At 43.5% G+C, this 144179-nt stretch overlaps 3 protein-coding genes across 6 annotated transcripts; 1 reads left to right on the top strand and 2 right to left on the bottom strand.

Moving 5' to 3' along the window:
• Positions 1-8877: 8877 nt before the first annotated feature.
• mllt10 (MLLT10 histone lysine methyltransferase DOT1L cofactor) lies at positions 8878-84317 on the bottom strand. 4 transcript variants are annotated; one of them, XM_079490220.1, is made up of 22 exons: positions 83715-84317; positions 73282-73361; positions 71745-71799; positions 69060-69169; positions 68798-68901; positions 67997-68090; positions 62824-62934; positions 48036-48071; positions 47699-47797; positions 47054-47432; positions 45691-45915; positions 45054-45482; positions 44537-44656; positions 28920-29059; positions 22438-22555; positions 19194-19269; positions 17079-17272; positions 16401-16544; positions 14012-14070; positions 12623-12885; positions 10412-10502; positions 8878-9523 (listed from the first exon to the last, which is right to left on the bottom strand). In XM_079490220.1, exons 1-22 carry the CDS (start codon positions 83821-83823, stop codon positions 9230-9232), a joined length of 3330 nt encoding a protein of 1109 aa, XP_079346346.1. In that variant the 5' UTR covers positions 83824-84317; the 3' UTR covers positions 8878-9229. The 4 variants fall into 4 exon arrangements, with proteins under 4 accessions (XP_079346346.1, XP_079346348.1, XP_079346347.1 ...); XM_079490222.1 differs by lacking the exon at positions 48036-48071 and having other exon boundaries at positions 47699-47788; XM_079490221.1 differs by lacking the exon at positions 48036-48071.
• A 15512-nt stretch (positions 84318-99829) lies between these two features.
• skida1 (SKI/DACH domain containing 1) lies at positions 99830-102229 on the top strand (the record flags this gene model as incomplete). Its single annotated transcript, XM_079489811.1, has 1 exon — positions 99830-102229. One exon carries the CDS (start codon positions 99830-99832, stop codon positions 102227-102229), a length of 2400 nt encoding a protein of 799 aa, XP_079345937.1.
• A 37882-nt stretch (positions 102230-140111) lies between these two features.
• Positions 140112-142119, bottom strand: LOC306913086 (cerebellin-1-like). Its single transcript, XM_079489610.1, has 4 exons — positions 141551-142119; positions 141129-141170; positions 140909-141043; positions 140112-140667 (listed from the first exon to the last, which is right to left on the bottom strand). Exons 1-4 carry the CDS (start codon positions 141816-141818, stop codon positions 140378-140380), a joined length of 735 nt encoding a protein of 244 aa, XP_079345736.1. The 5' UTR covers positions 141819-142119; the 3' UTR covers positions 140112-140377.
• Positions 142120-144179: the final 2060 nt, after the last annotated feature.

Consider the following 144179-nt stretch of genomic DNA (forward strand, 5'->3'; position numbering starts at 1 on the left):
GAGGGAAGCATTGCTCTATATTATCTCCACCTCCCCTCTGTGTCTCCATACAGACTAGGAGGGAAGCACTGCTCTATATTATCTCCACCTCCCCTCTGTGTCTCCATGTACAGACTAGGAGGGAAGCACTGCTCTATATTATCTCCACCTCCCCTCTGTGTCTCCATGTACAGACTAGGAGGGAAGCACTGCTCTATATTATCTCCACCTCCCCTCTGTGTCTCCATGTACAGACTAGGAGGGAAGCATTGCTCTATATTATCTCCACCTCCCCTCTGTGTCTCCATGTACAGACTAGGAGGGAAGCACTGCTCTATATTATCTCCACCTCCCCTCTGATACCTCTCCTCTTTCTCCACTTCCTCTCTCTTCTCTACTTCCTCTCTCTTTGTATAGGCCTATACCTCCTCTGCTCTCTCTCTCTCTCTCTCTCCACACTTCCTCCCTCTGGCACCTCCTTCAGCCAGGCAGGGTCTTACTATAGACACCTCTGGGGTCTGCCAGTCGGATCTGGTTCCACTCGGCACCGGAATCCACCAGGACCCTGGCAGCTGCCAGCATGGCTCCGTGGCCCGGGATTAGGCCTCCGTGCGGGATCCGGTTCCATAATGATTTTTACACACACACACACACACACACACACACACACACACACACACACACACACACACACACACACACACACACACACACACACACACACACACACACACACACACACACACACACACACACACACACACACACACACACACACACACACACACACACACACACACACACACACACACACACACACACACACACACACACACACACACACACACACACACACAATCACTTTATTACAGTACGCTGCTTTACTGCTAGCCACTCTGCCTGTCTGTCTGTCTGTCTGTCTGTCTGTCTGTCTGTCTGTCTGTCTGTCTGTCTGACTGCCTGACTGACTGTCTGTCTGTCTGTCTGACCTCTAGGCCGAGGTCCAATTATAAGCATGTAGGTGAATTAGTAAACATATGTGGGACCTGTGTTCAGATTACTTATGGTACTTTGGTTGGCTTGTTTTATGGATTTGGTTCCATATCTACTGAATGGGATCCAGTGAAACGGTTGAGCTCCATAAATATTGATTTTATCCAGGATATATATATATATATATATATATATATGAAACTGTATACTGTATATATAAGAAACTGTAGTGTAGTGCACCAATGGCGGAGGAAACCACCTGCACATTGGGAGCAATTGATTGTTCAGAGTCTTGCTCAAGGACACTTCGACACTAACTCAGGGGGAGCCCGGGATCGAACTGGGAACCTTCCGTTTTTCAAGCGGCTACTCTACCGAGCCACTGCCGCTCTATTGTGAATGCCAAATAAAGTGAAATGAACCTCTAACTAACAACTTATTGTGTCCATCATCCTTTATTAATTGTACTTAATTGATGCACTCAAAGTGGGGTCTGGGGACCCTGAGGGTTCCTTGAGGGGGTTCCAGGGGGTACCCAGCAAAACAGTTTAAAGAGAAGTATTTCATTTTTTGGCTCACACGACTCATGGCAAGGCAACAGCACATTCTTGAGCACTATTCTCTTATGGGGTCCCTGACACAAAATCTTTTCAAATGGAAGTCCATAGCCAAATACATATATCAATGAAAATGTTTGGGAAGTTGGGAACCATTGTATTACACTAAAATCAGTTAATTTGTTATCTTTATAATATATTTATTTCTTCCTGAGAAAATATGTCCTTCCTATCTCTAAACGCATCTGTCCAACAGACACCTCATATCTTCAGATTTCAAGTAGGGAATTCTCTCTTTTTTTTTAATGAATATTATACTACTATACTAAAAATATACTATACTACTTTATCATACAAGGGTGTAAAGTAGTAAAAAGAGCCGATCTACATGACACAATGCATCGTGTCACGGGGTATTGAGAGCTTGTAGATCTGCTAGTTTTCACTGTTTCCGGAAATGTTTGTTCCATTTTCTGAAACTAAAGGTTTTGGACATATCAGTAGGCTAAATTATTCTGTTGACAATCTTGGGTATATGATACTTCAACCTAAATAATATTCCAGTCTGGTGAGCAGCTATAGTGGGATGATGTTAAGTTAACCACTTAAACCCTTCTGCAACTGTACTGTAAGCTCTTTTTTTTTTACTCCACGCCAAATGTCTTTACCAATTTGCCAAAAGCATTTTACAAACTCAGAAAGCATTACAATTCGACACGTTCCAAGCTTGTAGATTTGCAATTTGGTTTGCGAATGTATATTGGGGCTCAATGAACTCGATCAGTTTTATTGCGACCGCAGTTAACTATGGAATTGTGTGTTTCTCGTCACTCAAAATCCCCATACATGGGGCGTTTCTCGTCACTCAAAATCCCCATACATGTGGAAAGGCCCCATATATTGTCCCCAGGTCTCACATCACTGACATCATCGGGGATATTAAGCCCATATATGGTCACGCATTGTGAGGGCCCTTCCTGGACCCTCATCAAACCATATACTCAAGACACTGCCCCCGCTGCCACGCTTAGATCTCCATATATGGAGCTGATCAATTGTGACATTCCATATGTTGATCTGACCTCATCACACCCTGAACACTCAAGACACACTCCATATATGGCCAGTGCACGTCTAAGGGCCTAAAGGGCGAGAAGCCGCCCTTTAGGCCGAGGTCGCCCTCAGGCGTCTTACTGGTTATTATTACTACTACAAATCAGATCAATGTAGAATCTCTGGATTAGCCTACATAAAAGTTTTTTTATTTAGTTTGATTGGTGTATATTCAGGCAGATATCCATGCCTCTGTACTTGTTCTCTCTCTCTGTGTGTGTGTGTGTGTGTGTGCATGCGTATGTGAGTGCGTGTGTTCTCGCCTGTATGCGGCCACAATGAGCTGCCCTACATTTGTCTAATCATCCAGGGCTTAACCTTTGTGCTGGTCTGCTATCTGCTGTGTGTGTGTGTGTGTGAGAGAGAGAGAGACAGAGGGGGAGAGCGAGCAAGAGAGAGGGGGAGAGGGAGCATGTCTCCTATCTTCTAACACCAGGGCTTAGTAATGTTTTGACTTTGTGATCAGGCACCTGGTCAGGCAGCACACTGGGGTCCTCCATCAGCTGCTAAGCTCCCCCGGGGAGAAGCAAGGAGCGGTGGGGGCAATGGGGTGGGGGGGCTTTCCGGGAGGTGATCGATGGTATGGTGGACACACAGCTCTGCTCCAGCTCCACACAACCTGTGTGTGTGTGACTGTGGTGTGTCCGTGCGTGCGTGTGTAGGGAGAGAGAGAGCGAATGCACACTTGTATAACTATACTCTGAGGGCCAAATGTATGTCCCCACAAGTATAGTAGAAATTGTGAGTAGGCCTACCGTTTCCCTGGTCCTCACAAGAGCGCGAGAGAGAAGAAAAAAACATATGTGTGAGTGCGTGCGTGTGCATGCATGTGTGCGTGCGTGTATTTGTGTGTATGTGTGTGTGCACGCATATGTGCAGTGCGTGCGTGGGCAGGGGCTGGCTGGTATTAAAGAGAGAGAGAGAGAGGGGAGGCCTGATGTTGTGGGGAAGAGAAGCCCCTGGGGGGGAGGGGGGGGGGGTATTTAAACAGCCTGTCTTTGATTGACAGGGCTGATAGTGGTGGGGGGACGGAGGGGAGTGCTGTGTGTGTGTGAGCACTCGGGGTAGAGAAGAGAAAGGGGGTTGTGGAGTTGAATGCAGGTTAGGCCGCTAGTGTGTGTGTGTGTGTGTGCATGCACGTGGGAGTGTGCATGGGTTGGTGGGGAGGTGGGTGGGTTAAGAGATGCAGGAGGAAAGTGAGCTTTTAATTAGCAGAGCAGAAGCAGATGTAGCAGAATGGTGCCCCCACCTCGCTCTCTCGCTCTCTCTCACACACACACACACACACACACACACACACACACACACACACACACACACACACACACACACACACACACACACACACAACTTAGCAGCTGGAAGTCATCAGGACAGAGGTGTGTGTGCGTGCGCGCGAGTGTGTAGGCAGGGGACCTTATGCCACACAGTATAAACATTTCAATAATTATGAGCTCCTATAGTCCAGGTTATAATTCACTAATTAGCTTGACTGTTGAATTCATCCTGTGCTCAGACACAGAGCCCATCGCTCTGCTGTGACTGTAATTCCTTTATTCCCACTCATTTAAACCACGTGAATAGAAAACCCCATTAATTCTGCCTGTTCTTCTACGAATTTTAATGGCATATCGTTGCTGCACGGGCATAAGAAACCTCTTATCTCCATATTTTAACTTTTTGTGTTTTCTTCGCAAATTATTAAAATTAACGGCCTACCGTATAGCCTACTACAGTAACAGCATCACAGTTCGAACGAGCTGCTACCTTTGCAATTTTTTTCATTTGAATCCTGAAAAGTAACACTTTTGGATATATGAGGTTTCCACCCGACAGACATAACATTACAAAAAAATGTTTTTTATTGTGATAAAGACAAATAGGAACTTAATGTTACTGTCACTATTTGTCTTTATTACAATGGAAATCTTATAGGAACTACAGTAGCTTACTACAGTTCCTATTGAGCCATGCTGAAACACACAGAAACATGATCTGAAAATGAACTATACTTAAAAGGTTGAGAACAACTGATCTACAAGCTCACGTGTCACCTCACCCCATGCTGTGCTGGCCTTGTAGATCGACTATTTTCAGTGAAGAAATTTGGTGGTAGAAATTCTAGTGGGACTTCTAGTACAAAAGAATAAATAAACTGTTTCCTCTCAAGCAAAATATCAAATGTTTTTTATTTGTTTACAAAGACAGGTTATAATTTCTTTCCAAGTTGCAAAATTAAATATTATATTAATTTAATATATGATAAAAAATATATAAAATTAAATATTTGCCCAATTTATGTTCTCAAGGGAATGTTATCCGTCTTCAGATAATTAAAAAATCTGTCAAATATAAATAACACACACACACACACACCTATCAAGGTGTCAATACATAACATGCCACAGGTGTTCCTGAAAATATGCCGACCACATGTAAAAGCTGGCCATCTATAAACAAATCCCTTTTACACAAATTAAATCTCTTTTAAAAATAAACGCTGCTACTGTGAATGCTCCATCTGGTACTGCACAGGGAGTATGAATCACAGAGCTTCTTTGGGTTTTAATTGTATATTCCCTATAGATCGGTCTTAAATGTATATTCTGCATAGATCAATGTTAAATGTATATTCTTTATAGATCAATGTTAAATGTATATTTTCAATTAGGTTAGTGTTAAATGCATTATTCTCTATAGTATAGATTCGTTTTAAAACATATATTCTATAGGAGTGTTATTACGTATGTCTGTTAATTGCATATTCACGATAGATTAGTGTTAAATATATAAGTCTGTGTTAAATGAATTACTCCATTATTAGATTATTGTTAAATGTATAATTCCATATGTAGCCAAACGTCAGTGTTAACGGTATATAGACTATATTGAAGGTCGGATATTATTCTCTACAGAATGAAAGAGCAACACCCGTCGGTTCATACAAGAGCATGTTTTTATTTTGGTGTCATGACATACAACATCAGATTTATCCCCCCCACCCCGCACCTAATATTATCCACTTATACAAAACGTATCCAAAACTGTGGTGAGCACAGATGACAAATTCCATGCCCATAGTATAAAATGACTTCTGATCAATTTAACGGTGCAAAAACAAACAACCCAAAAGACAAAACAAAAAAGAAACACGATCTCCCTGCACATATAAAAATAAATTAATACTTTATGTGTCCAGTCAAAAACTATCCGCCTGCTCCGAAAGATTCACACACACAAACTGAGGCTTCATTGGGTATCCTTCACACCTTTTGCACGGCCAATCAACGATCACTTATGTACACCAACGGCCAATGAGTGAAGAGCTATGTACACTTAAACGAGGTAAAAACGGTGCCACTGGAAAAACCCCAGAGCCTGGACTAGACTTTGTCGTACGACGGTGGCGAGCAAAAAAAAAAAAAAGTGTGGCGATCCTCCAAGCTCGCGACACACTGCCGAAATCCAACAGATCACGACTCGTGCTCCGTTTGTTTTCGCCGCATGATGCCGCCGTCGTGTGACGGAGTATTTATCAGGGCCTAATAATTAGGCTAACCTCAGCCCCTCCTCCAAACCATCACCTATATATATACACAACCCCACCGCTCCCCGGCAACAAACGCTCAAGTAGATTCTTTAACCACTTAAAACCCCAAATATGGTTGAACGGAGTCCCTCAGGGCTCCATCCTAGTGTATAGTACTGTTATGTGTGGGGGGGAAAGATTTGGCTGAAAATAGCCGAGCGACAAGCTCACAACGAGCTCGGGGATCGGCTATACGTTCTGTCGAAAGCTTTCCCCCACAATACACAGCATGCTGGGATTTAAGTGGTCAACAAGCAAGCATGACACGTTTTGAATTCATCAAAATTACAACAAAAACACAAATTAAAAGGTTTACAGCGAGATTCAACTGTGTGGAGCAAAACAAAAAGAATGATCAACCAAAACCAAAACCTCAACTTTATACAGTAGTCGTATAAAACGATGTGAAATTGCAATCGCGGTGCGGGCTTCGTAAAATATATCATCTAATGCCCGTTGTTCCGCAAAACAGACCGCGAATAAATAATAGAGAATCCATACAAAGTTGGCTTTGTTATCAGAAGGACACAGCAGAATTAATATTTCCTGTTGGGTTTTTTTTTCTTTTCTTATTAAAGAGAATGGGTCCACCCCTAACGTGCCTGAGTGTTTGGTTGCCGTAGCAACGCAGCTTAACTACCAGTCGCGCTGTGAGTGGGTTTGGCTGAGTGACAGGTCAGTGTTAAATACACCCAGTGGTCCTCAAAGTGGGGTCCGGCGGCCCCCGGGAGGTCCTTGAAGAGGGGTTTCAAGGGGGTCCCCGGGAGGTCCTTGAAGAGGGGTTTCAAGGGGGTCCCCGGCAAAATCCATTCAAAAATGTTTAACCCTACTAGGGTTAAACTAGGGGTAGGGCTCCCAAAAGCTCGCGATTGCGATGCGTTGAGCTTATCTGCTCATTTTCCAAGAACAAAATGTGAAACATTTAAACACAAATCTTGTATGGGGGGGTGGGAGGTGTCTCTGGCACAAAATGAACAAAATGTTTTCAGATGGGGGTCCGCGGCCAAATACTTAGGCTACACATGATTAGTTTGGACTTTGCGGCTATATCTCACGTCACGCTTTATCCTTAAACTTATTTGCCTTTTTTGTTTTTTATTATTATTTTGAAAAAACTTTTAAAATAGTTCAAATAGCTGATCTACAGGCTCACAACGTGTAGATGTAGACTCGCTAGTTGACCAATTTTAAAACGTTTTTTTTTTCAAAATGGTAAAAAAAAAGCAAGAAAAAAAAAGCAAATAAGTTTAGGGATATGGGGTGTTGCAAGACAGAGCCCTGGATGTCCTTGACAAAGTTTGAGAACCACTCTAATACACAGCTGACCTGCTCTCACCCCATCCCCCAACTCACAGCCTCAGGGCACTTGGGTCTGGACACTGCTATAGGCCTGCTGTGGATTCTTATTGGCCGCTGCCGACGGCCGCAAGGTCCCAATTGGCTGGTCAGAGAGGTAGATGCAGCGAGGGGCTCAGTCAGGAAGTGAAAAATTAAATGTAACACTCCTCTCCTCCACACCGAGGAAGACTGAGCTCTGTATTTCATTTAGCCCCGTCATTAAATTGATTTAAAAGCTGAAATCCACAACTTCTTTTTTTAAGTGCAGTGATTCTTAACATGTGGGCCGGCCGCGAGGATATTCCCCCCCAAATAACTGGCCAAACACTCATGATTTTAATAATATAACATTTCATTGTATTTTTTCTTTAAAAGCATAAAATAAATGAGTTTTCTCTGTGATACAGATAAATATGAACTCAAAAGTAGATTATGTTCCATTGATACACGCCGGAACACAGTCGATTGAAAATGCACGCAGACCACCCACCCACCTGACCACTTAACACGGCATACGCAAACACTTGTGAGATTTTCAAGTGGGCCTTGACCCGGAAATGGTCGAGAAAAGGTTTCAGTGAATAAAACGTTACTTAAACGTTAGTGATGCGTCATGTTATTAGAACTTAACGTTAGTGACGCGTTATGTTATTAGAATATAACGAACAGCTGTGGTAGTGGGAGGTGGTCTCCCTGCTCCACTATTGAGACGTTTAGATCAGCGGTTCCCAAACACTGGGTCGGGACCCATTTGTGGGTCGCGGACACATTTGTATGGGTCCCTTTAGGTTTCCGACAATTTCAAATAAACATTCCCAACTGGTTTAGATCCTGACTGTGGTTGGGGTTAGGAGGACCACTACTGGCTGTCAGGAGGTACCGCATGAAGCCCAAATGGGCTTTGCTCAGCAGGTGACCCGGGGTTTGAATCCCTGGAAGGACATAATCATTACGGATTGCGGCTTTAATTGTGTTTTTATGACCATATTCACATGGTACACGTAATAGTGTTGCTTCGCTGTACAAACTGTTCTGTACCAAGAAAGCCGTCTTGATTCTGCCACGTCGCTGGATGGCTCCTTTTAGGAACAAACGGGTGATATATTTTAACCTGAATACTCCCGGCACTTCTAATCATTGTTTATTTTACATTCTACTTGTTCGCTGAATGAGCCCCCTGTAATCTGACCCAGAGATGAGACAAGGCTTCTTGTGGTGACCGTACGAGACTTGGCTCACTGAAAGTGATGGATCTACACACAGACCCCCAACCCCCCCCAGCCTCCCCTCCCCCCCCCGCTCTGAGACTCAGTCACAGCGGACAAATGGGGTCTACTACCCAGTCCCATGCTTAGGGGTAGTGTAGTTTTGTTCTTCTTCGATAGTTGTAGTTCTGTGTGTGCACGCTATAGCTTGTGTGTGCTGACTGAGTGAGCGCACAATGTCTGGTTAGCTGAGTCCCCTGAGAGAGTGAGAGAGAGAGAGAGAGAAAGAGAGAGAGAGGGAGAGAGAAAACACCTGAAAGAAAAGGGAGGAAGCACAGGAGAAAAGAGGAAGAGGAAATCGATTGATAAACGAGGGAGAAACCAAAAAAAGGGAGTAGAAGTGAAGAAGACTAGAGAGAAGCAGAGGAGACATGGAAGAGTCCTTCCAGTCATCATCATGTCTTCTCCTGGCCGGCCATGACACCCATGACCTTGTCGGCCAGTCGCGCCCTCTGGGAGCCTCCCTGGGTGTCGGCCTGCAGAGCCAGGAAGGGGTTGGCGGTGATGGCGCCCTGCGTCTGGGGCGTGTGCACCGCCATGGGCATCATGCCGCCGCCCATGGACATCTGAACGGAGGACGAGGAGGAGGCGGAGGAAGAGGGTAGGGACTGCTGCTGATGCTGTTGTTGTTGCTGCTGCTGTTGTTGTTGCTGCTGCATCAGCTGGTACAACAACACCTGATGCTGTTCCTGTAGACCGCACGGAATAAAGCAAAAATACAATCTCAATCTCTGTAGAGATGATGTTTTAGGCTGACCAGCTGAAGAAATCACAGATTTGAGGCATTAAAGGACCACTTCACCACTTTTCAACCTATCTTATTATAATAGGTCCTCACTAATAATCATGAAAAAATGGCGCAATTGTTTTCTACTCAGTCTGTGTCTCATAGGACGGCTGTGGGCAGTGTAGAAACTGCTTCCAGTGACATCATCATTAGGCAGATTTATTTTTAAACAATATGTTTTTACAAAAATATTTAGATTTTCATTATCGTGAGAACGATGGCTTCCATTTTCGCATTGCAACTTATCAGGACTAGAAAGCCTGCAGTTTCTATTAGCTTGTATTCCCCATCGATGATGTCACTGGAAGATGGTTTCTGAACTGCCCACAGCCCTCCTATGAGACACAAGACTGAGTAGAAAAGAATTGCACCATTTTTTCATGATTATTAGTGAGGACCTATTATATGAAGATGAAGTTGAAAAGTGGTGAAGTGGTCCTTTAAGGTCGCTTCTATGACATTTCTGAGACCATTCATGCTTCTGGAAGATGCTTCTAAACTTGTATTCTATTGCTAGTTTGATCACTTCAAATACTCTTTCATCTTAAAATAACTAGGTTAATGACCGAAAATAGCCAATCTGAATGGAGGGAGAGGAGAGGAGGGGAGAGCGAGGGAGTCATGGAAGGAGGAGAGAGGGAGAGAGGTGATTTTTTGTCTACCTTTCCCTTAGTTTTTGAGGGGCGCTAGCCCCTCCCAACGTCTGGCTTTTGAAATTACATTGTGTGGCGGCCAAGTCTATGGACTTTTAGTGTTTGTTTAGAGCACGTTTAATATAGGTGTGTCATACCGTAGGTTGTGAGGACAGCAGTTGTTGGAGGTGGTGTTGTTGTAATAGAAGTCTCTGTTGCTGTTCAGACAGCAGGCCGAGACGCACATGACTGAGGAGAGAACACACACACACACACACACACACACACACACACACACACACACACACACACACACACACACACACACACACACACACACACACACACACACACACACACACACACACACACACACACACACACACACACACACACACACACACACACACACACACACACACACACACACCTTAACATTAACATCAAATATTTAATTCACTTTAAGCCAGTACACCCCCATAACACTGAGAGTGAGAGTGTACAAAATAGTGTACAAAATACCTGTGAGGGTCCATTGTGAACGACCGCAAAGGACCCAGAGGGTCCCTGGACCCCACTTTGAGAACCACTGATTTACGCCATACGTGAGTGAAATAAGGCCATGAAGGTAAGACATGGAGGTCAATAGTCATCACTACGTTTCATTTCATAACACAAAATGATGATGAAGACATGCCGACAACACGTTTCACACATTGTCCGGGGTTAATCGCTGGGCCGATCAGTGCCTAGTATATGTAGTGATTGTTGCAGCTTTGAGCATGTGAAGAAAACATGTTTTATTATGATTGTTGTTGTTGTTGTTGAGATGGCATATGAAAGCGTGCACACATGCACAAACGCACACTAAACTCATTGACTGCCTAGGACTTAATTAACGCCAAAAGCTCTAAGAACGTGTATAATGTGTTTTGGGTGTTTTTATTGATTCAGAATCAGCCTGCTATTATCACATTTCTAGCGGCGGCCCTGTTGCTAGGCAACGCTTGCTTCGGCTTGGCTCAGTTTTTTGCGGATTTCGCCACCTGTCCGCCATTTTAAGCACGATCTTTGGACACTTTTTTCTCTGTATGTACAGTAGTCTGCACCCGAGGTGTTTGAACACAGCACGGACTTTCCAAGCTCTTTTTTTTCCTTTTTCGCTGCATCGTGTTTGCAATATTAACGCTTCTGGAGAGAAATTAATTATTTTTTGCTTCCTGATTTTTGGGGCAGGGAAACGGAAGTTATTTAAAATAAAATAGAGCACTGTATACGGTGGCGGTAGCGACGGAGGTTTTGGTGGTGGGTTATGAGTTAAAATCTAGTAGAGGAAGTTGAACGGTGGATCATGTTGGCGGTGTGGGGATCACATGACCACTTACCTGGTCTTAGCATTGGCTGAGCTGTTAGAATCCACATTGGCAGCAGCAGGACAACAGAAGAGGTGCAAATCAAACTCACATTCAAGTATTTTTCATCCCCCCACACAAATCTAGCTGATGTATGAGGCATTTGACCAGTGTGTTGCATTATGGAGAGAGTGATGCAAGAATGAAAAGAGTCCGCAAACCAATTGAGGCTCCCAAAGTACAAGAGTTTACTTGCAACATTTCGAGCCGACCGGGCTCTTTCTTCAGACCATTATGAAGAGAGCACATTTTCCAACTTGAAAAGGGGCTAAACTGAGGTCTGAATAAGGGTAAGTAAAACCCGATGTATCTGCTACTTTGGAAGTTTTTTTGGTGTGACGCTGTAGTATGATCAAGTAGGACATTAATTTACGAATAAACACAAAAAATCTGGAAATTAGATGTTTCTGCCCGACAGCAACTGTTAGGATTTAGAAGGCATTTGTAGAATCGGCCTGAGCTCTTAATGGGTTTAAGACTGCAGTTTTTAATAGCTATTTTGGGGGGCGCTAGCTTCCATGGAAGAAGCTGCCGAAACCACCCCCCCAAATCCTAATAAAACTTTCATCCGACCTCGCGAGTAATACACTAATGTTTATATTGGCAGATCACGGCCCCGAGTGAAGCTATGAAATGGAAGGTTAGTACTTCCGGTTCAAAGAGAGAGTTCACGGCTCTCTTCTTCTCTCATTTTCGTGCATTCTGCTGGCACTGGCTCCAGATTCCCTCCAGTGGTCACGGGAGGGATTGTGTTGTGTTGTGTGTCAGAGAGTAGAAGAAGGAAACATGAAATATAAGTATGTCTAACACAAACACACACACGCTGAGGTGTCAGGAAATTTGACTGTCGATGTCTATTTTCATGCCCTCTCAAGATCTTAAGTTTAATGGAAAACGTCTTTACTAGTTATGTCACACAGACAAGACAGTCAGATGGACAGACAGTCAGACATGTACCTGTTGTTGCCGGGCAGAGAATGGCCGCTGCCCGCTGCCGAGGGGTGTGCGTATGTGTGTGCGTGAGGGCTGGCGGTGCCCATGGGCGCCTGGAGGGCTCCGTTCAGGGCGCTGCACCCGGGCCCCACCCCGCCCATCATCAGGGAGCCCGGGGTGGCCACGCCGTTAACCTGCGGCTGAGGAGGACTCTGGGAGACGGAGGGCGGCGTGGACAGAGAGGACGCACTGCCCGTACTGCTGCTACCTCCACACGACACACTGTCCTGAGAGAGAGACAGAGAGAGACAAGGAGAGAGAGAGAGACAGACACACACAGGCAGAAAGAGACAGACAGAGTGGGAGAGAGAAATACATGTTTATCATAACTGAACTATTATAAATAGCATGTTCGTTGTCCCCCCACGCACGACACACACACACACACACAGTCAGTCACACACACACACACACACACACACACACACACACTAAGGCTGTCCCCAAACATTCAAGGTTCGAATGTTCGCTCGTTAGGGTTGGCACTCGAATCTTAATTAATGGGCTTGAACCATTCGTTTTATTTATTTTTATTTTTTTATTAAATAAAAAATATTATTTTTTCCCTTTTTGTATTAACTCGAACATATATCTCGGCGAGAATGCGATATGAGCATGTAAAAAAAAAGTAAGTTTCTAGTGCATTCCTGTCAGAAGTTATGATTTTTTTAAAGAAATATCTCCTAGTTCTGCTGTCCCATCTCCCGTGCTTGTAATTTGGTGATTGGCCTGCAGCTGAGGTGAATTGAATGGAATGTCTGACGCGTCTCTCTCACACACACACACACACACACACACACACACACACACACACACACACACACACACACACACACACACACACACACCAGCATGATCGCTGACAGGGGCCATGATATATTAGCATATGCTCTCTAGCATCACATCACAAAAAGTACGGAACTCTGATCATTGTTAAGCAAAACGGTCACGGAGGATCTGCTTTTGCCCTGTGCCCACTTCACTTCAATGCGCCTCCCAGAATACACAGGTGGAACAAATAACGAGCAATATACGCTGTTTTAGCTGCCTGCCAGCAAGCTCACGTGAGCTTGCAGATCAGCTCTTTTCGCGGAGCCACTTGACGGTGTGTGTGTGTGTGTGTGTGTGTGTGTGTGTGTGTGTGTGTGTGTGTGTGTGTGTTGGGAGAGACGAGAGAGATTGATAAAGAGCAGGGGAGACGCATATCTCAAAGGTTATTTTTTAAATTAATTGGAAACAAATGGTCCGGATGTTCGCTCGGGAATTCCTGCCGAAGTTCGAGTCCAAAAAAAAGGGCTAAGGTACAGCCTTAACACACACACACACACACACACACACACACACACACATTACCTGAGCTGTCATGGGAAAGGAAGAATCACAGCCTCCCAGATGATGAGACGACTTCATGTCTGTAACACACATTTAACACTTGGCTTACTAGCCATTTCGGGCATAGGGGAACCTCTGATGCTAATGCTGATAGCATTGGAGGACCAACCTTTTCCAAGGCCGACAGCAAATGTTCTCTCATAGCGAGAAGCACACCACATACCTCAAAAGAAAGCTTAATTTGTCCACTCCAATTTAAAATTATTTTTTTGACACTACACACAAAGACCCCCTCCCCTCCTCCCCTGAAACAAACAGGCGGGGAGAGAAACAGGAGGGGAGGTGGCGGCAAGCCGATCGGGTGTTATGCAGTGTGATTCTGTTGACTGGAGTTGTATGTACGCTCGTACAGAGCATGGGCACCGCCATTACGGTTACGGAGACTATTCTACACAAAGCGCCCCTCCCGTCCTGTTTTCAGGAGGGGAGGGGGAGAGGCTTTTTATTTATTTTTTGATCACGTGACCGGAGTGTTGTGGAATGAATCGGGGCAGCTTGATCTATTGTCCGGGTGGGCAGAAAGGCGATTGAAAGTAATCAATAAAAAAATGCGCTAAACCTAAATCTCCGTGTCCCGCATCGGACTGTTGGGATTCGAACCATGTAGAAAACCGTGTCCCGCATTTGGGGTGTTAACAGTCAACTTCCATTCTCTTCAGTCGAGGATGTTTAACCTGTGTAATGATGATTCTGTGTTCTCTAACATTTCAGCTAACACCCCTGATGTCATTGTTGTAAATGAAAACCATAGAGAGGTGTTCATTCTCGAGGTCGGCTGTACCTTTGACTATAGCCTGGAAGAAGCCTTTCTAACCAAAGTGCTGAAGTATCAGCATCTAGTGCAGACCATCTCACAGCTAGGCTACAGATGTAAACTTTTAGTTTTTATCTTTGACAGCCTAGGGCATGTGCATAAGTTGGTTGTGAGGGGCTTACAAATGGCCGGCCTTTCCAAAAGGAGAGCCAAGCAGTTAGCGAGGTACTGCTCAGTTTCAGCCATTATAGGAAGCCGCTCAATTTGGAGGAGGCATTGTTTCCTTTATACATGATTTATGTCTGCTGCCCTGTGTCCGACATGTCAGCTGTACTGTATGTAACGATGCTTTGCGGTCCATGCACGTTGTAACTGGCTGCTCTCCTATTGTCAAACTGCACTGGCAGTGTTTATGTCCTTTGTACACAGTATTCCTGTACTTCTCATTATGTGGACATAAATAAACATTTGAAATGTGCGCACGCATGCACGCACGCACGCACGCACGCACGCACGCACGCACGCACGCACGCACGCACGCACTAATCAACTCGGTGTGCCCCTGGCACCGAGTTGATTAGGACCAGGCTCTTGCCGACGTTTTTATTAATAGTCGGAGACTCGGGCCTATTGAGTTCCTCTCCTTTCACTGACAATGAGTGCAGGTCAGTGAGTCTCCATGAACGAGTCGCCTGACGAGTTGGGAATGACAACGTGCTGGTGGAGGTGATAATTACTGTTCACAGCTCTCCGACATGCTAATGCTTATGTACAAGTTTTATTGTGTCAGCGCGTCACTGAAAGAGAGAGTTGTGAACCTTAGTATCCAATCCATAGAGGTTTGGACCGGGCCAACACTTGAATGAACACCACTGGCCAGGGTACCAGGCTAGGACTGCTTTTCGTTGGGGTCATCCCTATGTTCCCCAGGTTCTATGTTCCCCACTTACCTTAGGGTTTAGGGTTAGCGTTATAGGTTTCTGGTTTAAGGACTTCAGTGTTTTGTACTAGAACAAAGAATGTTTGTTTTTGCCATCTTTGTTGAAGAGTCTGAGCAATTAGGTTTTATTTTATTTTTTTCAATTTTTGAAATAATCCAATCTTTTTTTGTACACCAAAACCAAAAACAAAAAAAGGGGATATTTACTCGCAACCCATGCAAATTGATCCACGACCCAAACATGTGTTTGAGAACCACTGCTCTAGTTCCCAAACAGTGGGTCGGGACCCATTTGTGGGTCGCGCACACATTGTTATGGGTCCCCTTAGTTTTTGTTTCCGACATTTGGTTTTTAATTATTATTATTATTTCAAAACATTTTCAAAAAACATTCCCAAAAAAAAAAGCAAAACAATTCATGAAATTAAAAACAAAATTCAATGTTTTCTTTTCAGTAATTTCATGAAAAAATGAACGATAAAGAATACGAACATCCATAAATTGGGAACAAGTATTTAAGAAGTAGTGACTAGCTTGCTTGGGTCACAGGCGAATATCTTATTTCTGTTTTGGGTCACGGGCCGAGAAGTTTGGGAACCACTGCTCTAGTTGTGTGTGTGCGTGCGCACGTGGTGTGCGTGCGTGTGTGCGCGTACCGTTGCATGCCGGGGTGAAGGGCACGGCCAGCTGGGCACTGAGCAGCTGGAGTCGTTCCTTCTTCATGGTGAGAGTTTTGATCTGATCCTCCAGCCTCCTGTTCTCCACCTGGAGCTGGTGCAGGGACTTCAACATGCCTACCACTGTGCACGCACGCACACACACACACACACACACACACACACACACACACACACACACACACACACACACACACACACACACACACACACACACACACACACACACACACACACACACACACACACACACACACACACACACACACACACACACACACACACACACACACACACACACACACACACACACACACACACACACACACACGCACGCACACGCACGCACAGGGGTGGGGGGGGGGGGGGGGGGGGGGGGGGTCAGGAGAACACGAGAGAGAGAGGTGTTAATAATCGTGTTAATAGATTATTCAATCGATATTCAAGATAGACATGGAGTAAAGATAGGAATTATGCGAGAGGGAATGAGATCAAAATAAACGGAAAGAGAGATACAATATATCTAATAAAGAAAACAATGGCATTCATAAAGTCAAGAGACCTAAAATCCTCACAAGTAATAGCGACTTGTGTGTTTGTGTGACGTGCATGTGTGTGTGTGTGTGTGTGTGTGTGTGTGTGCGTGTGTCCTCTCACCGTCACCCTGCGCTCCGTGCTGCAGCAGGAAGTTGTTGCCCTCGCTCCACTGTCTCTCCAGCAGCTGCTCTATACTGGTGGCCACCGGGGGCAGCGGCGCGTCCCCGCCTCCCCCTGCCCCTAGCAACCCCAGCCCCACCCCTGGCAACGACCCCGAGGGGTCATAGCGGATCTGCAAGCCACCAATGGGAGAGCTAGAGAGAGAGAGAGAGAGAGAGAGAGGAGAGAGAGGAGAGAGAGAGAGGGGTCAACGGGGAGATTAACGAGCCAACATAAACGTCAGACAAACATAGACGCTGTTGGCAATAAAGCTACATCAATTTGTTGTTACAGTGGGTGCTAATGAAAAGTGGCCAGGCTCTTTCTGTGTGTTTCTGACAGACAGAGAGAGAGAGAGAGAGAGAGAGAGAGAGGGAGTGGGATAGAGGGAGGGGTGGGAGATCAGCAGAGAGAGAGCGAGAAATAAAAGAAAGGAGTGGACAGCTCTGATGTAATAAATCCTGGATGTGTGAGAAGCTGAGACGATGTGTTGAGTGGGAACGAGAGAACTGACGCATGCCAGGAAGAGGAGACCGAGAGACACAGAGATCTCGTTTAAGCCATTAAGATTTCTTAATGGCTTAAACGAAATCTCTCTTCTTAATCTAAATCGAGTAGTTCTCACACTTTCCAGGTTTTTCAAACATGTTCAAAAATAGCAGATTTACAAGCTCGCAGTGCGGGCACAAAGTGACGCGCTGTGCGTCTTGTACAACGCTAAAATCTGAAATGACACAGATGCTCTCCCAGTCTTAATACTGTAGGTTAAAAAAACATATCAAACTTAAGTGGGCGGGACACTTTTACCTATTCTATTATTTCAGAATATCACACAACTGGATCAATAATGTCAAATTAACCACATGAACCCTAGCAGCGTCGTGTGGTTAACTTGTCCAAAGGACCACAGCAGAAATTTCTTGGGTTTGTCCTTTTAACTATTGTGCGCTTTGGGGAAAAGATTGTATGTGCGATTTATCAATAAATAACTCAATGTCAATCCCTGTCAATCCCTGTTTTGGGTGAAAGTATATAGGGTTTAAATGGTTAAACAAAATGTCTAATATTTGTCCCCAAGAAAGAATCAAGGACTACTATATCACTATCTGGAATATATACAAGGTATATATAGAAAATATACAAGAGCTTGTGCATTTGCTATTTTTGAACATTTCCGAAAAATCTTGAAAGTGTTCGGAAAACCCTGAATTATCTATCTATCTATCTATATATATATATATATATATATATATATATATATATATATATATATATATGTTGTTTTTTGTCTGTGGCCAAATGCATATCAATTTGGGGGTCCTTGACATGAAAAAAGGTTTGAGAAACACTGCTCTAGTTACGCCACCCAATAAATATTTGACACCTAGCGTAGCGAACAATTAGCCTCTTGTGGAACAAGCAAGAACTATCTGACAGGACGAGACAATTAGCCTCTTGTGGAACAAGCAAGAACTATCTGACAGGACGAGACAACGCGGGGGAATCAAACGTAACCAACCTTGTCAGGTGACATCCTCCTCCCCACCCCGACAGGGACGAACGCGTAGCGCAGCGCAGGACTCAATTATTTCATCAACAAAACACAAACCAACAGGTCTTTTTGTCATGGATGTATATTCCAGTAGTCGAGAGATCCGACGTAAAAAAATAAAAAAGAGAGAAGAAAACAGACGAGACGCAAAAGCGCAGCAGAAACGCTGATCTGAACCAACTGTCCTTCTTACCCATGAAAAGAACCCCAAATCAAAACCACTCGTTGACAGAGAGAGAGAGAGAGAGAGAGAGAGAGAGAGAGAGAGAGAGAGACTGTAGACTAGAGGTTAAGAGCGACAGGGAGTGTGTGTGTGCTGACAGAGAGAGAGAGGAAGAGAAAAGACGTGGGGCCAGCAGAGGGAAAAGAGAGGGGGGGGGGGGGGGGGGGTAAAGGAGGAGAGGGGCTGAAGGGGAAGGAGGGGTGTGGAATGTAAATAGGGGCGAGAGAGAGCAGAGTGTGTGTGTGTGTGTGTGTGTGTGTGTGCGTGCGTGCGTGCGTGCATGCGGGGTGCGTGTGCTCACCGTGGGGTGGTCTTGGGAGAAGCTCTTATGGAGAAGCCCTGAGTTGTGATGCTGTTGCCGTCTCCAGCCTCCTGATCTACACACACACACACACAGGACACATCAATAGCACATCTACAGCTGACGGCTGTACAATTCACTTGTTTTTTTTTAATCTCTTTTACACCCCATCCCTCTTTCAAACTACACCATGTGCTCTCTCTCTCCATCCCTCCCTCTGTCCACGTGGGCCCCTGGCAAGACCATTCTTTTCATTTTTCCTCAGCGAGTAATGAATCACATATGCGGACACACACACACACACACACACACACACACACACACACACACACACACACACACACACACACACACACACACACACACACACACACACACACACACACACACACACACACACACACACACACACACACACACACACACACACACACACACACACACACAGAGAGAGAACTCCCCTCTGCTTAGTCAGTCAATCCAGAACTTTTACCACTCTACTCTCACTCACTACTTCTTTAACCACACACGCGCACACACATGTGTGTGTACATGCACGTGCGTCTATACGCACCAGGTCTCAAACAACTCGGTAGCCCTTATGAAAATTGTTTTTGTTTTTTTTGCTCTGGTACTACACAAATTATCCAAATAAATGGGGCTCTCTGACTGTTGCATTAACAGAGACATGTGAAGGTTGTTTCTTTGCAATTGCAATTCTTAAAAGTATTTTGTGCAGTCTGTGGGCGTTCTCCAAATGTAGAAATTTACGAAAGAACAGTCTCTGCTCGACAGCAACGATACGTGTACAATCGCTTCAGAATAGTTTTTTGATCAAAGTTTCTTTATTAATATTTTCAAGTCACATGTGAGTCAAACATAGCTTACAAAAATGAGTATTTCACCCCTCCCTCCCCCCAGAGTTCCTGCTCCGGAAGAACCACAACCCCGGTATCTCGTACCATTAACACTTACAGCAGGAAATGATTCCCAATGCATTTTCCCCATAGACAATTAATCTGTTGGCATCAATCCAAATGCAATTTTTTCGTTCATTTTCCTCATAGACATTTCAAAAAGTATTTATTTAAAGACCTAAGCCTCGTACAAAGCCAACTCGAGTTGTGAGAAATCATGACAACAAACAAAAAAAATTGGGCCGAACAAATAATTAGAAGAAAAAAAACGGCAGGTTACAACACTTTTTTTGTTGGTTTTCTTCTTTGTAATTATTTGTTTGGTCCAAAATATTGTGTTTGTTGTCATGAGTTGTCACAACTCGAGTTGGCTTTGTCCGTGGCGTAACTGTCTTTAAATAAATACTTTTTGAAATGTCTATGAGGAAAATGAACACAAAAATTGCATTTGGATTGATGCCAACAGATTAATTTCGTTGTACACTGACAACGTCCAATGACAAAATAAAATCCATCCATCCATCCATCCATCCATTTCCTGGGCCCTGGTAGGGGGCGGGACTGCAGCGCTCTATTAGTCGCCTAGCCAAAAGAGAAGTAAAGGCTTTCATATTCTTGTTTTGCCGGCTAAGACGTAGATCTTGGGAAACAACTCCAAACACTGCAATAGTGGCAGAGGGTTCTATGGGCACTTCTAATACATCTGAAAATGTTTTAAATATTGATTGCCAAAATGTATTTAGCTTTGGACAAAACCAAAAAGCATGTGCAAGAGTAGCTTACAATCGCTTCAGAATTTGATGTTAAACTCTAGCCTATATCCTTCTGTTGTACGACATCTGGCGGAAACAGAGGATCTACAAGCTCACAATAGAAGCTAATTTTGAATATCTTCCGTGGACAAATATAGCTTCACTCCGGGAGTCAAAACATACGGTGAGAATCAAAGCAAATCTGGGTCTCCAGGGCTAACAACCTGCATGCTTGTGTGCACATGTGTATGAACATCTTGCAATACTTGTGCACATGCAACTCGTGAGAACACACACACACACACACACACACACACACACACACACACACACACACACACACACACACACACACACACACACACACACACACACACACACACACACACACACACACACACACACACACACACACACACACACACACACACACACACACACACACACACACACACACACACACACACACACACACACACAGCCCTGTGGCAAGCTGTCATTCAGGCTGATTAGTGAACTGACCTAAGGTCAGTGTAGGACTGGCTCTCCTTTCTCCCTCTCTCTCTCAACACGTGCATCAGTAAAGGAAAGGAGTCCACACTCCTCATCAGTAAAGGAAAGGAGTCCACACTCCTCATCAGTAAAGGAAAGGAGTCCACACTCCTCATCAGTAAAGGAAAGGAGTCCACACTCCTCACCAGTAAAGGAAAGGAGTCCACACTCCTCATCAGTAAAGGAAAGGAGTCCACACTCCTCAACAGTAAAGGAAAGGAGTCCACACTCCTCACCAGTAAAGGAAAGGAGTCCACACTCCTCATCAGTAAAGGAAAGGAGTCCACACTCCTCAACAGTAAAGGAAAGGAGTCCACACTCCTCACCAGTAAAGGAAAGGAGTCCACACTCCTCTGCACTCATGAGCACCAAACCCACAGGACGTCCAAAATGAGCTTTGGTGTGGGCTCATTGGTTCTCAAAGTGGGGTCCGGGGACCCTCGGGGGGTATATGGGAAGCGTAGGCTTCCCATATACGTTGGGAAACTAGTATGTCCAAAACTGTTACTGACTTACTGTACAGGATTCAAATTTAAAAATAGCAAAAGTAGCAGATCGACAAGCACAGAAAGCCGGTTTCTGCCCGACAACAATATGGAATGACCGGACATGCCGGTTTTGGGGAGAACACCCACACACCACGTTTTGGTGGGTGTTTCTCATAGACACCAGCAGCATCCCTCCCATTCTCTCTCTCCGTTTGTGCGTTTGTGTTCTTGGCCACAGACCCCCCTGGGTCCTGGTGACTCATGGCCCATTGGCTTGATGGAGATTTGTATGTTTATTCATGTCAATCTTTTATATATGTCCATGTGCATGACAGAGGGAGAGAGAGATAGACACAGAGAGATAGAGAGAAAGGGTTTGCAACTGGAGTGGTGTGGGAGGAGCCTCCACATGTCACTGAGTTGTGACCCTTGACCTCTCTGTGGGACCCAGGGGGTGTGACCCGTCCATTACCCCTAACCCCCCCCCCCCCCCCCCCCCCCACACACACACACACACACACACACAGTCCCATACCTGCTGGTGAGGCCTCCGACTGGGCGATGAGTGCTGCCATGGCCGAGTTGGGGTTTAGCCGGTTTCCAAACATGTGGGAGGGGGCCAGGTTGAAGACCGACCCTGAGAGACCACTCACCTACGCAGAGAGAGAGAGAGTGAAAGAGTGAGAGACACAATATTAAGAGATGGTGTGTGAAGTCTGACATCTTTAATTGAATATCCGTGTAGTGAACTAACTGGTGATGTGTTCAAGCCAGGTGACACAGTTTTGCTTTTTTCCCCCCTTTTTTCTATCTTTTCTTTTTTGCTGACGTTTGCTGTTTTTTTAAAGCGCTAGCATACACATAATTCAATTAATTCATGTCACTATACCTGTTGTCCTCTCAAGAGAGTGACATTACATATAGACTGAGCTGTGGCACCAACACAGCCATTGTTAGGAAGCAGTTGGACGGCCGGCTGGGTACACGATTTTCTTCTCTTTTTTAGCCTCCTTCACACATGTTTGGGGTTTGGTTACCATCAATACATGTCAACGCCTATTCGCAGCTTCCATCTTAAAACACTTCTAAAGCCCTGTAGTCTTAAGAGAACTGGTCTTGAGTTACTGTACCATGACCACTTTTTTCCATCTACACCCTTCGACACCCAAATATCTAATATGCCTGAAAATAGCTGATCTAATGTCCCCGCCAGAAGATGGACGCCGGGGTTCAAGTCACTGCTGCAGTGTAAAATGTTTTTTTATATACAAAGATCTTCTCTTCTGGGGGTCCCTCCCTGGCACTAAACATTTTCAGATGAGGGTCCTCGGGCGGCCAAATATATATCAATTTGGGGGCCCCTTAAGTTTGAGAACTAACTGCTGTAGTTCGTTCCTCTTTGTGGTTTCTCTGTGTTACCATCCTTACAAAGAAGAAACAACAAAACTACTACAATTACACACACACACACACACACACACACACACACACACACACACACACACACACACACACACACACACACACACACACACACACACACACACACACACACACACACACACACACACACACACACACACACACACACACACACACACACACACACACACACACACACACACACACAGCTGAAAGAACCCCTACAGTATCCACTGACATGATGACAAAGTGCATGTGATGCCTACAGTTTAATCCAATTAGGGCATTTCCCAAATAAGGAGCGTGGACAGACGGAGGCCGGTGGAGGGGGAACGGGGTGGAGGGGGAACATGGGTGGAGGGGGAACGGGGGCAGAGGATTGGGAATGCAAATGCATTCCAAAAAAACAAAATGGCTGTCTATTTTATGTAGCCTACGTGTGATTGTGTCCATGTCTACGTTTTAGGCCAGGGGTTCCCAAAATGTGTCGAGGACTTCCAAATAGCGATATAGGCTGGCTGCAGCCAGAGGCTCAAATGTTCAGAGATAGTTTTGACTATAATGAGCGAAGAATAAGGAAGGCTCTGTAACTACTTTAACCCAAAAGGCATTGGGATTGTGTGTGTGTGTGTGTGTGTGTGTGTGTGTGTTCGCCTTCCCACAGCACACAAGTTATCCTTACTGCCTCGAACCTTGACACACACATATGGCTCTAGCCTTTGATCAATCTATTTATTTTTACTCTTAATGTTCACCCACTGTGTACATTTTGCAAACATATATATTTGTTTTACTTTGACCACTAGGGCACCTCACAGGTGCATCCCACACACATTAATAACGTACCACATTTAAAAAAAATTATAAACGGAAAATAATTGAACGAAAACAAAAACTTTCATTTAACACTCACTAGAGATCATATTTGTCACCACCTTGATGTCAAAATGTTAGCACATATGACCCATTTTGCTGGGTTATATCAGTATATATGCGGACGCGCACACACACACAGTAAAGACAAAATCTAAAGGCTATCATACAGGAAATCTGAAAGAAAGACCATCTAGCACACTTTCAATTCATTTTCAAAAGGGGAAGATACAATAAAAAGGCAGGAAAACCACAGTTACACGGAGACATCAGACGAACGGGAAAACCTCAAAACCCGCACGTGTAAAAGACAAACAAGAAAGAAATAACATCTCTCTCTCGATAGGAAGCCTTTTTCATTTCTCTTCTCCAGAGTGACTTGGGTAGGCTCTCTTTTCAAACAGCCCACCCACCCCTTTCTCCACCTCCCATCTACATTCATTTTTCATTTGCATTCATTTTTCATTCAAAGCCTCTCTCCTCTCTCTCTAACACACCCCTCTCTCTCTCTCTCCAACACACCCCTCTCTCTCTCCATTTCTCAGTCTCTCTCATGTTGGGCTGGTAGCCAATAACAGTAGGCTGGAAGTCTGCTGAGGGACTTAAAATAGCACATGGTCTCTGTCTCTCGTGCAAGCTCACACACAAATGCACCATTTACACACACACACACACACACACACACACACACACACACACACACACACACACACACACACACACACACACACACACACACACACACACACACACACACACACACACACACACACACACACACACACACACACACACACACACACACACACACACACACACACACACACACACACACACACACACACACACACACACACACACACACACACACACACAGTGAGAAGGCCCCCCCAGATGTCCAGTAAGGTGAATCACCATGAACTCTCAAAACCACACATTTCTTTCTCCAACAATCTTCCCCCCCCCCCCTCTCTCTCTCTCTATGTATGCAGCAAACAGGCGTAATATCCTGTGGGCCTCATATTCTATAAGATGTGCAGGACAGCGCGAGAGAGAGAGACAGAGAGAGAGAGAGAGAGAGAGAGAAGGGGGTCGGGGCCATGCTGAACTCAAGCCATCAGGGTAGAGTGAAGCTCCGCCTTCCATCCCTACTGTGGTGCTTGTCAGATGCCATTACATCACATGATAAGAGAGAGAGAGAGAGAGAGAGAGAGAGAGAGAGAGAATAACGACAGAGTGGACAGGGATGGTGAGTGTGTGCGTGCGTGCACAGGGTGGGAAAAAGTACTCAAATGTTTTACTTAAGTAAAAGTATACTGCAATGTAGATGTACTCTGTTACAAGTAGAAGTCCCGTATTGAAAAGTATCTGCATCAAAATATACATAAAAGTACTAAAAGTAAAAATAAATCTTTTGAAAAATAGCCAATCTACAAACTCACAATGTTTTGTAATAATCAAAATCTACAATATTTGCCACCGAGATGAGATGTAGTCGAATAGAAGTAATAGTACTTAAAACTGGAAATACTCCAGTGAAGTAAAAGTACCTAAAAGATGTACAGTACTTGAGTAAATGTACATAGTTACTTCACACCACTGATGGTGAGTGTGTGTGTGTGTGTGTGTGTGTGTGTGTGTGTGTGTGTGTGTGTGCTTGCAGCGGGGTATAGTTGAGAAATGGCGGCAGAGAGGTCGGGATTGGAAGATGATTACTGGAGGCGTTTGAACTTTAGCTAGTGTTGATTTTGTCGACTACCTTTCTCACGGGGGAAAACTAAATAAAAAATAAGCTATGACTAAAACTATAAATAAAAATTTCGTCAAGAAATTAAAACTAGACAAATGTTAGGGAGGGACTAGTGGAAAAGAGTTTGGTTGCGCTCCGGTGTTGTGCTCTGAAAATGGCAAAAAAAAATCATTTTTGTCGACAAAATAAACTGTAGATTTAGTCGACTAAAATCGTATGATATTTAGTCGACTGTAATTAGTAGACTAACACTAAAACATTTCAGATGACTAAAATGTAACTAAAACTAAATCAAAATTTCATGGCAAAGTCAACACTGGTTTGAACTTAGCAGCAACGCAGGGATACAAAACAAAGTTTCATCCAGAAATGTAAAGAACAAAACGTTGTCACCCTTTCCTTTAGAATTCTGGATACAACCTTTTTATTCTCAAGCCCGATGATTATTTCACAATTAACTTAATTCTAATATAATTATTCCATTCATATCCTGCTAGACCCCAAGTTAAACATGATCAAACTCTATTTAATGTTTTGTACTTTTAACAACTTAAGCCATATAAAAAAGACAAATAGTGAAATTAACCAATCTACAATTTAATTACGTCTTTTTCACGTATTTACACACACACACACACACACACACACACACACACACACACACACACACACACACACACACACACACACACACACACACACACACACACACACACACACACACACACACACACACACACACACACACACACACACACAGAGAGAGACACACACAGAGAGAGAGAGAGAGAGAGAGAGAGAGAGAGAGAGAAGCAAGTCATGTGGTTTAATTTGGCAGGATGCAAACTATAGGCAAATTATGTGTGTGTGTGTACACGTGCGTGCATGTATGTGCGTGTGCACTAGGGCTGGGGCGGTATGGGATTTTTATTACCGCGGTTATTGTCGGCCCCCATACCGCCGGTATGGCGATAATTACCGCATCCCCCTGTTGTTATCCAGTTTACCAAAATTAAATCCACAACAGCGCTATTGTGAAGAGTAAGACCCTTGCGCAGCGCGAGGCAATTAACCCCAGCTGCAAACGATCCGGACTTTGATTGTGTGATTATAATATATATAAATCCTTTTGGGCCAAATAACCATTCAACCATGCAAGATTGGCATGTCAATGCCGCAACACGTGTTCGGGTGTCAATCAAATCAACTGCGTCAGACATCTCCCGCAGCCCGCTGTTAAAAAAAGAAATAAAAAAGCGAACGGATTTCACATCATTTCAGATCAAGACAAGTTGTGTTGAGCGTCTTTTTCCTGCGATCCCATTGATGTCACAACAGACAACATTTATAGGTGGGTCTGGTTTGGAGTAGCCTAATTTAAAACATTGTCCGACTTTGTTTTGAGAGAATATTAATACCTCGCGCTATTGTAACAGCCAGGTGCATCGTGCATTGCTCAGACCGTCAGAGAGAGAGAGAGAAAGATTAGGCTAAACGTGTAGCCTATGGATAAGGGCGCATCGTAGGTAACAGGTTTCAATTTTGTATTGATGTCTGTCAGCGAGAGACGAGAAGAGAAAGGGGGAGAGAGAGAGAGAGAGAGAGAGAGAGAGAGACATTAGGCTGTAGCCTATGGATAAGGGCGCATCGTAACGGTTTCAACTTTGTATTGATGTCTGTCAGCGAGAGAAGAGAAAGGGGGAGAGGGAGGGAGAGAGAGAGAGAGAGAGAGAGAGAGAGCTGTACAGACAGGACGGACAGAACTGTTTTTATCTTTTGACTGACTATAAGAAAAAGTCCTTCTGCACACCTACAATGGACAGGTGCGTCGGATAACTGGAACTGAGAAGTAGAGAAAAAAAGAATCCCGCACACTGTCTCACTTGGAATCGCAATGGCAACCATTCTCACTCCAATGAAATGCCCGCTCAGCAGCGCATCGCATGAAACAAACACCACCATTCAAAAACGTCCCCTCATCATGGAACCTAAAATCTTAAACATATTAAACAAATTCCAAGTTAACTGATAGATTTAATATATGATGAATTGAAAGGTTCAACTTCCAGCCGCTCCACACCACGCAGCAACTGCGCGCCTCCCCAGTCCCCAAGCCATGAGTTAACATTATTGCTTGATTGATTGATTTAAGTTTGTATTAACAGTTTACAGTACATTTGCACAACTCAATACAAAAACTGTTAACTGTTACTCTGTGAGTGGACGACACCATAAAGCATTACACTTGTTTACAAGAGGGTCCACCTTGTTCAATTCATCATAACATTTTGTACACTATACACTTCTATAAAGCCAAAAACAGGAAATCATCATAAAGGAGGTAAAAAGGGGGAAAAACATATACAGTGAGGGGGAAAAGGGGTGGGTGGAGTCAAGGGATTTACATGTCTTAATGACAGTTGGTAGGGCGTTCCACATTTTTGTGGCATAGGAGTGAAATTAATTTAGGTGGACCCTCTTGTAAACAAGTGTAATGCTTTATTGGGTCGTCCACTCGCAGTTAACAGTAATTAATTGAGTTGTGCTTGAAATGTAGGCTACTGTAATTCTGCAAACTGTTAATAAATAGTTCAATCAATCAATCAATCAATACTTGTTTGTGCCGAATCTGGGTTGCACATGGTTTGTTGAACTCCCTCTGTGGTGCTGGCATATGATTAGACTGACTGAGCCTCACTGTTTATTACGATACACTTTATTTCATATCAACCATATGCACTTAGGCCTAGAACCTAGGGTTAGAACTAGGGTTAGGGTTAGAACCTAGGGCGCCAGAACAGCACGGACAAAAAAAACTTAAAAAAAAAAAAAAAAAAAATCTTTTTTTTTTTTTTTTGGACCGCGGTAACGAACCCGATACCGCGGTATGCGTTGTATACCGGCGGTATGGCGATATTGCGGTTATTGCACCCAGCCCTAGTGTGCACGCGTGTGTGTGTGCATGTACTTACGTGTGTAGACGCAGTGCTGTTCAGAGGGGCGGCCGCTGTGAAAGGAGAGGGAGGGCCCAGCGAGGGTGTAGCCTGCTGTGACAACTCGGAGCCGACCGGTCCGCTCCCCAAAGACGGGCCGTCAACACCAGCGAACACACCTGTGGGAGGAAACCAGTTTTCTCAAATGTATAAAACTCTGTGACGCATTGAGGATGGGAGATGGGGGTCCGTGGCCCAATAGAGATAATTCTGGGGGTCCTTGACATGAAAAAGGTTGAGCACCACTGAGTTTTTTCAGAAAGAAAATAGGATTTAGAAGCCTTTTTTTTATCGACCTCAGTCCAAAATGGGTTAATGTATGTTTTGTAATAATAATCAAAGTAGTAAAAAGACAGTGACAGGACACAACCGCCGTTGTGTTTTGCAGCGACGTCGGGATTTAAGTCCAAACTAATTGGTTTATGGGGTGGGTGTGACTGCAACACCTGTTGTGCATGGATCTAATCCGGGGTCGTGAGGATACCGCTAATTGTGTTTCAATGATAATATAACATTAACACATTTTGTGCCAAAAACGTCCACAGACGTCCTAGGAATTACCGCACGTAGTGCCCAGGACATCTGTGGACGTCTTGTTTTTTGTTTTGTTTTTAAATGTCAAAAAGTTGGTCTAAAAGTGGGCACCCTGGGTCGCCATTTTGAAAGAATGAAAGGGCACATAATGTGTTGATATATACTAGAGTGGTGCCCATGGGGCACTGGCCTACTTGGAACGATGTCTGTGTCCCTTTTATGCCCATATATATGGAGTTCTTTATCAGGCATGGCCAAATGTGGAGTCTATGCAGATATCAGAACATCATTGTGATGTCCGAACAGGCCAGCTCCATATATGGAGATCAGAGGCTTTTTTCATTTTTTTTTCAATGTTTTTTATAGGAGGGACAGACAGTAGGCTGACAGGAAATGGGGGAGAGAGATGGGGGGGTGACATGCAGTAAAGGCCGTCGGGATCGGGAGTCGAACCCGCAGCACACTGCCAGACTCGGACTACCGGCCAAGGTGCCTGGACCGCTGAGCCACGGCCCAGGCCGAGATCAGAGGCTTTTGTGCTGGTTCTGGACAACAGGCTATCCGACGGACTCGACAGCGGGCACTGCACTCCCTGTGGTGGTGTGGAACGAGTCAAATTGAATGAAGTCGGTGGGGGGGGGGGGGGCGAACGGTTCTCGAGTTACGTGGATTACAGACGTACACACAGAGACTGGGTGCATTTATTTATAGATAGAGGATATAATAATACACACTCACACACGTACGTGAAAAATCACACTTTTTTTCGCCCACTGTATTTAAAATCGGCCACATGACGTCTTATGCCGTCATTTAGTGCCCTAAACCAGGGGCTCTCAACCTAGGGCAAGGGTTCTCAACCTAGGGCAGGGGTTCTCAACCTAGGGCAGGGGCTCTCAACCTAGGGCAAGGGTTCTCAACCTAGGACAGGGGTTCTCAACCTAGGACAGGGGTTCTCAACCTAGGGCAGGGGTTCTCAACCTAGGGCAGGGGTTCTCAACCTAGGACAGGGGTTCTCAACCTAGGACAGGGGTTCTCAACCTAGGGCAGGGGTTCTCAACCTAGGGCAGGGGTAGGCAACCTGCGGCTCTAGAGCCACATGTGGCTCTTGGGCCCTCTCCTGTGGGTTTTCTTTTTCTTTTCTTTCACATTTGAATCATAATTTAATATTGTAGTAGGCATAAAGCTATTCTTTCACTTTGATATTACACAAAGAATAAGAAACACATGTAATGAAGGAAAATGAAGAATGGATTAATGCTAAGACATCTTTGTTTGTTTTCACCACCAATGCTGCTGGCTTACTGGTATACTTGATTTGCTTTGAGAAATTAGCAAACAATACAATGTAATATTGAAAGACCATAGAAATCACTAAAAATCTAAATTTGCTTTATTAAAGCAAACATATTTTGCGGCTCCAAATGGAATTGTAATAATTTCTTTGGTCCAAAAGTGGCTCTTTTGATAATAAAGGTTGCCTACCCCTGACCTAGGGCATTAAGCAACTAGTCGACTAGTAAATCCACTAGTCGACCTTGTTGGTACTAGTTGACTAGTTGTAGAAAAAAATAATATATATATATATATATATATATATATATATATATATTCCCCGATTTTGTAGGCCTCAAGATCAGGTAGATTATAGTTATAGTCACCAATGTAAACTAGGCAACTAGTCAATTAGTAAAAATGACTAGAAGTGAATGCCCTATCTCAACCCGTGGGTCGCGACCCCTCGGGGGGTTCCGAAATTATTGTGGGGGGTCCCCAGATATTTTTTTTGCAACTGATTGGCTGGAAATGGAAATTGAGTTTACATAGTATAGTACACAGTGCATGCATAAACTTTCCTTAATGATTATATCTGGTTTTAGTATATGTATGATATTTATGATATATTTTCTCTATTAAGGTTATTGTAGCGGTCAATTTGTATTGGGGGTGGGGAGGTGGGGTGGGGCAGGGGTCACGAGACATGGCCAAAGCATTTCCGGGGGTCCCCAGCCAAAAACGTTGAGAACCCCTGCTCTAAACTAAACAAACATTAAAGTCCATAGACTTGGCTAGCAAATGACGTAATGCATTGGAGGGGCTGGCGCCCCTCAAACAGTCTTGGTATTTTTGAGCGGTGCCGAAACGCTCCAATGATGTGTGTGTATGTGTGTCTGAGTACGAACAGCTGCACCTGTTGTTGCGCAGCCTGCACCGCTCAGTTCACACAGGTGAGATTTTTTCTTTAAAACCTTGAAAAGTGATTTATTGCGATAAAAAAAAATATATATACTACATTAGTTCCATTGATCCAAACAGGAAACACAATCACCATATCATTCTGAAAGTACACTCAGCCCACCCATCTGACCACTACCAAGATGAATGTTACATAGTATGTCTTTAAGATGCATTTTATACAGTTTTGCACACACAAGGACTCAGGCTATTTAGCTTTCAGACCAGGATAACCTGGGGCGCATACTTAGTTTAGACTATAGTCATTGGTTAGACATGGGTTAAGGTTAGGTTTAGGTGTGCTGCCCCGTGGGAGGTTAGGTTTAGGGTGAGGGTTTGAGATAGATTGTAGTTGTAGGACTAATGACTGGTCTAACCAATGACTAGTCTAAACCAAGTACTGTCTAAACTAAGTACTGCACCCGGATAACCTATAACAATGTGTTGTTATAAACTTTCACTCTGGGCACGTGTCTATGTGACTACGTTATTCATTTCTGAAACTCTTAAAAGCTCCATTTATACTTCACCATATGACGGAGTTGGATGGCGAAAACAGCAGATATGCAGAGCTTGCAGATCTGCAGAGCTTGCAGATCTGCAGAGCTTGCAGATATGCAGATCTGCTTTTCCAGCATAGGACGTGTGTCACTTGGTGAAGCATAAACGAGGCTTTAGGATTTAAAAGGCGCTTTTATAGAATCATCCTCATCCTATATGGGTTAATGTAAACTCACATTCACACTTATTTTCACACACACACACACACACACACACACACACACACACACACACACACACACACACACACACACACACACACACACACACACACACACACACACACACACACACACACACACACACACACACACACACACACACACACACACACACACACACACACACACACACACACTTCCATTCTATGTCATTTTCCTCTCTCTCAAACTCCTCCTCCCTCTCTCTCTCTCTTCTCCCCAGGGGAGAGGGGGGATAAGCCCTGGGCCTGCCCCCCTCTTTGACCCAGCGAGAGGAGGGGGAACCAAGGGGGCCCCTCGGCTCCACAAAGGACTGAATGGCTCGGGGGCAGCGCACATTCACTACAGGAACAAGAGTGCTTTGTGCCAGGCCGGGGAGAGAAGAGGGGGGGTATAGAGAGAGAGAGAGATAGAGAAAGAGAGAGATAGAGAGAGAGATAGAGAGAGAGAGATAGAGAGAGAGATAGAGAGAGAGAGAGATATTGAGAGAGAATGCACATGCATCCATACACGTACACACACCATGAGCCCTTATACAATTTATATTACTTTGTATTAATATGCAACATTTATTTTTTGTTGCATGTGCTAAATTTACATACGATGGTAGAAAGAGATAGAAAACCGATGACACAGAGAGAGAGAGAGAGAGAGAGAGAGAGAGAGAGAGAGAGAGAGAGGGAGGGGGGGGGGGGGGGGGGGGGGGGACATGTAGCAACACAGGTCTCCTCCAGGGCAGGAATCGAACCAGGAACTTTGTGGACATCTTCAGTGTCATGCCTCAACACTTCATTTGATACCCCCACAGAACCAACACTGTAACCCGCTAATGCTGATACCCCCACAGAACCAACACTGTAACCCGCTAATGCTGATACCCCCACAGATCCAACACTGTAACCCGCTAATGCTGATACCCCCACAGAACCAACACTGTAACCCACTAATGCTGATACCCCCACAGAACCAACACTGTAACCCGCTAATGCTGACACCCCCACAGAACCAACACTGTAACCCGCTAATGCTGACACCCCCACAGAACCAACACTGTAACCCGCTAATGCTGATACCCCCACAGAACCAACACTGTAACCCGCTAATGCTGATACCCCCACAGAACCATCACTGTAACCTAATGCTGACACCCCCCACAGAACCAACACTGTAACCCTAATGCTGATACCCCCACAGAACCAACACTGTAACCTGCTAATGCTGATACCCCCACAGAACCAACACTGTAACCTAATGCTGATACCCCCACAGAACCAACACTGTAACCTGCTAATGCTGATACCCCCACAGAACCAACACTGTAACCTAATGCTGATACCCCCACAGAACCAACACTGTAACCTAATGCTGATACCCCCACAGAACCAACACTGTAACCCACTAATGCTGATACCCCCCACAGAACCAACACTGTAACCCACTAATGCTGATACCCCCCACAGAACCAACACTGTAACCTAATGCTGATACCCCCACAGAACCAACACTGTAACCCTAATGCTGATACCCCCACAGAACCAACACTGTAACCCTAATGCTGATACCCCCACAGAACCAACACTGTAACCCACTAATGCTGATACCCCCCACAGAACCAACACTGTAACCCACTAATGCTGATACCCCCACAGAACCAACACTGTAACCCGCTAATGCTGATACCCCCACAGAACCAACACTGTAACCCACTAATGCTGATACCCCCACAGAACCAACACTGTAACCCGCTAATGCTGATACCCCCACAGAACCAACACTGTAACCCGCTAATGCTGATACCCCCACAGAACCAACACTGTAACCTGCTAATGCTGATACCCCCACAGAACCAACACTGTAACCTGCTAATGCTGATACCCCCACAGAACCAACACTGTAACCTAATGCTGATACCCCCACAGAACCAACACTGTAACCTAATGCTGATACCCCCACAGAACCAACACTGTAACCCACTAATGCTGATACCCCCCACAGAACCAACACTGTAACCCACTAATGCTGATACCCCCCACAGAACCAACACTGTAACCTAATGCTGATACCCCCACAGAACCAACACTGTAACCCTAATGCTGATACCCCCACAGAACCAACACTGTAACCCTAATGCTGATACCCCCACAGAACCAACACTGTAACCCACTAATGCTGATACCCCCCACAGAACCAACACTGTAACCCACTAATGCTGATACCCCCACAGAACCAACACTGTAACCCGCTAATGCTGATACCCCCACAGAACCAACACTGTAACCCTAATGCTGATACCCCCACAGAACCAACACTGTAACCCACTAATGCTGATACCCCCCACAGAACCAACACTGTAACCCTAATGCTGATACCCCCACAGAACCAACACTGTAACCCACTAATGCTGATACCCCCACAGAACCAACACTGTAACCTAATGCTGATACCCCCACAGAACCAACACTGTAACCCACTAATGCTGATACCCCCACAGAACCAACACTGTAACCCACTAATGCTGATACCCCCCACAGAACCAACACTGTAACCCTAATGCTGATACCCCCACAGAACCAACACTGTAACCCACTAATGCTGATACCCCCACAGAACCAACACTGTAACCTAATGCTGATACCCCCACAGAACCAACACTGTAACCCTAATGCTGATACCCCCACAGAACCAACACTGTAACCTAATGCTGATACCCCCACAGAACCAACACTGTAACACTAATGCTGATACCCCCCACAGAACCAACACTGTAACCCACTAATGCTGATACCCCCCACAGAACCAACACTGTAACCCTAATGCTGATACCCCCACAGAACCAACACTGTAACCCTAATGCTGATACCCCCACAGAACCAACACTGTAACCCACTAATGCTGATACCCCACAGAACCAACACTGTAACCCTAATGCTGATACCCCCACAGAACCAACACTGTAACCAGCTAATGCTGATACCCCCACAGAACCAACACTGTAACCCTAATGCTGATACCCCCACAGAACCAACACTGTAACCCTAATGCTGATACCCCCACAGAACCAACACTGTAACCTAATGCTGATACCCCCACAGAACCAACACTGTAACACTAATGCTGATACCCCCACAGAACCAACACTGTAACCCACTAATGCTGATACCCCCACAGAACCAACACTGTAACCCTAATGCTGATACCCCCACAGAACCAACACTGTAACCCACTAATGCTGATACCCCCCACAGAACCAACACTGTAACCTAATGCTGATACCCCCACAGAACCAACACTGTAACCCACTAATGCTGATACCCCCCACAGAACCAACACTGTAACCCACTAATGCTGATACCCCCCACAGAACCAACACTGTAACCTAATGCTGATACCCCCACAGAACCAACACTGTAACCCTAATGCTGATACCCCCACAGAACCAACACTGTAACCCTAATGCTGATACCCCCACAGAACCAACACTGTAACCCACTAATGCTGATACCCCCCACAGAACCAACACTGTAACCCTAATGCTGATACCCCCACAGAACCAACACTGTAACCCACTAATGCTGATACCCCCACAGAACCAACACTGTAACCTAATGCTGATACCCCCACAGAACCAACACTGTAACCCACTAATGCTGATACCCCCACAGAACCAACACTGTAACCCACTAATGCTGATACCCCCCACAGAACCAACACTGTAACCCTAATGCTGATACCCCCACAGAACCAACACTGTAACCCACTAATGCTGATACCCCCACAGAACCAACACTGTAACCTAATGCTGATACCCCCACAGAACCAACACTGTAACCCTAATGCTGATACCCCCACAGAACCAACACTGTAACCTAATGCTGATACCCCCACAGAACCAACACTGTAACACTAATGCTGATACCCCCCACAGAACCAACACTGTAACCCACTAATGCTGATACCCCCCACAGAACCAACACTGTAACCCTAATGCTGATACCCCCACAGAACCAACACTGTAACCCTAATGCTGATACCCCCACAGAACCAACACTGTAACCCACTAATGCTGATACCCCACAGAACCAACACTGTAACCCTAATGCTGATACCCCCACAGAACCAACACTGTAACCAGCTAATGCTGATACCCCCACAGAACCAACACTGTAACCCTAATGCTGATACCCCCACAGAACCAACACTGTAACCCTAATGCTGATACCCCCACAGAACCAACACTGTAACCTAATGCTGATACCCCCACAGAACCAACACTGTAACACTAATGCTGATACCCCCACAGAACCAACACTGTAACCCACTAATGCTGATACCCCCACAGAACCAACACTGTAACCCTAATGCTGATACCCCCACAGAACCAACACTGTAACCCACTAATGCTGATACCCCCCACAGAACCAACACTGTAACCCTAATGCTGATACCCCCACAGAACCAACACTGTAACCCTAATGCTGATACCCCCCACAGAACCAACACTGTAACCCACTAATGCTGATACCCCCACAGAACCAACACTGTAACCCTAATGCTGATACCCCCACAGAACCAACACTGTAACCCTAATGCTGATACCCCCACAGAACCAACACTGTAACCCACTAATGCTGATACCCCCACAGAACCAACACTGTAACCCTAATGCTGATACCCCCACAGAACCAACACTGTAACCCTAATGCTGATACCCCCACAGAACCAACACTGTAACCCACTAATGCTGATACCCCCACAGAACCAACACTGTAACCCGCTAATGCTGATACCCCCACAGAACCAACACTGTAACCCGCTAATGCTGATACCCCCCACAGAACCAACACTGTAACCCACTAATGCTGATACCCCCACAGAACCAACACTGTAACCTAATGCTGATACCCCCACAGAACCAACACTGTAACCCACTAATGCTGATACCCCCACAGAACCAACACTGTAACCTAATGCTGATACCCCCCACAGAACCAACACTGTAACCTAATGCTGATACCCCCACAGAACCAACACTGTAATCCTAATGCTGATACCCCCACAGAACCAACACTGTAACCCTAATGCTGATACCCCCACAGAACCAACACTGTAACCCTAATGCTGATACCCCCACAGAACCAACACTGTAACCCTAATGCTGATACCCCCACAGAACCAACACTGTAACCCTAATGCTGATACCCCCACAGAACCAACACTGTAACCTAATGCTGATACCCCCACAGAACCAACACTGTAACCTAATGCTGATACCCCCCACAGAACCAACACTGTAACCTAATGCTGATACCCCCCACAGAACCAACACTGTAACCTAATGCTGATACCCCCACAGAACCAACACTGTAACCTAATGCTGATACCCCCACAGAACCAACACTGTAACCCTAATGCTGATACCCCCACAGAACCAACACTGTAACCCTAATGCTGATACCCCCACAGAACCAACACTGTAACCTAATGCTGATACCCCCACAGAACCAACACTGTAACCTAATGCTGATACCCCCACAGAACCAACACTGTAACCCTAATGCTGATACCCCCACAGAACCAACACTGTAACCTAATGCTGATACCCCCACAGAACCAACACTGTAACCCTAATGCTGATACCCCCACAGAACCAACACTGTAACCTAATGCTGATACCCCCACAGAACCAACACTGTAACCCTAATGCTGATACCCCCCACAGAACCAACACTGTAACCCACTAATGCTGATACCCCCACAGAACCAACACTGTAACCCTAATGCTGATACCCCCCACAGAACCAACACTGTAACCCTAATGCTGATACCCCCACAGAACCAACACTGTAACCCTAATGCTGATACCCCCACAGAACCAACACTGTAACCCACTAATGCTGATACCCCCACAGAACCAACACTGTAACCCTAATGCTGATACCCCCCACAGAACCAACACTGTAACCCTAATGCTGATACCCCCACAGAACCAACACTGTAACCCACTAATGCTGATACCCCCACAGAACCAACACTGTAACCCACTAATGCTGATACCCCCACAGAACCAACACTGTAACCCACTAATGCTGATACCCCCACAGAACCAACACTGTAACCCTAATGCTGATACCCCCCACAGAACCAACACTGTAACCCGCTAATGCTGATACCCCCCACAGAACCAACACTGTAACCCACTAATGCTGATACCCCCACAGAACCAACACTGTAACCCTAATGCTGATACCCCCACAGAACCAACACTGTAACCCACTAATGCTGATACCCCCACAGAACCAACACTGTAACCCTAATGCTGATACCCCCACAGAACCAACACTGTAACCTAATGCTGATACCCCCACAGAACCAACACTGTAACCCGCTAATGCTGATACCCCCACAGAACCAACACTGTAACCCGCTAATGCTGATACCCCCACAGAACCAACACTGTAACCCACTAATGCTGATACCCCCACAGAACCAACACTGTAACCCACTAATGCTGATACCTCCACAGAACCAACACTGTAACCCTAATGCTGACACCCCCCACAGAACCAAAACTGTAACCCGCTAATGCTGATACCCCCACAGAACCAACACTGTAACCCACTAATGCTGATACCCCCACAGAACCAACACTGTAACCCACTAATGCTGATACCCCCACAGAACCAACACTGTAACCCGCTAATGCTGATACCCCCACAGAACCAACACTGTAACCCGCTAATGCTGATACCCCCACAGAACCAACACTGTAACCCTAATGCTGATACCCCCACAGAACCAACACTGTAACCTAATGCTGATACCCCCACAGAACCAACACTGTAACCCTAATGCTGATACCCCCACAGAACCAACACTGTAACCCTAATGCTGATACCCCCACAGAACCAACACTGTAACCCTAATGCTGATACCCCCACAGAACCAACACTGTAACCCTAATGCTGATACCCCCACAGAACCAACACTGTAACCTAATGCTGATACCCCCACAGAACCAACACTGTAACCCTAATGCTGATACCCCCACAGAACCAACACTGTAACCTAATGCTGATACCCCCACAGAACCAACACTGTAACCCTAATGCTGATACCCCCACATAACCAACACTGTAACCCTAATGCTGACACCGCCACAGAACCAACACTGTAACCTAATGCTGACACCCCCACAGAACCAACACTGTAACCTAATGCTGACACCGCCACATAACCAACACTGTAACCCTAATGCTGACACCGCCACAGAACCAACACTGTAACCTAATGCTGACACCCCCACAGAACCAACACTGTAACCCTAATGCTGACACCGCCACAGAACCAACACTGTAACCTAATGCTGACACCCCCACAGAACCAACACTGTAACCTAATGCTGACACCCCCACAGAACCAACACTGTAACCTAATGCTGACACCCCCACAGAACCAACACTGTAACCTAATGCTGACACCCCCACAGAACCAACACTGTAACCTAATGCTGACCCCCCCACAGAACCAACACTGTAACCCGCTAATGCTTGAGGCCCACTTTGTCCCCCCGAAAAAGACTCATTCATTCATCACAGAATTGAGTTCATGCCCAGTGGTAAAGTTTAGGCTACACATGCACACATGGGAGGTCTAAGTAGAACAGCACTACAAGGGGAGATATGACCGATATATTATATTTTACATATTTTTGTCGGGGTTGGAAACCTTGCATGTCCAAAACCGTTCCCTTTTCTATTATTTTATAAATTATTTAAAATAGTGAAAATGGATTGTGTGGATTGCACTGGTGTGCTTGTAGATCTGATATTTTCACTACTCTTGTGCGACACAGTGAAATATGGGGATAAAAAGGTTTCTGAGCGACAGCAACGATGCTGTAAATTATGTTCCTTTTGTTGACAGATTATTTTGAGATATAAATGTAGATTATTTTGTAGTTTAGTATATAAACTCCCCTCTGTCAGGTGAAGCATGAGGTCTGCAGGAAGCATGAGGTCAGTCCGCTGCCCCCCCAGGTTGGCAGAGGAAGTGTAGCGCCCAGGATTACATTATTAGATAATTGACACAAAATTATAGTGTTCTCTACATTAAAATCTGTACTGCAATCAGTAACTGAATCAGGGACTGGGACAGTGTCTCAATCCATTCTTTTTCCTGCAAAAAGCTGCAGATGAAGGAGGAGGCATCTGGACTGTAATGTAAAACATCATGCCGGGCGCGTGCGCACTTCCTCTCCATGCGTTTCCGACAATCACACCTAATTGGCTCCTATTAGCGAGAGCCTCCTGCAGCAGTGCATTATTCGTTAACGGCGAGAATTCACCCATAATTGTGAAGGACACTTTCAGAAGAATAATCAGGGAATAATGGACGTGAAGTGAACAAATGAGAATAATTATAGCGCACTACAGCATCAAGGTAAGACTACTACACGAAAGAAACGTTCTCTCTCATTGATGTCTGATGGAGGCCGATTCATAGTTTATAGACAATGCACAGAAGAGGTCTTTTCCTTTGACCATTGTTCTGTATTCCCTCTCTCCTCCAAATCTAGACATCCTGAGGTCTACCGCAGTATCAAGGACAAGACCACCAGATTTGTGAACAGCTTCCACCCAGCTACCATCAGACTGTTGAACACTTTGATGGGCTGTTTTTCCTAATATGCTGGATGTGTGGATTTTTTTGTTACCCTATATGCAGACAGACTACCTTTCGTTGAGTTTTGCTTTTTACAAACTACCTTCTCATGTGAAGCCGTCAACGCGCTGCTACTTTTTGCATCTAACCTCACGTACATACCCGTTGCTTTTTTATATTACGGGTGCGTTCGGGTGCAGCGCTCTGAGCGCACTGTGTAATACAAACAAATATGTGAGTGTGCACATATCCGAACGCACCCTATAGTATACAAACTTACAAAAATATACGTGCACACACACACACACACACACACACACACACACACACACACACACACACACACACACACACACACACACACACACACACACACACACACACACACACACACACACACACACACACACACACACACACACACACACACACACACACACACACACACGATGGAGCGTGCACACATTAACACATTTCACCTGCTTCTGTCACCTGTTCATGATGTGACAATAAAATGTCAATAAATATTCCACATCAGGCCTCCAGATCAGAGCCATCCGTTTGCACGCTACAAGCTACACTTGTAGTGACACCCCCCCTGACTGAGTGTCCACACATTTTCTTTTCTTTTTAACACTTTAATTGCCCTGGGTTATTTAATCCATTACATTATAGCGCCCAGTCGATTTATAAACACGGACCACTTTTACAGACGGACCGGATGTTGTTGTGAATGTGTGTGTAGTGAGTGTGTTATTAACGTTTTAAGATTTTCGTTGTCGTCGGCTAAACGGGAGGGAGATTTTCGATGACGTCTCACTGTTGCGCAAAACATCGAGGATTGCACAATAGTACTCCCAAGCTGTGGAGCGATGCGATCCGTTTTCATATCAATAAACTTTGTCTTTTGGATCAAACTTCGTCTTGGGCGTCGGGCGTTACTAATAGAAAGGACAAAGAACTTCGTCCTGGGTGATGGGGGCGTTAACATAAATCTTCACTGCTGGGGGTCATACATATATTACGTATCAGGGGTCCTTGACATTCAAACGTTTGAGAACCACAACTGGACAAAAATAACTACCGGTACATTGGATCCACTGGAACACACGCTAACCGTTTTCCCCCCAAAAAACTATTTGGATATACAAGGTTTCCACCCGACAGCGACACCCCCCCCAACCCCACCCCCCTCCCTCCCTGTCCCATCTATGACCCCCCCTGCTATCAAACATTAACCTGGCCCAAAACTCACCCCATGCCTCCACCACCCACCCCCTCACCCACAAACACACATCTATCAGGTTAACTATCCAGCCGTCAGCCTCCCATTACTGCCCTGCATTAACCTCAGGCTAAATATTTACAGTAAGGAGATGATAACAAGCGCGTTCACACACACACACACACACACACACACACACACACACACACACACACACACACACACACACACACACACACACACACACACACACACACACACACACACACACACACACACACACACAGTGTCACATTTAAACACACGCACAATGCATATAGACACAAAATCACAGACACTCTTGCATAGAAGTATACATATCGTTGCTGTCGGGCAGAAACCTCTTATCTCCCCATGTTCTAACTTTTTGTGGTTTTTTTTTTTGTAGTTTTGCCGCCGTAAATGAACAGCCCTACTTGATCATACTACAGCAGATCTGCAAGCTTGAAACTCGTCTCGAGCTTGTCGATCTGCTACTTTTGCCGTTTTTGAATTTTAATCCTGAAAAGCAACAGTTTTGGACATGAGGTTTCCACCCGACACAGCCGATGTGCTACACTAATGTTGCATTCACACATAGTGGCGTGGTGTCGGAGGCGCGGCGGCCGGCGGGGAAGATTGAGAAAAATAAAACAATCCAGCATGTAGCTTTGCATCTGGAAGTTGAACCCAGATCAGCTTCAATATGTAGCTTAGTTTGTCGCTTTTGCAGCAGCTACAAAAGGTAGCTTGGATGCATCTTCTTTACGTCGCTGGCTTCAATTGACAATGAATGGTAGACTATCGTTGCATCTGCCCGTGTGAACGCGCCATACGAGATTAGTCATTGCATTGCAGTCATTAGTCATCCGTTGCATGTCTGGTAGTGGACAATGCAAATAATAATGCAATTTCAACTGGCATGAGGATGATTAGCTAGATAATGACAACATTTTCATATACAAGTTAACCATTAACTGAAACCAACACTGAATATCTTTGCTGACCGGCCATGGAAAGGTTCTGCTTTGCAATGCAAAGTGAGCTTAAAACAATACAAAAGTGCGGGGCTAAATGGATCTATTAACGGCATAATGTGAATCATTTTGTGGAGGGTATGCTCTGCAAGAGTTTTAGAGTAAAAAAAGTGTCCTGCACAGGTCAAATTTTGACAACCCGACCCGTACAACTAGTTACTAACCTTTAATAATAGTAATACCTTATATTTCATATTGTGAGTTTGTAGAACTGTTCACAGTGTTGCCAAGTCTAGTCATTATAAGCTACTTTGGACCTTTATCTGTAAAGTTTCTTTAAAATATTGGTGGTCCTTGACATGAAAATGTTTGAGAACCACTGCTCTAAAAAAACATTGGACAACGATGTTTGACAGTCAGCAATATAGTATTTTGAACTTATTTTCTGACTTTTTAGGATTTTCTGACTTGATCTGGCCTGGTAACATTTTCATAGACCTGGTTGCTTGTTTCTCTCACAGTCACAAAATATGGCAATTAATTTGGTATAGTACCGCCCGTCCCCGTACCTGTGAAAGTACATATTTCCAGCCGGACACCCGGCCCGTTGCAGGACTCTGACACAAGTGTCCAAAATAGCCAATCTGCCATGTTTAACTTTTTTCTTTTATTTTTTTTGAAAGTGAAAGTGGTTACGTCTGAATAATAACTAATATACATCGGATCTACAGGTTCTTTTTTTTCCCCATTTCCTGAAAAGTAACAGTTTTGGGACTTACAGGGTTTTCACATGACACAGGCAACGATACGGAATGACAGCATAAATGGCAGTAATTTATGGACAGAGTGGAGACGTGTGTGTGTGTGTGTGTGTGTGTGTGTGTGTGTGTGTGTTTGAAGGGGGGGGGACTCCAAAGCATAAAAGCATAAAGACAGTTGCCAAGCAACTGATCACAGATGAAGAAGAGACCACTTCAATATGTGTGGGTGTGGGTGTGTGTGTGTGTGTGTGTGTGTGTGTGTGTGTGTGTGTGTGTGTGTGTGTGCTTGCGCATGCGTGCCAGGGACGGATTAAGACTTGCAGGGGCCCCTGGGCCAAAAAGGTTTGCAAATAGGTGCGATGTGTGGGTGTGTGTGTGATGTGTGTGGGTGTGTGTGGGTGTGTGGGTGCAGCGCACGGCTCACCTGTCCCCGTGCTCGTGCAGACGCCTCCATGCCCTTGAAGGCTTCCGTTCCTGAGGAGCGACGGAGACTTCTGCGCGCCCATGCCAGCTCCGCCCACAGCCCCCAGCGCCCACTCACCGCCTAAATACATACAAAAATAAATTGTCACATAAATAAATACATTTAATTATTCATTTATATATTTCTTTATTCTTGCATTTCTTTATTTATCATTTAACGTATTCATTAATTATTATTATTATTATTTTTTTTTACATATGGCAGTTTTAGCTAGGGCTTTAAGCAACTAGTCGACTATTCAACTAGTCGACTAGTAAATCCACTAGTCGACCTTGTTGGTACTAGTTGACTAGTTGATAAAAATACATTAAAAAAAATAGGCCTCAAGATCAGCTAGAATGCTATATTATAGTCACCAATGTACGCAAAAAAAACGATTTATTTTTTAAAAGAATTACCCAATAGGTAAACAACTACTCGACTAGTAAAAATCACTAGAAGTGAAAGCTTTAGTTACCTCCTGCGGTGGAGACGATGGGGACCGAGCCGGGGCGTCCGGAAAGGGCCGGCGACGACGACGACAAGGGCGACGACGATAGGGCGACGGAAGACAAGGGGGCGGTGGCACAGGCGGCGGCGCCAGCCATCATCCTCGCCCCCTCCACCGCCTCGGTGGAGGGGGCGAGGTTCATGGCGGCAGCCGGCGGCTCGGGCGCCGGCTTGATGTCCGTGGTGTAGCACGGCCCGTGCTTGTTCCGCCAGTTGCCCTTCTTCTTCTTCTTGGCGCCGTCGTCTCCTCCTCCTCCCACCGCCATCCCCCCACCAGGCCCCGACGACGATGAGGCGGGCTGGGCCTGCCTCTTGTAGCCAGCGGCCGGTCCCACCAGGCTGGGAGGGGTCTCGCTCCCCACGTGACTGTGGGAGTTCTCGTACAGCTTCCCGCCCACTGCAGCAAACAGACGCACGCACGCACGCACGCAGACACGCACACACACAGCATATTAGAACAGCTATTGCTCAAATTCATATTATGTATTTGGCTGAGGACCCCCATCTGAAAACGTTTTGTGCCAGGGGGGGTCCCCAAGAGAATTGTGCTGATAAAATGTTTCAAAAATCTCTAGATATATTATAACGCTATGCGCGTCACCTACCGGACGCCGTGGCCGCCGCCGACATCAGAGAGCCAAAGAGGTTGGCGGGACCCTCCGATGCTCCGCCCACCTCGGAGCCCGGCTTCACCAGGCAGCTGCTGAAGGAGGGCGGGGACGAGAAGGTGGTCCCGCCACCCGGGCGCAGCGACGGGTCCGAGAAGCTCAGGAAGTCGTTGGAGGACGACGGGGCGGAGGGAGGCTTGCTGGCGCTGGTCAACAGGAGGCCTGGGAGAGGAGATAGAATATAGAATATAGATGAGTGGTTCTCTGGCGCTGGTCAACAGGAGGTCTGGGAGAGGAGATAGAATATAGAATGGATCAGTGGTTCTCTGGCGCTGGTCAACAGGAGGCCTGGGAGAGGAGATAGAATATAGAATATAGATCAGTGGTTCTCTAGCGCTGGTCAACAGGAGGCCTGGGAGAGGAGATAGAATATAGAATATAGATCAGTGGTTCTCAAACTGTACTGATGCTGATCAACAGGAGGCCTGGGAGGCATGAGAGGAGATCATGGATTAAAGAGGAATAAATTCTCACGACTGAAAATCCTAACGTGTGATTTATGAAGCAATATGAAAAGGACCCCCCCCCCCCCCCACACATTAGCACCAGTGGTGTCATGCTCGTAGAACGTGAATGTCTGAATGTGTGTCAGAAACACTGCCGTAGCTCCTCACTGCCTGCACCAATCACTCCCACTTTTCACACAGGCATTGACCATAATAATATGGAGGTCTTAACGAAGCCCTTTTTTCATAATATATATAAATGCCTAAATGTAAACCACGTCCATTTGAGGCAAATCACCCTGAAAAGAGTGAATCTCTTATTCACACGGCATATTCACACGGTGACCATGTTGCCATTTTAATGAAATGCAAAGCGAATTGCTGGTGGGAAAGTTTCCATGTCAACATTGTCTCCATCATTGGGGCTGCAAGCTATCTATCGCCCCTGCAGTCCAGTCTCTCTCTCACACACGCGCGCGCGCGCGCACCGAGGGCCTCCAGGTTCTGATAGCATGAAACACAACGAGCTCAGTCTGAACACTGACTCCCTCTCAAGTCATAACCTCCCTACAGGCCGGGTGTGTGTGTGTGTGTGTGTGTGTGTGTGTGTGTGTGTGTGTGTGTGTGTGTGCGCGCGCATGCGTAATGTATATGTGGGCTCTCGTCCAGACAGAGTCACAGATAACAGAGACAGAGGGGCCAGTTGAGGGGACTTTATCACAGCAACATACCTCACTGTACAGATATCTGTACAGATACCTCACTGTACCTCACTGTACAGATAAGTGTGTGTGCACATGCACACACACACTTATTTACACACACACACACACACACACACACACACGTCTCACCTTGATGGAACGGGCCGGTGGCAGCGGAGGCCGATGCGGTGGGCGCTGTGGCGACGGCGGCAGAAGGGAGGAGGAGCTTCCCCGAGGAGTTGAAAGACTTGCGGCCGCCCCGCTGCGTGACCATGTGGCCGTGCCCGCCTCCACCACGCTTGTTCTTGGCCTCCGGCGGCCCTGCCCCCGCCTTGCCGCCCACGCCCGCCACGTCCAGGGAGGCGCCTCCGTCTCCCTTGGCGCCCCCCGCTGACGTCGACGACACCTCCTGGAAGTTGGCGGTGGTGAAGCGGGCCGAGCCCGCGTCGTCAAGGCGCTTCTGAGAGGCGGAGGTGGGCATAGAGCCCACCCCGCCCCCTCCGGAGCCGCCCGAGCTGTTGTTGTAGTTCTGTTTGTCAGAGAGAGAGAGAGAGAGAGAGAGAGAGAGAGAGAGAGAGAGAGGTGTGGAGGTCAGTACAGATCTGTCAGAACCTAAGTGTCTACTGGCTACTGGATGATTAAATAAGAAAATGTGGTGACAAATAAATTGAGAGAAGACAGAAAAGAGTAGAGGGATGTAAAGGCAGAGCGGGGTTAAGGACCCCCTCGAAAACTAAATAATTCATCTCGAGGGGTTTCTTTTTCTGTTAAAAAGGAACCTTTCGGTCCACCCACCTTGTCCGGGACCAGGATGTTTGGAAGAACGAGAGCCGGAGAAAGGTCTACTCCACTCTTCTTGTGTTTGGGTTTATGCCGGTCCCTCTCCTTGTGTTTCTGAAGATGGAGACCAGAGAGAGAGAGAGAGAGAGAGAGAGAGAGAGAGAGAGAGAGAGCGAGAGAGAGAGCGAGAGAGAGAGAGAGAGAGAGAGAGAGAGAGAGAGAGAGAGAGAGAGACAGAGAGAGAGAGAGAGAGAACCGGATGGGTGAAGCTACTCGTGGACACACTGCAGTGTTCAGAGACCTGGGACTTACAGAAAGCTTAGACGTAGTGAAATGAAAAACAAAAACTTACTTGTAGAGCATATCCGTGGTCATCGTATGGGCATACCTAACAATAGATGCCAAAACAATGGGACAATTTCCATTTTTGTGTATTTTCAATCAAAAGTCCATAAAAAGCCAATTTTAATTACTACCTTTGAACAAAAACATGGCCCGAAGAATATTGATTTCATTCACCCGTTTGATATTTCCCCCATTCTTCCTCCAAACAGCAATTTTAAATTTGTATATGTGAAAGTGGTTAAGTGTGTCAGTGGGTTTATTAGCAAGAGCTTGTGACTGAATGATAACTACACCGGATCCATTGAAACACAGATAATATTATGTTCAGTATTCCATTTCCTGGAAAGTCAGTTTTGGACATACAAGGTACAAGGTTTCACCTGACAGCGACGATACAAAGATGGAAGAATTGGAATGGAGGGGACAAAACGGAGATGGGGAGAGAGAGAGAGAGAGAGAGAGAGAGAGAGAGAGAGAGAGAGAGAGAGAGAGAGAGAGAGAGAGAGAGAGAGAGAGCGAGAGAGAGAGAGGCACTTTGTTTCCAAGGCTGAGGCAGTGATGAAAGGTAGAAGATCTCTGAGCCCAGGGGAGACGGGCCAGAAAACAGGAGAGCTAATGCTGCAGCTAATTATTTTCCACTTTTCCAAATATCAAATAATCAAGAATCCATTTGTTCCTAACCTTAACCAACCTCAGATTGGCCAGTGCCGTGGCCAAATACATATCATTTTGGGGGTTGTTGGCGCTAAAAGGTTTGAGAACCACAGGTTTTAGAAGGCATTTGTGGAATCGGCCTCAGATCTCAAATATATTCATTAGTTCAATGAACTGTTGCACACCTAGAGAGAGAGGAGAGAAAGAGAGAGGAGAGAAAGAGAGAGGAGAGAAAGAGAGAGGAGAAGACAGCGTGGGTCTGTAAGCGGTGCGCGTTGAGAGCCAGAGGTCTAATGGTTTCATCCAGTCACATCTCTCCTCCCCGAGACCACATACGGCTCAATTTACACCTTGTATCACACACACACTCCTGAAGGGGTTGAGAGGGTGCCAGCACATTTGCACCTCATATATGTAGTACGAACACACATATGTGTGAGAGGTTATTACATGGAAGTGTGTTTTTTTAGAGTATGCATTACACACACACACACACACACACACACACACACACACACACACACACACACACACACACACACACACACACACACACACACACACACACACACACACACACACACACACACACACACACACACACACACACACACACACACACACACACACACACACACACAATGAATGAATGAATCCCAGACACCTTCTGGGGAAAGGTGCTAGTGGAACAATCAACCCAGCTGGGTGTGTCAAAGGCGTTTCAAACAGCATTGGGTCTCCAGGGCTAATAGACACGCTTTCTCTCTAGAACAGACTGTTATATACAATAGGGCTAGGCAATTAACTTGTTTAGTTTGTAGATTGGCTATTTTCACTACTTCTTCACCCATTCTGGGCGGGAACCCCTTTTGGTGTTTTAACTAAGCGTTATGTTATACTTTTAGCTATTACAAAATAGCAGATCTACAAGCTTGTAGGTCTGCTATTTTTGAAAAATCGTGAAATATTTCGACGTCGGGTCTAAATGGGTTAAACATTTGTTTCCTAATTTATGTAATGTCTTTGATTTTTCTTTTATTTCTTCATGAAATTACTGAAAACTACAAAAAAAAAAATATATATATATATATAAAGATGATTGGATTGGGGGGGGGACAGTTAAACCAGCACTTCCTGTGTGTGAGTGTCAGTTAACAGAATGCTCCAGTTAGATGAGCCTGGCTTCCTCTAGATCAGGGGTGGTCAACTAGATTAGGCCGGGGGCCACAACTAGATTAGGCCGGGGGCCACAACTAGATTAGGCCGGGGGCCACAACTAGATTAGGCCGGGGGCCACAACTAGATTAGGCCGGGGGCCACAACTAGATTAGGCCGGGGGCCACAACTAGATTAGGCCGGGGGCCACAACTAGATTAGGCCGGGGGCCACAACTAGATTAGGCCGGGGGCCACAACTAGATTAGGCCGGGGGCCACAACTAGATTAGGCCGGGGGCCACAACTAGATTAGGCCGGGGGCCACAACTAGATTAGGCCGGGGGCCACAACTAGATTAGGCCGGGGGCCACAACTAGATTAGGCCGGGGGCCACAACTAGATTAGGCCGGGGGCCACAACTAGATTAGGCCGGGGGCCACAACTAGATTAGGCCGGGGGCCACAACTAGATTAGGCCGGGGGCCACAACTAGATTAGGCCGGGGGCCACAACTAGATTAGGCCGGGGGCCACAACTAGATTAGGCCGGGGGCCACAACTAGATTAGGCCGGGGGCCACAACTAGATTAGGCCGGGGGCCACAACTAGATTAGGCCGGGGGCCACAACTAGATTAGGCCGGGGGCCACAACTAGATTAGGCCGGGGGCCACAACTAGATTAGGCCGGGGGCCACAACTGTAGAATGATTGTGTGTGGGGGGGCCGAACATTTGTGGGTTCTCAAAATGCATTTTGTGCTCAAACACGAAGATATAGATATATATACACATTTGTGCACAGTAATGAGCAGGATAATATGTCTATACAGGTATATGCTACCTTAGAATAGATGTAGACCCATTTGACAGTGCATAAACAAATGCCTTGACATTAAAGCGTCAACGAGCACCAGCTGGACAGAAATAGTGAAAATAGCAGATCTACAAGGTCACAACGTGAGGCTATTTTTTTTATATATATATATATATATATATATATATATATATATATATATATATATATATATATACATACACACACACACACACAAGGTTAAAGACAAGTACACAAGAGAGTAAAGAGTTTGTCCAAATCTACATCAGGTATTCATGTAATAAAGCTAAATAAAATCGCATGACTGAAATCAGATTAGGAGTTTAGTTCTGTGATTTGTGAAACAGCATGAAAGTGTCCTTAATATGTAGGACTGAAGTTTAGATGCTATCATTCTATTTTTCGAGATTGACACTTTAGTTTTACGATATATCGCGTTGCGGTTTCATGGAAGATACTTCTGAACATTCTATGTCTAGTTTGACCACTTCAAATACTCTTTAATCTTAACACAACTAATAATTGTTGTGAGCTACAAGCTCACAACACGTCGCAGCACGGCGTGTTGTGAGCTTGTAGATCAGCTATTTTCAGCACTAGAGATTCTAGTGGCGGCTGTGGAATCCCAATGACTGAGCACTTTAATCCATGCGTATTACTGCAGGAGGCACAGCCTTCATTATTGTTGAGGGTTACAGATGAGAGATGGAGAGAACACCAGCAGATGGCTAGGAAGGAGAGAGAGTGGTGTGGAGCAGGGAAGGAGTGAGACATAAGAGGGCATAGATGGGAGAGAGAGAGAAGGAGACAGACAGAAGAGTGAGAGAGTGAGAAAGACAGAGTGAGACAGAGAAAGAGAGAGGGATAGAGACAAAGAGACAGAGTCAGAGAGAGATATTTCTTGATTCTCTTGTTGTTTCTCATTAACATTCCAGAGGTTAGATGTTGATGGACAGAGACTAGGTTGAGAGGGTCGAGTAACACGCACACACTCTAAACACACACACACAAAAGATCCACACACACACACCCGCACGCACACTCTAAATACACACATTAAACACAGGCACGTGAACGCAGGCACACACACACACACACACACAAACAAACTCCACAACTTCAGCCTAATGACTCAAGATGCCTGCTGGACGCGAGAGCGTTTAGCCGTGGGAAACCGAACGCACAGACAATGTAGCGCTGACACGCCCTTATCAATCAGGTCAATGGATTATACAGGAGCGGACAAAGGCCCAAACGGCGCGCTCTGGCCCCGCAGCTCGGCCCCATTAGCGGGCCCGCTCATTTGACACCGTCCGAGGGCTTCTTTCAGACTGCGTGGGGTTAAATATGAGTTGCGCTGAAGGATGAGGCTCTCCCGAATCTATCTATCTATCAGTGGAACACCCGAACAATAAGCGCCACAACGGTGGGCTGGCATCTTCTCCGTCTTTGTCAAACCCCCGGCTATCTAGCTCTGAACAGGAGCTAGAAAACAACAGAAGGACTATTCCTAGAAAAGAAAAAGGAAAAAAGCATCCATTGGTTCTCAAAGTGAGTCCTTGGGGGAGGGGATTACCAAGGGGGGTCCCCGGCCAAATTAGTTCATAATAATCATTATTTAGGCTATTCCAAAAAGATAACATTTTAACTCAAATCTGTAAATGAACACCCTACTTGATCATACTACTACAGCGTGACACAAAAGCATCAATAGTAGCAGATCGACAAGCTCGAAACGTGGTACGAATCGACGTGTTTTTAACTTGTAGATCTGCTACTTTCGATTGCGAATCCTGAAAAGTAACAGTTTTGGACACATAAGGTTTCCAGCAGACAGAGACGATATATACTACGTTAGGCCCATCGATCCAATCGATTGATGATCGTTAAAATAAATGCACATGGACCACCCATTTGGCTGCCATGTTAGGTGGTCAGATGGGTGGGGCGCGAATACTTTCAACATTTTCAAGTGGGCCCGCCGATCAGAAAGGGTCGAGTACCACTGGCTTAAGTGATTCAAAAGTACATCTTTTATACTTTCACAATGTCTGAAAGAAACCACCAACATAGATAAATACAATGACAAAGATCTCGTTTCAAATCGAGGCTAATGTTCAACTACAAGATAAGCAGACAAGTGGCGCGCCTTTCCCGAGCTGTAAGGCTTATTTTTATCCAAACGGGTCATTTATTTTAAGCTAGAGAAATGGGACTTGCGATGGTGGACCAGAAAACCCGACGCACAGACGAGCCACTTACGTTCCATGCAAAATGTGTGCGGGTCTACCTTAGCGTTATCGGTTTAAAATGACATTAACGTGGATCCAAATGGGCAGTAGCATAGAATGTGTGTTCTAGAACTGCCATCGTGCCCCAGAGAGTAAGAGAAAACAGGAGGAGAGGAGAGAGAAACAGGAAGAAAGGGGGGAAGCTAATCCACCCTGCCCAGGCAGGAATTCCCCTGTGCCGTTTCCTGCAGGATCTCTGACCAGCCAGAATGTGTGTGTGTGTGTGTGTGTGTGTTTCCTGCGGGGCTTTTTCTAAGTGGACGGTGTAGAATCCTTTTAGACCCGGCTGCTTGTTTGACTGCAGGGCTTAACATTAGGTAGGCATGCATCTGAGCTCCAAACCACATCTCTCACACACACACACACACACACACACACACACACACACACACACACACACACACACACACACACACACACACACACACACACACACACACACACACACACACACACACACACACACACACACACACACACCAAGCTGATCTCTGACCCTGGAATGTGGATAGGATAGGAGTGTGTGTGTGTGTGTGTGTGTGTGTGTGTGTGTGTGTGTGTGCACGCTCAAGGGGGATGGGCCCTGGCTAATGCAAATCAGGCTGTGGTAACAAAAGCCAGGGCAGTTGGACTGAATCATGCACATAGCGCATGCACACACACGGCAAAGCACATCCACGCACACTTGCACACACACACACACACACACTTGCACACACACTTGCACACACACACACTTGCACACACACTTGCACACACACACACACACACACAGTCCAGAAGCTGCGATTGTCAAGACAGAAAGACCCAGTAAATTTAAATGAAAGCATGAAAAACATGCTGAATAGTCAATTAGAGAACCCATTACATTATGCACCAAACAAAAAGGAAGATCCATTGTTTACCATTCTTACGACAACTTAACGGAAAGGAGAAAAATAAACCAATTTGCCATGTGCCATAAACATAAACATGTGCCATAAACCATCTGCACAAGCACATGCATAATAAATGCCTCGCAGTTGTTCCGGGTTAAAAAAAAACAACTAAGATAACAAATGAAGAAAGCACAAAAAACAAGCATTAAATCCATTTTAAAATGGGTTAATGGAGAGAGCCGACTTCCTCCCATGTCATGAATGCATCCGCATAGTGAGCTTGTAGCGCTGCGATTTTCACTATTTGTGCTAAAAAAAAAAAACCAGTACGTGTATATAAGCAGTGATGTAAATAGGTTTTCAATGTAATGACTCCCGGGATGCAGGGATGGTCTTTTAGATGAGTCCCAGGGACATTTTATGAGTCCCACCATTTTTGCAAATTGCAGCATTTAACTCCCATTTCATTTTATATGGTTATAATGTGGTTATATTCATGTATAGAAAACAGAAGAAGTAATGATTATTATAACTAAAGCTAGCAAAATAAACTAGAATAAAAAAACAGTACAGTAGTACAGTAGTGCATCCCGTGGATGCAGAGGTCGTTGTTGTATTGCGTCCCTCAACTATAAACTGTGTTTTGGGATGCAAAATGCACCCTATTTTAATCTCTATAGCGGCCGTTAAAACATAACCACGTAAACCCCCAACAGGGGCCTGGTCTACAAGATACGCTACACCACAAAGACACCCATGTACCTGTCACACTACTGCCAAAATGTCACCACTCCACTAATCATGTTCAACACATATTTGGCTTAAAAAAGGGGGGTTACATTCGCTCTCCTATGCCACAAAAATGTGGAACGCCCTACCAACAGTCATAAAAAGGAATGTGAATCCCCACTCTCCTTCAAAACCGCTCTCAAAGAGGACCTACGGGTGGCTCCAATTCCAAACTGGCTGTACTGTACTGTATTTGTCATTAAATGCTTTGATGAATTACACACACACACACACACACACACACACACACACACACACACACACACACACACACACACACACACACACACACACACACACACACACACACACACACACACACACACACACACACACACACACACACACACACACACACACACACACACACACACACACACACACATACATACATACATGCACAACACATGTTCTGTGTTTTGTCTGTGTTTAAAGGAGCATTCAGTGATTTGGAAACCCCCCCGGTCCGCCCCGGTAACAAGATGTACACATGCACGCACTGCAGTGGGGTGACACGTGCCAGGCCAACAGCACACACACCAAGGCCCACCCCGCTTGATTATGATTGGCGGAAGGCCCTTCTCTATCCTGATTGGATGAAGGCTTTGCCACCTAGCCAAAAACGAAACCTAAGTTTGTTTTGACCCTCAGGGGTTAACTGGGGACAGGGAGGAACTCCTTATATGGTCAGCACACTCTATAGTAGGGATGATTATCACAACAAAACAAAAAAAGAAATTATATTTGAATTAAGTTAAATCACTGAATATACCTTTAATGGAAACTACAATGCATTTCCAATGGGAGCCACATGGTTTGACCAAACATTTGTGTTTGATGGCCGTGTTCTGCCCATCAAACAAAAATGTTTGGTCAAACCATGTGACTCCCATTGGAAATCTATTGTGGAGGCCATTAAACAGACAAGACACAGAAAATTTGTTCTGTATTTGTGTATGGGGCCTCAGCAGTGTTGTTTTCGTCGACTAAAACTAAGACGAAAAATGTTCATCGACTACCTTTTTCCACTGACGAAAACTACATGGAAACTAAATAAAAACTAAGCTATAATGCCTAAAACTAAGACTAAATATACTGACAATTTCGTCAACAAATAAAAACTAGACTAAAATGTTAGGAAGGGACTAGTGGACAAGAGATCCAGTATAAATCATTTTACAATTAGTTGCATGCTGAAAATAGCCGATCTACAAGCTCACATTGCGAGCTTGTAGATCTGCTATTTTCAGCAAGTGTAAAATCAGCCATTACGCAGCATCAAGGCCCGCCGAAACACATTTTAGTCGAATAAACTGTCGATTTAGTCGACTAAAACTAGACTAACATTAAGACATTCCAGGTGACTAAAACTAAATGATAACTATTCAAGAGACTATGACTAAAACTAAAAATCTGCTGCCAAAAACAACACTGGGCCTCAGCAGACTGAACTGTACTTTCCTTTTTTTTCTGCAAACTGTTAATAAAGTAATAAATCCAATCAATCAGCATCAGCGAAGATAAGTAATACTGTAATGTTGAGTGAAAACAGTAAAGACACTAGCATAGAGCCATGAGGGGCTCCACTCAACAATGTATGGGGTTGAACTTTGTCAACATTTCCATCTTCGGTAAGAATTATTGAAGAAAGCAATCAAGGTAATGTCTGAATTATAAATAATCAAAGATGCAGATAACAGATCCATAATGGAACAGATGTGGAGAACCTGAACGGAATTAGCCGAAAGAAGATAAATAATCGACAAGTGGACAATAAACAATATGCTCTCTCTCTCTCCCTCGGCCCACAGCGTGAAGGGCTTGACATTAAGCTATTTTCAATTTATATTAGTAGTTTATCCGAGGCGACACCATATGTAGCGTCTGTCCTGGCAGGTAATTTGATACCGATACAAGGGGAAAATTAACAGCAATCGACCGAAATCGCTGTGCGAGACTATTTTTGACGCCAACAAATAACTACATGGTACTCTTTTAGAGCATATTAGTGCATTACATGCGGCCGTACTAGACGCAACATCTCACCAGTGGCAAACAATCTTTTGCTAATAAAAGCCTGAAAAAGGTTGGAGTTGTGAATTAACGAGTATCGACTGTAACCACTGTGCACTTTAATGTCAACACTGATGGGCTTAATTCGATTGTTGAAAGCGAGGAGAATTGAGGTGGCATCCCTGACTCATGTGAATGGGAATAGGTGGAACAGATCATTCTTATTGTACACAGTGTGTGATTACACACGCCACTAACAGGCATGGCTGATTAACTCGCACTAATATAGCTTTCATTTGCTGACTGCGATCGCTGGTAAATGCAGCCAGAGGCGGACGACCGCATTCGTCATACACCAAGGTTCATATCCAAACTGCTGCTGGAGATCTATTAGATATCGTTGATATCTCCATATTTTAACTTTTAGTTTATTTTTGTAAATTAACGCCCTGCTTGATCATACTACAGCGTCACACAAAAGCATAAAAAGTAGCAATTTTGCAAGCCCGACTTGACTTGAGCTTATATTGTAGATCTGCTACTTTTGCAGTTTTGTAAACTAACAGTTTGGGACATATGAGATTTCCACCCGACTGAGACGATGTGTTTGTATTACTTCGTATTAGCTTCTGCCTCAAGTTTAACTGGCCGCCTTGTGTCCATATCAGAACATTTTCATGAAAATTATGTTCATTACAATAGAACCCGGCTGATATGAGGGACTGGCCGATATATCGATATATAAAGTCAGCATACATCAGCAGTTTTGTTGAGCAAACGGTTAGGTAATGTAGCAGTGTAGCTGCTGAAAAACAAATTATTCAAAGCATACATAGCTTGGCGATTAGAAGAAATTAAAATATACATTTTAAAGATTCTTTTTTTTAAATATATTTTCGTGGATGAAAATGACAAACAGATGACGGCTTCCTTTCTCTGCTTTTTGTTGTAGTTCCAGACCCTATTGTATATAGCAGGGGTATTCAACTAGATAGGCAGGGAGCCACACTTACAATATGACATGAAGTCAGGGGCCACAAGACTGTCGCAACAAAAATGAACTATTTGACCATTTGTTGTGAGGGGCGTCCTTATCACCGTACATTATCATGACGTAAAATAGACACCGTCTATTTGTTCAGACACTATGACGTAAGAATCTCCATTCATTGTCAATGGGAATATAATGTTTGTGTAGGACAAAAAAAGTCACCGTCTATGCAAGTAGATATTTCAGTGTGTTCTATGCACGGTTCCCTGGCATGGAACCTTTTTAGAGGCAGACATGCAATGTGAAGTGTCATATGGATGAAAGGTTTTTGTATTTTGATTGTCCGAGCCACACCCAGCGGAGCACAGGCTCTTGTGTTTCATTACCATTAGTTGAGAGCTCTACCATCTTTCAGCCCAGACCGATATTTAGGATGACACAGAAACATACCGTGTAAAACCGTCAAGTGGACAAAAATCCACCCCAAAAAACTAAAACATACACATACTGCATGGCTGCAGATGGGAGAATTCTTTCTTTGATGCAATGGACAACATCCTCCCAAAACTCAGAAATAATGGATGTATGGCATGATGTGACGGATGGACTACTCAAAACCCATCTGTTGTTCTCTTTTATGTTGTGGCAATGAAATTACACCCATTTTTTTCCTGTGCTCTGGGGTTTTCTGAATAATTAGACTCAAACAAGTGCTCTGATTTGACTGTGGACTGTGATGTAACAGTCCACAAATCCCATATATGACATAACAATTTGCCAGCAGATGTCACTGTTGATGGATTTTGGCTGTTTTCATTGCAGCTCAAAAGGCTTCAGAACACACAGAAAACCCCAGACCACAGACAATCCGCTGAATGTTCAAAGTTCAGGTTGTTTGGGTGTAATTTAGGTCATTAAACCTAAAAGAAAAACTAAATGAATGTCATGAAAAATCGTGAACCCTGAACTAATTGAAAACTACGTAATTCTGAAAGTAGTGAGAAGTACAGAAGTAGACGACATTTCAGGCCGTTTTGTTTGTTGCTTTGTACACGGTTTTAAGTACATGTGAACTACGGTACAACACTTTGACCCAAGTGCCCAAGAATTTAACTTGTACTGGAGTGGAAAAATATCTGTAAGCTATCTATAGCCTACTTTTACTCAAGTATGGCTTTCAAGTATATACGCCACTGTTTTTGTCAGGTGAAACCTGTCAAACATCTACTTGTGAAATGTAGACGACAGTTCGTCACCTAGTCGTTATTAGCTGCTTCTAGGCAATGGGACAGCAAAGCGGCCTCTGGGCAATGGGAAGGGAAGAGCAGTGTTGGGAAAGTTCATTTATTTTATGAACTAGTTCAGTTCACAGTTCAGAAATTTAAAAAGGAACTAATTCAGTTCATAGTTCATAATTCAACATTTTGAACTAAAGTTCATGGTTCCAAAAAATGAACGATTTTAGTTATTTTTCGTTCTTTTTTCGTACACACACACACCCCGTTATCTTCGCAAAAACAAAACAAAAAAAACACGTCTGAAACTGTCCATCTCTTCAATAGTTAGTCAATTGAAAATCGAATGTGGTCACGGCATTATCATTACAATCTCAGTGTTTTGCCTACTATTTTGGGGCCCAGTTGCAATACCCAAAACCCACGAGAAAACATCCACTCGTCTCTTGTTTACGTTTTGTGGAAATGCTGAGAGTTGAGAGAGACACGTCACGGCTATGTCAACTCTTGCCACTCCAACTAAGCATAAATTGCCCTCAGTGCAGACAGGAAGCAGCAGGCCTATACATTGTTTCTGTTAAGCAGAAACCTAATTTCTCCATGCTCCAATGTTTTTGGTTGGAAATGAATGCTCTGTTTCATCATACAAGAGTGTCACACAAAAATAGTGGAATATAGAGCGTCGCAGTCCCGCCCCCTTTCATGACGACGCCAGGCCCAGGAAATATTTCCCAATGCATTTTTCCCATAGACATTTCAAAAGGTATTTATTTAAAGACCTTTTAAGCGTCGTACAAAGCCAACTCGAGTTGTGACAAGTCATGACAATAAACACAATATTTTGGACAAAACAAATAATTACAAAGAAGAAAAACAAGAAAAAAAGTGTTGTAACCTGCCGTTTTATTCTTCTTTCTAATTATTTGTTCAGCCCGAAAAATTGTGTTTGTTGTCATGATTTCTCACAACTCGAGTTGGCTTTGTACGACGCTTAAAAGGTCTTTAAATACTTTTTGAAATGTCTATGAGGAAAATGAACAGGGAATCATTTCCTGGGCCCTGGTAGGGGGCGAGACTGCGATGCTCTATAGCCGATCTGCAAGCCCACAACGCCTCGCATCGAGTTTGCAGGGCATTCTTTCTTATAATCAATCATAAAAAAAGGAACGGTTTAGGACTTATGAGGTTTCCACCGAGGGCTGTGTTTTAAACCATTTAAACCGGTTCAAAGCTGTCCCTGGGAGACTATGAAGAACCGGGGCCTATCGATCTCACTCGCAACTTGTGTCTGTCTCTCTTCAGTGTCTGTTGCCATAGCAATAAACGGGGACAACTTGAAGGATCGGGCCATGGAACACAACAAGGGACAAAGAGGGTGAAAAAGGCTAAATCAGGAAGACGGGCCTTGGCGTCAATAAACCACTCAAAATCTAAACTTTTTGGGGGCATTCTTTTTGGTCTTGTGGTCGACGGGGGACTCCTTAATCTGATTACGCTTCAAAAGCAAACAAACAAACAGCGCTTTTAATTATGTATAAACAATAAAGGTTTGGCTGTGTAACAAGGGTTGCGATCAATGTGGAGGAAAACATCTGTAATCAGACACTGCTGGGTTCCAGGAATCCCCAGCACTGCTGATTACAAAACTAATGCAGACAAATCAATGAGTGGATCCACCTCCACACCAGCACCGTAACGACGACGGAACACATGGAAGGAAAACATGCTATTCCAGACATTTCTATGTAGGGGCTGGGCAATGTAACTTCAAATCAACATCCTGATTATTTCAAACTTTTGCATCAATTAATTTAATTGTGAAACAAATAGAGAAAATTGCTGATCTACAAGCTATTGTACATGACCATTGTACAATAAATTGCAATACAGGGTTAAGTGGTTTATCAGACTAATCAATTTAGTAGATTATGCCATTAGACTTTTGTGATGTTTCATTGATATTCAAGAAGAAAAAAAAAGAAAACTGTGTCGCAAGATTAAATCGTTTGTTTTGTTTTTTTCTCTCAAAGAATTACTTGAAGTGTATGGAATAATTGCTGAGTAAATAATGGATAGTTTCAGCCCTAGACATAAAACAAAATGTTTTAACTATGTGTGTCCAGTGACCTGTGCCGGTCCAACACCATACGCCACAAATACACCTCAGTTATACTTGCATGTCAGTGGCGTCCATCAAAAATAGACGATCTAAAAATTGAGCTTGCTATTTTCTTGTGCACATGACCAACACAGAATATAATTCTGTGTGATTTCGTGCAATATCATGAACCATCCAGATCTCTTCTTAGGTCATCTGGGAAAGGTCTGCTTTCTGTCCCGACAACCAAACATGAATGAGGGGAAGCAGCATTTTGTCTTTGTGCATCACACAACTAAAGACCTTTCTGTTTGCCGCTGCCTTTGATTGAGTTTCTATTTTTCTCTTCCGTGACTATATCAATTTTTCTTTTTAAACTTCTTTTGTTTTATGCATCCTAGTGTCATTGCATAATTGTGATTCCTTGTTTGATGTTCTGTGTAAAGCACCTTGAATTGCCTGGTTGTTGAAATGTGCTATGCAAGGAAAAGTATAAAGCAGCCTTTTAATGCGGCGTAAACATCCGTCAAGTAGAATCTGATGAAAGTCAGTGTGTTAACAACGTTTCTATCCGTAGCCCATTGATTCCCTCTCTCTGCGTTGCCGTCATCCGTACAGTCCCCAGCTTAATGGCAGCATGCCCCGCCGTCCAAAGCCATTCAAACCCAATCAATATAGCAGCATGGGTTTTTCCATCAGCGTTTGTTAACATCGGAAAATGTCACATGATGGGTGGCTCTGCGCACGTGTGTGTGTGTGTGTATGCGTGCTTGTGTGTGTAAATGCCGCAATGCCTCATTCGTTGCCATTTCTTCCACCGTTCTAAAAGTGCTAATGGTCCAGTCATTGCTCCATACGTGTGTGTGTGTGTGTGAGAGAGTGTGTGAGAGAGAGAGAGAAAGAGAGTACTTCTTTAGACTAGTGACACGCATCAAAAATGACACGTTGTGAGCTTGTAGCTCGGCTATTTCCGATGACGCTACACTGTTCCGTTCTAATTTCTGACTTCATCATGCATCTCGGTCGACGGTTACAATATAAACGCTTCTAAAGAGAGCTAGCGCCATGTAGTAATGGAAAGATTTCGCTTCATGTTTTTTGGGGGGAAAGGGAAGACGGGTGTTTTCAGAATAAAATCAACCCTCATCTGCTTGGCACTCGAGCACCTGTATTCTGAAAGATTTGGCGGCACCAGAAGTGTTAAAATGCACGAGAACACGCAGTAGATGTGTTAAAACGTTTGTGGGGGAGGATCGCCAAACGTGTCCCACCCACATATATTTAACCTTACGTTGGTGTCTGTGTATCACAACTGTGCATCAGAAGTGAGAAACTATGGTTTTGCTTAGCTTTTTACACTTTTACGGTAATTTTCGTGATAAGCCTTTCGTTTTGTAAAGCGACTTTGTGTGTGTGTGTGTGTGTGTGTGTGTGTGTGTCCAAGAAAAACAAAATCTCCTGATTTGTCACAGTCCAATATTGGCAGCTATAGTATAGGCCATCAGAAGTTCTATAGAAATCCACCAAATGGTGAAGGACTTCTCCAAACATGTCTAAAAGTGACTGTACTAAAAGTCGAATATTAGCTCAGACTAATTAATGAAACCACACAAAAATCCATGTCTTAACTTAGCCATACAAAAAGTCTAACATTAGCTCAGATTAATTAATTCAACCAAACACATGTTCAATTTTTTAATTAATTGAACCGTCAAACAGTCTAACATCAACTACAATTAACACCAAAACCAAACCCATGTCTGAACTTTAACCATATTAACAAAAATATCTATTGACAGTAAATTCATTCATCACCGTCAAACCCATGCCTGGTGTCTCAGTCGGTCAGTGTACTGACCATATGCTCCTTGTGTGTTGCGAGGACCCGAGTTCGAATCCAACTCCCATCATGTCTTGCATGTCTCCCCTCTCTCTGCCCTGGATTTCCTGTCTCTCTACACTCGCCTATCTGAAATAAAGCATACAAAATGACCAGATAAATGAAACACTTCAAAACCACATCTAAACTTACCCATGCTAACAGTGTCTAACCATAACTCTAATTCATTTATCAATCTTCAAACCCATGCCTAAATGTAATCATATCAACTATGGCTGCAACAGTTAACCAAATTATTTGCTTAATCGATTATGAAAAATATATGATAAAATCGACTATAATTAAATCATCAATTTTGAAACACAAAACAATTCTTAAGTTACAGGAGTGCATGTGGTGTATGTTTATATACTATAAGATTACATTTCTCCTCAATCATTGTTAGGTCAACATTTGATTGATTGAATACTTTATTAGTCAGAAATGTAAACAGCACGTGGTACACAAACCGACATTACGGCTAAAATGACACAAACAATTCCTGAGGACATGTTTCCATTGTGGTCCTTGAATCATTGACTGTCTTCCATCCTATCCTATAGTGGGTTTTCAACCAGTGGTCCGGGGACCACCAGTGGTCCTTGAGTGTTCCAGGTGGTCCCCAGCTAAATTATGGTAACCATGGCCCCATATTAGACCTTTAACTCTTGAGAGAAAAGTATTGTTAAACATCTGCATTTCGAAATTTACACGAAGTCTACACAATTATAGAGAATGTAAAATAATTGTTATTAAAATGTTCTTTCGCCTCTCGGGTCTGAGAGGCAAAATCTCGTCAAATGGTGGTCTGTGGCTCAAATACCAAATAAATAATGGGCCTCGAGTTCATTATCAAACATGCAAGGGGGAGGGACAGTTCATTATCAAACATGCGAGGGGGAGGGACAGTTCATTATCAAACATGCAAGGGGGAGGGACAGGTCATTATCAAACATGCAAGGGGGAGGGACAGTTCATTATCAAACATGCAAGGGGGACAGTTCATTATCAAACATGCAAGGGGGACAGTTCATTATCAAACATGCAAGGGGGACAGTTCATTATCAAACATGCAAGGTGGAGGGACAGTTCATTATCAAACATGCAAGGGGGAGGGACAGTTCATTATGAAACATGCAAGGGGGAGGGACAGTTCATTATCAAACATGCAAGGGGGACAATTCATTATCAAACATGCAAGGGGGAGGTCATTATCAAACATGCAAGGGGGAGGTCATTATCAAACATGCAAGGGGGAGGTCATTATCAAACATGCAAGGGGGAGGTCATTATCAAACATGCAAGGGGGAGGGGGAGGTCATTATCAAACATGCAAGGGGGAGGGACAGTTCATTATCAAACATGCAAGGGGGAGGGACAGGTCATTATCAAACATGCAAGGGGGAGGGACAGGTCATTATCAAACATGCAAGGGGGAGGGACAGGTCATTATCAAACATGCAAGGGGGAGGGACAGTTCATTATCAAACATGCAAGGGGGAGGGACAGGTCATTATCAAACATGCAAGGGGGAGGGACAATTCATTATCAAACATGCAAGGGGGAGGTCATTATCAAACATGCAAGGGGGAGGTCATTATCAAACATGCAAGGGGGAGGTCATTATCAAACATGCAAGGGGGAGGGACAGTTCATTATCAAACATGCAAGGGGGAGGGACAATTAATTATCAAACATGCAAGGGGGAGGTCATTATCAAACATGCAAGGGGGAGGGACAAGTCATTATCAAACATGCAAGGGGGAGGGACAGGTCATTATCAAACATGCAAGGGGGAGGGACAAGTCATTATCAAACATGCAAGGGGGAGGGACAAGTCATTATCAAACATGCAAGGGGGAGGGGGAGGTCATTATCAAACATGTATTTACTATTTTTGGTATAATGGTTTTAAAACAATAATAAAAAAAAAGAAGGATTTTGGACATGAAAGGTTTCCAGCCGACAGCAAATATATGGACGGTCAAGCTGTGAGATGCACAGCTTAACTTTTACAAGAAGACGTGGTTTGTACTGGACACCAGTGGTTCTCAACCGGTGGACATGATTTTTTGGGGGGCCACAGATGACAGTGAATTGACAAATTAAGGACCTTTTTAATACCTCAAAAAAGGGAAAAAAGTAAGAAAGACAAAAAAAAGATCATTATTGCGTCAGAAGTAATCAACAAATGATGCTATAAAACCCGGTCAAACATTGGTTGTAAATTAATAGGAAATAGGCAAGAAATAGGCTCACAAGGCATTGTGAGCTTGTAGATCGGCTATTTTCGCAATATTTATCTGTGGAACCCAGTCAAACCAAATGTAATGCCTCAATTCCTACAATTCCAAGTCTCGGGGTGGGGAGTCCCCAGTTCAAATATTATTTTGGGGGGTTAAGGCTGAAGGAGGTCAATAGACCGAAAGCTTGCAATAAATACCTGATTGTGCACAGATTTGAGTGTGCAGAGCCTCCCTATGTCTTTTCATCTCTATACTTTTGTGACTCCAGCACCTCACCTAAATCTATCGGCAGATGAGCGGTGGCTTTTTTTCTTTCTTTTTTTTTACATTTTTGGGGGGTTAAGGTCTGTAAAGGTTGAGTCACTGCTGTAAACTACAGTATACTATGTGTACAGTGCATCCAGTTACTCATGAAACACAGATAACAGAGGGCAGATTGCTGAATATCCACTATCAAAACAATACCTCCAATCTCTTATTGCAAGCACAACAATAAGCCTGAAAAATGAATCGTTTTTGATAAGCGAGGCCAGACAGATTTGATCACTCTGTCCTGAACAGATCGATCTGTGGGCTTTACTAAGGACAATTACCTTCCACTAACCCACTAGAAAGTCCCCTATGCCCCCGCCTCCTTCCTCCCCTCTTCCCCTTCCTCATCTCTGTGACCCAGACAAAGTCCCCAGGCCCCCCTGGTCTCGTCCGGTGTGGAGGTCTGGTGTCAGTATGGACTTCCTGGGCTGTAAGGGGGCTCAGTTTTCCCCCAGAAATATTTGCCGGGATGAAAAAAGGCCTCTGTAACACCATGAGATCATGTGACACTAAGGGGCCGGGTCCACAGAGAGCACCTTTTGAGCTGGCAGCGCCAGTCTGCCATGCATTTCTTTGGTAAAGACACGCTGGTGCCGTGCGCTCCCCCTTCCCAGTGCTCCTGGCGGCCTGCGTTTTTTGGTGCACTGGACGCTTCAAGCTGGACACGGTACAACCTTTTGGAGAAGAACGCAGGAGGATCTAAATCCTCCCGTCTCTGTCCGACAACCGGCGTTGAATCATTACCACACAACCATGAGATGTCCATGTTTACGTTCAGCTAAGCTCTTTGTGCTGATAACATAAATTAGGACGTTTGGGCACGGTGATGGCTGGTTTGAACGTTGCGCTATGGACATGACATCGTTGCTGTTGGGTGGAAACCGCATACTGTATGTCCAAAACTGTCACGTTTCAGGATTCAAATGCAAAACACAGCCAAAGTAGTAGTAGTAGTTCAAAACGTGTTGCTTTTCGAGCTTGGAGATCAGCTACTTATGATGCTTTTGTGTGACTGAATATTCTAAAGCCAACAACAACCAGCCATCATCTTCCACTATATAAGTGGAAGACTATAGACTATAATATGCTTTTAGAGCAGTTTCCCCAAAGCATGTTTGGGTCGAGGACCAATTTTTATGGGTCATAAGTACATTTCCCAAAAGAAAATCGGCGATGCGTTGTGAGCTTGTAGATCTTTTGTTTTCACTAGATTGGGTCAGAGCCAGGCAAACATCTACTTTCTCTTTTGAGTCTTGAGCTAAAACGTTTTGGAACCGCTATTTTAGAGCACACGCGAGTTCCGTCTGTATAATACCAGATCAAATCCCAGTCAGCCCAGCTTGATCTTGAAGCAGGAGCATTGGAGGGAGGGGCATGGGGGGGGTTTGGCTCTCTGACAGAGAGAGATCATCATATGGGGCGAGTGGGGGTAGATTAAATGACAGAAAGCCATTTCTCATTGTGTCACAGTTGTGTGTCACACATTCATGCAGAAAAAAAAGAAAATCCTAAACCAAGTTAATCACCATCAACTATCAATACTACGGCAGCCACTTGTGTCCAAGATTCACAACACTGCAGGGGCTGAAATCAATGCCCCCCCATTACCGAGGGCCGGTGATTACAGAGTGGCCTGGACATGGGGAAGAGGTGGGTCATGAATGACAAGCCGCTGCCACCGTGGCCATTCACAGCACCACTTTACAATGACACCGTTGTACCGGTGGGCCCAACAACCGCTGGACCGTGGAGTGACATGTTTACGGTGGCTACAAGATCAGCTATAGGTTTTTTTGGAGAAGGGGATTATTTTTGACAGATTAATATATCGTTGCTGTTGGGCAGAAACCTCTTATCTCCGTATTTGAACTTGTTGTGATTTTTTCCCCCCGTAAATTAACAGCCTACTTGCTCATACTAACTACAGCGTCACATAAATTATGGAAATGTGGCGCAAAGCTCGTCGATCTGCTACTTTTGCCATTTGTTTTTTTTATTTAAATCCTGAAAAGTAATAGTTTTGAAAATATTACGTTTCCACCGGTCAGAGACGATATATGTGAGGGTGAGTCAAATAAAAGGTCAATTTTCTTCTTTCTTTTAAAATCAAAATAGCTTTCAGACCAACACAAGGAATTCAACGCTTTAAATGAGAATTCCATGCTTTATTTGTAGTTGTTACGTCCCCATCAAAGAGGTCCAGGTGTTATTTTGAGCAAAAGCGCATTATTGGATATTTCCCCTACCATAAGCCCTCAATGAATTGAATTGAATCGCATTGAATCTTTTTGTATATATCCTCTCTTCATAATGTAAATAGTATCCCAAGCCGCACACTTTACTACTTATTTCGATGGAAATAAGCGAATTAGCACAAAAACCCAACCCCCATTGAGGGCTTATATTAGGGGAACTAGCCAATAATGCACTTTTGCACAAAATAACACCTGGACCTCTTTGGTAGGGACGTAACAACTACAAATAAAGGTAAGAAAGCCGTCTAGTATGGAATTCTCCTTTAAGGAAATACATGACACATTGGACTCCAATCTTATTGGGAAGGCAGGGGTGGGGTGGGGGGGGGGGGGGCTTACCAATTTGCTGTGGTGATATTTGCAGTAGCCGCAGTATTTCACGTTGTCTGCATCTGAGCCTTGTTCCTCGCACAGCAGCCCGGCAAACTGGGCACTGAAAAGCGCACGCACGCACACACGCGCACACACACACACAAATTTAGTCAGATCACAAATTATTACATAATAGGCTACCTAATCGCAATTATTTGAGATAATTGCAATTATTTTTGCGTAATCGTCATAATCATTGTCCATGTACTGTACTGTGCTGTACTGTACTCTGCTGTACTGTACAGTGTAGTACATTACTGGTTCGGTACTGTACTCTGTACTGTATTGTACTACTCGTACTGTACAGCACTGTACTACTCGTACTGTAACACTCACGCAGTTCAAATAATGTACTGTACTACACTGCTACTCATACTGTACAGCGCCACTTTGTCACCTGTTGGTTCCCTAAACAGACAGCCAGTGACCACATTGCTGTTCCTTGGAGTGGCTAGCACCACTCAACAATAACAGTGGAAATGGCAGATGTAAAACAGCTTGTAGATAGGCTATTGAGTTGTTATTTTAGTTTTTTGAAGTATGAAGTTGTGAAATATGTCAGTCTTTTCCTTGTATATTATTTGTAAAAAGTCTAAAAGCCGAACTGAAATGTACATTTTAAGCCATATAGACCTGAGGCCGAGTGGGATCTGCTACTTTCAAAGCTTTTGTGCGACGCTGTTGTTATGATCAGTAGGGCATTAAAAACTGTATTGAGAGCCCCATCTTTGGTTCAATAAAGTTGTGAGTGATTTGAACGTGTCTCACCATGTGACGTGGAAGGCCTGTCGGCAGCCATGTTTGTTGCAGGTCATGCAGGCGCCACTCGCAGCTTTACTCTCCCTGCCCTGATCCTCACAGATGTAGCACGTCTACACACACGCACGCACACACACACACACACACCCATTTCCATTACATACACACAAAAGTTAAAATGTCAAACTACACAGAACATAATTTGTGAGCACACAAGGCAAGTGTGGGTTCTGTGCATAGACTGCGATGCGTTTGTGTGCGTGCGTGTTACCTTATTGTAGCGGTCATGTGGTACAGACTGCAGAACAATGGGCTCCATCGTGGAGACGTTAGCGAACTCCACTTCAGGTATGTAGAGTGCACAGACCACATGGGCCCAGCCTGCACGCACACACACACACACACACACACACACGCACACAGTGGAAAAGTCGTCATAAATCGTAACCCATACACACACTGAGAGGACCAAATAAGACGTATGCATTAAACACACACACACAATTACAACACATTCACATCATAATGCGCAAATTACAGCACATTCATTCACGTGATGGCATGACACACAAATAACCAATACACTCACAGTGGGCCACGCACACGCGCACACACACACACACACACACACACACACACACACACAACACATAAAGGTGTCAGTCACTGAAGGCAAACAGAGGGCAGTAGAGTGACAGGAAGGGGTCGTGGGAGATAAACGGCCGGTTTGACGAGGAGTTGAGGAGGAGCTGAAGGGAGGTGAGCAGGAGGTCAGATGGAGGTGGGAGAGGGGGGGGGGTCCGTTTATGTCCCCACACCCACTGCTGCTGCAGCGGAAACAAAAACAGGGCTTAAACTTACAGTTGAACCCCTGACCTGCCTTTGACCCCGGTGAGCAGGACAGGAGGGGAGGGGGTGGAGGGCGGATGGGGGCGGGGTGTGAAACAGGAGCGTGTTGTTGTTTTGAAGTCCCCTCCAAGAATCTGAAGAGAGCCTATAAAACAGGACTATAAAAAGTGGCATGGCCGTTTTCTTGCAGCCCCACCCCCTCCACTCTCCACCCGGCCCGGCCCGAACCGAGCACTGACATTCTTTAACAACTTAAACCCCACCCGTATTCTGGTGAACACTTTTAAAAAGGAAAATAGCTGATCGAGTTTTTTTCTTTTTTTAAACAGAAAAATCATGGCGCCCAACGACGCCTGACGAAAAGCGACGGAAGCAAAGGACGAGTGTCGCTCGGCTAAAAATGACTTATCGTTGAGCCGACAGCGTGGCGAGTCTACGGCACAATCCCAACGTGTTAGTTTAACACCCAGAGTGTAAAAGAAGAACGGAGCTGTTAAAGGGGACAGTTCATTTATTTATTTTTTTACACTCTGCGCTTAAGAAGCAACACTCAGGATTGTGCCGTGTAGGGCGGATTCCAACCTTCCTCTTAACGGGCCCTACGGGGGGGGGGGGGGGGGGGGGGGGGGGTCTCCAACAAGGCCCCCTCCTTTTACATTTCACAAAAAATTAGGGTTGGGACCTGGAACCGGAAGAACAGAAATTAAGGAACCGGAATCGATTCAGTCACAATTGGAACCGTCTCCGGAAGCGGTTTATCAAAGCTGGTACAGTAATTGGACTTCCCGTCTGCTATACATTAAAAGTATTCGTCCCAGCAACGCACTTAAGAGCCTCAAGAAATAATTGAGCCGCTACTTTAATAACCGTAATGATTCCATAAAAGCCCTCAGCAGTGTTCTCATCTGGCTCACTGGGAACGTTAGTGTGAAAAAATAAATAAACTGAATTTCAGGATGCAGCGGAATACTTTCATTTTGTGCAATTGGATGTGCTGCCAACAAGGCAACAACCTGAGCCAGAGAGAATGCTTCCCTTACTCTTAAGTCTCTTTATGAAAGGATAAAGGTTTGCTCTCAAAAGCATGTATGGGAAAGGATGTTTTCAATCTGTAGCTATTGGGAAAGGGTTACCTGCAAGCATTCTTCTTGATTAGCCGATTAGCTTTCAAGTCCTCCATAAAGAGCTGGCTGAATAGCAGCAGCAGAACTCTAAACATTAATTACTGTATTCAAGTTGTAGCCGTTTCCATTTACAGTACCCATGTCGTATTCTTTTGCAATCTTGTAGATCGGAAATTGTATGAATGTATTTATTATTGTCTGAATTTCTTCATGTCTCCACTACAAGCTCACGTCATCCTGTGAACATATAATAGATCTGCTATTTCTTTTTCTTTTTTCTTTTGGTGCGTATAAATCAGACTTCACTGAGCCTGTCTTGTTTGCTCACTTTATTACTGTTCCACCTGAAATAACAGCGACCGCCTCGCACATCCACTAGAGAGGACAACAGCAGCATGGAGAACGAGAGAGGATCGAGGGAGGGAGAGAGAGAGGGAGAGCGGGGTCACAGGAAGGCTAAATGAGAGAGATGGAGAGAAAGAGAGAGAGAGAAAGTAGTAAAACGGAGTGTGTTAGTGTTGTCCTCATGCTTCCCTGCAGGCCTGGACACAATCCCACAGCTGTGGCTCTCCCTGACTCACACTCTCTCACACACACACACACACACACACAGTCAGTCACACACACACACAGAATATTTACAGTCTCCAACAAGCTGACCTCCCCATGAACCCAGAGAGGAGACTCCTCACAGGCCGAGGGAGCGCACTATACCGGCCCGGATCCTCCCCCTCATAAACACACACACACTCATAAAACATAGATTGGCATGGATGGCACAGGGAGACAACACACACACACACACACACACACACACACACACTCAACAACAACATAACTCTCCCAGCATGTCTCACACGCCTTAAAACTTAGCCCTGCGTGACATACAATTAATGACCAAAATAAGCAAGAAAGGCAAATACAATGTGTGTGTGTGTGTGTGTGTGTGTGTGTGTGTGTGTGTGTGTGTGTGTGTGTCCCACCTCCATTATCCGTCCTCTTGAGGGCCCCGTCTTTGTGAGGACACAGCTCACACCTCTGTCGAGACAGAAACAACAACGTTAAGTCGAGGAGCGGGTGAGAACCGAAGCCAACCGGGCGTCGAGGACGACACCGAGCGGCGACACCATGTTTAATGTAAACGACATGCAACAGCCCTGTGAGGTAACTAGGCCACAGGGGAGCGGGGAAACCGGTGTTTATAAGGGATTGTAAGGGCCTGAGCAACCTTGGCACAAGGCCATGATCTTCTTCAGTAAAACATCCTCGCTATCTACCGCCTCAGGCTGAGTCTCGGTCTCCTCCTCTTCTCTCTCTCTGTGTGTGTGTGTGTGTGTGTGTGTGTGTGTGTGTGTGTGTGTGTGTGTGTGTGTGTGTGTGTGTGTGTGTGTGTGTGTGTGTGTGTGTGTGTGTGTGTGTGTGTGTGTGTGTGTGTGTGTGTGTGTGTGTGTGTGTGTGTGTGTGCGCGCACGCGCGCGCCTACAAGTGAGACCTTGGGCTATTATCTCTCTGTTCCTTCCTTCTAACTCTAACAGCCAAGGCAGTCTGCACTCCTACCAAGCCCTGACGTCCAGATAGGCTGCCATGTGCACTAGGGCTGCAGCTACTGATTATTTTCTTAGTGATTATTACGGCTGGGCAATTAACAGAAAATATATCAATATTTAGCCAAGGAATTAGGAATTATTATTATTTTGTATATATGTTTCCGTTATATTAACTATATAAATGAATCAACGATCAACAATCAAAGATTATTTGAATGGATTTTGTATAAACTAAATTGATTAGTCTGAGACCGAGTGACCACTTAACCCTGTATTATGCTTTGTTTTACAATTGTGACATAGCAAAACAGTTAAAATAGACAACCTACAAATTCACAAAACGTTGCATGGTGACGCATTGAGAGCTTGTAGATCTGCTACTTTCACTATACGTTATATGTATATGATGTATAATTGTTATTGAGGCATTGAAGTTTTTTAATAATCATGAAATTTAAGATTTGACTAAGAACAGCCCTAGTGATTAATAGATTATGCCATCAATAATTGCTTTGATTAATCTATATTTTATATATATATATAAATATCTTTATATTTTTTTGTAGTTCATGTTGTTGCACATCCCGTGCCGCTCGTAATTCCGTGCCGAGTCGAGCCCCGCTGCTAGCTGTGGAAGTAACGTGTAGCCAGATTTTGCGAGAGAAATAAGCAACCAGGTCTTTGAAATCTAACATTCAGCCATTTCCCCAAAAGATCTTGGGAAAAACTGACTTTCTTTGAATAATTAACAAATAAAACATTTTAACACAAATCTGGTATGGGGGACACATAATGTTTTCAAATGGGGGTCCGTGGGTAAATACATATTGTTAATGTGGTTTAAAAAAACATTAGAAAACAAGGCCAAATAAAAAACGATGAAATGAATTAACCCCCCCGGCCTCCCCCTAGGCAAAGCTTTTTCCTGCCGGAAACACTGCCAACTATGAAGGGATGAAGTGTTTAGACTCACCACACGGGCTGCTCTCTCCTGAGATTCACATTTCCTGCAAAACCATGGTCCAGTGGGCACCTGTACAATGCCATAACAGGCTGGGGAGGAGAGGAGAGTCAGCCAAAATGACAACAAAAAGACCCTACATCTTATTCCAGAATGCATACAGTATTCCTCCACACGGATTCCAGTATATCACATTTACTTGACATATCCACCTTTTGAGTTCAGCCTAACTCTTCAGTTCTTTTGTAAGCACTGACAGTAGACAATAGTATCAGACAGCCTTCATGCAGAAACCTTGATTACTGCATGAATATTAGTTGCTGTGAATGAATGTTCAAAAGGTTGATTCTCCTGACCTCAACATGTGCAGATTGTAGGTTACCAATTGACCTGTTATACACAAATACTCTTCAAATTTGTATCCTCACTCGGCCTCTTTGGGAAATATCTACACACACATTACACAACAAGTACGAATGGTCAAGGAAAAGTATCAATGCAGGATCAGTGGTTGGATCTTATGGTGGAGAATAGAAATGTAAATTATTATCAGTAAGTACTGTCAAAGGGTCCATGGGCCACTGAAGTCCTAATTGCTACAGATGAGCAGAATGCTGCCTTGAATAAATGGATGAATGCAATGCACATTGTAAAGGGCTTTGGTCGAAGGGCGCTGTATATAATGTAAATACACTGGTTTAGTATTTATTTATGTATTTATTATCTCTCTAAGCCACTGAGCTAGAGAGAACCATACCGGTGGACTGGCATGTTTAGTCCATTGATTGTGACTCATGGTATACATGGCATTACTAACCACCAATATACAAAGTATACCATGGTTAGCTAGATTCTTTAGCTAGCCATCGCATTCCGAATGTATTTATTTATGGTCAAGAACTGCCAAGCGTTCATTTCAACGTGAACCGTCTTATTTTGAAAGCCGTTTCACTCAGAAACTGAGGAACAGGAAGTGTAAAATCTCCCGTTTTTTTCTGTTTACTTCATCGTACGGCAACCGGAGTGATAAAGACGCGTGCAGAACAGAGTTGTGAAACGTAATCAATATCTATCCAACTATAGATTCACCAAGTCTCTGTACGTACATCTGTACGTCTGTAATCCATGTGACGTAACTTGAGAACCCTTCGCTCCACCGACTTCAAATACAACACACGCGTTCCACCCCACCACAGGGGGTGCAGTCCCTGGTGTCGAGTCAGTCAGACCCACGGTTGTCCAGAACCGCTCCAAAAAGGCATCTGCCCGGGCTCTGGACAGGGCCCATGTCCATATGGAGCTGGCCTGTTCTGACATCACAAATATGATACGATATTATCGTCTGAAGTTCTGAACATCTGACAACGTCCATCGGGCACCACACGTACATCTGTAATCCACGTAACTCGAGAACTGCGGTGGCTCAGGGGTAGAGTGGCTGGATGGTAACCGCAAGGTTGCCTGTTCGAACTCGGGCTCCCCCAGAGTTAGTGTCGAAGTGTCCTTGAGCAAGACACTGAACCCCAAATTGCTCTTGATGTGCTGGTTGGTGCCTTGCATGATTTCTGCCGCCATTGGCGTATGAATTTGTGTGAATGGGTGAATTGATGCACAATCTATGTAAAGCGCCTTGGATAAAGGCAAAAATGCACCATTTACCATTTAACTGTTCGCCTCACCGACGACATTTGGCATGCCTGACACAGAACTCCATATATAGGAATAAAGGGACACAGAGAGACAGATACAGAAATCTCTCCATATATGGGCATAAAATGGACACAGACAGATGGGTGGAACGGGTACTCTGACACACACGGGTACAACGCGTAGGGGTGTTCGATATGGTGATAAATATCGTCGGGACGATACAATGTCTCCACGATACGGCTTTTTAGAGTTATCGTTTCCATCACGATAAATTCACTGCATCAGATGCAATGATGTGTAATTTATACTTCTGCAGTACGACGGTTTCATTCAACAATAACAAATCTACAAGCTAACAACGCGTCACTACTGCACCGCAATGCAAGGCATATTTGCTTATAGATCGGTTGTGTTCGGACTGGACTCCCAAAGTCCCCGCCCACTTTCTTCTGGGCAGAGAGGGAAGCAGGAGTTTGTCTACACGCAGCACACTCACTGCGCTCTCAACAGAATAATATGTAGAGAAAGACGAAAGAAATGGACTGTCGAGCGAGTGGAGGTTGAGGAAAGGCTAGTTCCCCAAAAGAACTGTACGTCAGTGTTATGGAACTATTTCATATTATCAGTAAGGGACAAGGACCAGACGAACGTTATTTTCAGTTTCGCCAGCCACCTCATACACTGTGTGTGTGTGTGTGTGTGTGTGTGTGTGTGTGTGTGTGTGTGTGTGTGTGTGTGTGTGTGTGTGTGTGTGTGTGTGTGTGTGTGTGTGTGTGTGTGTGTGTGTGTGTGTGTGTGCGCGCGCTGACTGCGCTGTACACCATCCGTCAGTGTTCTCCTCCTCCCTTGCTCTATAATGTAGCCTACATTAATCTGCTCCGCCAAAATTCAAGAAACTTTCATAAAGACAATTTAAAGTGAATCCTACTTTGAGCGACGTGCGTCCATTGATGGTAGCATACTCCTTGTAAACAGAGTTTGAAACGTCGCCACGTTCAAAAACGTATCCAGCAAACAAACTCCTCAGCAAAAAGTTATAGTATTCCATGGAAGCAGATGGGATCAACAGTTGCAAGCATAACATTTTAAATCCCTTTAGAGAGAGGGTAAAAACCACAAGAGGAGTTTCACTTCTCTAAGGAATGACATGAGGTATTCTTTTTACCTTGAAGTGTTTTTTTTTCACAGTTTTGTTTATTCAAGATTTCAGGGTATACAGTAAATCAAATAATGACAATATATGTGACACACCCATACGGAACATATCAAAGAGATAACATGTACATATATAAATGTTGTGACCACCATATGCAAAATATTGTGGTAGCATAAAAGAAAAATAAGTTATTTAATCGACAACAAGTCCTATGCTAACAGGGAAGTGTCACTGATACAAACCACATAACCTGAATCAAGTTTTGAAACAAAAACAAGACAAACGTACGACAAGACTTTGCCTTGAAGTGTTGACAAAGCTTTGCTTTTTTTGCCTTGAAAATCATGGACCCCTAAATTAATATGTATTTGACTGCGGTAGCTTGTAGATCGGCTATTTTCAAATAGCCAATGTGTATGATTAAAGTGGTTAAATAGATATTTATGATATTCATAAATTTAGCTGGGGACCCCCTGGAACTGCTGGACCCCACTTTGAGAACCAATACCATAGGGCAGACCTGGGCATTGTACGGCCCGCCGGCTGACTCTGACCGGCCCGCGAAAGATTACTTGATAATTAGAAAATAAAACATACTTTCATTACCATATGGGTGGACTAAAACTGCATTGCTTTTATTTTGAAGCCCATGTATTCTCACACTGCATGCAATCTGCACGTCAACTGTGCACGTGAATTGCGTGTGATTGAGAACCTGTCTTCCTTCATTCACCCCCCTCATATGCGAAAATGTCGGCTTTTTGGATTTATTGATGACAACAGCGTCGGTGAATGCAAATAGCCATGAAGCCCAGCTAAGCATGCAGCTCCACAACACGGTAGGGCAGGCGCATGATTACCAAACTTCCTCGCAGGAGGACAAGTTAAATCCCATTATGCTTTATTTAACCCGCTCTAACCCGCCTCGCCAATAAAGTTAACTTAAGATGTCAAGATGCTGCATCACACGGCGGTGTTGCGCCCCGAATGTGGCATGCTTCTTAAGTTCAGAATGGTTGGGCGATGCGCCGTGAGCTTGTGGTTCGTCTGTTTTCGGCATACGAGTCGACACCGTTGTACCACAAAGTAAATCTGGCAGAACGTGCACACATCAATGCCTGCCAGGCTGCCAAGTCTCAACAATATCATCACTGGTTGGCTTGTTATTGTGTTTTCAGAACATTGTTGTTTAATGGTTGTGAGTGACTCAACACTCATCTCACGCCGATAGTAAGCAGTGCACCATGTGGGTTGTGAAAGTGGCACCTCCAGGGTCCTCCGTATAAACAGCTACCTCTAATGTTCTCATTGTTAAAATAAAATGCTAGTATTTACATGACTTGTAACTTAAACAAAAACATAGTTTTCAACTGGGAAAGGAAACGTCTCAAGCATGCAAGTAGAAAGTAAAAAAATCACACCCATGTGAAATGAGGGGCACTCTTATTGTACATCATCATAAATGTCCATTTACTGCTTTTTTTATAGAAATAAAATTGATATTATGCATAATTAAGTTCAGCCTTTTGGCCCGGCCCTCCAAAATATTTTCTGTTTCTCATTTGGCCCCTTGGGAAAAAAATTGCCCACCCCTGCCATAGGGTGTAGGTTAATCACTTTTTTAAAGTGATTATATTATATATCTATTTTGCCGCATAAATGTACATAAAACCCCACATATTCCATCGCATAATCAATATAAAATAATAATAATAATATTTTTGCCCACGTTTTTCTGGAGGGTCTACTAAATGGTATTTATTTTAGTTGTGTTATGTTGTACTGTTAATGAACTGGTGGGTGTGGCCACATACATTTCTGTACGATTTTTTGAAAACAATCTTTCTCCTAGTATAATCATAGTACCTGATGATCATGTTTTGGGGGGAAATCATGGAATTGCATCTTTAAATGAACACTAAGGTCAGTGATGTAAATAGGTTTTCAATGTAATGGGTCCCGGGATGCACAGGTGGTCATTCAAATGAGTCCCAAAAAATTCTTATGAGTCCCAAAATAAATCACACCTGTGTGAAGTGAGTGGTGCAACTCCGTGAGGGGGTTCGCACGGGGGGGGGGTTCCAGACCCCCAGGAATGCGCCCAGGGGGCCGGGCCGGTTCCGGCGTGCCGTGCCGCGTCCGAAACGGTTGAGAAATGACAGTTACCGTGTGGCGGTCCCTCTACTGTACTGTACTGTCACTGTAATGTATTGGCACCCCCCGAAAGCATCATATATACAGTTAATAGTGTGTGTTTGTTTGTGTGTGCGTTAGGTTGCGCACAGATGGTGAAAAACAACCATGCTATTTTTGTGCTCATACCCAGACACACACATAGCTCCGTAAGGGAGTGGTTGCACCACTCAAAAATAATAATAAAACATTGTTTATAAAAAAATATATATATAAAAATATCAAATAGGCCTATACAGTATATCTTTTTATGTAGGCTAGTAGTATTAGCAAGCACAACTCAGTAAGAAATACTAATAGTGGGCAACAGTGGATTTAACATAGCTTAATATACCAACCAAAAGTTGCAGTTGCAATTATTGTACTTAGCCAAAATGCAAATAGGTTTGCCATTGTGGATGTAAAATAATTTATTTGGAAAAGTGGAACTTAGAAGTCACTTGAGTCCCTGTCTACAGGGAAGAATGGCAGCTGCAAAAAAGACAGATTCACAAGCTCTCACCGCGCCGCTGACGCGACGCGAGAACCTGCAGATGCGCCTGTCTCTGCAGCGCCGTTTACAACGTGTTGAGAGCTTGTTCAACGTGAACGAACCCTGACACCAGCGCTGCAAAAACAAACGCGTTGAGAACCCGCAGATGCGCCCATCTCTGCAGCGCCGTTTTCAGCGCGTTGAGAGCTTGTAGATCTGTCTGTTTTTGCAGCGCTGGTGTCAGGATTCGTTCACGTTACAGGCGGACATGAAGTGAAGTTCAATCAGTGCGTTGAATCAGCAGCAGCAACAAGCTAATAGCCAACACCACCACCACCAGTCTGTTAGCATAGCTTGTTGCTAACGATTTGTCACTCCGTCTTTTTCTTTTCTCTCTTTTATTATTTCCCCCCCCCCCCCCGACTTCACGGGTCGCGCATTGGGTTGTGATGAGACCCGATGTTGCAGCCTGTGTGTGACTGAAAGAGTTCTAGACTTCCACGTAGAACAGTGTGTGACCGAAAGAGTGCTAGACTTCCACGTAGAACAGTATGTGACCGAGAGAGTGCCATAGTCTTCAGTGCAGCCAGGATAAAGTTGCGTCCACAGGATGCAGAGGCTGTTGGTTTATTGCGTCCCATAACTATAAAGTGCGTTTTGGGACGCAAAACGCACCCTATTTACATCACTGTAAGGTTATCATTTATTGTGTCGTATACTTTTGTCAAGTTTTTGTCAAGTCCCCTATCTTAGAGAAATGCAAAAGGGCTTGAAACATTTTTGAAGATTTGGCAACCTTATTTGAATTATATGGAAAATGTGTCCTTACCTGTATCAGAAATGTTATAGGTTAGTTATTTTCAGCTATCTCAGTCTAGATCTATTGCTTCTAGAAACAACTTAATTTCTGTATAGTAGATTTGTCTCTTGTTTTGTTTTTTGTTTAGTTTTTTCCATGTTTTTTGTATTTTATTTTCATTATTATTATTATTGTTATTATGCTTTAACTGTGCTGTCTTCTATTATATGTGGGTTTGTATGTGGGGAGGGGGGAGGGTTGTGGATGGGTGGTGGATGGGTGGGTGTGAAAATTTGAAAATAAAAACAAAATATTCAAGCAAAAGTCCCCTGTCTTAGAGCTGCTCATCTAATTTTCAAATTTCATCTAAATTATGTATATAAACTAGACAGACATGTCCCCTGTGTTAAGCGTGCTTAACACATTCCCCAACAGCATGAATTAATTAATTCACCCGTTAACCGCCAGCCTTTGTCTGTAAAATCCGTATTTTTAAGTCTTCACCGGAAACGCAAAAACCGGAACCGCATATAGAGTAACAGTGTGTATTGTGACTAACGCTAATAAATACTTTCACTTGAAGACATAGCGTTAACACGACCGCGATCTGGGAAAGGAATCTTGCTTGCGGCAGGGACGTATTAACCCCCGTTAGGGCCCAACCGGCCCAATGGCTAATTTAGCCCTGGCTTACGGTACAGTTTCTGTTTACTTCATTGCTAAGCAACCCAATGCTAATCATTAGCCTAATGTATGTAGCATTACGGTATTGCATTTGGCATTACGGCGGTATTGCATGTAGCATTGCGGCGGTATTGCATGTAGCATCATGGCGGTATTGCAGTCGCTGTACCGCACTGTTGTGACGAAAAGAGAGTTGAGCCAGAAGGCAAAGCTCTCCGTCTTCCGAGCAATATTCGTTCCTACTCTCACCTATGGTAGTGAAGTGTGGGTCATGACCGAAGGAATAAGGTCGCGAATACAAGCGGCCGAAATGAGTTTTCTTCGACAGGTGGCTGGCATCTCCCTTAGAGATAGGGTAACTGAAATAGAGGACTATTACTGGAGTACGAGGGCTTTCCTACAGTAACCTCGCGTCACCAGGCTTTCCACCTCGGAGGAAAGCCTGGAGAGGGAAGTCTGGAGCTCTCTGGTAGAGCTGTTGCCCCTGCACCGGACTACGGATAAGCGGTTGAAGATGGATGGATGGTTGGATGGATGGATGGATGGATGTAGCATTACGATGGCAAGCTATCACAAACCACTATAAAGGACCATTTGCCATTGACCCACACAGATCTGGGTCAATGGCGGTAGACAGCTGAATTATGATTTGACGCAGATCTGCGTCAATAGGGCATGTGTTAAATGTACTGTATGTACTGTAGTTTATGATTCTGCATTCATACAGTGGTGACCAACCAACAGGATCAGTGTTGCTAGGTTTTGCGAGAGAGAGAGAAACGAGGTCTATGAAAACAAGAACAAAAGAAGCAACTAAAGGCTCATACATAGTCTGGATTTTCGGTGGTTAGGTGACCACCGAACTACAACATGACGTCACGAGCCGCGGTGAAGAGCAAACCACCGCCACCACTCCAGCCCTTCTCTCTGTTTTTACTCACCAGTACCGCTCAACGTTATTTCAGCTCCGGTGGTCAGCTCACCACCGGAGCGGTGGTCACCTCACCACCGAAAATCCAGACTATGAATAGGCCTTAACACTTACAGGCTAACGAAAGGACTACATGAGCCCTTTAGAGTAGACCCAATCTACAAGCGCAGATCTGGTATGAGAGTCCCAGGCATACAATATTTTCAGACTTTACAGAAAATCAAGCCCAAAGTCGCTTACTGGTACATGGACATGGCAACACTGACCATGGCAACACTGAACAGGAAAGGATAGGATACGAGTCATTTTCAATGGAAGCCAGTGACATAAAGCTACAAAACTGATGCCCGACACCGCAGTATGACAGGTGTGACGCTCTACAATTCTTTTAAAACATTTTTCAGCATCCAATGACGCGGTGAAGCATGATCTATCAATCATGTTTGTTTCACCAGCGTGTTTACACTCTTCTCTCTCCTCACAGTTCCTCCTCAATTACATAAGATGAACAAAAAAATCATTCTCGCCGTTAACCAGTTCGCTGGGCTATTTAACCCTGCCATTTTTATTGACAGTGTGGCTTGAGCAACAGTCCAATCATTCCACAATCGTGCGAGTGACAGTCATTGGCGGACATCAATACACATGCAAAACGTGCAAAAAATGTTTTGTCTGTTGCTGGGTTAAGTTGAGCTCGTGAGCACTTGTCAGTTCACTCCATGTCCTGGAAGTGCAAATTGTACAATAAATGCATGACTTTTAAGTTTTAACTAAGTCGTGCGGTAAGTACTGGCAGCTGATGGAAGGTGTTGCACTCCACCTCAACAATCCAACTCCCAGGTGTGTAGCACATTGAAAAGGAGATAGACACCCTTGTTCTCTGGCCAATACCGACAATAAGCCTCTCTGACCTACTTACTTGGGTTGGGGGAGAAAAAATATTTCTTCTAAGTCACAGCCACCAGGCTGTGACTATGACTAGGAGTATAGCCTAAAAATGTGCAAACCAGTTATTTGGGTAGTCTCACACTTCAGGAGAGACTATTATTTTCTCCCCCTTGACTGAAACATTTGTCCTTTATAGAAATTGTAGCTTCTTGAAATATGGATATAATCATAATGGAGTCCATCTGATCACCGTCTTGGTAAACTGTGTTACTGTAAATAGCTTGCCTCAACAAGTTTAGATTATCTCTGTCCTGATCAGGCAGCCATAATCCACTACAGCAGCCATTAATCCAGACATTTGTTTTGAAAATGAAATGCTTTAATCTACTGTACATGAATTGGATTTCGTATACTGGATGAAGAGTACGGCAGTCCAACATCTTTACAAATTACAATACTTTGGTTGGGACGTATGTTGGGAAGTATTTTGTTTGACCGTTTTGCACAAGAGACTGCAGAACTTAGTACAGTTCATATTCGTTTTGATATTTGATTTTTTTATTCTTATTTCTTTAAAATGTTAAGATCAATTTGTAGGAACTATAGCTCAAAAATAATTGATTGTGTGCTTTTGGGCCTGGTGTATACTTGTGATGTGACAAAACTTTATTATGAAGTTGAAATAATGTACAGGCCTCACACTGGAACTAATCACATCGCTCTTTAGTAACTTTTCCAGTGCCTGTCACGACTGTTTATTTTTTTCTTAAAATGTAAATTACTTTGGCCACTCCAGTCCTTTTAAATCTACAGTCTGATAATTTGGCGTGATAGCAACATGCATCTATATTTGTTTATAAAAACAGTAACATGAATGCATTAGCAGTTAGCCTACTGTGTACAGTTCTGCACATGCTGACCTGCTGTCACCAGAGTTGGTTGTCAAAATACACATGCACTTGGCCTCTGTCCTAGTTGGCCTATGCCCAGCAGCTATTCAGTTCGTAAACATTGCAGGTTATCAGAGTGGCATGCTTGTAGTGGGGAACATTCTATGTACCAGGGGAGGCCTGCTGGCACGAAGACAAATCATCCACATGCAAATAAGCAAAAAAGACAACAATTGCTTGCTTGGCAAATGCCAATTTTCAATCCAAAAGTGTAAACAGAACAGTGCTCAACGGGATTTCAACATTGGTCCCAGATTGTCCCCCCTACCCCTTGACTGTGTGTACAGTACACTGTAAAATCATCACTTGTTATTTATGTTATCCACGTGTAACTTGGACGTTTCCATTTGGATCCATTCATATACTCTCAGAGTTAAGCAGGACTGCATGGATTTCAGCCTTGTTGTACACAGTAAAATCACCACTCACTGTTCATTCTATCTAGCCATGTGCTACTCTTGACAGTATACAAATAGAACCAATGGACATGAATGGCCCGTTTGAGTCCATTTTGTATGCTCCCATGATTTCACAACACACACACACACACACACACACACACACACACACACACACACACACATACACTAGAATACAGGCAGGGATGGCCCTCCTCGTGCAGGGAATGAATACAGAACAGGACGACCCCTGACGGACTGACCGTAACCTTGGACCACACGGACCACCACCACCAACAACCCCCCAGCCCCAGTCTCTCTTACCTTGGTGCACGGCGACGTTGCAGCCGTGTCCGTCGCAGTAGACCAGCGGGTTCTCTGCCCAGCCTCTCTCGTCCGAGCACACGCAGCAGCCTCCGATCATCTCCTTCATGTTTCACTACCACAACACCCCGGGCAGCAAACGTTGTCCGTCTGTCTGTCGCGGCTCGTCGTCGTCGTCAGACCCGACCGACGCCGCGCACGGCCACCCACCCACACACACACACGCACAAAACAAGCTTCTACTATTTTCTATCTGTCTGTTGTTGTTGTTGTTCCGCGGCGGAATGGAGGAGGAGACACCAGCAAGCGGCGGCCGACATGCGAGGATTCCGGCCTGGAAGAAAACCAAACCTTCCCCCCGGCAGGCAGGCGGCCACGGCACGGTCCCGGTCCTCCGCGGATACAATAAATAAATACCGTTGCTTTTAGGTTCCGCTCGGCCCGGACGGCATGGTTCCTTTGTTTGTCTTTAAGTTGTGCCTACATTGCTTTTTATTGTTTTCCTCCCACCCGACAGGGTCTTTATTTTATTTGTATTTTTTCAAAACATCCACTACTACTTCTCCATCGCGGCGGGGCTGAGCGAGGAGAAGGGGAGCTTGTGTGGCGACGTCGAGGGGAAGTGCGTCACCGCGCAAGGAAGGAAGGCGAGCGTGCGCGCGTGCGTGCAAGTGTGCACGTGCCTCTGACAGCGGATGAAAGGAGGGGTGTGATTGGTCCGTCCCCCCAACACACACACACACCAGAGAGAACGGCGCCGTGCCATTTTAGTTCACTTCCCACATGGCTGAGTCAGTGAGGGAGAGAGATTCCTTTGAAACTTTGTAGCACCACGATACTGACAGGGTTTCAAAGCATGTTACTGTCGATACAGTACGGTGGATGTTTTCTGTTGTTGTTGCAACACATAGTACATACAGAGTGCATGCTTTACAGTCGCATATATCTATCTAACTGACGGAGCGGTTGCGCAGTCTGATGAATGATCGTTACATTGTTACAGTAGATTGTTACTGTTGACTGTTACATTGGTGAAGTAAGTTTAAACGTTTTAGCTGTTGCTGTTCGTTGTTAAATTATTACAGTTGATTGGTGTATGTGTCTGTTAGTGTTGGTTATTACTTTTGATTGTTACAACACATTGTTTGCAGTGGATTATTACATGTGTTAGGGTTGGTTGGTGTTGGGGGATTATTACATTTGTTAGGGGTTGGTTGGTGGGTTGTTACATGAATAGCTGCAGTTGATTACAGTGGATTGCTACATTGTTACTTCCAGTTGATTGTTACATTGTTGCAGAAAGTGCATTGTTACCTTTGTCACTGTGTGGATGTGGTGGACCACATGAGGTACATTTATGTACTTTACTGGAGTATTTTGTTTTACTTCTGACTTTTACTCCTCCTGCATTTACACTAGGGGTTCAAGTGATTAAAACAAATGGCTGTCCTATGGCATATGTCTATGGGGAGCGTACCTATAGGCCTACTGTATGTTCCCCAGGTCCTATGTTCCCCACCATGCAAAAAAGGTTCTTTGTTCCCCACTTAGACTAAACCTAAACCAGAAACCTAACCTAGTAATAAGTAAGTCTAGTAAGACTAAAAAGTATTTTAGCAACTTAGTCTTAGTGTTACTTTTAGTAGCAAATTCTGATTTAATAATAGTCTTTGAACAATCCATTGAACTTTAGGCCTGCCTAGGCTACTTAAACTACCGTATCTAGTCTTAGCCAACTAAAAATTAACACTGGCATAAAATAACATAATTGCTCAGACTCTTCAACAAAGATGGCAAAAACAAACATTCTTTGTTCTTGTACAATTGTACAAAACACTGAAGTCCTTGCAGAAACCTATAACACTAACCCTGAACCCATAAGGTAAGTGGGGAACATAGAACCAGGACCAGGTTGCACCACCTCACACTAAGTTCAAACGTAGCCTAGTAATTGCGTAAATGGCCTTTACGTCAAGACTTATGCATTACTAAATTTTAAGCTGTTGCACCACACAAATTAGTTATAACGTATCTCTAAGTAACTACTACATATTTACGCAAGCCATGTGGCAGCACTAAGTCCTATAGGAGCAGTCTACTAACTTTGTTATCATGGCTGACCGGGTTGATTTCATCGACGCATTCATTCAATATAACGAAAGACCCCGTCCTCGCCAACGCGTTTTGCGAGACCGACTACACCCGCTTGATATTTATGATGATGTTGACATATTTGCCAGATTCTGTTTTAAAAGAGACAGCATTATTATTTAAATACAATGCATTTATCATACCTGTAAATATATCAAACAATCTTTGCAGTAAACAATATCTGATAAATAAATAAATATCAACATCTGATAAATACATACATTGACAATACATAAATACATTGACAAGATAACGTTTACTTCCTAGTGTAGAAACCGCTAGTTTTCATTGGATCCGGGAGCTATGACGTCAGGCGTCTAGGCACTACTAGTTACGTTATGCCTTACTTAAACAGTCGTGGTGCAACACACTTTAGTAAGCCACTAGTTACAAACCAACTAGTAGTTACTAAGCCTCTAGTAAGGACTTTACTCCACAACTTAAGACAGAACTTACGTTCTGGTGGTGCAACCGGGGAACATAGGGATGACATAGACATGCAAGGGATGACCCTTGCATGTCTATGCAAAGGTTTGCTAGGCATTTCTATATAGGCCTTCTTGTGTAGCATAGTGGACCTGGTTGTTTTCAGAGACTGGCAAGGTCCGGGAAATGCATTGTGCATGCATGCATTGTGCATGCATGCATTGTACATGCATGCATTGCGCAAACAGCAATTACTTCCGCATTTTAAAAGTACTCTGTAAACATCACTGGAGGTAGGCATAGAAAATGAATGTGATGTTACAATGGTGTGTGTGTGTGTGTGTGTGTGTGTGTGTGTGTGTGTGTGTGTGTGTGTGTGTGTGTGTGTGTGTGTGTGTGTGAGAGACAGCAAAACATGCTTTATGGATTTGTCACTTTGGGATACTATAGCCATTATTAGATGGATACATCATTTTGGACACAAGCCTTTTAAGTTTTTCCCCAGTGACTGTTTAACTCAAAGCTTTTTTCAAGAATATAATTTAGCCCACTGGAACATACAGTGGCGCATAGAGCAGAGTATAAAATAACTATTACCGGTATTTCAATAATCATTACTCAAACCAAAGCACAAGATAACAATATATATAATTTTCTGTGGCAATTATTTTCTGTCCAGCTACACAGCCTGCATCCTGAAATAGGCTTAAGCTGTATTTACGTGACAAATTTGCGAACTAAATGTTCAGTGAATATATATAGGATCACAGCTCTACGCTCTACTATTACAGGATCATGTGTTTATTATTTGAATGCTGTGTTAATTCTTTTCAGCAGATTTTCATTTAGTCTTTTGAATGACACACCATTTAATTTTAGTCCTATTTATTCTTCTGAAATTGTTTAGTATTAGTCAACAAAATGAACACAGTTTTAATGAAGAAAAGAAAATCAGGTCGGTCCTGCTGTAACACAAGCCTGCGGATGTTTACTGTAGTTTTCATTTGACAGCATCCCATTACTGTTGCTAAGGATGGTCCTGACCTGAACACACACACACACACAGGCTATTTCAAGCACTCAGCCGCATGCTTGTTCCAGTGACTCCTTGGAGCGAGCTGCATGGCGCTCTTGGTTTCCAGAGAAACGTAATGACTTGCCAATAATGTTAGAGAGAGCACACGAGGCATCCTCCGTGTAATATGGTGAGCAAGAGGTCCCTGGGAGTGCCTGCCCTTTGTTTGCCTTAATTTCAAATTGCTCAAATGCTCCAGTCGACTCTGGGCACTGCACTAAAAGGTGGGGGGGGGGGGGGGGGGGGGGTGCTGGGGTTGCATTGTGTGTGGCAGGGGAAACCTATTAGAGCTACGGAGAACAAAGACAGGCAAAGGATGGGGCAGCTGTTGCGTAGTGGGGTGAGGGGGGGGGGGCATACAGCCACCGAAACACTGGAAATGGTAAATATTTTTTTTTCCCCTTCTGCAACTTGCGCTTGATTACATCAAAGTGTGACCGTACAGGCCTCTGTCTCTGAGATGGCAGGAATTCTTCCAGAGAGAGAGAAAAGCAAAAATCCCAAAGTATAAAATAGGGGAAAACTATATACTTCACTAGGACATGTGGTCAAATCTGAAGCAGCTTGTGGATGTGTTGATGTGTGGGCTGATACTGAGTCACCAGTCATGATCAGTGTTTCAGGATTTCCAAGATTTTAGTCTGCATTCTGTTCCGTTCCATTCCTTTGATATTATCTCCAGTAATGTAGCAAAGTTAGGCCTACTACACTAACAGGTTTGAGAGAGAGAGACAGAGAGACAGTGTGAGACTGTGAGTGAGTGAGTGAGTGTGGAGAGAGGGGGAGTGCCATGTATTTCAAGGACACACACACACACACACACATATATATATATAGCACCTGACGAAGCTCACTGCGAAACGCGTCGTGCTAATAAATAAGTTGATGCAGTAAGTTGTCCGTCTCTGTTCCCTGGAGAGTGCAGTCCCTTCCTTGGAAGGTTTTTCTCTTTTTGATATATATATATATATATATATATATATATATACTGCAGTTTTTTTTTTATAAAAACACTATGCTCATATTCTTTGAGTTTTTGGATTATAATAAATACCTGTTAATTTTAATAACCTTCAAATTACCTATCTCTTTTAGCTAATTCACTGATGTCTAGTTATCAATCAAAAGATAAAGTATAGAGAAAGAGTCAGGGAGACCGAGATAAATACGTTTTACGGAATTGATGATTTCAAATCCTAGCCTACTTGTTGTAATATGCATGAAGCTTGACCTACATCCCAGTATAATCTGCTAACTATAGTCACATAATCCCGGTCTAATACATAAGTAGCTGATCTGCAAGCTCACAGGGTCAGTATACTACACATTGTGAGCTTGTAGATCTGCTATTTTCACTATTTTCAAAACCAGGTTGAAAGGGGTTAATCACTCGTGTAAGCCTAATGGTAGATAGACAGACTGACAGACAGAATGATTGCAATATATACATACAATATTGTTAGTTCTATAAAAAATAATAATAATAATTTAAAAACACAAACAAGTGTTGATAAATCCAGAAGACAAGCTTCATAACAGTAGGCTATAATGCGCGCCATGTGATATCCCATAAAAAAAAACTGCACATATGAACTACATTTTCTATGAGGTTGCTCATCGAAAATGGGTTTGAAATTTGGGATGTGCTACCTTTTGGGGATTTATTAAATTCCTGTTTTTGACGTGAACTGTCATTGTGTGAAGCCGCTGTAAATATGATGAATGAGTATACAATAGCTTCTTCCTTGGTTGAATGTCTTTGTTTCATTGACTGAAAACATTACAGAACTGTGGGAAAAAGTTTAATTGAAACAGTAGTACACCACCTGTCAGGCCATATCAAAAGTACCTATAAAATTGGGCTAGCAGAACAAAACAAAAACTCAAGAGAATCAAGAGAATTGACAGAAGCAGTAATACTTATGTAATTACGTGAAAATAATAATAAGTAGAAATTAAGTTAAAGTGGGTAGAACGGCAGGAGATGATGAAACCTAAGCAGCAGTGTCAAAATGTGCGAGAAGAATCAGAAGGCATATGTTACAGTAACAGTGTCAAATGTGCAGAAAAGCAGAAGGCTTTGTATCAAAAAATCACTTGTCATTTCACTTGTCTTGTCTTGTACATACAAAAATGTAGCCTATGCATAACAGTTTGATCACAGAGGGTATATGAATGTAAATACGGTGGACAGGCGTTATGTGGTTACATTTTAGTTAAGGTGTTCTTGTAAAAAGCTACGCATTTGACAGTTCTTTGGTTCCACCCTCACCCGGAAGATAACACAGCATGAACTCACCTAAAAAAAGTAATTCAAATTCACCATCAAATCAAATTCACTTCATCAACCAGTCACAGCAGCACCGGCCTTCAGGCGATGGGATTGGCCGAGAGTCCCGGCCGGGACATAGAGATATAGAGAAGTATAACGGACATTTCCATTCATAGTTGTGCTTGAGGAAGAGGAACAGGAAGTAATCAATCCACAGGGGCCTCCGTGACTGTTTGTTCCATATGGAGAAGTGTTGGCACAGAACATTGAATGCATTAGCCCTAGAACACTAAACATATTTCTTGTCACACCATCACTAAACATATATTACCAAATTAAAAATATTTCTCATAAAAGTATATTGAAGTACAGCAATACATGGCAACTTGAGGTACCTTTCTTTAGTATTTCATCGTGACTTCACAAAATATATGATTGGGGCCCCATCATATCTATTTTTCCCAAATCTGGGTCTTTTTATTGTCTCTTTGAGGGGGTTTCTATTAGCTGCTTATCAGAAACCTCATATTGCCATATTTTTCTTTTCCTTTCTGTAAAATGAATGCCCGACTTCATCATACAAGAGTTTCGCCACCAAAAATATAGTGGAAATGCATCGCATTTTGACAGCACGTCTGCACGTGATAGCATATCCAAGCGAATTATTGGGTTCCATAGTAAAATATAAGGCTCTTATCCTAGGATCAGGATTTGGGTAATAATATAATTTCATTTTTAGCCAAATTGAGTTACATTGTTTTAACTTATTAACTAGCTGAGGCATAATAGCTCTAGCCTGCAGGTTGGCACTCTCTATAAACATTAGACCTTTTCTTGTTTTGTTTTGTGTGCATGTATTTCGCTTTCAGTAATGCAACCCAGCAATTAAAAAGCGATTAAAAGAAGACAAATACAATCTCAATGTGAATGGCCTTTAAGATTAGGGGTTCAGTTCCTATGTCCTGCCTGGGACCTAGGACCATACAGTTATAAAGGATAGAATGCAGACGGAGAGCGACAGCCCCGCTCCCCTGCTATTAATTTAATGGAAGTTGCTCAGTGGCGTTTTGAAGCACCTGGAAGAACGCAAACTTGTTGTTAAACCCATAGAGTTATCTAGACTCTAGATACTATCGCTCCTCAGATTGAGGAGCGATAGCCCCGCCCCCTGCTATTCACTTCAATGGAAGTTGCTCAGTGGCGTTTTGAAGCCATAGAAGAATGATGAAGTCTTCCGGATAGTACCTCTCGGCGAGCGTTGATATGATTGGTTGGCTCAGTAGGCCCACCCCTCGCGCTGTTCTTGTGGTACCTTTGCGCCACGTCTATGTCACGGTTTCCTTGTGCTAAATGCCCAGGCTCACCTGCAGTTCCAGCTCTGACCACTACCTTGCCTATAGGACTAACCTTATAATCCACTACAAATTACCCAGAATGCAACTATGCCTATAGTGAACAAACTATATTTTATTAATATTGTTCATTATCGGGGACACTTTATGGCTATTTCCTCTTATTGTGTGTGTGTGTGTGTATGTGTGTGTGTGTGTGTGCGTGCGTGCGTGCGTGCGTGCGTGCGTGCGTGCGTGCGTGCGTGTGTGTGTTCACATTACAATCAGAACTGCAGCCTCACTCCCAATCTTCCGCCGTAGTCTGAAAACCCACCTCTTCAGACTCCATCATGGCCTGTGGCACTTGTCCTATAGCCCCTTAGATAGCATTTTATACAGCCTTATAGCATGTTAGTAGACAGCACTAGAATTGCATTTTATGTAGTCATAGCAATTTATAGTATAGTATAGTATAGTATAGTATAGTATAGTATAGTATAGTATAGTATAGTATAGTATAGTATAGTATAGTATAGTATAGTTTCATCCACTGTTACGTTCTTAGCTTACGTTTGTTTCATGATAACTACTTTTTATGTATTTTATGCATTTTCACAGTAGCCTAGTTTTTTTAAGGTAAATGTCATAACTTAGCCTAAGATTTAGACTCCCTTATGTATTTATCGATTCTGACATCATTACTCTACGAGAGTCTAAGCGACCTTGAGTCTAAGCGACCTTGCCCCATGGCTTGTGATGGTCTGAAAACTCCTGCCTCGAAGTAGCTAACTCTTAACTTCTACAAATGCAAAATCTTAGGTGCTTACCCTGCTGCGCCACTTGACTTGTCCGGTTTGTCTGTGGAAAGCATTTATAACATAATAAAAAAAAGTGTTTTGATCCACTCTGTCTCGGAATCTGGCATCCATCTTGGATCTCTCCTCCCCCTAATGAGTGCAACTGGCTGCGCAACCCTGGCCGCTAGGGGCGCTGTTGCACATTTACAATCGAGGAGAGATCCAAGATGGATGCCAGATTCCGAGACAGAGTGGATTAAAACACATTTTTATTGAAAACTACGGACCTACGGGTTGAAATTGCTTTCCACAGACAAACCGGACAAGTGGGGCAGTAGGGTAAGCACCTTAGATTTTGAATTTGTACAAGTTAAGAGTTACTTTGAGGCAGGAATTTTCAGACCACCACAAGCCATGGGGCAAGGTCGCTTAGGGCCGATTCATACTCCTATTTTAGAGCTGAATAAAAGTCGGTTCGGCGCTGTAGAGCCTACAATGTGACGTCATTTGAGGTTCGGGGGGGGCGGGTACCGTCCTAAAGTCGGCTCTTCGGTGCTACTGAAAATTTCTGACGAGCCGAAATCATTTCGGCACTACAGCGCCGAAACAGCAGTAAAATAGGAGTATGAATCGTATAGACTCTCTAGAGTGATGATGTCAGAATCATATACGGGAGTCTAAATCTTAGGCTAGTCATAACTTACCATTTCCGTTGGAAGCGGAAAACCACAGCCTCTTTTTATTGTTAGGAGTCAGGACTGTGGGTGACCCCCCCCCCCCCTCTCTCTCTCTATCACACACGCACGCGCACACACACACACACACACACACACACACACACACACACACACACACACACACACACACACACACACACACACACACACACACACACACACACACACACAGTCAAGTCGAACAACGTAAAACATAAAAAAGGAGAAGGAAAAGAGAGGATTGTGGCTCCAGTTATTCAGTTCATCAACTGTCTGTTGGTTCTGACCATAGCAGAAACATATAGTTCTACTTTCTCATTCTCATTCTACTTTCTTCAGTGACGTGTTTGGGGACAGTTACCATCACCCGTCATCAAGGGCGGCACTGCACAGTGCACAACCTTTGGGTCAAAAGGCTTGTATACCTAAATGAACTGAACATTATGATATTTGGATGTCACTCTTGCTTTCTATAATGTTTATTTTTTTTGTTTTTATTATTATTCTCAGGACAGTTGATGACATAACAAAACTTTAGGTGGAGCTTATTCACGAATTTCTGGGATGATTTGATTTTTCCATTTTACCTGCTGCAAGCATATGTGCCCTGCATGCATCCAGCAGGAACAACGTTATGTGCACTGGCAACGAGGTGGGGATGAAAGTGGAGTTATACTGTATACATAGGCGGCCTATACTTTATACCACGTATAATCCAGTGTCTTCAGCATATTTTTATTAATCGACAATTATTTGGTTCGGACGGTCAGTGCCCATTATGATAATAGTTGCCACTTGCTATAGTTCCTCTGTGCTTCGTCCCCGAAAAGGTTAAAACTTCTGCGACGGTATTTAAGGACGTGAAATAGGCATATTTGGCCACAAGCCATGCAGCTTTGCGAGGACTCAAGCACGAAAATCCAAATAGTCCCAACACGGAAGGGTGAAAGGTGAACGTACCCTCCCCCACCATATACACACACACACACTCACACTCAAACGCACGCACGCACGCACACACACACACACACACACACACACACACACACACACACACACACACACGCGCGCGCGCGCGCGCGCGCGCGCACACACACACACACACACACACACACACACACACACACACACACACACCCCTATACACTGTCAGGCTCCCAAATCACGTGAATGTGTGATAGGGGGGACAGACTATACAAATTGTTTTGTCATCAAAAACATTAGGCCTATAGTTATCCTAAAAGTGCATGTTCCTTGAGTCGAGAATCTCGACTTATACTTGTCTGTATGCGTCTGCGTCTTTATCCAAAACACAACGGAAAAACAAATTAGCTATTTGTGAATTATTCAGGAGAGCAAAACAAATGAAAGTTTGACACTAGCTGTATTGACATGGTAATTCAACAAATGCTCTCATTTTTTCATCTATTTAAATCCTAATTAAATTTGATAAGTGTCATTTTTGCCACAAACAGTCGCAAACGCGCACACACATGCACACACACACACACACGACACACATCGTGTGTGTCGTGTGTGCAACACGACACACACGAATTGATGATGTAGGCCTAACCGACGATGGCCCATTGACATGGAGATGGACGATTTGCGTGTCTGATATGTTTGCATAGATATGGCCATAGTATAGCTTCTTTCGCTCACTTTACTGTCATTCAAACCTATCTATAGTCAATCTCTGCCCAATATGGAGATACGAGGTTTCTGTGCGTGTGTGAATGCTGCATGTTCTTCAACACGTCTAGCCTATAGGCTACAGCTATAGTGCAGGCTGCGGGAAGGATTTCATGAACTCCCACTCTCCCGACAGGCCGGTCACGTCTCCCCCAGGCCAGGCTGCACTCAAGCGGGTGAAAAGCAGGCAGTTTGGCGCTGTTTAATGGACCACGTTTGTTTCACCGCGATCCCGATATCTTACCTCATGGGCGTTTTTAGAATGGGGGGGGGGGGGGGGTGTAATAACAATGACTGAGAATAGATTTTTGTGTCCCGTGTAGCGTTTTAATAACGCGTTGGCCGGGCTTATATATGTGACAGTGCAGTCCTTAATTCAAACCTTGGGATAGCTCATCATAGCTGCAGAGTCCAGACTCATACAGTCACACAAAGCTATAATTCAGAGAGAATAATCACGGGTCAGCATGCAGGGTAATTGTCAGTCTGAACCTCACTGTTATAGATAGTGGATGGACAAAGTTCTTCATGCAGTGTGACAATATACGTCTAAAAGTTGGGATTCTTTTGTGCTATATAACGTATATATTCTGATGACTCTGAATTTTGTATAGAGAACTTGATCTTCTCAATCTCAAATGAGCCTGCATATGGCATGTACTCTTAATTGTGGAGAAAGAAAAGTTAATTAAAGTCTCATAGAATTAGAAAGACCCATGCATATTCACACATTTTATGCATTTCCTTATTGCATTTATATAATTTTATTTAAAGAAAACGATAACATGAGCATTTTTGTTTTAATGCCATATAAATAATGCAATATTTGTTTTAGTGCCATATAAATAATGATATGGCACATATAGTCCATATAGTGTGTGTGTGTGTGTGTGTGTGTGTGTGTGTGTGTGTGTGTGTGTGTGTGTGTGTGTGTGTGTGTGTGTGTGTGTGTGTGTGTGTGTGTGTGTGTGTGGGCGGGCGGGCGCGTGCGCTCGCGCGAGACAGAGAGGGAGAGGGAGAGACAGCGAGTAACTAGCAAAGTCATAAGTCATTAAACTAATTAGCTATCCTTCATAGAGGCCTACCATTATTTTTTATTTATTTTTTACATTTGACTTTGTAAAGACTGTAATTTCTTAAAAGCCGGCACATGTGGGGCTGGGGGCGGGCAGCAACATATATAGACTAAGTGTTTCCACAAACACAGAAAGTGCATATTTGAAATGCGATTCCTTTAACTGCACACAATTTGTAGCCTACTACTGCATGATAGATATACCGTAGCATATAGCCTATACACGAATAAGGTTGGCTATATGCTACTATATTGCAATATAGCCTATATATGTTCTGTTGCGGGACTTTAAAGAAGTTAAGGGATAGCCATAGGTGACATATTTATCAAACCTATATTTGCAAGGCAAGTAAAATAATGAAAACATGAATGTAGGCCTTCTTTGGGAATTATATAATTAATCTGTGCATGCCAAAAAAAGAAAGAGAAATGTGTCTGCTATAGACTGTGCGTGCAACAAGACGGGGATCAAGCAAGCTTTGTCTTGTCTTCTTTCCCCGCGTTGCTCTTCTTTGGCCGGGCATGGCGTAGCTGTGAGTAGCCTAACTATTATCACTTTCGGATCACAGAGATCGGGTTGGATCAATTCCCCCGGGGATCCGAGCCTCGAAGCTATATACTGACTGAGGGCAGCTGTATACAGAATTATCCCCTCGAGTTTAATGTATAGTCCATCGACACGGGGCCGGGGGTGCATGTCGCAACCGAAAAGAAAAGATCTACAAGCTCACAGGGCATCACGAGGCCAAAAAGAACCGATCTACATTTACAAGCTCACAGGGAATCACGAGGCAAACAGTTGTCAGCTTTTAGAGATCTGCTGCTATAAATAAACCACGCAGGCTTCAGTTGTCCGACTCCTCACTGAAGTTTAGAAATCGTAGAAGTGTCTATTTGTACGTCTCTAAATGTTTTATGACTAAGGTGGACCCTCTTGTACAAGTGTAATGCTTTATTGGGTCGTCCACTCAACAGTTAACAGTCTTTGTATTGAGTTGTGCTTGAAATGTACTGTAATTCTGCAAACTGTTAATAAATATTTCAATCAATCAATACAAAAAACCTTCCGTGTGTGTGTGTGTGTGTGTCCGTCTGTGTGTCTGTGTGTATTATAGCCTAGCTGCCATAGCTGCCATAGTGCCAAGTGACAAGCGATGTTTTTGTTGCAATCAAAGTGTGCGAGAGGAGACGACACACACACGTTATAGCTTATACACGCGCACGGACACATACATGCATTTTTCTCGCTCTCCATCTGATCTCTTCGTGTCGGCTCTGCAGTGTGTGCGTGCGTGTGCGTGTGTGTAGTGTGTGTGTGTGTGTGTGTGTGTGTGTGTGTGTGTGTGTGTGTGTGTGTGTGTGTGTGTGTGTGTGTGTGTGTGTGTCGCTATATGTAAACGTTGTGCTTTAAGTGGTAGGGGCCTAATAAACATACAAAATGCATAGCAGACTGTTGTGGTGGTGGTGGTGGGCCATGCTGGAGTGCATGCGTTACACACTGCACTCCGCCACGCGGTGATACAGCTCAAGTATAGCCTACTGTTAATTAGATTAACATCTGGCTGTTTGTATAGCTATACCTGTTGGCCCGAGTGAGTGAAATAAACCGCTCTTGATCCTTATGGACTCATCGGTCGGTTGTATAATATTGTATTAACGCTTCTGTTCTGTTTGCTGCAACGAGTGTGTGTGCGTGTGTGTGTGTGTGTGTGTGTGTGTGTGTGTGTGTGTGTGTGTGTGTGTGTGTGTGTGTGTGTGTGTGCGTGCGTGCGTGTAACAGACAGACAGACAGACAGACAGACAGACAGACAGACAGACAGACCATGTAGATCGACAGATCAGAGTAGATCAGAGTAGATCGAGCAGACATTATTGTCATTTCCCCCATTGTTTTGCGTGCGTGCGAGCGCGTGCATGTGCTTCTGATCACATTCCTGCATGGCTAAAGTAATGGGTATATGGCTGACCTCTTATACCCAATTAATAATACTTACATGGGGGGGGGGGGGGTTATACCATGTGCATGTAGCCTACACAAACTATAAACGACTAAACTGCTATACAAATATTACAATAGGCCTATGTGCAAAGTAACATTATATGTCAAAATGAACCAATAGGCGTTTTTAAGTATAGCCCAATGCAGCTCAATAAGTGCAAACACGGGAGAGGACGCGCAACAAAGAACATTAGGCCTACCTACGCTATATGGTGGAGGACTGGAGGTGCATGCAGAAGTAGCCTATACATTTTATTGTATACGCGTATACGTTTTTATATCAACTATAGTATTTTTGGATATTACTTTCACTCCACTACATTTCAGACAAATAGTATATCATATAGCCTCCTTTTTTACTCCAAATATATAGAAAGAGAGTATAGAATTAACCGCTTAAATCCTAGTGAATATAGCCGATATGCTCATATGGCGTTGTGAAGTTAATCTGCCTTCACTATTATTGATATATTCTTTAGAAATTTTCTGGAAAATCTTACATTCTATACAGGAAAAAAAATGCATAAAAGTAAATATAATTCGTACTTTTGAATACTTTTCTTAAGCAATGAGCTACTTATGCTGTTAAACAAATGTGACTGAGCAACTTGTACTCAATTTTAAAAAGTTGACTAAAATATAGTATAGCCTGTAGCCTAATGACGCAAGTAGCCTAGTTCCGACAATTACATATAGTCAGACCATTGTTTTATAACTCAAGTTTTCGCATTCATTCATTCATTCATTCACCTCCCGTGAGCGTGCGTTTCGTGCGTGCACGTGTGTATAAAACGTGCACATGCATACACGCACGCATACATTGACGTGTGCCGTGTTACAGGCCATGCCGCCTGTTTGTGTGTGTGTGTGTGTGTGTGTGTGTGTGTGTGTGTGTGTGTGTGTGTGTGTGTGTGTGTGTGTAATCTTGACAACAACTGTTACAATTAATGAGTAAAAAGAGAGAGGAAGCTGCAGCAGTCTGTATTGGGATGTTGTGTGTGAACAGCAGCCCTGACGGTGCATTTTTCACAGCACGTGAAAACACGAGCTTTTCCTGATGTCTAATCAGTCTCGTCACGTTGTGTTTTACCGTCGTGAAAACCGGCCACGGTGCTGCGCTGTATAGCCGCGGCGTTTTACGCCAGCATCGACATAGATATATGATAACATAAATACGTATAGGCCTATATATAAGCCTGCAATATTGCTGCACACGCACACGCACACACACACACACACACACGCGCGCGAGGTGAATGAATATATATATATATATATATATATATATATATATATATATATATATATATATATATCGCAGATGAAGCACGCACAAAACAAGAAATGTAGAAATGTTCAAAAGTCCCTGGGGGAAATGAAAAAAATCAAACACATTGTTCCTCGGAAATAGTTGTAAAATGAGGTCTGTGAAATACGCAACAAATACCAGGCGTAAAATAGGTCAGGCATATATATAGGCTATACCATCATTGCAATCTTATAGAGGGAAAGGGGTATTTTAGCAAACAAAAGAAAATTAATTGTGAGTTTGTGACTTGGCCACAGCAACAGAGGCTGAGCAACTGGTAGTTCAGTTGGAAAATCTTGTCAATTAAAGTGATCTGCATGCGCTATACAGCAGGCTATAGTAAATGTGTATAGGCTTATGTTAAACACGCATTTTGCTTAATTACTTGGATTGGGAATTGGTGTGTGTATAGGTCTATTGTGTATTTCGATATGGACACAGTGGGTTCGACTCCTCACTTTAAAAACGTGAATCTTTGCTATCACATTATGGACTTGTCATAGGCTATAGGCTCTTCTTTTAAGCAGCGGTGCGGTTGCGGATATAGAATGTTGAACTATATGGGAGAGGGGTGCAAACGGGGGAGTGGAAGGGGGGGGGGGGAGGGGTTGAATATCCATTTTTATTGCATCACCTGTCAACGCCGTCCAATCAGCGTCGACTACGGGAACATTAATTGATGAAGGTGTCTCTGGGCTCGCGCACCTCCCCATGTCATTTTATTTGTGGCTTAACCAGCAGCACGAATACCAGCTGCATTTTTAGCTCTTATTCTCTCTCTCTCCCCCCCCCTCCGCACTGTTAGTTGCTCTCTCTCTCTCTCTCTCTCTCTCTCTCTCTCTCTCTCTCTCTCTCTCTCTCTCTCTCTCTCTCTCTCTCTCCCTCTCTCGCTGTGGCAGCGGCGTACACCTACCCCTCGTACTGCTCTCGACCAGAGGGGAGTGGAGCCGGCAGAGGCAGGCAGGTAGAGAGAGCAGAGATCCGGCTTGGTGGACACATCCGTCGCATTCCTCCACCATGCCAGACCGGGGCCGACAGAGACTGGATGCCGTCGGCTCATCCAATGCATTAGACACCGCCGCCGGCTCCATTTAAACTCTTATTATGTCAAAGTTTGCAATCTGATGACGCAGCAGTGTGGACGCATCATCACCAGGATGCCTTGAGTTACATCCCCTTTGCAATTTACAGGCGATTCCCTTCTCGTTTGGCAGAGGACAGTAATATCGCAAATAATACATGGATTAATACACTCCAGATCAACTAAACATGGGGGACCTGGAGTGTGGTTTTGAGGAAATGCAGGGAGTGAAACTGGGGTACCTGCTCATCAAAGGCAAGCAAATGTTTGCCTTGTCTCAGGTCTTCACCGACCTCCTGAAGAACATTCCTCGGACCACTGTGCACAAGCGCATGGACCACCTGAACGTGACGAAACACCACTGTGATCTGGAGGAGCTGAGAAAGCTCAAAGCAATAAATTCTATCGCTTTCCACGCCGCCAAGTGCACTCTCATATCACGCGAGGACGTCGAGGCTCTGTATTTCTCCTGCAAGACGGAGCGCGTGTTGAAATCCAACAAAAGAAAGGTGAAACCGGCTCCCCCGGGACAGGGACAGGACGCACGCCAGGGGACCCGCGCGGACGCACACGCCGGGCTGTGGCGGCAGGAGAAAGTTTGGCTTAGTTTGCACAGCGGTCCAGAGAGCCTGTCACTCCAAAACAAACCCGCGAGGCTGAGAGCGGTCCCGTCGCCGCCCGACTCCAAACTACCTCAATTTTACAACAAATCCCGCGGCCGGGACAACAATTCAGCGCCCAAGTCCAAATGCAAACCCTTTAAAAACTATGAAATGCCTCAGACACCGGGGAACCGGCTGACGTTTGGCCAGAGACATTCGTTTTTCCGGAGCGCGGTGACACACCACCGGCAGCCCGTGCTGCACTCCGCCATAGCGGCGCAGTCCATCAGCGCATCCAGCGACCTACTTCACAGGAGGAAGAGGAGGCGCGACGGGGGGGGCGGCGGCCGCAGCAGCAGACACAGTTCACACCACCCCCCGGTGCTAGTCGTGCACCCCAAATGCTGCAGCAAGGCCAAGTCATCCAGCAACGGGACTTTGGGCACCTTTCACTTGTCTCATGATTTTTACCTGCACGATCCCAGGCCCAATCACCACCACCGGTCCACTTTCCTCGAGAGCTACAGCAGTGACACGGAGTCCAGCACTTACTCCGACCGGGCTAACAACGATTCGGATTTCGGTTCCAGTTTCTCCACGAGCAGCAACTCTGGGAGCTCCGATGAGGAGGAGGAAGACGAAGATGACAGTCCATCTAGCTCCGAGGTCAGCTCGGAGGAGGAGAGCTCGTCGCACTCGGACTCCAGTTCGGTGTCTAGTCGCGTCTCGGTTCAGAGCATTCGGTTCAGACGAGCCCGGGTTGCCACCAACCTCACCAAAAGTGTCAACACTAAAGCGTCTCTGGTACTACAACCTACTTTTCACTACAGCCACCAGCAGCAACACATGACACAGGCCACTCTGGGACTGGACCCCAGTAGGCATGAAAATGGTCCAAAATGTGACTTTAGTAGCAACATTAGAAAGGAAATGGGGCCATTACAGCCCCCAAATTTCAGTTTGATCGATGTTCGCGACAGCTTTTTCTCTGAGTGGAAGGGGGGATATTTTTCAGAAGGGCACGGTGATCCAAAGAGAGCATGTCCACCTCCGCGCAGGACGCCGGGGCATCCAAACAAATGTCCTTCAGCACTAAGCTCACACTGTGCCCATGACAAAGACACCAAGCCCTCCAAAAGTAGGCCTACCGACAACCAGCTCGCGCTGGCCGCAAATCTAAAAAGCGACGTGAAAACCACCATCAACAACAACCTAAAATTACCCTCCCCGCTCAAAACCATAAAGACTGAAGCCGAGGAGCCCCCCGTGACCAAGACAGGACATGACAGGACAGGCAAAACATCCCCCATCAACTTTCAAAATGTGAAAATTAAAGTGGAGGACTCGAGCAACGACGAGTACGAATATTCGTATAAAACCTCTGTATTCCAATGCAAAGTAGCCACGGAGAAAAACAATGGCCCATACCCCGGCGGTGACATCAAACAAGCCTTCAACAACAACACAACTAAATCCATTGAGGATAGTGCTGCGGTCCCATGCAGGCCCCCCGGGGCCCCCTCTCCCTCTCAGGAATGCAGGACCACTCAAGACGCTCCTTGGACGGAGCAGGGAGACTACAAAAACGGCGCGAGGGTCAGGAAAAACTACAGGACTCTGGTGCTCGGGAAGAAAAACGGAATTCCGAGGGCGCAAACAAAACACAACGCGTCCAAGGTCGATATAAAGGGCTCACTTTCTCGTTCCGAGGGATCCACGGAGGATTTATCCGGGACTAGTAAACGCAAACGCGCGGTCGGCAGTGTAGCGTCGCCGGCGAAGAAGGCTTTCAGCTTCATGGCAAATTTCCCGTCTCCGCCGTCACTTGTTGTCGGCAGAGACGGGGATTTGTGTCCCGCTTACTCCCTGAACTCGCTGAGAGACCCCCGGCCGCCCCCTCTCTCCCACCCCGTGTGGCAATGGCAGCCAGGCGGCGAGCCTCTGCCTCTCCCTCCCCCACACGCACAGAGGACCAGGAAATGCTGAGGCTTTTCTGCGAGAGAAAAAAAAGAAAGAAACACGCCGCCATCGCTTTCTATATCGAAACCCTATGGGGGAGAAAGAAAAATCTATATTCTTAATGGGACTGAGGCAAGCACACAGATGGCTTGAACCATTGTTGCTTTTAATTGTCTCACTGTTTCAAATCTATGGATTATTTACATTCCCCGGCGTTGTTGTTGTTTTTTTTAAAGTGTATGCGTGGATATGCTCCGTGACGCGCAGATTTCTTTTTGAGCCTCAAAACCCCAATAGGACCGTGAGACTGGTGGATTTATGCTGAAAACCGACCTTTAAATAAGCTACTAAATCCTAAGCAATAGGCTACATGGGTTTGCAAAATGTGTTTACTTGACTGTTCTTCTGGAATTGTTTCTCCTTCGCCTTTATGCTCGACCTGTTGGATTGTATAAGCAGCCATGGGTTTTCAGCCAGGGTTGTGCTTTGTGTGTGTTTGAGAGAGGAGAGGGGGGACCCCTCACCTCGTAAAAATCACTGCATTCCATGTGATATTTAGGCCAATTTGTTGGTGTTGGCTTGTAGTGAGGGAAAGTTTGGTTCTATAGTCAAAAAAGATTTCCCCATTTGTGCCACTGCGTCTATTTCATTAAGGCCCATTTCCCTGTCTTGTCGTATGATGACTAACGTGGAATGGTTATGGTAGGATATGGTATGTGCTTGCCACACAGCTCCATGTCGAATCGTCCAATTCTACATAATTCTAAGCAAAAACATAGGCTCATCAATGTCTGTCTGTGCGTGTTCACAGCTAAGCCTTCGCTAGATTGGATCCGGGTGCTTGTGGGTTTTTCTCTCTCTTTTTTTGGTGCTTGTGATCTGGTTTTCAGTCTTGTTTTGATTTCTCCAGAGTATTTCCTGCAGGTTTGCATGTTGGACCGTGCACAGGCGCGCGCGCCACACACACACACACACACACACACACACACACACACACACACACACACACACACACACACACACACACACACACACACACACACACACACACACACACACAGAACCAGCGCCATAACAGGCCCAGACACAACACAGGCCTTATGTACAGACAATCAAACGCGTGGGGGGCTCAGGCCTTCATATCACGCCGTTAGTTCTCATGTTAGGCAGGGTTTAAGTGCTTAGGGCCCCCTACCCCACACAAATCCATTAGCTCACAGAATTTGAGAGCATATCACATTGATTTGCCACGTGAGTCTGTGTGTCGTTCATGATGTGAATTGTTCCGAATTAAGTGCTATATAACATGGAGAATGACAATGCAGGCAATGCATGTTGTAGGGCAGGCTATAGCCTGCAGGACAGCCCCCGTGGAAAATATACCAAAACAACATCCTGCAACACATTGCAATGTGTAAGCTACATGTAGCTTAGTGGCTGCAGAGAAACAATGCGAGAAAGCACAAAATGATGTAAGGCTTGCATTGCACTTTGATACTATTGGGGGTCTGGTTTCAGCTTTAGGATTTTGGACTATAGACCATAAAGTGATGTCTGGAAAATGCTAAAGAAAAAAATTGTGGCTAATGTTGATATGGACAAAAGGCTCAAGCTTTGATTGCATTTTGTAGCCTATTCATTGTTTGACCTTTAGTTACTTATGAATAAGACAATGCTCCGAACAGTTTGGCTAGTTAATTTTATTTCAATTTCACTCCTAACCACCAAAGCTGATTGGGGGATTTGGTCAGGACGTGTCTATAGGCTCAGGAACACATAAGAAGGCCTATATCCAAAACGAACAATTCCATATAATAGAAAAACAAGCCCAGAATCAGGTCAGCAAATGTCATTTTTTCTCCAGCCTATGTCAAAACATGTTCACGTGTTTATATGGCCGCTCAGTGAATGTATAATTTCACCCCCAAAATTCAACAGCTTGCCTTGAAAAACAGACCCCACCAAAAAATAATAACAATAATAATAGGACTACATCCTATACATCCGTAGATAGGGGGTTTCCCTTTTTATATGGAGGACGTGGCGTCCATGTGTGCCACAGACAGCTCCTTATAGTCAAATCCTCAGTGTTAATTTATATCCACTCTGGTGACCCATTTGGTTACGTTTGTAGTTTGTACACCCAGAGAGTAAAATGAACAGGGTTTTTCGCAGTGCATATGATGTCATTCATTCGGAGCACTGCAGCCATCATTTGACCATTTGACGGGTGAATGTAAGAAATGTACAAATCTCTCTTTCGCCCTGCCTATAGATCAGTGTGAGTAGCCTACACATGTGGTAGATGTTTAGCGGTGTGATTAAAGGGCCCATACATATACAAGGTCTCACTCAGCAATACACTGACTGACTGAGTGTTGTACTTTTAAGTGTAAAAAAGAAAGAAAGGAAAAAAAGCACTTTGCTGCCTAAAAGCTCCCGGTGAGGAGGTGCAAGCTTCACCTGCGTTTTATCAACGCCTCCAACCTAAAGAAAGAAGAAAAAAAAGAATGGCTTGATCGTTAACAATCTCTCTCGCGAGTAGGTTTTGTAAAATGGAGGGTTGTTCGTGGTTGTGTGTGTGTGTGTGTGTGGGGGGGGGGGTCTTTCAGCGTTTAATCCGCGTGTCAAAAGCATATCTACGGCACAGGACGAAGAGTGGTCGCCCCAAAAAGCTGCGCTTTCGTCAGCGAGGGCACGCCACGCGCGCGCGCGTGCACACACACACACACACACACACACACACACACACACACACACACACACACACACACACACACACACACACACACACACACACACACACACACACACACACACACACGTACACAGGGATCCCCCCCAAGACCATGGCCTATTCTCAGGCAGCAATTTGCAATTCATCGCTGAGGGTTGTGCATGTGGTAATGGCGTGTCCGTTAAGACAAATAGACGTGTGACAGTGACGCCCTCAACGTAAACAATTGCATCGTGTAGGCTAGTAACTAAAGGCCGACCCCCCCCACCCCCCATCTCCTCAATAGCCTATCCATTCAATCTCTTTTACTTAGCTTTTTTTATTCAATACTTGAGGTCAGGTTTTGACAAGAAATTTGAAGTCACTGGTTGTTTATATGAAACAGAATATTTATTTTTGTGATTTTTTTCTTTCCAATTTTTTTATATTGACTTTGTTGTGAATAACAGGACAAAATGCACTCGAAAAGGAAACTTGAATGGTGGATTTCTGAAGCACTTTCCCCTTCCTTCTCTTTTGTTGTTGAATATATGAAGCATTCATTAAACGCGACTGAGTGTGAATATAAGACTGCGTTTTCATTCCTTTGACGGGCATGTATCATTTGGCCATGTGGGAGGATGAAGCTATACATGTGTTGTAGCAAGGATGTTTTAATTATTTGTGTGTGTGTGTGTGTGTGTGTGTGTGTGTGTGTGTGTGTGTGTGTGTGTGTGTGTGTGTGTGTGTGTGTGTGTGTGTGTGTGTGTGTGTGTGTGTGTGTGTGTGTGTGTGTGTGTGTGTGGCCTATATCTATGTGTATGCCCTAACTTCACCTCAATTAAGAGTGTCATACAGAAGTATAATGAAAATAGCAGATCTACAAGCACACACGTTGTTGTGAGCTTGTAGAGATTATTTACACTATTTTAAAGATGTTACCAATCCATAATAATAATAATAATATAAACTTTGGCAAGATATGGTCCTGGATGTACAATTGTAATGCAGATGAGTGCTTTCCCGTTGTCACATAATTATGTGTGTGTTGATGTGTTGTTTTAAATGTACACATTATTTTGGTGCCACACAAAATAAAAGGGGGGTCTTCCAATGTAAAACAGATGAGGAGCAGCCTAATGTAGACCTACAGTATACACACAAGAAAGCGTTTGAATGCCTTGGTGGTCTATATCTGGGCACATATGAACACAAAAAAGGTTAGAAAAACATGCAGACTACTGGAGACTAAAATGCGGAAAAACTCACCATTGGTTTGCCATTAGTCTACATTGGAATAGTGAATTGCATGCACTTTCCCATGAGGCTAGAACGTTTCTGGTCACATTCTGTACTAGTGATTACATTGAGAGAGGGGATAAACCGCAACCCACAATAATGTTGGCCGACATAACACATAGAAGAACAGCATAAGCAGGTCCTTTTTACCAAACTTTATGGCCCGCAAAAAGCTGCACTAACACTAAATATCATAGAGGAATCCGCACTTTCCATGCATGGCCTATTTACGTCAAATTGCCTATGGGTTAAAATTCTCAACGTATATAGAGAATGAATCCCATGCAGCACACGTACTATATTGGGCTTTTAGGAGGACACGAGTTGGTTGAGCAAAGGCAGGCAAACCACACGTGAGCGCACGCGCGCGGCGCACGCACGCACAAAACAGGTGTCGGCTATATAGTTTATATAGTGCTGATATATGGACTAGTCTAACTTCAGCTTTCGTATAGCCTAGGTTATAACTCTTTCGGGATAGAGAGGACCAACAACATAGACCTTGGCAGGCTATGCTCTAAAATAGTAGCCTACATGGGTCTGCAAGACTCTGCATGCATCAGATTCAGCATACAAAGCAAACATTTATGATATGTGTGTTTGGAATATTGTGACCATTAATTTTGACTAGATATGCCACCATGTTGATTGAGAACGGCATAACGATAACCTGCACACATTGAAATGTTTTACTTTCGCCTATACTCTTTCCTGTATAACCCATGGGGTTGTTTGGCGACTGCATGGGGGCAGAACAGCCGACTGAGCCGGCTTTGTAACCTCGGGATGGGGATAGAAAGCTGGCTCGGTCGGCCTGTTCTGCCCCCGGACAGCTCGGCTGCATGAAGTCATGCTGGCTTTTTAGGGTTAAATTCCAGTGCGGATTGGGAACCAGCAGAGTGCAGAGCAGAGTTTAAAAGAAACCTCCAATTTCCCAAAGGGCTCGGCCATTCAATCATAGGCGTTCTGTCCTATATCTGTTTGGGAAACCAAGTTATGCTTATAGGCTAAATGCTGACAGATACACGCCGTGGAGGGAGGGTCAGCGCACGGAGATATGCTACTTAACCTAGGCTATTTGGCCGATAAAAGCTGCGAGAGCGATTTTTATGTTCAATCTCTCAACTGTAAAGGGTTTGCACGCCATCAAATATTCATTAGAACGGTCAAATATACAAGTATAGTAGGCAGCCTATAACTGTTTATTTATTACCATACAGCTGCACCCAAATTGTTATTTTATGTGTATCGCACACGCACGCACGCACGCACGCGCGCGCGCGCGCGCACACACACACACACACACACACACACACACACACACACACACACACACACACACACACACACACACACACACACACACACACGCTACGCTCCCCCCAACACACGTAGGCCTACACCCACACACACTACGCTCACACACACTATACGCTCTCACACGCACGCACACACACACACACACACACACACACACACACACACACACACACACACACACACACACACACACACACACACACACACACACACACACACACGAACAAACCAATCACGTCTCCAATAGGTCTCATAGCCTATATGACATGTCAGATTTCAGGGTTATTGTAAAAGCAAGTCACAGCTTTAGTTTGGGACGGTCATCGTCTGAAACGTATACGTATAGGCTACATAAAATGTTAAACTCCAACACAGACGCATAGGTTCCACCGTGCTGCTGTATAGGGCATCTTGCAAAGTCCACAAGCGAACAAGTTGATCCGGACAAACACGAGAGATTCACATTTCATACAAGCTTACGGGAAGCCTATATATATAACCACTTTCAACCTAGCTTGCGTCAATATTTTGGCCAGCGAGTCTGTTGGCTATACCCTACCTACACTTTTTAAATAAATAAATAAATAAATAAATAAATAAATAAATAAATAAATAAATAAATAAATAAATAAATAAATAAATAAATAAATAAATAAATAAATAAATAAATAAATAAATAAATAAATAAATAAATAAATAAATAAATCTTTCAGAAGTTGCGAAAATACCACATCTATATAAGTGTGTATATATATATGTATATATATATGTATATATATATGTATATATATAAAAATAGTGATTCAGTAGGCCTACTAGGTTTCAGTAGGAAACAAACAAAACCATAAAACAAACAAATCACAATAAATAGTATAGGCGTGTCTGTTAGCGACGTCTGTAATCATGCATGGTGATTCAGAGAAGCAGGCGGCTGCAAATCGAGATATCTCCCTAAAAGCCAAATATAGCCTTATTTCAAACGGTAGGCTATACTTCTATACATGTGTCCCTTATGTGTCTGGCAAACCGGGGCTACACTCTTTAATTGGAAAATGGTTGTGAATACAACTGCATGGGTGCTGGCTGCTGTCTTTCTGCTTTCCGTGAAGCCAATTGACACTAATGACACAAAAAGTGTCCATATTTTCAAGGACTCAATACTAATACATGCTGAACGTTGCAGGGTTGCTAAAACGTTGCATTGCAGATACGTGAAAATATAGGCTATATAGCGAACCTAATTTTATACTGCATGGTTGTTTACTCGTGTGATGTAAAATATACGCCTACAAGAAAACAATAAACAATTCAATTTCTACACCACTGTGTTCCCAATAAGGCCAACAACAACCTGCCTCTATGTTAAATAATTTGTCCTATTTACTGCAAGCCAATATGTGGCAGGTTTACAGCCGCTGTAATGCGATGACGTTTTGGATAACAGGTTAAAGGTCCATAAGCCTTAATGACTGCAGTTACATATTCATTAACTCATTACCTGCTATGTTAATTCCGCCAACTGTGTTTGTGTCAGCATTGTTTTTGCTTCTCAGCGATGGAAATTAGGGGAATGCGATCCCCCCGGTCTCCCCCGCTGCCTCTCACACGGGGCCCGGGGCCAGGGAGACTCAAACACGGCCAGTACTGAGAGACAGGAGAGCTGGCTGAACAGGGACGTTGATAGCTCGACTGCCTCGACAAGCCTGCATGTGGCGGGTCCTGTGTTTGCTGCCATACTGACCACCCTTTTCCATTCAAAACCTCTGAATCCTCTTGAAGCCTTTAGCTTATTGTTTTAACATGTTTTATGCTTTATATCGACACGTCAAATTCAGCAGACCTTCCCTGCAGGCCTTTATTTGAAGTTATAACTTTGCCTCAGATTTAGATAAACCCAACGGTTGCAAACGTAACACTAACCATCCCTCTAAATAAAAATAATTGTTAATTTAAAAAGGAAAAAGGTTTTATATTCATCCAAACACGAATACACTGCAGAGCTCAAGAATTAATTCATAAATAACCCAATTAACTTTTATCCATATGTATATTACGAAGGTTTGCGAAATAGGAACCTGTGCATGAACAATAAATAAGCGATAATTTAAACCGATCTAATTAGCCTATTGTTATTAGCTACTGACTGATATTTTATTGAATTTATTCCACTTAATTCCAGGGTTTAAAAAAAATAGAAAATGTGAAACCAGCTAGCCTAACCAAAATCATCATAGTATATTTGACTGCATGATGTCTGGTTCATAACAGACCCAGTGAGAGTCAAACCTTAACAACTTAAACCTTCATGTGCTGCAGGCTTTATATACTTGGTTGGTCTGCTCTTGTTCCTTCTTACACCAAAATCTCTTCAGACTCTTCTCCAGAATATAGACCACATCAATGCGACCGGCGGAAATCTCTGGCGAATGTTTCTCCCCGAGCGTTGGGGGTTTCTTTTTCAAGTGGTGATAACTCTGATAAAACCTTGAAATAAAGTTTATAGAAACAGCCGAGGAGCTGATAAAGGCCAGTCCCGGTGGCTTTTCCGGAGCGAGAGTCGCTGGGAGGAAGGGAGGAAAAGCAGTATCCTGCTGGAGGGAGCAGGGGATTTGTGACTGCAGGTCATGGAGCTCAACTCGACTGACGTCGAAATAAAAAAAACGTTCGCTCTGAAAGAATATATTCAAAGATTTGTGTCGCATTTTTACGATTATTCAAAAATAGCAGACATACAAGCTCGCTATGAGCTTGTAGATCTGCTATTTTTCAATAGCTAAACCTAAAGTACAACATAATGCTTAGTTAAAACACCAAAAGGGGTTCCCGTCCAGAGGGTTAAGTATAGCCTACCGTATAGTGTATTCTAGTGCACGGTTCTCAAACTTTTTCGTGTCAAGGAAGGACCCCCAAATTGATATGTATATACGAGAATATTTGCATGTGTTAAATAATAGTATAATACATATATATACAGTAGGTATTTTGTATTTTTGATCATTTTCAAATATCCCAAAAAATCAGTATGGCTACAAGCTGGCACTGGCAGCGCTGTGAGCGAATAAGCTCAGATATGGCATATAAATGGATAAAGTGGTTAAAATGATTGTGATGCGATGTTAACTATATAGGCCTTTACTTTTGTTGTCCCCCCCCCCCCCCAAATAATCCTTGGGGGTCCCCGGACTCCACTTTGAGAGCCAATGTGTAGACGGGTATACGTAGGCTACAGTTCATTTATTCACCTGTAATTCTGACAGAGTTCGTGTTGCCATGCATCATGCATGTTTTACAAATCATGCATTGTTTTACAAATAGCTCCATGCATGATGCATGGAGCTATTTGTAAAACAAATATTTGATTGAGTTTGAATGATTGATCGAACAAAGGTTATGAACAAATGCCATCATATTGAAATGATTTTAAGAGAATAACTTTTGTACTTAATGTTAAAACGTGTTAATTAATGTCTGAATCCAAAATCCAAAATTGTGGTCAATTAAGAATATATCTAATATCACATTAGAAATGTCTCCTATACTCGAATATCCCAAATGTTAATATAAAACAAATCTAAATGGCATGCTGCAGACATTTACACATGTCATTTCACAAGTGCTTATAAAGCCTATTGTGTTTATTTCAATATCTGAAATACTGGAATAAAATAAAACTCATTGACACGTGTTCTATACACAGTCTTAATGTTTGTCTTTAGTTCAAAGTTTGTTTAGTAAACGCATTGACAATGAAGGGAAAATTTACATAATGTGTCGTTTACGTCATATTGTCTCTTTATTGTTAATGGCGTTTAATGTTTGTGTTGGCACCGTTTGTTTAACATCACCATTGCATCACGATATCAACATGAGTTAGACTTTAATATATTAGCGCCCCTCACTTCACACGGGTGTGACTTTTAAAATGCTATTCAACTACATTATGTCACTCTCATTGTGACTCAGAGAACTGCCAATCAGTTTGAGGATTAAGAATGCCTCCAATCCAATCACTTGAGTTGTGCTGACAAGCCTGCTCTTTGTTTTCATTCGGATTAGGGATTGGGTCTTTAAAAGCACACGCAATAAATTCGATATTGGTTGAACCAAAAATAAAGGGCGAGCTCTACCCACGTCCGACCCAATACGATGCAAAATAAGTAAATACAAGTTTTATATATATATATATATATATATATATATATATATATATATATATATATATATATATATATATATATATATATATATATATATACACACGGCATCACATTTTTTAGTGTGATATTCTATAGCCTATACACTTGTTGTTTTTAGCTTAAATAATCCGCTCGTCAATATCATAATTTATGCATTTCATAGCAGAACATTCTATTCTTAAATGCAGATAATGGCCGTTGTTCTTTTGTAGCAATATACAAACTTCATAACTTTTTGTGTTGAAAACAATACATGGCACTATATGGCAGGCGCCGTAGACCACAATGAAAACACATGAAGCAGAGTATTTTAATTGTAACCTATACAATGTAACCTATACAAGTTGTAAAATGGCATGTTAATTATACCAGAGCCCACGCAGAGGCTGAATCCATGCATGCAGGCCAACATTTACCGTATAGGCTACAATTTAGGCATTTAGCAGACGCTCTTAATCCAGAGCGACTATAGTCCTAGTTATGTGTTAATGTCATCTAATTCACATAAACTCTAACCGAATGGACCATTTCGACTATACTATAGGCCTACTTTCGGAAGTAAATAAAAATTAGGAGGCTTGCAGAAAAAAAACCCTATAATGATTAAGTTGTGATAGTAGCCTATGAAATCAATCACATCAGCTGTCCGTGATCACATGTTGACGAGATCAGATAACACGTAAACAAACCATGCCTCCTGTGAAGAATGTTCAGAAGATAATCATTGTTTGACGAACTCTCGCCTGACCCGCGTGCGCGCTCGTGCGCGCTCTCGCATCGTGGGGATTTGCGAACAATCACGTCCAGCCGTGACCCTTGACCCCCCCATACCACGGAATCAGGCTGGAGAGCAGTGGGGATGAAAGACACACACACAGGCACGCACACACACACACACACACACACACACACACACACACACACACACACACACACACACACACACACACACACACACACACACACACACACACACACACACACACACACACACACACACACACACACACACACATAGCCAAGCCTATTATTGCCACTATGCCACGCCTCCATATATGGTCACACCTCGTGACATCACACCTCCATATATGGTCACGCCTCGTGACATCATGTCTTGTGACACGTCACATCACCACCATATATGGTCGTCTCAAGATCACAACACTGACCTATTCAAACCCTGGATAGCTGGAGAAGACTGGACATCACCTGCATTATGGAGCCAATTCGGCCATATGCACTTGCATAGGGCCGAAGTGAGCACTAACTATAGAAGCTGGCCAAAACTGTCTGTCTGTGTGTCACGCTGTAACACCACCCGCCCGCCACCAGAAGGCAACTGAAATTGGAACGATACAGGTGACAGAGGTCTCTCTGTGTGTGTGTGCGTGTGTGTGTGTGTGTGTGTGTGTGTGTGTGTGTGTGTGTGTGTGTGTGTGTGGAGGAGTGTTTTTTGTGCAAAACTAATGCTTGGAATGGATTCAGAATGATCAAAACCCCCTATAGTTTGACTGTCAAACTATACATTTTTTATCATACTTTAAGTAGCATGTGACATGTCAAACTTGATGAAATTGCCTTATATTGGTTGTCTATGGTGTGGTATACAAAAATGGCCATAACTTCTTTTCGCGATGTTTCCGGCAGAGCGGACCCGACCTCTCATTCTGTGGACCTTAATGACCAAGTGAATAGAAAAAAAACACAAATAAAAAGTTTGTCATGACTCATGACATCACAGGTTAATCCTCAACCGTTTGTTGAGCTTTTGGGCCTGTGGCTCCCCGGCTATAAGCAAGGATCCCTTGCATGAATAACATCAAATGAACATATAAATCAGTTGAGCTTCTGTTGGCCAATATCGTGAGTCAGTCCCGCTTATATAACAGACATGTCCTTATTCATGCAGGCCTATATGTCAAATGTCAGACTGATGAAAAAGCGTGTTATTGATTAGCCGTAGGTGACATAAGCAGTATACGAGATGTCTAAAAGCTGCATGCAGGTCTGAACGAACAAGTTCTTTCTACTCCCCCCCGGCCTTTAAATTGCCTGCGCTAGAAATATAATAGGACACTTGACCGTCTGGAACTCAGCCAGCTAAGGTTTCAGCCAACTTTTTTCGCCCACTCCTTTAGATAGGAGGGTATTCATGGCTAGAACAAAGGGGGGGAGAGAGATTAGGGGGGCCCTTACGGCAACGTCAGCTCCATTGGCGTGCAGGAGCTGTTATCCAACCCACCTCATTTAGGAAAATAAATAAATAGCATAGATCTGCAAGCTCACAACGCGACCCATGGGCCATGGCGCGTCTTGGAGCTTGCAGATCTGACTATTTTCGATGCTCAGCACCGCCGCACGACGAAGTATAACGCCAGGATGAATGAGGCCCTTATTTGCTGCTCTGTCTGCATGACCCCCCCTGGCTGTCTGTCGTTGTTCCGGTTCTGATCAGATCTGCATGTTACGGTGGAGATCTTCGTTAATAGTTCTGTGTGATTGAGGATTGTTTGGAATGTAATCCGAACTTCAGTCACCCACAGCGCCCGGCCCAGACACACAGGGATGGAGGGACCCACCATCAGGGAAAGAGCATAATATTATGGACAATAAACAAATGTGTATATCAAGCAAAGGATGATGGATCGGGCATATATATGCAAAATAATTCAATAAACCTTGAAAAATTATAAGGCTGCTTAAACACACAATACATTGGGGTTAAATGGAAGTTATAATAACATTGATTTATTTGTACTTTTCCACAGATGTTCTGAATCTATAAGAACCCTATTGTTATTCTTCAAACCTGTCCAAAACTATGAGAAAAGTTACACGTGAAACAGAGCTGCTTATTATAGGCTAATGTAACAATCATGGGTTATGACAAAGACATTTCCTTAAAAGGTCTGGTGACATAAAACATTATTTTTTTTTTTAACACTCAATTGCACCCAAAAAAAACCTGAACTTAACATTTAGTGGATTTTCTGTGGTCTGGGGTTTTCTGAATAATTAGGCTCAAACAAGTGATCCGATCTGCCTGTGGACAGTGATGTCACGGTCCACAAATACCGCCCCCTCTTCTCCCTGCCCCTCCCTTCCCCTATGCTTCAGCCCATGGGGGGGAGGAGCAGGGGCGATGATTGACAGGCAAAGTGCCATCTGCTGGCTAAAATAATTCCATTGCATCTGAAGAAGCTTTAGAACACAGCGAGAAACACACATGGCATGGCATATACTGGAGTGGATTTTTCTGTTAAAACCTTTTAATACACTTTTATTTTATGTTTTTTTTTTTGCGGCTTTCGCCTTTATTTTATATATTTTTTTTAGAGAGGGACAGACATGCTGACAGGAAATGGGGGAGAGAGACGGGGGAGTGGCATGCAGTAAAGGCCGTCGGGCTCGGGAGTCGAACCCGCAGCACACTGCCAGACTTGGGCTACCGGCCAAGGTGCCTGGACCGCTGAGCCACAGCCCAGGCCTTTTAATACACTTTTGACCATGACAAAGACTTTAAAAGTCAGGATGAGTTTATGAATTAATTTATGTATATTAGTTAAGTATAGGATATTTCTGAAACTGTTTTTCTCCCCTCTCTGTGTGTGTGTATTTTCATCATCATTAGTTTGACATGATTGATTGATTGGATTAATACTTTTTTAGACAGAAATATAAACAGTACAGAATACAGTGCAACACAGCATAGCAGAAAAAAAGTCCTGGGCTGTTTGACTATCTGTATTCACATAGGCCTAATTCAATCAATCAAGTCAAATTGTAATCTATAATGAAATATATAGAATGGAAGTTGTTGTTTAAATCAACATTTGGGGATGAATTGTTAAAGGTGAATCAACATGAATGAAAGTTGTTAAAGGTGAATCAACATTTGGGTGTGTCACACACTTCATGGTTCCTTCCTAATTGTCCTTAACAATTACAATTTAGGCATTTAGCAGACGCTCTTAATCCAGAGCGATTTACAATAAGCAAGAACAAAAAAGCATGGCAATACATCACATATAAAGTAGTTATCATGAAGCATGCATAAGCTAAGGCGTAACAGTGGAATATCTATATAATGCAACTATACATATAAACTATACATACTATACTATACATATACTATGAAGTGCTATGACTACATAAAATGCAATTCTAGTGCTGTCTACGTAACATGCTATAAGTCTGTATAAAATGCTATCTAAATCTATATAAAGTTCTATCTAAGGGGCTAGGGTAAGTGCTACGGGCCATGATGGAGTCTGAAAAGGTGGGTTTTCAGACTATGGCGGATGCCTGATGTTTGGGTGCCATGCAGCAAATCACATATAGGGCTAATTTGTTGGGCTTCAGATATTAGTGTATTATTTTTCTCGTGGCAAGAAGATAAATATCTGAACGGTGTAATGAACAAAACGAATTCCCTTCTAAAGGCACAATATGGTGTGTGAAACAGGCAGCCTTAATAGCCAACATGATGTTCGGTCATTTGGTATAAATACTTAATATCAGAAACACGTTTTTAACTTCCCGTCTGTGTAAAAGAGTTGGTAAACAGTTTGATACACCTTGTATGGACACATAGCCTATAGGAAAATAATTTCTAAAGTAGGCTATAGCTTTACGTATAGACCTACATAAGACAGTTTTCCAATACTACAATTAGGAGAAAAAAAAGACAGATAAAATAAGTCTTCATATTCATAACAGTTACAACACAACATTGTGATTTTGCAGGTTTAGATTAAATTAATTTAAATTGAATTTGGGAGAAGGGTTGATTTAAGACGGTTCTCTAAATAGTAAAAAAAATAAAAAAATGAAAAAAAATCTGATTGAAAATGTCATTTTTAATGTAGCCTATTCATGAGCTAGGTAGTCTTTGAAACGTTTTTATAAGGAAGCACAGCAAAATTATTTGCTTACAATTTACATGATTAAATTCACCACGGGGCAGTTTCGCAAACTCAAAAAATAAAATAATGCTTTCATAAAAACGGGAATGTATCTTTAATAGCTTGAATAAAACAATCGCGTTGGCACCTGCGACACAACAGTATGTTGCTTCAAATTAATAATACTTTTGAAGGTTATCCACCACCTCAAATAAGTGTTTTTAATTGAATGTTTGAGGCATGCAGTCTATATTACAGTAGGCTCAATTTATATGCTATCGTATATGCTTGGCAACAAGAACAATCTAACAATGCGTCGCAACGCGATGTTGGCTTTAGATCTGTCGGCGAGCACCACGGAGTTAACGAAATCGAATTAACACCATATGTAGCCTAACATATCCCAAAGAAAAGGGGGAGATAAACGTTTATTTTCATTTCATATTTTTTTTACGGTTCAACTGTTATGTTGACATTTTGTGGAGATAAAGGCCGAAGCAACAATAACGAGATATGCATATTCCATAAAAAAATAAGACAGAGAAAATGCGTGTGATCTCCCACACTGTGCCTCTCACACTGGCACAGTCAGCTTGAATAGTTGGTACAGTCTATCGCTGCCCCCTGTCGGCCAGAACGGAGAACGACGCGCCCTCTTAAAGGGGATGTCTGGGAAAGCGGAAGAACTTTTTAAGGTGGAACAGTGGAGATAGCCGTGCCACAAACATGCTTTTTCACCCCCTCTCCGAAAGGGCACGCGAGACTCAGTCACTCAGGGAGATCGCCGTAGACCACCTATGCCCGCTCCCATAGATTGGTAGGATATACACCTCATAATAGCTTCTCTGCCTACATTTTAGCGGGTCAGGCTATGTGCAATGCCATATCCAACCCCCAAATATACCCTAATTTATTAGCCTATAGGCTACCAATACAATTGATCTCAAGTCCCTATGATGCAATACAAATCAGTTTATTTTCCAAGTATACCCTACCCTACTTTGGGGGAAATCCATGCATGCACTGCTTTGAATGAAGGCATTGGACTCCCTGTTTGGGCCTCAAGTGATGCAACCCGTTTAACCAAAGCGTTTTGACCTGTGGATAATTTAATAAACAATAATGGACAATAAAATGCATGACGTTAAATAAAAATGTCTGTTTCAGATTAATGTCATCATGTTGAGAGGATTATAATTGTATATATACTTCCTTGACTTTACGGTTAATATTCCCTGTGTCTCAGTCAGTCATATTAGCCAGCCTATATGAACTCAGTCTCAACTGGAATGATTTAATAGGCTAATTCATTTTCGAATATCTAACCGCCAAAGTGACGATCTGACACAGTAAACACAAGAAAATAGAAGGGACATTAATATTCACTACCTGCTTTTTTATTTCCATATTGACAAGTTATGTTTTCATAAAGCATGTAGCCGCACGCCAGCTAGAGTAGCCTAGGCCCTATAGGCTACAAATCAAAATAGTTAATTGTCCTCTATAGACATTTAGACGCGTTCAGCTCCTTTAGCAGAGGGAAACTAAGCGTGGATTGTGCGGTCAAAGTCAAACCCTCTCGTATAACTTAAGAGAAAGAAACCACGAGCTTTGTAAAGAAACCCATGAGGTCGTCATAAAAGGCAGGTGTTATAACTTATAGGTCAAGTGGATTGTAACCAAATGAAGGACACACGCACCAGACAAGACACTAATGCAGACAGTCTGCATCATTTAGTCAAAAATGTCATTAGCCAATACATTGACTGACCATTTCTGCTTATAATGTATCCACACTTCAACAGAAAGTCAAAGTTATTCTAGCCTTCTTCCAAATCCTCAAGGCCGGGGGACAAAGTCAAGGCTGCCTCTGGTGAAACCAATTTAAAGCATGTGTGAAACTGCAAACGAACTTTATTACTAATGGCTAGTAGACTATAGGACTGAACGGCCTCCGAAAAAAAGGGTAAAATCCTCATTGTAGTAAACTAGGCCTACAGATGTAACCAAATAGACTCTTTACGGGTCCAAATTGGTTACACATGCACCTTGCATTTTCAACAATGAGTTATAACTCATCATCTAAACAATGAAAGCTGAGACCTCGCTTTTAATGGCCTTTCTCCTCGTTTCATTTCTAATTCATAGGGGAAGTCAGCTTCTTGCATCATCACCAACAACCATCAGCATACAGTAGCTCATTCATATAGAACCTGGATGCACGTTGTGGTGTCAATACACGACACGACCCCCTCCTCTCCAATGTGTGTGAGCAAGCAACGCCGCTCCTGTGTCCACTCCACACACACGCACACTGCAGTGGAAGATGGTCGCAGATATTAAGTTGTATCGTAGATGTTTCGGGGATAAGACGTGCTTTCACAAAATAATGGGTTTTGTTGGAACCGCATGCGTCCTTCTCCTCGCCATCGGGTTGCAAACCGTATAGTAGCACCGCAGCAGGTAAACACAGTCACACACGCGCCTCGCTTATAGGTTGAGTTTGTCACGTGTCGGCTGGTTGAGAGTGCACTGAACAGTGTGAACAATGAATGTCTTCTTTTCTTGTGCGGTTCTTCATTCAACAGGGTGGTTCATGGGGTGTCTGGATCCCAGGAGGACCCCCGGATCCGGAGCATACCGTCTGCATGCGATCCGAGGTGTTGCTGCTGACCTTGACCCCGTGGACTGCTCTCGACGCTGCCTGGATGAAGGGTACGAGACAATTCATTCAATAATAGGCCTACAAAGAAAGACCAGTCGTGGAGAAATACTGCAATGTAGCCTAGTTGTTTACAAAAAATTACTATAGGCCTTAATGTAGGCCTACTTATTGTGCCAGAAAGTAGGCCACTCATTGTGCAGAATGAATGTCTAATATATATATCACATCATATATCACAAAAAATCATCAGTGAGTACCACAGACGAATAACAGTCTAAGTCCACACTATTGCTCCATAATATATAAATGATAGATAAGAGTTCAGGACAACGAGGCCTTTTCGTGGAGGGGTCAGTCTGAAATTTGGACTTAGACTGTTTTTCGTCTGTGGTACTTATTGCACAACCATCAGATGAATATCCCCCCCCCCCTTGCAATGGTTAGGTTTTGTTTTGTTATTGGTGAAAGTTATATGTAAACATGGAATATTTTCTTTGGGTTATGTTATGCTTGCTTTCATCTTTCAAACAAAGTGCAAAGTAAAGAAAAATAATTAATAATAAAACAGAGAAAGAAAATGTTTATCCTGGTTCCTCCAACAATTATAAATAGTAATTCTGTTTGAACAGAATACAGATCTTAAAAATAATAATAATAAAAAAATCAATAAAATATAAAATACTGTATAGATATTACAAGAAACGTAACCAGAACAGAAGCACATTTTTGTATGGCCTGTGTGTGTGTGTGTGTGTGTGTGTGTGTGTGTGTGTGTGTGTGTGTGTGTGTGTGTGTGTGTGTGTGTGTGTGTGTGTTTATAGGCTACAGTCCTGTGTAAAAAAAAGCTATTTTCAAAGCTATTTTCTTTTTTCATATATTTAAACGTCTCAGTGTGTAAAAACTGACCTCGAGGACTTTTGTTAGTTAGACAGTAAACTCTGCTGAGTGTTCATGAGTACAAATTGACCCGCAAGTGTCCATTTGGGTCCATATCTCAGAGGATTTTACTGTGTGCTCTGCAAGGAAATGTTTGCATGCACTCAAACGGTCCTTGCAAAGTAAGTAAGCAGGCCGGGGACTATAGCATTCTTGCTAAATCCTGTGTATTATTTACATGACATTGTATGTGTGCTGTTCATTAATATGCGCTGTCCCTAACAAATAAACGTATACAAAAAAAGAAATAAAAGTAAGCAACAAAGCTTCATCTTCTGTGCTTGCTGCTGAAGGTGTCAGATTGCAGCGTTGACCAGAGGCAGATGTCACTGTGGTCAGATGCTGCTTCATGGTTTGGTGACCAACACATCTTCTCGCAGAGTTCTGGGTGAACATGCCACGGGAGAAAGGTGAGACACGCAGGCCTTCCTTTTTTTCCTTAAATATTTATAACTGCTATCTGACAAGACCTTTCAGGTTTTCTTTTTTTAACGTTATCGTGCATTTCATAATTCATAGTTCATCCGTGTGTCCGCTGGGCCAGCGATACCCTGGTTGACCTCACAGGTCTGAGTGCATTATTTGTCCATTTAACGTGTCTGTGTTGAGGTGGAATCCAATATGATTATGTTCCATTGTTGTTGAAAAATAACTGTAGTCCTGTCCTGTCCTGTCCTGTCCTGTCCTGTCCTGTCCTGTCCTGTCCTGTCCTGTCCTGTCCTGTCCTGTCCTGTCCTGTCCTGTCCTGTCCTGTCCTGTCCTGTCCTGTCCTGTCCTGTCCTGTCCTGTCCTGTCCTGTTCATGTGCATAGGAGCGTACGGTGGCAGCCTTGTGGAGAAGATGGGAGCTGGTTTTCGGTGTACAGAACACACGGCACGTTCCTCCACAGCATCAGCCTTGACTCCCTCCTCCACTGAACACCTGCAGGCCGGGAGGCATTTCACCGCCCGGCTCTGGACGGTGAAATCCAGAAGTGGGAGGCTCGCTGGACATCCCGAGCAGCCCATAGGTCAAACCCACTGTTTTCATTCACAACCTCAAAGGCACCATTAAACCACACACACCATTAAACCCTTTAAGACCTGAGGCCGATTCGACACATGCCTTCTATAAATCAGTAGTTCTCACACTTTCAAGATTTTTCAAAAAATGTTTCAAAAACAGCAAGATCAAGATGTACCATCTCACAGCAATGTGAGCTTGTATATCTGCTATTTTTTAATTGCTAAAATGACACAGATGCTTTCCCGGTTTTAATGGGTTATGGATATAATACATCATCATGATTGAATTATACGTTTTATACGGTTTTTTGTATAAAACAAGCCCAAAATAGGGATGCCAGGTTATTTTACAAACTTGCATTAATCTAAGTGCATAAAAAAAAATCACACCCGTGTGAACTGAGTGGTGTAAGGTATTATATAGCCTGATCAGCTCTGATCTGACGTAATGAAATCACACCCTGATGTGATTTCACAACTGGCTTTTTTTGTGCAGAAAAAATGAGCATGGTTGCTACGGTCATCCAGTTCACCCGGGTGTGATTTAATTACGTCAGAAATTATTTTGAACATAGCAACCATGCTCATTTTTTTCTGCACACAAAAGCCAGTTGTAGGAGTGGTTTACACCACTCAAAAATATATATATATTTTAACCAATTTGCATAGAATAATGTTAATAACTAGTGCATCTACATTGGTTGGAGGTGGTCTCCAATACTCTTCTGCTGATTGACAACTAATTCTGAATCAAGCTCATAAACCAAATATCTCCCCATGGCTGGAGGAAACAGTATTCCCTTTGTTTTGAGAGGCAGATGTTAAGTGTCAAGTGGGAGACCAAACATCGAATCTAGCATGACTCATAAAACGTACAGATTGCAGTTGTATTTTGTTCAATAACCGGGGTCTCGCTGTCTATCTCCAGCTCTTTAACAGAAAATACAGTTTCAAGTCGGAATAACCAACTCTGATTTAGTCTGCTCATTTATTTTGTTTCATCACTCCCAATTTTGTTTCTTTATTTTTATGTAGCCTGTATGAGTTCCATTCCCTGATTGGATGATATTGGTATCCCGACCTAAAAATTCATTTTCTGTTTACCAAAGAGTTGAACCAACCCGGAAACCCCTGTTACTGAACAAACAGAAAGAACAACGACATGGGTATCAAATGAAATTACTGGTATGATCTGCTCTATATATTTTTATGTTGTATCTGAAATCAGCTTATCCAACCAAGGCGTCCTTGAGCTGTCTCTCCATCTTGTTCAAAGTTCCAAACGCTGTACCGTGGTAGCCATATTGTCTTCGTTAGCCCTCTCTTTATAGCATCAATTTGGTCAGAGAGAGTTGAGAGAGAAATAAGAGCAGTTTGAATACTGAAAGTCTTAGCATCAATTTGTATTGCCAAGTTCTCTTTACTTTCGCGTATTGCCTCCAATACTGTCTCCAAGGGAGCAGCAGCAGCACTCCCGTACTCGGTGTGGGGTCGTTGAGTTTATCAGATCTTCCCTCTAGTGAGGTTTTTAATGCAAATAAAAGTAAAATAACAAGAAACTGCGAGGCAAACTGTCAGAGCTCAAGTTGGCATGACCTTCCTCTTTTATTATAAAACCGGAACTCCAGAAAGTCTTACAGAAAATCACACTGTATAGTATACAATATTCTGACTTGCAGTAAGAAGCAACATAGTTTTGTTGTGACTCTCTTAGGCCAGGTATAAGTGCACCAAAGTCTGGACCCCAGGAAGAATAATCTCCACTACGGTGTAGACTAATGGGGATCCTTAATAAACTAGATTTGATTTCATAATGTTTATTTTGAATTTGCAAATAAAATTTAAATGCAATAAAAACAAAATAATAAAGGGAGGCTCCGCACACTCAGTTTATTTTTTAGCCTCGCGTTGCAATACTAATATACCACTGCGCTGGGCTAATCCGCCTCAGGGCATATGCATATGCAATAGGGGCGGGTGAAGTGTGGCTGTGCCAGGCCATTTCTTTTTAGGAATAGCAAGCTTTCGGTCCTTAGACCTTCTTCAGGCATGCTTGCTATTCCAAAAAATATAAGATTTTGCATAGTTTTGAGTGCAGAGCCTCCCTTTATTTTTGAGTGGTGTAAACCACTCCTACAACTGGCTTTTGTGTGCAGAAAAAATGAGCATGGTTGCTATGTTCAAAATAATTTCTGACGTAATTAAATCACACCCGGGTGAACAGGGTGAACATAGCAACCATGCTCATTTTCTCTGCACACATTACGTCAGACATGATTTCATTATCTTACACCACTCAGTTCACACGGGTGTGATTTTTTTCATATACTTCTATGTGAGTCCACCACCTCACCCAAGTCTACTGGCAGGTTTTTGTTTTCTTCTGTCTGAAATGCAAAAAATTCTTTGCCCAGAACAAAAAAACTAAAAATGTTTCATATAGGGGTCAAACTACAGCAATATTTATTTTCTGTTTTATTTGTATTTTCATTTTCAGGAATTCAGAGTCTGGTACAGCTGAACCTCTCATACGTCTCTGTGCAGTTCAGCGGGAGGAACTCTAGAGGTCAAAGTTCACATAGTCTTCCTGTATTGGATGATGGCTCCTTCACACTGTCAGATGATTGGCTACTGGAGACCCCGGGGAAATATCATCTCAGTAAGTCAACGAGAGCAAATCTGTCAAACGATGAATCATATATTAGGCCTACTGTTATGCTCATTATTGTTTTACTTGGTTAATTAATTAATTAATTCATTCATTCATTCATTCATTCATTCATTCATTCATTCATTCATTCATTCATTCATTCATTCACTCACTCTTCCTGCTCTCTCTCTCCCTAGATGTCAGTGTCTCCAACCCTCTGTCGCAGCTCTCCTCTACGCTGTTCTCTCCATCGCTCATCCTTCTCCAGAGGGGATGGAGGTCTCTCTGCTCCCTGGGACCCCTTCCTGTGTGCCTCCATTGACCCCCAGATAGGAGGAGCTGTGGAGACAGCCCACCTGGGCGAAACTGTCAGCCTACGGGCGCACACACGCCGGGGTCTCGGACCATACCAGTTCCACTGGCGATTCACCCGTGAAGGAGAGGAGGACGAGGCAAAGGTCCTAAACACTAACTGCCTGCCTGAGTCTGACTGTCTGAACAGCACTGTGGTAAGACACGATAGATAGATAGATAGATAGATAGATAGATAGATAGATAGATAGATAGATAGATAGATAATAATACAACTTTATTTGTATAGCACCTTTCATGACATGAAATGCAGCTCAATGTGCTTTACAGAGCAATGGAGAAAAAAGAAAAGAAAAGCAAGGCATAAACATTAAAAAAAAACAAGAGCAGTAATGCAATACAGTGAGGACATGAATAACAAAAAAATTAAAAGATCAATTAAAAGCAAGAGTGTAGAAGTGAGTCTTGAGCTGCGCTTTAAAAATGTCTACAGAGGCTGCCTGTCGAAGGTACAGTGGGAGTTTGTTCCACGCCGTCGGCCCGTAGAAGCAAAACACTGCTTCCCCGTATTTTTTAGTTGCCATTTTTTTAGGCAAAGCGAGCAGGCCCGCAGTGGAAGACCTTAGGGGGCGATTTGGGACATATTTAGGCAGGCAGTCATGTAGGTAGGAAGGTGCGAGACCATTGAGAGCTTTATAAACAAGTAAAATAATTTTATAGATAGATAGAACATACTTTACCACCTTATATTGAAACCCTATATTTATTGACCCTGGGCTCTAAACTTGGTCCCCTCCCTTTTTCAGGATCAAGGGGATGAAGTTAACGTTTTAAAACAAGTTCCAACATTTCTTTCTTTCTTTCTTTCTTTCTTTCTTTCTTTCTTTCTTTCTTTCTTTCTTTCTTAATTTCTTTCTTACGGTTTATCTTGTGCGTTCTCTGCATTCTAATCTAAACATTGAAATGATTGCAGACGTGGGTCTTTGAGACGGAGGGAGTTCACGTGGTGAGCGTGAACGCGTCCAGTGCCTCCGGTTGGACAGAGGGGATGCTCCATGTTGTTGTGAGTATACTCTGCCTTCCTACTGGCGTCATTCAGTCATTCAGTCAACAACGGAGATCCACATGGAACCACAGGTCATTATTTAAAGCAGCTCAGCCTCATTTCCGCTAAGTGTGTAATAAAGCTCTGGGCTGTAGATAGAGAGACATTGATTTTCCTTCCGTTGCAACTTCCCCTCCGACCACTAACAGTCAGACATTTATCAGTGAGGAATCATTGTGTATGTATATAATATATAGATCCTCTGATTAAACCGGCTCTGTAGCCTACTTGGTTTCCTCTTTGATTCTCCCCCCAAACGACACCCAAGCACTCATCGTGAGAATCGGAGTATCCAATCAGCTGGATGGAGCTGAAATGTGGGATCTCCCCTTCAAATGTGTTTGCTGAAAATAGACGATCTGTAAGCTCACAACGAGTGGCGAGTGCATCCGGACACATGCTTGACAAGACGGACAAGGTTGTCAGTGGTAAGGAATCACTTCTAATTACTGCCCCAGAGAACTGTCACGTGAGCCAGTCTTCACAGTACTGCTTCTCAAGTTCTCAAGTTCAAATGGAACCAAATGGACCTGCAAGGGTCCATTTGAACTTGACCCAAATGTAACTTAATAAACCTTTTCATAAAGACTTCAAGTCTTGTTTCACACAGCACAACATGCGTTTTTGTTTATGGTCCCATTAATGTTTTGATCGATGATAAAGCAGGATAAAGAATTTCATAAATATATACATAAAAAGTTAAGAAATTTCACAAATGTAAAAAGAAGAAGTTTAAGAAGTAGTGAAATAGAAGATCTGCAACCTTGTTGTGAGCTTGTAGATCGGCTATTTCCACTATAGATTGGGTCCCGGCCGGGGGGGAGACATCGTCAAATTTCTCTTTTGGGTCTCGAGCTACAAAAGAAACATTTTGGGAACCACCGACCTAGAGAATACATGTGAGCGGATGGCATTCCTCTCTCCCTGGTAGCTCAACCAGTAAATGTTCTTACCACTTTACTGCAACCACAACAGCCTGGGTTACAACCCACCCCCGGGCCTGCACTACACTGCACTGCATGCACATCGGCCAGTGTCCTGTCGGGCAGAAACCTCCTATCTCCATATTTTAACTTTTTGTGGGTTTTTTTGGGTGTTTTTTCATTTTTTTGTAAATTAATGCCCGCGTCACACAAACGCATCAAAAGTTGCCAAAATCTACAAGCTCACAACTTAATGCAATTGCGACGTGTTGTGAGATTGTAGATCTGCTATTTTTTAATTGCTTAAGTATAATATATGTTCTTAAATATATTCTTAAATGTTGCTAATATATCTCCAAAGTTACTTGTAACTAAAGCGGTCAAATAATTGTAGTGGAGTAAAAAAAAAAGTACACATTTTCCTCATTGAGCTAAAATAGAGCCTGCCTGCTTTCTCAGGGGATAAACTGAATATTGATCATCAGGTTATCGGCGTCAGATCCTTTGTCTAGGTGAGACATGACCTTTGACACGATCTAATGTCTCAATAGAAGAGCAAGGAGACATGATACATACACTCCAATTATATATGTTATATATATTAACAAACTACCATATAGATTGGACAAAATTACATTTAATTTATTTTCAAAAGTTTCATAGTGTTGCTTTAAGTAACTGTAACTTACCGTAGTTGCATGACACCACTGTTCATAACATGTCCTATAAGGAAGCAGAAAGATCTCACCTTCTGTACAGTAGAGTGATGCAGGCCAGGGCCCAGCTGTTAATTCACCTTCTGTACAGTAGAGTGATGCAGGCCAGGGCCCAGCTGTTAATTCACCTTCTGTACAGTAGAGTGATGCAGGCCAGGGCCCAGCTGTTAATTCACCTTCTGTACAGTAGAGTGATGCAGGCCAGGGCCCAGCTGTTAATTCACCTTCTGTACAGTAGAGTGATGCAGGCCAGGCCCAGCTGTTAATTCACCTTCTGTACAGTAGAGTGATGCAGGCCAGGCCCCAGCTGTTAATTCACCTTCTGTACAGTAGAGTGATGCAGGCCAGGGCCCAGCTGTTAATTCACCTTCTGTACAGTAGAGTGATGCAGGCCAGGCCCCAGCTGTTAATTCACCTTCTGTACAGTAGAGTGATGCAGGCCAGGGCCCAGCTGTTAATTCACCTTCTGTACAGTAGAGTGATGCAGGCCAGGGCCCAGCTGTTAATTCACCTTCTGTACAGTAGAGTGATGCAGGCCAGGGCCCAGCTGTTAATTCACCTTCTGTACAGTAGAGTGATGCAGGCCAGGGCCCAGCTGTTAATTCACCTTCTGTACAGTAGAGTGATGCAGGCCAGGCCCCAGCTGTTAATTCTGAGCGAGCTGTGTGCAGCTTGAGTTTGGATTAAGATCTTGTCGCTGTTGGGTGGAAACCTTGTATGACCAAAAAAGGAAAAACATATATATATTTCTGTAATTGTTCAAGGAAAAACACAATAGTGAAAATCTATAGTTCAGATCTACAAGCTAAAATATGTCTTAAGTGTTAATGCAATTTAATAATACATCTCCAAAGTAACTTGTAAACTAAAGCATGCAGTCAAATAATTGTTGTGGAGTAAAAAAGTATCAACCTTTCCTCTGAGATGTAGTGTAGATGGAAGAAAACATGAAAAAGTTGAAATGTTGGAGATACAAGGTTTCTGTCCCGACAGCGAAGGCTTTCTGCTGCTGCTGTCATCCGAACGTGACGCTGCCAAACAGTTGTCAGAATGACTGTAGGAAGTTAATTACTTGGCTTTCATCCTTGACTAATACTCGCATTCTTGATCTTTGTCCAAGCAAATCTGAGCTTCAGTGCATCTCGCGTTACACTGGAAAAGAATGTGCGGACGTCTCAGTATGTACAACATAGTTGTTTGAAAAGGGGTAAAAAATAGACCTTTACAGGCCAATGTTCTTTAGACCTTCTCTGAGTTAAACTTACCACTCCAGATTTTACTGTGCAGAGCCGAGCGGCTTAAGGTATTGGTTTCAATTTCAGTCAGTTGAATTCAGTTTGGAGTTGACATGACGCTAATAGGAAGTTTAGCCATAGTTCAGTTTGTACACTGGTGAAACTATTCTAGAGCTTTTCGGTCATGAGGTGAAAACTCATTTAATTCATTACTCGCTTTCACAGCACCAGGGTACAGAGAGATCAAGTTAACTTGACTTTGCATTAGAAGTAATGGCTGTAAGGTTATTTTCAGTATAAAATCCTGTGAACTACAATGGTAGATGTCAAACCTTTTCGTGCCAAGGACCCCAAAATTGTTTGTATCAATCTATTTGGCCGCGGACCCCCATCTAAAAATGTTTTGTGCCCGGGAACCCCCAGAAGAGAAGTGTTTGTGATACTGTACTAATTCATTTTGCTGGGGACATCCCTGGAACCCTCCCACTTGCACGCACACAGCCACACACCCACGCACACACCCACACACACAGAGCTCTGTGCTTCTCAAATTGGCCTATAATAACCCTGAAGTGTGTGCTGTCCTCTCCACCAGCAGCGAGGGTGCATGCAGAGAAGCAGGTTTACTCCACCAACACAGACATAACCTTCACGGTGCAGACCGACGAAGCGGAGCCTCTGCAGTTCCTCTGGGACTTCGGAGACTCCAGACCCACCAGGACCACCTCAACAACAATCAACAAGCAATACCAGGCACCAGGCAGGTACAGGAACAACCTAACCAGTAACCACCAGAATGTACTTACGGAAATCGACGGTTTCCGACCTATTGTGCATGGAGCATGTTTTAATGATCAATCAATCCATTGCGTGCCGGTGTCACAATGGAAACCCATTGTTCAAGGTTTTATAGAAAAATACCATGACATTTATTTACATGAATTGTTTAACCCATTTGACCTCAAAATTAAAAAAAATCTTCTAAATCCTCCAGTTTTCTGAAATAAATATTTTCACGATTTAAAAAAAAATAGCAGACCTACAAGCTCGTAGCTCGCCACTCGGTGGCGTGCTATGAGCTTGTAGATCTGCTATTTTTCAATAGCTAAATTATAACATAATGTTTAAAACACCAAAAGGGGTTCCCGCCCAAAATGGGGGTAGGGTAGGTGATTTTCTTTGGTTAAATAGCTCTATATTCTCACGTGTTTGTTCAGTAATAGCTCTCCAGCTCTTTATTAAACAGAAAATACATTTTCAGGTTGGGATTTACCAATTTGATCCAAACAGGATAGAGAACTCAGGCAAGGATACATATTCAATAATTAAGAAGAATAATTGGAAGTGATGACACAAAGAAATGAGAACACAAAATTGGAAATTGAAAAAAAAAAATCATATAGTGTTTTGCCAATTATTTCAGGGCTCACTTGCAATATCCCACCAGTGGTCCCTGGCCCACTGACTGGTGGGATCGCTGGATTATTTATTTCACAATATGCCCCATGAGTTAAAGACAAGGAGACAAGCTTGTCGATCTGATACTTTCACCGATTCCTTTTCCCGGAATAAGGAGGTTCATGTGGTTGACTCAAGGTGTTGTGTGAGTTGAACCGGTAAATTCCTTTCACTAGTACAGACCACACATTCAATCAAACATCGTTTAACATTTTATTTAGAAAAGAACATGAAAAGGCATGATAGAGAATTAGATACGCATGAATGACATGAATGAGAATTAGATATACATGAATGATATGAAGGGGATGAGGGGATGAAAAGGGGGGGGGGGCGGGGAGGAGGGATGAGGATGAAGTACGAGGTACAATGCACAAATGCCAGGTGAAGCAAGCAGGCATATATACTCTTCCCTTATTGGAGCTGGAGTTAAGGTGCGCTTGACAGTTGCGCTTGACAGTTGCCATGGCAGCGAGGCCTCGGTGAGTGGTGAGGGTGGAGCCAAGATCAGTTACCATAAATTGAGGGAGGAGTTTACTCTGTAACTATGGTGATGTTGATCAAGCTTGTTACTTTAGGAAAGGACTAGGAATGGAATTAGCCTGATAGTAAAGTGGGGAAAGTAACCAACGATCTTATCTTGAAAGCGTAGTCTTCCTCCTGGGCACGTAACTCATTACGTGCCCAGGTTTATAACGATTTTTCACCTACCTTTGAAAAATCACAGAATATTTTTTGCGTCAGTCTATTCCGTGCACGAGCACTCTCAAATGACACGCACGGATGTTGTTGTCCGCGAGCAGTTTTCCATTGGACTGCTATTATGGTGGAGTTTTCACTCCAGTCCTCTACATGCGCACATGAATATAAATTTTCCGGTCATGTGATCATCGTGTCCCGAGGTGATCCGAGTGCTCACGAAACTATGGATGTTATCAAAGACCTCATGGGCACAGAATGAGTTTGATGTGTTTCGTTTTCAAATTGTCCGTGTTTAAGTAAACAGTGCTAATTAAAGAGTTGATGATGCGTGCCGTGTAGTCACTTCTTCCCGAGTCTGATCTCAGTCGTGAGCTACTGTAGTGTTTGGAACACACTACACAGTGCTGATGATGTAATAAGATAATTTTATCAAAACATGATGGTTACAAAATGCTTCACAAGTGAAAGCAACACCAGGGGCTGCATAGTTGAGTTACAGCACCCTCTGGTGGACAAATGTGCAGAGTGAATACATATACAGAGAAACAAGCTTTTTTGATTGATTGAAGAATTTATTAACAGTTTGCAGAATTACAGTACATTTCAAGCACAAACTCAATACAAAGGCTGTTAACTGTGAGTGGACGACCCAATTAAGCATTACACTTGTTTCCAACAGGGTCCACCATGTTCAAATCATCAAAACATTTAGAGACGTACAAATAGACACTTCTATAGACAGAACAGGAATTCATCACAAAAGAATTCATCAAAAAGGAGGTAAAAAGGGAAAAGAAATATATACAGTGAGGGGAAAAAAGGGGGGGGCGGGGGGGGGGGATTCAGATTTTACGGGGGCCAGTTTCGAATTGCAGCCATCCGTAGGTGCCCTTTGAGAGCGGTTTTGAAGGAGTCAAGGGATTCGCATGTCTTAATGACAGTTGGTAGGGCGTTCCACATTTTGGTGGCATAGGAGCGAAAAGAATTTAGTCCCTTGTTTGTGCCGAATCTGGGTTGTACATGGTTCGTTGCACTCCCTCTGGTGTTGTGGGTGTGGACTTCGTTAACATTAAGGAAGTATCTAGACAGGTACATGGGTATCTTGGTGGTGTATCGAATCTTGTGGACCAGACCCATTGCAAGATGCTGTACTCTGTCGTCGACCCTAAGCCATTCCAGCCTGTCGAAGTGGGCAGGGGTGAGGTGGGTTCGGGGGGCTAGATCAAGTAGGAGCCTGACCAGTTTGTTTTGGGAAGTCTGGAGTCTGGTTTTAAGGGCCTTTGAGGTGCTGTGGTACCAGGAGGTGCATGCATAGTCAAAGAAACCCTGTACAAGGGCTCCTGTTAAGGTCTTCAAGGTGTTTTTGTTGACCAGTGAGGAGATCCTGTAGAGGAATCTTGTTCTATGGTTGACTTTTTTGATTACGTTGGTGGCCATTTTATCACCGGAAAGATTAGCCTCCAGGATGGAACCTAGGTAGGTAATTTCATCTTTACGTGTGATAACATTGTCACCCACTCTAACCAAGAAGCCATTTGCCTTGCTGAGGTTACTAATAGAGCCAAAGAGAATGGATTCAGTTTTTCCCAGGTGTAAAGATAGTTTGTTATCAGCGAGCCAGGTGCAGATTCTACCGAGTTCAGAGCTGAGGGCATTTTCAACCTGCAGTTTGTCCCTGTCCGAGACCAGCAGTGCTGAGTCATCTGCGAACAGGAACAGGTTGCAGTCACAGGCTGAAGTCATGTCGTTTACATATATTAGGAACAGTAGAGGCCCTAGTATGCTTCCTTGTGGAACGCCACAGCTCACTGGGAGGGGGGGGGACAGTGTTCCGTTCACTTCCACCATCTGTTCTCTCCCCTCCAGGTAGGATTGCATCCAGCTCACTGAAGTGCTATCGAAACCAATTGCTTTTAGCTTGTTAACCAGTATGGAGTGGTTCACGGTGTCAAAAGCCTTTTGGAGGTCCAGCATGACCATGCCGCAGTATTTGCCAGCGTCCACCTCTTGTTTGATGTGGTCGCTCAAATAGAGGAGGCATGTGTCAGTGGAGTGGGATGTTCTGAAGCCAGATTGGAACTCGTACAATAATTTATTAGTGGCAAGATACTTTTCAACCTGTTCATAGACTATTTTTTCCATCACTTTCGAGATGGAACTAAGAATAGAAATAGGGCGGTAGTTGCCGGGGTCTAATTTACTCCCTTTCTTGTGCAAGGGGGTTACTTTGGCCAGTTTGAAATCTTGGGGGACCTGTCCCTGTTTGATGGAGAGGTTTACTATGTGGGTGATGATTGGAGCTATAGAGATGGCTGAGTCTCTGAGAAATTTGGAGGGAATGTTGTCATGTCCTGTGGCCTTGTGGGGTTGGAGGGCACTCAGTTTCTTAATTACCTCATCGGTTGTTACCATAACTAGTTTAAAATCGTCTTTACAAACACCTAGGTTTTTGTAGAAGGTTGTAATGTGCTCTACACCAAAGAGCCCAGAGTGGGAGGGCAGTTTGTTAACCAGAGTTGTTGATATCAATAGTTAGATAATAGATAATAGATAATAGATAATAGATAATAGATAATCAATAGTTTCTTTATTCATTGTCATTAAAAATGAAAAGATGATGACAGATGACAGTATACACATTTTAAGAATGATAGGGCAATAGTAAGTGACCGTAAAATATCTAAAATGTGCCGGTAATCAAATATAATGTTCAAGTCTGTGAGTATGTCTGGACAAATTGCCCATTTTAAAATATGGAGATAAGAGGTTTCTGCCCGACAGCAACAATATAAATATAATCAATTAAACCCATAGGTACAGTGGTGGAAAGTAACTTAGTACATTAGTTAAATACTGTACTTTTTTTGTACAACATTTAATTGAACGCGTTAGTTACTAGTTACTATATTATTACAAAACATACATTAAGCACTTCAGCTCTAAATAAATGTTGGGCATTTTCATGAGACACATTGTGAGCTTGTAGAAATTCTATTTTCAAAAGATTTGAAAACATGAAACATTCTGCATAATGACGAGTATACCTTCTGCTTAAATTGGTACTTAAAATGTTGACTTTGATTGTACTTTTTCTCAAGTACATATTGAATTCCGGACTTTTACAGTAATGATACTCTTACTTAAAGTAAGAAATCATGAGTACTTTTCCCACCACTGCATATAGGTACAACGTAGTGGTGGTGGTGGTGGCCTCCAGCGGTAATATGGCAGGCCAGTCTGGTGCATCTCAGAGGCAGTACAGGTTACATGAGAAAAGGAGGGGCCTAAATTGTCTGAGCTGCTCCAGTGCCTCCTTTTCTAATGCGCTATTTTACATTGTTACTCGTGGAAGTAATGTTGTTATGTAACACATTACCTCCAACACTGAACAAGAGGATGACAAGTCTTTGACTGGTCGTCGTGCTAGCCAGTGTTTTATATTAGAATAGCATGCACACACACACACACACACACACACACAGACTAAGTACAAATGAGTACACATACACAGGATACGTACATGCGAAGCAATAAACATAAACACAGGGTATGTGTACTATAAATAACAGTGTTATGATGAGTTGCAATCAGGGAAGCAGAACTCCAGCAGGAAATATGGGAAAGAATATGTTCTGAATCACAGCAGCTAGTAACTTGCTTTAACAGTTGGAGGAAATGTTAACTGGAAGCTTACAGCAAGAGCTTTTAGAACACTACACATAACAGGGATGATTAGGTCATCATTTATGAGCAATTGTTGCCTTGTGTTATTGTGTCTATACCATGTGGTCACGTAACAAATTGAAGCAGTACTGGAATTTGATTTTATATTATATATCTGAACTATATTTTCAAAGTACAAATTCCCCAATAATCATTAGTAGCTTTGCTGTGAGTTATCCATGAGGGAACCGCATATCTTCTTTGGATTCTCTAAGTAGCTGTTCCATCAAAGGAATCTCAGTGAATTGGTAATAATAATCTACTGCCCCAGTAGTTCAGTCATGTGTAGATGGCTTGTGGCTACACCATATAGTATGGAAGAAATTATACACAACTTGAGGCTTCAGCGGAAGACATTCTTAACTAGATGAAACCCGATGTCCCAGCATTACACTATTGATTTGACACACGTATCCTTACCAAACCCCTCTCTGCCTATCCCCGAACAGCTACAGCTGGAGCTGTACGCCAATCAGCTCCATTGTCGATTCCTGTTTCGACCAATACCTTCCCACTTCCTTCCCCGTGCTGGCGTTCCCCGCCAGCTTCCTGAAGAGCAGCTTTGACCAGTTCCAGTTCACGCTGACCGTGCACGGTGCTCACGACCGCACAGCTTCCACACAGACCTTTGTTACTGTTGCACCACACCCGATCAGGTCAGCTGGTTTGAAGTGTTGATGTGTTGTGTACAGTGGCTCCTGGCTTGTATTAACAAAATTAATAAATAACTAAACAACAAATACACTGTTACTTGGAACAAAATAACCTTTTGGATCCAATGGATCCATTTGTAGTTATTATTTAGCCACTCGTTTTTTTCATTGATTAATATATAAAACCCACAGACATGATCATATTACTTAACCAGTTTCAATCTGGCACCCTTATTTTGGGCATCTCATTAGATATAGATTGACAAGCTCAAAATGTGCTGCATTGGCTAATCGGCTATTTTCGTAACTTTCATGCAACACTGTCTGTCATTATGACAAAGTATAAAATAGGGCAATCATTTATGAAAGAAAAACACAAAAAAGATGAAACAAGGTTTCTGCCTGACAATATGTAAAATAAATAATTTACCACTTAACCCCTATACATGTATAATGTTGACTGGGGTCCACTAGCCCCCCTACATTTTTTGCTCTACTACCCCAAATCTCTTCAAGTAAAATTTTCTGTGAATGAACGTCTGTTATGGCAGGCAGGGATGCTACAAAAGGATTTAATCCATTAGTAACCCTATTATATACAAATCCTCATCATAAAGTAGCCTATACATTGATTGCAAATGTAGGTGTAATGTAAACCTTCTTTCTGTACAAGTCCAGTAGGCTGTGGGTGTCTTGCCACCAGTGCCAGGGTGACCGGCTGAACTGGGATCAGCCGTTCTCTGTGAGTGCTGTGTGCGACGGCTGTGGCGCTGACCCCAGACATGTTCACTACACCTGGAACCTCTACTTGGTCAACGTCTCCTCCAAACCCACAAGAGAAGGTGAAACTATACACAATAGCAAGCAGAATTGGTTCTTCAGCGGTTCTTTGGGGTGGTTGAGGGGTTATACAGTATAGCACCGCTGCCTTACAAAGAACCTGCATGTTTCTTTAGAGCTTCCCTAAAGGTTCCATTTGACAAAGGATGTTATGTTAGATGCTATATTATAGCAGTGATTATGAGCTATAGCCTCGGTACCCAGGGCTTTTATTTTCGTTCGCATTCGGCTCAAAAATGAAAGGCTGGGGAAACGCATTGGGAAAATCTGGCATAGGAAGCCCACTTCCTTGTATTTCGCTATCCAATAACAGTGCAGAGGGGCGTGACGTGCGCCGCCCCAAATTTGGTGACGTCTGTGTTCTCCTGTGTTTTCTACCGGGGAATATATATATTCCAGTGAATATATATATATATATATATATATATATATATATATATATATATGAAGGAGAGCATGCACTTTAAGGCTGCCATTTACACCTTTTTGATCCTACATGTTGATATGAAAGACAGACTTTATATTTAATTCATGGATGGCAGCAGACATGAGCTCATGTTGTCTGAATATCCTGCTTTCCTCGGTTGTGCTTCTATCTTTGACTTTATCTTTGGGTCATTTATGCATAATTTATGAACACTTGACTTTAGTTTTTAATTTAATTTAATTTAATTTAATTTAATTTAATTTTATAATATATTATTCTGCAAAAATATTCCTTATTTCTGTTCGGTTCAGATTTCTGTTAGTTTTATGTAAACACATTTCGACAGTTTCATGTTTTGTGCTTTCCTCTCCAGTACCGTTCTGTCATGCAGTAGATCTCAGTTCTCCATCCAGCCTCATCAGAGATCCAGCAGCCTCCCCTCTGCCTCCCGGGACCCCCACCCTCCAACCCCCTGCCACCTCCCCTCTGCCTCCCGGGACCCCCACCCTCCAACCCCCTGCCACACACACACCTGCCGTCAATCCTCCAACCCCTCAACACCTCCATGCGTCATCGTCGAAAGTGTCCAGCCATGCTGAGACACAAACTACAATCCCCACAATACCCTCTCCCATCACCACGCCACAATCCCCCCTGTACCCTCCCCTTCTGTCAGAAGACAGCCAATCCCCTGAAGGTCGCTCCTGGAAACAGAGTTTACTTGGACCTTGGAGGACCAATAGGACGGCCTATTCCAGCGGCTCATCCAACAAGACTTCTTCCTCCATGAACATGGCTGCTGGTGTGGCGGATGAATCCCTGTTCGAATTTGATGACCAGAGTGACGGCATCACAGAATCCCCCAGTGACTCTGACTTCCCTGCAGACGCAGATTACCTGTTCTCTATCCTGGAGAGTGGTGACACAGAGACAGAGAAGGTATCCATCCATCCATCCATCCATAGATGATATGGATGGATAGTATAATAGATAATAAATGAATATCCCTTCGTGAACTATAACCTCCTTACAGGTTGCTGCTGTTGTCTATGGTCCATCACTGCAAATAAGTTTAAGCTCAGTGCCTCTCGAGCATAAATAACAGTTTTGAAATGAAATGAAATGTCAAACTACATTGTGTTTTCAGACCCTTCCTGGATGGAGGTTGACTTGCCTCTCAGCGGAACCCCACCAGCACCAACTGCCAACCACACATGACATGGACCACTGGTAATCCAAACCAATCTGTGTAGACACGACCACTCCAGCAAACATCTTGCTTGTACTGTCAAATATCACACCCGTGTGAAGTGAGGGGCGCACTTATCATCATACTGTTGATGTGGCAGCGGTGGCCGAACGGTTTGCGGAGCGGTCTTGATACCGGAAGGTCGCCAGTTCGTATCCCCGGACCGGCACGTTAAAATTACCACCGCTGAAGTGCCCTTGAGCAAGGCATTGAACCACTACCATGAAATGTTCTATGAGCAGGGCCTGGCTGTAAACAAGTATCTGATGGTTAGTCCAGTTACCCTGGGTAAATATAGTAACTTTGCTTTGCTTTGCTTTACATCATCATACATCACATTCCGTGCTCAGCCAACCAAATCATCACAAATGTAATTCCGGCCAATCACTTTTGGCGTCTTCACTTTTCTGCCATCACTTTTTGAGGGGCGCTAGCCTCTCCTATGTCCAGCTTTTAGAGTGTGTGCAAAAACATCAGCTGCAGGGGTCAATATATACATAGAGGACATACTACAGACCTACACACTCATGGGAGAAGTTGGCAACGCTCAAAAAGTCAAGATTGATAGATCATAACATGCTCTGAAAATGCACAGGGCCGCCCACCCATCTGACCAGTTAAGTGGGCAGATGCGTGGGCCGCAAATACGCTTTTGAGATTTTCAAGTGGGCCCTGACCCAGAAAATGTTGAGAAGGACTGCCTTTTAATGACTAATGTACTGGTGGTTTGGGATGTTAAGCCCATTGACTCTTGACATGAATGACTATCATTTTACAAACATCAACTTGCAGAGACCAGAGGTGTTAACGTGGGGAGTCTGTGTCTTCTACAGGTACTACAGATGATGATGTCTCGTTCCTGAGTGTAGAGGAGGGAGACCCCGGGATTTCACAAGGCAGACCCACAGGTAGGGGTGTGTGTGCGTGTGCGTGTGTGTGCGTGTGTGCACACACACACAACTGTACTGAAAGTACAGTTTCAGTATAGGAGACAGTCCTCCTAGGATTCTTTACCAGGGACATGACATCCAGTACTACTTCAACCTTCCCTCTGGAGACCCCAATGATGATTATAAAGGTACACGCGCACACACACACACACACACACACACACACACACACACACACACAAAGTCACAAAGTCCTCTCTAAAAGTTGTGCATCATCAAGGCGATCGATTGAATGATGGATTTGTCTTACTCGCCTGCTTAATCGATTGATTGATTAACAAACACTGTTCCCGTAGTGACCGTTCACACAGAGATCAGTAGCAGCATGTTTGGAACGGCCACTAAACCCTGTCCCGTCACGGTTCGAGTCCGGCCCAGCCTCCTCCGAAACGCTTCCTCACTCAACGACCCCGACCTGTCCCAGTAAACCCCTGTCTTGGCTATTTTCAAATGGCCGAAATAGATATAAGGCTGAAGTGTTTAATGTATATGTTTTAGTATATGATGATGAGTGTGCTGCGATGTGCACCGCTCAACAATAGCATAGAAGCTCACAGCTGCAAGCCTGTACATCTTTGAAAAACCTTGAAAGTGTTTTGAAAAAATTTGAATGATTGAATCAGGCCTTGCAAACGTGAAGCGAGGAACGCAGGCGTTGTTTGCCTGGATCAACACAGGTCTCCTCCAGGTCTGCTCAAGAGGGGCGCAACAACGCAAGCGTAAAAAAAAAAGCTAAACAGAATCCAGGTCTGGTGAGTCGCGGGCGTGTGCACGTAACGAGCACGCGAGCAACAAATGCATGGGACCGCACTCACGTAAATACGCTTGTGTTGTCGCACCGCGACTTCTCCGAGCAAAAACACAGGTCTCATTGAAAATGTACTATAGGCACTTTTTATCGCTACCCGTTTGTAAGGCCCTTAAAGCTTCCTGAGCAGTCCACTCACAGTGGAGACACTGGAGGGGTCTATGGGGTCAATGGCAATGCATAATGCTGATGACAGTATGCTATGTATAACACCAGGTGCAGGTGTAGGGTACCTGGCTCTGCTGAACGCTGACTATGAGAAACCTCCCAGACACAAGTACCATGACTAACCAGGTCACATACAGTCTAACACTGGAGTCTAGCCTGGGTTTGTCCTGGGACCGCCACCAGGGGGCGTGGACGCACCGCGGCTGCACCAAACGGCAAGAAGGGACGTCCACTGCTGTCAATTGCAGGTTAGGTTCTACTGTCAAATACACAGTCAGCCACACAAACACATGCAAATGTTATTTTCTCATGATAGATTTGCTCACAGTGCATTATGACACTCATCTGGTCATATACTGTACCACATGCAACTTGCCTATATACAGTATATTATAGTAAAACATAAGAAATGTTACATATGGTTCTCGTTAATTCACAAAGGTGCAGTACTGTATTTTTGTCACCGGACGTCACTAATTACAATACAAGTTACTTCCATGAATTAGAAATATATATATATATTTTTAAATATATATATATATTTTTTAATTTTTATCCCACAATTTTGCAGCCCATTTTTTCACCCAGTGTCAATTATCTAATGTAATCCTGGGCGCTACACTTCCTCTGCTAACCTGGGGGTGCAGCGGACTGGCCTCATGCTTCCTTCTCTGCATGAGGAGTCCACGCTGCTTCTTTTCACCTGACGGGGGAGTTTCCCTGGCCGGACGTAGCGCGTGGAAGGAACATGTTATTCCGACCAGTTCCTTTCCCCTCCATCAGGTGCAGGGTTTCTTAATATTTGCCTTTTTAATAGATATCATAGAGTAGTGATGTATTACTGAGGACTGTGAGAAGAGCATCAAAGAATCATTCATGAACATTGATGGATTAAATAAATAATGACAGATTTAGACAGACCTAACAACTGTTGATATAGATTATTTTATTTGATATGGACATTGGAATAACACTGGAACAATAACACACAAGCACCAGATGCATTGTATTGATTGTTTGTTGTGAAACGTTAATTTACAATACAGGAGGCTTTTAAAGAAAAGAAAAAGAAAGCAGAGAAACGAATGGGAAACATCATGAACAACCGGAAAAAGGTTAAGAGACCAAAGTAATGAGCGAGAACAAGCAGTAAGAGAGAGAGGAGGGCCATTCATTGTCCATACAGTTATACATGTGTTTTACAGTGGTGTTCTATTCACATGGGAAACAGCAGAAAACCACTGAATGTGTTGCGGTAAAAGTGGTCATCTTGGAGCCCACAATTAGCAGCAAGTTTCATGTAGATCACGTCACCTTCCTGTAACTCGATAGTCAACGCATTAGACAGGTGAACGTAACCCCAGGATGCACTGGATACACCGTCGGTATTGAAGAGAACCAGCCTGCTGTTATGGTACAGTTTCACACCCACCCGGTGAGAAGTGCGGCCTTCGGCAGCGGTGAATCTGAAGTAATAAAGTCCTCGGACGGGAGCTGTGAACAGACCTGCACCAGAGGAGGACAGGCAGAGATGAGTGATGCTGGATAATAACATTCATAATAACATGGAGAATTAGGTTTATTGAGTGCATGGTACTGTACCACAGGTTACCCAAAACAGATCAAAACATTATGAAACTATATCATTTCAAATAAAGGTACACATAATGGTAATAAACACCTCAACATGATTTAAATATTAAGTTGCATCATGGCTTCTACATTGATTCAGTTTGTAGATCAGTACCTGTATCTGGGTTGTAGGCGTGGCCAATGTTGGCGAGTACGTTTTTGAAAACCAGTGTGATATCAGTATTGAACGGTCCTAGTACTGTTGTTCCTCCGTCTGTCAGTCCAGCAGAGAAAGCCACCTTTGCTCTCTCTGTGAACACAAGAGAACAGTATTTTAGTCATTTTACTTATAGTGTTTTTTACAGTTTTTTTAAAAGAACAAATTATTAGTTCACCTGAGTTCTCTCTCTTCAGGGCTGATACATCGTTCTGTAATGCTGTAAACACACATGAATTGGCACTTTTAAATCATATAAATAACCATAAATAAACAGAATAAGACCTCACATCAAAAAGAAAAAGAAAAGGCCCTGATGCAAATTCTCAGCAGAACCATATATTAACCCATTACAAGTGTCATTTTAGATTTATTTGGCTAAATAAAAATGTAGAAGATATACAAACTCGTCGCTTTAGAAATACATATATTCAAATATTTGCACAAACTTTCACAAACATTTTAACTCAAATCTTTGCTTCTGGGGGTCCCTGGAAAAAATATTTTGAGATGGGGTTTGCGGCCAAATACATATCAAATTGGGGGTCCTTGACATGAAAACGTTTCAGAAAAAGTTAGGGTTTAGAAGACATTTGTTACCTGCATTCTCTGTCTCCAGCGTTACAATCCTGCTGTTGGAATTGTTCAACTCATCTCTCACATAGTTCAGCTTCACCTTCTGTTCCACCAGCTGCACCCTCTGCTCCACCACCATATCTCTCAACCACATAAGTTCTGTCCAGATATCTGGGGTGGAGCGGGCTTCTCCACCGAATTGGTTGTGAGTGACCATTCCATCCTGTCCCTGAGCCAGTGCCCTAGACAGGCACAACAGCGACACCACCAGCAGAGTAACAGCAGCCTTCATCTTTAAACCACACCCGCTCTTGTGGTCGGTGAGAATGTAGTGTAGCTAATAGGACTGCAGCGCTTTATGTAATTCAGCACAAGGTCATGGATATTGTGTGCCAACTTCTAACACATTTTGTGGGAAGGCCTGCAGCTGTCTTGGATGTCCCTCTTCAATAGACATTTTAGTAAAGTTAGAAAGTTAGAGATATGGATTCTTTACTCACCTGTGTTTAACTTTCTAATCACTCCAATTTGACTCCAGTCACAGCTAGGAGTCAAGTCAGTATCTCTTCTCACCTCTCCTAATACCTGTTTGGACTATTATGTCTATTTTCTATCTGACAGTGTCAGCCACGTTTTTATGTATCTATAAATGCACCAAGTCTCTGTGTGTGTACAGTACGTGTGTACGTACATCTGTAATGCACGTAACTCGAGAGCCGTTCGCCCCACCGACTTCAAATTCGACACACGCGTTCCACACCCCCACAGGGAGTGCAGTGCCCGGTGTCGAGTCGGTCTGACCCACGGTTGAACCGCCGCAAAAGGCCTCTGCTCGGGCTCTGGATATGATCACCCATAAACTGGAGAGCTCTTAAACAGTCAACAACAGCATGCCATGGACTGATGGAAAAGGTTCCAGCAGTGTGTAAAAAAAAGTTAGTTATGAAAAGTGTTACTAAAGTGTTAATTTAATATAGTTTATTTTGTATTTAATTTGTTATGTGACAAACATATTGGCCTGACTCAAGCAGACATGGGTTATGCATATTTATTTAGCATATAGGTCCACTGATAACAGGTTTTAAGTTGGGATAACATAAACAATATATATATATAGGAGTACACTTGAGGAGCGATCATTTCAGCTTTTGCACACTTTTACAGTAATGAATAGGCACACATGCATTTTTTTCATGAATGGAAAACAATCTACTATGTATGTTGAACAATGATAATGTTATCAGTTTTCTCTACCATGAGTATTCAATAAACAACATACAGCTGAATTATTTAAATATGTTTTTCTGACAGTGTACATGTTTTTTATTTGATTTATAACATTACACACAGGTCTGGAAAAAGCTCTACTCTGTTTTCAGAGTCACTTGAAGCATGGCAGTTTCCCAGCTTTGTGGATGTAGAGAAAAGGATAAACACACCCTGACAGCCTGGATAATATTTCTGTGATTAAAGTTGCAACTAAGCTGTGACTGGCCAGTAGTTCACACAGAATATAGGGAAGATAGCTCATTATAGTCACTACCATTACTACCAAGCTGATGAGAATAATCCTAAAAGCCCTTCTCTTCATGTCTTTGCCACTGTCCCTCTGTCCTTCTCCTGGTCCAGGCTGTTTCAGAGCTCTGAGGACAGAGAGGCAGCAGAAAGACAGCACAGAAATGCACACAATGCAAAAGCCCAGAAAGATGTAACACAACACTATCCATGACAAAAAATTAAACAAGCTGAGTGCAATCACCATCAGCCAGACAACGCAGCAACAGGCCACCCTGTACCGGAGAGCTTTGTACCTGAGAAATACCACAGGGTGAACCACCGCTATGTAACGCTCCACACAGATACAACACTGGAACGATGGGACAGAGAACCAGAAAAACACAATGAAAGTAAAGAATGAAACCGGTATCAAAGTAATGTTGAGTGTGAAGACCCATGCAACGTAAAAGACAGAGCCCAGGATAGAAATGATCATAGATGCAGTCAGGTTGAGATAAAAGAACTCAGAGGCTATCGTCCCACCAGCTCCACTCAGTATCAGCCACAGAACGTAGATGTTGCTGGGGAGAACCAGGATGAGGCTGATAGCCAGATCGGTTAAGGCGGAGGCTAGTGTCATGATGGGGATGGAGGTGTCACTGTCGGTGCCATTTTCCAGGGTGTCGTTCATCTTAAGGCTGTGTGTGTGTCCTGCAGCTGGTTCAGAAGAGACAGACATAATGGTTGGATTTGTGTGCAGTTGTCTAAATAACAATGACAAAACTAAACATTTTAAACAAACAACTTTTCTTAATGTTCTTCTGAAAACAACAACTATTCTATTGAACAATGAACACAAGGTCAAAGTGATCTCACGTTTTGGATGTCAGCAGCGTGTCTCAGATCTCTGAGTTGGATGTTGTGGTGAAGTGAAGTCTCTTCTTCAGTCACTGGGTTCCTGATAGCTGTATCCTTCACATGATGTACTCTCCCCTTTACCACCTCTAACCATTCCCTTCCCTGCTTCTCCTACCACTGTATTGCTTGTTGTACAGCTGCACATATGAACACATTATAATACCGTAGTTATTCCATGGAAATTCATCTTCATTACACAAACTGTGCCCTCATTTGGATAACCTTGGACAACAACGCT

Source organism: Electrona antarctica (assembly GCF_951216825.1).
Source record: "Electrona antarctica genome assembly, chromosome: 20".
In the NCBI taxonomy this organism is placed as follows: Eukaryota; Metazoa; Chordata; class Actinopteri; order Myctophiformes; family Myctophidae; genus Electrona; species Electrona antarctica.

What these genes read in the sequence shown, in the direction of transcription:
- mllt10 (XM_079490220.1), bottom strand. Translation starts at nt 83,823, where the DNA reads ATGAAGGAGATGATCGGAGGCTGCTGCGTGTGCTCGGACGAGAGAGGC. An exon ending in CAGGCCTTCCACGTCACATG is followed by an intron (nt 68,091 to 68,797) that starts GTGAGACACGTT and finishes TGCGCTTTTCAG; the next exon opens with TGCCCAGTTTGCCGGGCTGC. An exon ending in CACCGGCCCGTTCCATCAAG is followed by an intron (nt 45,916 to 47,053) that starts GTGAGACGTGTG and finishes CTCCTCTCCCAG; the next exon opens with GCCTCCTGTTGACCAGCGCC.
- LOC306913086 (XM_079489610.1), bottom strand. Translation starts at nt 141,818, where the DNA reads ATGAAGGCTGCTGTTACTCTGCTGGTGGTGTCGCTGTTGTGCCTGTCT. An exon ending in GCTGGAGACAGAGAATGCAG is followed by an intron (nt 141,171 to 141,550) that starts GTAACAAATGTC and finishes GTGTGTTTACAG; the next exon opens with CATTACAGAACGATGTATCA. An exon ending in CGCCTACAACCCAGATACAG is followed by an intron (nt 140,668 to 140,908) that starts GTACTGATCTAC and finishes CCTCTGGTGCAG; the next exon opens with GTCTGTTCACAGCTCCCGTC.